The sequence below is a fragment of the Equus przewalskii genome, chromosome X, assembly GCF_037783145.1.
Source record: "Equus przewalskii isolate Varuska chromosome X, EquPr2, whole genome shotgun sequence".
Lineage (NCBI taxonomy): Eukaryota > Metazoa > Chordata > Mammalia > Perissodactyla > Equidae > Equus > Equus przewalskii.
In genome coordinates, this window is record NC_091863.1 from 121,034,861 (window position 1) to 121,175,000 (window position 140,140).

The 140,140-nt window shown below is 41.5% G+C and overlaps 1 protein-coding gene and 1 non-coding gene across 13 annotated transcripts; one reads left to right on the top strand and one right to left on the bottom strand.

The window, feature by feature from the left end:
• The first annotated feature begins 15,806 nt into the window (after positions 1–15,806).
• Positions 15,807–113,591, top strand: PASD1 (PAS domain containing repressor 1). 12 transcript variants are annotated; one of them, XM_070604015.1, is made up of 18 exons: positions 15,807–16,052; positions 27,738–27,804; positions 50,725–50,780; positions 51,732–51,883; positions 55,709–55,797; positions 57,924–58,013; positions 62,033–62,132; positions 62,558–62,671; positions 64,331–64,461; positions 67,141–67,223; positions 94,724–94,796; positions 102,966–103,071; positions 104,860–105,131; positions 108,106–108,288; positions 108,641–108,835; positions 109,224–109,498; positions 110,791–111,046; positions 112,869–113,591. In XM_070604015.1, exons 3-18 carry the CDS (start codon positions 50,749–50,751, stop codon positions 113,028–113,030), a joined length of 2,313 nt encoding a protein of 770 aa, XP_070460116.1. In that variant the 5' UTR covers positions 15,807–16,052; positions 27,738–27,804; positions 50,725–50,748; the 3' UTR covers positions 113,031–113,591. The 12 variants fall into 12 exon arrangements, with proteins under 12 accessions (XP_070460116.1, XP_070460119.1, XP_070460120.1 ...); XM_070604018.1 differs by having other exon boundaries at positions 15,830–16,052; positions 112,872–113,591; XM_070604019.1 differs by having other exon boundaries at positions 15,830–16,052; positions 109,227–109,498.
• LOC139081215 (U6 spliceosomal RNA) lies at positions 29,106–29,211 on the bottom strand. Its single transcript, XR_011536338.1, has one exon. It is a non-coding gene; the product is annotated as a U6 spliceosomal RNA (small nuclear RNA).
• Positions 113,592–140,140: the final 26,549 nt, after the last annotated feature.

Genomic DNA, 140,140 nt, shown 5'->3' on the forward strand with positions numbered 1-140,140 from the left:
ACCAGGTGAGTAAGGAAGGTCACTTTCTATCAGGCTCAGGAACCTTAAGAAATTTTGGAGACATTGGAAAGAGAGGAATTCACCCAAATCTGTAGGTATTGCGGGTGAAATCTGATGTCAAGTCCTTGACTTGGCTTTCTTGGCCTCTGGAGGCCTTTAAAAGTTCAATCTGAGATTTCTTATGAAAAGTTCCATCAAAGCAAATTTAAAAGAGCTTATAATGATCAATTGCTATTCTTGCTGTTTTTATGTAAATAATCAAGCCAAGTTTATTGAAACTAGACTTGCTTGCAAACAAATTAGTCTTAATTTGGCTGTCTTTGATAGAAATGAGGGTGATTTTAGAGAGAAAAATTATGTTTTGGTAATACACGTTTGTGGATATTAGATTCTTTTGCTATTCATTGTCCTTTAATGTTTTGTTCTCTACCCGTAATCTGGACTAGATTTTGAATTTTTCTAGTTTCCTCCAATAATTGCCTACATTCTACAAACTAACCTTTCCAATTTTTTTTCTCCCACCCTCTGATTTGGGATTATTAAGAACTAAAACTACCTTTTTCCCAAAACCAGAGAAGCTAAAGTAGGACAATTTGATATAAACTTCAGAGAAATCACCACAACAGCTCATATATGGATAGCCTTCATGCCTGTCACTATGTGGGCCACTCAGAAAGATCATCAGAGATGTTCGAACTGCAAACTAGGAAAATCTCTCAGGTTTCCACTATCTGACCTCACTCTATCTGAAGATGCTACAAGCTTGACATCTGACAGTCTTCTTGCTGGCAGCACTCAGGACCCAGAAACTGGGTTTACAATTTGCTCCAACTCTTAGCCTTTATTTTTTTCATTTCATAGAAATGCCTCTTATTAGATACCTGATTGCTGGCTTATGCAATATAGGCCTTACTTTGGGATCCCACCTGCAAGAATGCTTCCTGAAACTGGACACAACTGTTTAACTGGATTGACCTATTCTCTAAACTGAGAGATTAGCTCAAAGGAATTGAACTAACAATTATTGAACTAACTATTGTACAAATATTGAACTAACAATGAAATGAACAATGAAATTGAACAAAAACAACTTCTGGACTATGAAACTTCTTGGGAAAGTTTCAGAGGAGGGAACCGTAGGGGTTCAGAACAAATCTCCCCAGAATGTGCCACTTTGGCATGTAGATTATTTTAAACTGAAGATAATAAAGGCCCCACAGACTCAAGAAGAGCTTTTGTTTTGTGAGGAAGATTGGCCCTGAGCTAACATCTGTTGCCAATCTTCTTCTTTTTGCTTGAGGAAGATTGTCCCTGAGCTAACATCTTTGCCAGTCGTCCTCTATTTTGTGTGTGAGATGCTGCCACAGCATGGCTTGATGAGAAGTGTGTAGGTCCATGACTGGGACTAGAATCCGTGAAACCTGAGCCACTGAACCAGAGTGCACAAACTTAACCACTACACCACTGGACCAGCCCCAAGAAGAACTTCTTCTTTTTTTTTTTTTTTGGTGAGGAAGATTCACTCTGAGCTAACACCTGTTGCCAATCTTCCTCTTTTTTTGCTTGAGGAAGACTGTCACTGAGCTAACATCTATGCCAACCTTTCTCTACTTTGTATGTGTGTTGCTGACATAGCATGGCTTGGTGAGTTGTGTAGGTCCATGCCTGGGATCTGAACCTGTGAACCCAGGCTGTGGAAGTAGAGCATGCCAGACTTAACCACCGTGCCATGGGGCCGGCCCAAGAAGAACTTTTTATCTCCCCCTTAACTGTCTAAAGGAATTTATATAGGGAGCCTGTACCAGGAAGAGAGAGCTGTTACCAAAGATAACTTTGTTTTACATAAGAAAGACTTCTCTGCATGGCATGTGAACATTTATTTACCAAACATTTGCTCTTCCCATCTGCCTGTGAATTGTCTTCCTCCTCTTCAAAGTCCCAGACTCCTAACCCATTCTCCTTAGCTCAAAATAGCATATAAGTCTTAATTGCTTGACAGTCTTTGGGCCTCATATTCTTATGGAGCTCCAATACATACATAATTAAATTTAATTTTTTCCCTATTAATCTGTCTCATGTCAATTTAATTCTTAGACCAGCCAGAAGAACATAGACGGATAGAGGAAATTTTTTTTCTCCCCAACAGTATGCTTTATTCATTCTTGGAACCATTCACATACTATGTAAAACTATGAGTAGCTTTATGCCAAGATTTTTTTCCTTTGGAGATTATGATCAGGAAAGAGATGACCACGTCAAAGGCTGTGCTCACACATGCTGCCAGACTGTTTTCCAAAGATTGTCTAACTTGCAAGCTGAATGAGTCATCCAATGGTTAGCTACAACACAGAGAAGCAAGATGTTTTATTTTGCCCAATATTGCATATCTAGAGCTTCCAAATCCTTGCTTCAGTTACAGTTTTCTTTAGTTCCCTTTCCTAACCTGTTTTGTTTTTGTCCTTCCTCATTTGTGCCTCCAGGATATATAGAACAATTGGGCATGCATTCATTTACTTCACATTATTTTTTCTGTTTTTCACTTTCTGTTAATGTTTTCACATCTTCTCCCATTGGATTTTGTCAATCTTATAGAATCAGTTAACTGTGACAATAAACATAGGCCATGAACTCCATCTCATCTACTCTCGACGGTACATTAATTAGTGTTCTAATTAGATTTAATTCCACATAGTATTCCTCTGCATATTTTACAAAATCATATTATAACCTTTCACTTGCATGTACTTTTCTTTTAAATTTAGAACATTTTTTAATCAAAAAAGATGTAATCTATTTTTAATATAAAACAAGTCCAGAAGTGGCTATATGTAAGATTAGGTAATTGTGAGCACAATTAGCTACCAGCTGTTCGTTCTAAAGTACAAGAGTTTGCCTGCATCACTAATTGTTTGTACATAAAATTTTGCACTTTTGCATTTTGGCCTTAATTAAATCATGCAGTTAAATTACACATGATAATTGGTCATGAAAGAACAAAATGCAAATAGAGAAACCTTAGAAAAACTAGCTCTCATGAAGAATATATTTTGTAGCCACATAGAAAGATGGGTTTATTGAGTAGCCATCTGAAATACCTTTTTTTTTAAAGATTTTATTTTTCCTTTTTCTCCCCAAAGCCCCCTGGTACATGGTTGTGTATTTTTAGTTGTGGGTCCTTCTAGTTGTGGCATGTGGGATGCCTCCTCAGCATGGCTTGACGAGCAGTACCATGTCCGCGCCCAGGATTCAAACCAGCGAAACCCTGGGCCACCAAAGCAGAGCTGTGAACTTAACCACTCGGCCACGGGGCCGGCCCCTGAAATACCTTTTTATGCAAGTAGTTTTTCAGGTAAAGTGTGAGATTTGCTGAGAACTCTTTCCCTCTATGCTGCATCCCCTGACTTCCCCCAGGAATTCCTTGGGACCCAGGACAGGTTTTGGACTCTCCAAATGCCTATCTGTTTCTCTCTGGCTGCTGAAAACTCCCCCTTTCTGCTTCAAATTATAGAAGTCTCTGGGAAATGACCTGTCATCTCTTCCAATGCTCCCTTTCCAAATCTGGCTGTAGGTGCCAGGTACTGTTCTAGGCATTGGAGATACAGCAGTGAAAAAACAAAGTCCCTGCCCTCATAAAACTGACTTTCTAGAGGGAGAAGCCAGAACAAATACACAAGTAAATGCATACAATTTTAGGTGGAGGTAACTCCTATTATAAAAAATAAAGTAGGAGAAAGGAATAGAGATTGAGGAGTAAGGCCTATTTAAATTGTTGTTGGGAAAGGTCTCTTTGAGAAGATATTTGATCAGAGACCTGAAGAAAGTGAGGTAGTGAGTCATGCAGATGTCTTCGGGGAAGAGCTTTCTGAATGTAGAAAGCAAAGGGTGAAGCCTCCAGAGTAAAAACATATTTGGTTCAATGAAAAGACACCAGTGTGGTTGGAGCAGAAAGAGTGGAGGTCAGAGTAGGATGAGTCCAGAAGGGCAGCAGGAACCAAATCATGGAATGTCTTGTAGGACATTGTAAGAACTTATTTCGCATTTTACCCTGAGGGTACTGGGAAGTCAAGGGAGAGTTTTGAATTGTACAAACAAATCACCAAATTGAGAAGTTTTTATGGAGCCAGACACTTGGCCCCACCCAACTGCAAGGGAGGCTTGGTTCCAAAGTTCTGGTGACAAGGAAGAAGGATGTTTAACATGGCTTATCCTCTGGATTAGTTATCAACTGCCATACTGTAGCATAACAAATTACCCCAAAACTTAGTGGCTTAAGACACATTCATTATTTCACAGTTTCCATGGGTTAGGTGTCTGGGAATGGCTTAGCTACATTCTCTGCTATAGGGTCTCTAACAAGGCTATAATCAAGGTATTAGTTGGTGCTGTGGTCTCACCTGAAGGCTCAACCGAGGAGGGATCTGCTTCCAAGATTACTCACATGGTAGGGAGCAAAATTCAGTTCTTTAAATGTTGTTGGAGTAAGGCCTGAGTTCCTCATGACCTGTGGACCCTCCAGAGGCATCTCTTGGTACCTTGTCATGTGTACCTTTCTAAAAAGCATCTCACAACGTGTCAGCAAGCAAGCAAGAAGCAAAAGACAGTGCCAATGACAAGTACACAAAAAGAAGACAGAGAGAGGGAGCTAGAAAGATAGAATTCAGAGCCACAGTCTTTTGTAATCTAATCATGGAAGTGTCATCCCACCACTTTTGCCATATTCTATTGGCTAGATATCCTCTATCTACAAGGGACTCTGATTGGTCTACAGCATCTGCAGTATGATTTAGACCTGGGCCCAACCCAGGCCCAGCATGAGAATGGGAGCTGAGGACCTGGGACAAAATGAGCTGGAGCAAGTCAAAGGAGAAGATAAAATTTTCAAACAATCCACAATTTCCGGGAAGATCAGCAGTCAGCAAAAACGAAGCAAGCATCACTGGAGCAGAGGATTTTATTAATCACACTCTTCTGGGCACATTCTCATCATAAGTCGATGCAAAGTCCTGCTTATATTTTATTTATTTATCTATTTCATGTATTTATTCATTCATTCCTTTCATTAATTAAAAACATTTTTTTTGAGGAAGATTAGCCCTGAGCTAACATCTGCTGCCAATCCTCCTCTTTTTTGCTGAGAAAGACTGGCCCTGAGCTGACAATCCTGCCCATCGTCCTCCACTTTATATGTGGGACACATGCCACAGCATGGCTTGACAAGTGGTGCCATGTCTGCACCTGGGACCCGAATCAGCGAATCCCAGGCCACGGAAGCGGAACGTGCGAACTTAACCGCTGCGCCACAGGGCCGGCCCCCATTCATTCCTTTTTTTTTGTTTTTTTTTTTTAGCAGATTTATAACATAATTCACACACCAAAAATTCACTGTTTATAGTGTACAATTCAATGGTTTTAGTATATTCAGAGAGTTGTGTAACCATCACTACAATCTAAGCTTAGAACGTTTTCGTCATCCAACAAAGAAATTCCATACCCATTATCAGTTAAGTTTCATCTCCCTCAACCCCCAGCACCTGGCAACCATTAATTTACTTTCTGTCTCTGCGGATTTGCCTACTTCAGATGTCTCACAGAAATGGAATCATACAATATTTGTCCTTTGGTGTCTGACATTTCATTCAGCTTAATGTTTTCAAGGATCATCCATATTGTAGCATGAATCAGTACTTCATAGATTTTTATGGCTAAATAACATTACATTGTATGGATGTACCATTTTTTGTTTATCTATTCATCAGCTGATGGACATTTAGGTTGTTTCTACCTTTTTGGCTGTTATGAATAATGCTATGAACATACGATTACAAGTTAAGATTATATACTTATATGTATGCACACACAAATATACATACACATATACATACATACAAAAGGAAAATTTCTGGGCCATTGTGTATACTTAATTTAACTGAGTAGTGCTTGACTGCTCTCCGAGTGGTGGCCCTGTCTATGCTCCCACAGAAAACATGAGGATTCCTATGATACTTCAGCTCTATCAACACTTAGTAATCTCTAGCTTTCTAATATTTCTAGGCCAATAGGTGTAAGGTGGTATCACATAGATGTTTTAATTCATATTAATTAATGAGTTGGAACGTGTTCTTTTATGTTTGCTTTTTGGGTTCCTCTTTTATAAATGTTCTGTTCCTTTATCACTTGCCTACTTTTCTATTAGGCTTCCTATGTTTTTTGTGATACTTTAAAAAAACATTAGTCTTTGTTGGTTTTAGATACTGCAAATATTTTCTCCCATCTTACTATCTGTCTTTACTTTTGTCCATGGTCTTCTTCATCTAACAGAAATCCTTAATTTTAATCTAATCAAGTTAATTAATTTTTACCTCATATCTTTGGTTTTAGAGTCTTATTTAAGAAATCCTTCCCAACTCAATTTCTTTTTTGATGTTACCATTATGTCCTTTCATAATTACTTTTGAAACCATCTGGAATCCACCTTCATACAGGTTGGTAGATGGGAATCTAGTTTGATTTTTCTGCCCATAATGAGACAATTTTCCCAACACCATCTACCAAATAATCTATCCTTTCCCATAGTCTCCGGTGCCATTTTTATCCTGTCCTGTTATCCTCTATATACTTGAGTCTCCCTCCGAATTCTCTGTTCTGTTCCACGGTCTACTTAAATTTGATTAGTATCTCTAGCATGACTTAAGCTTGGCTCTATATGCATTCACCTTGGTCATTTTCTTCAGTGCTGGGAAATAATATCTTTCCTCAAAAAAGAAAAGAATAAAAGTGAAGCTTGCAAAATCAAAACTACACTAAGATATCACCTTACACCCGTTAGAATGACAAAAATATCTAAAACTAATAGTAACAAATGTTGGAGAGGTTGCGGAGAAAAAGGAACCCTCATACACTGCTGGTGGGAATGCAAACGGGTGCAGCCACTATGGAAAACAGTATGGAGATTCCTCAAAGAATTAAAAATAGAACTACCATACGATCCAGCCATCCCACTACGGGGTATTTATCCAAAGAGCTTGAAGTCAGCAATCCCAAAAGTCCTGTGCACCCCAATGTTCATTGCAGCATTATTTATAATAGCCAAGACGTGGAAGCAACCTAAGTGTCCAGCAACAGACGAACGGATAAAGAAGATGTGGTATATATATACAATAGAATACTACTCAGCTGCAAAACAGAACAAAATCATTCCACTTGCAGTAACATGGATGGACCTTGAGGGAATTATGTTAAGTGAAATAAGCCAGCTAGAGAAGGATAATCTGTGTATGACTCCACTCATATGAGGAATTTAAAAATATGGACTAAGAACAGTTTAGTGGATACCAGGGGAAAGGTAGGGTGCGGGGTGGGCACAAAGGGTGAAGTGGTGCACCTACAACACGAATGACAAACATTAATGTACAACTGAAATTTCACAAGGTTGTAACCTATAATTAACTCAATAAAAAAAAAGTGAAGCTTGCAAGATGAACTTGAGAAGAGGCTCACCTGCTAGATTCAGTGTAGGTAGTACCTTTTGGTGAAAACTAGCTACACCGTGAAGAGCATTAAATTCAGTCTGCCTGAGTACCAAGGGCTCCTTGCAGAGTCGAAGGCTCAGTTTAGTTTCCAAGAATCTCCTCACTTTCCTTTGTTCTAAAGGGCCTGTGGCAATTCCTTGCCCCATGGTGCAGCCAGAAACTTGTGCCATAAAATGCCATAAATCAAGAGCTTTGATGCACTTCTAACAAAATCTGATAGGAGCCAGACTTTCTCAAATAGCTTAGTTAAATGATGCTTATTGCTAATTATCCTAGTATCCCATTAGCTGTCCACAGAGGTTTCTATGATCCAACTTCAACTGTGCAAATGACGTGGGCCTTATTTGAAAGACATGGGGTTAAAGTATATAATAATCTTCAGGTTGTATTCAAATATAGTATTAGCATATATTCATATAATAATTATTTCTTTGTATCTTCTAGTTAGCCACTGACTAGCTAGCCATTATGACTAGTTATCAACTGAGTTTTAAAGTAATTTTGTGTCACATTAAAAATAATCATACGGATGCATATGTATTTTGCTCAAATATTTGATCTCTAACCATGAAACCCACCTTTGGTTTGAGCCAACTGTGACACATGATTGTCTGCAGCCACAATACAGTGAGGTGTTTGTGGCTGGGCAGGTCAGTGCATTGCTTTTACATGGGTTCTCATAATTATCAATTTCCTACCCCCTCTCCCTTTCATTTCTGCCATACACACCAGCTCCCTCTCCTAGGTGCTTATTTTCTCATATAAAATTTTTTTTTTTGAGGAAGATTAGCCCTGAGCTAACTGCTGCCAATCCTCCTCTCTTTCGCTGAGGAAGACTGGCCCTGAGCTAACATCCATGCCCATCTTCCTCTACTTTATATGTGGGACGCCTACCACAGCAAGGCTTGCCAAGAGGTGCCGTGTCTGCACCCAGGATCTGAACTGGCGAACCCCCGGCCGCTGAAGTGGAACGTGTGAACTTAACCGCTGCGCCACCAGGCTGGCCCCTCTCATATAAAATTTTTAATTGTTTGTAATTCACATATCCTAAAATTTACCCTTTAAAAGAGTACAATTCAGTGGCTTTTCAGTTTATCCACAAGGTTGTGCAAATATCACCATTATATAATTCTAGAACATTTTTGTCAACCCCAAAAGAGACCCCCTACCCATTAGCAGCCATTCCCCATTCTCCCTCCCCCTAGCTCCTTGCATCACTAATCTACTTTCTGTCTCTATAGATCTGCCAATTCTAGACCTGTCATTATAAACGGAATCTTTTAACATTATGGTGAAATATACATAAAGTCAAATTTATTATCTTAACCATTTGTAAGTGCACAGTTCAGCGGTGTTAAGCACATTCCCATTGTTGTGCAACCGGCCTCCAGAACTGTTTTTATCCTGCAAAACTGAAACTCTCTACCCATAAATGAGAATTTTCCATTTCCTCTTTCTTCTAACACTTGGGAACCAGCCCCCCATCCCACTCTCTGTCTATGTGAATTTGACTACTCTAGATACCTCATATAAATGGAATCATACCGTATGTGCCTTTTCATGACTAGCTCATTTCACTTAGCATTATGTTTTTAAGCTTCATCCTTTTTGTATCATCAATCATTAGTTTGCTAATTTTTATGGCTGAATAATATTCCATTATATGGATATATCATATTTTGTTTATCCATTTATCAGTTGACTGACATTTGGGTTGTTTCCAATTTTTGGCTATTATGAATAATGCCGTATGAACATTCCTGTGCAAGTTTTTGTGCAGACATATATTTTCAATTCTCTTGGGCATATACTTAGGAGCAGAATTGCTGCGTTCTATGGTAACTCTACGCTTAACCTTTTGAGGCACTGCCAGACTATTTTCCAATGTGGCTGTACTGCTTTACATTTCCATCAGCAGGGTATGAAGATTCCAATTTCTCCACATCCTTGATAATACTTCTCATTATCTGTCCATTTGATAGTCATTTTAGTGGATCGCTGCAGGGGTTCCCTACCCACTGCCCACCCTCATAATTTCTGATCTAATCCAGATGACAGGGGATTAAAGCTCTTCCCAAGGTATACTGACAAGAAGACCAGTAATCAGATCAACTGATTTTCAAACAGGAATTGTTCTATTTTTTAAAAAGTGGTCATTCTGAACCTTCAGTTTTTGACCAATTAAAATAACCAGATGACTGAACTGCTTGAGTAAGCAGTGTTGTGGTAGGCTGGGTGGAGCCCATCCACCTTGGGTTTGAATCCCAGTTCTGTCCCTTTGGACTAGTATTTAACTTTCCTAAGTCTATTTCTCTCTTTTGTCAAATGAGGTAAAATCACAATCAGATAAAATGTATGCACGAGAATCTCCACACATCTGGTGCAGAATAGGTACACAGTAAATCTCCATTTATTTGTTCTTTTATTGTTACCAACCTTTTTCATTGAATTTTTACTAAAGCGTCCTTTGATTTCAGCACTTGGGTATTCTTTGTTGAGGTCTGCTGGTTTTGCATGACAGGTAACACAGAGAAAGTAGAGACTACTCAGGTGACTTTTCTGGGGAGAAGAACATTTGATTGATTTTTTCAAAAGAAGGGATAATAAACCCTGCACATTTCAGTGGTTTTGAAGCTTCATGGTCTGAGACAAGCTGTGCACCTTCAACTCTTACAGTTGTCATGGTAAGCCGTGTTTTTTTCCCATAGCAACTGAAGCCACGAGTAATGACACGGATGCTGAAAAAAATGACAAGAGGGAAAAAACATGTCTTGCTTACTACAGTCTTTAGGTGAAGACGTTTTCTCCTATAAAAGCATCTTAAGGTTCTGTGACAAAAGCCTGTGCTTTTGGTTTCAGCTGCCCCAGGATTGCTTGGGCAGTAGTAACCACTTCAGAATGTAAAGAGTGGAGTCTCAGGACTCTTTACTTGGGGTAGTGAAGTCGGCTCTAGAGTCTTGTATCAATCAGCTTAAAAAGATGGAAGAGGTCAAGGATGGCTCAACTTGTCTGGCCTCTCCCATAAAAAGAGAATTGATAAACATGGGGGGAACTAGGGAAAGGCAAGTGGGGTGCCTAGGGCAGGAAATTTAAGGAGGCACTCACTCTCAGGATCATGCAAGGTTACATGGGCTGTTTGGAAATATAAAAGGTAGGATGCTGAGACAACTCAGAGGAGAAATTTATCCAACCTACCGTAGCATCAAATCACAAAATTAAATTCACTCCCACACCCTGCCCTGTCCTGTTCCCTCACCACACTTGGGCCTGATGCTGAGAAACCTTGTATGGTCCTTTTCCTCCGTGAGCTACCAGACAGTCACGGACAGAACTCTGCACTCAGCCAGGGGAGGCGTGGAAGAGCGTCACAGTCGAGGAGCCTCGGGAAGGTGAGAAATGTGGCATGGCTAGCGCAGAGGCAGTACCACTGCAGGAGGCAGGCAACATGAAGCTGGAAAGGAGGTCTTGGGTTAGATTGGGAAGGCAAAGAGGAACTAACACCTATCAAATGCATTATTTGCCAAGCAAAGGTAAGCGCCCCCCACCCCTGACCCCGCACCTTGACAGGGTTTTGATGGCTGGAAAAACCAGGATAGTTAAAAAACCAGAGGTCTACACTAGGAGTCTAGGTCAAGGGCAGAGACCTGCAACTAAGACTCACTGGAATTCACCGTTTATAACAGGAGGATTCTCGTGCCCAGTATATTTATTTCCTCATCTAAGAACTTACTGAAGAGCTGCTTATAGTATGGGAGGCAGCTTTGGCCAAAGAGTCCTTTATTTTCTTTACTTTAAAAAACAATAAATCTGGTTTGTTTTTATTTTTGGCACCTTTATTTAAAAAAATGGCCTTGGGAAATTAGGATGGTGACTCATTCTGTTATGTGAAGGCAGACCCACTTGTAACTCCCTAGAAACCCTGACTGCCTGGCCATGCCTGGGCACACGTGCACCACACAGTCATGGGAGAGACCTCTCAGATTCCAGTGAGAGGAAAAGCTGGCTGCAATGGCACACAGCCAGGAATTCTCTGGTCAACTTGAACTAGTGTTCCCTGTTGCAGATGCCCCAGGAGCATGCTGTCCTGTTCTTTCTCTTCTTTTCTTTTTTTAAAACTAGATCACTGGTTTATTATAAAAGGATATAACTCAGGAATGGCCAGATGGAAGAGATGCACAGGGCAAGATACGTGGGAAGGGAAACCTTTTTGGTTCTGTTTATTTCTAAGTATTTTATTCTTTTTGATGCTATTGTAAATGGAATTACGTCTTTTTGAATCAACTCTTTTATTGTTATGAAATGTTTCTTTTTATCTCTGGTAATATTACTTGCTCTGCAGTCTACATTGTCTAATATTCATATAGCCACTCTATCTTTCTTATGATTAGAATTTGCATGGTAGTTAGTTTTTTGTTCTTTCACTTTTTTTTTTTAAAGATTTTATTTTTTCCTTTTTCTCCCCAAAGCCCCCCAGTACATAGTTGTATATTCTTCGCTGTGGGTCCTTCTAGCCGTAGCATGTGGGATGCTGCCTCAGCGTGGTTTGATGAGCAGTGCCATGTCCGTGCCCAGGATTCGAACCAACGAAACACTGGGCCGCCTGCAGCGGAGCGCACAGACTTAACCACTCGGCCACGGGGCCAGCCCCTCGTTCTTTTACTTTTAACCTCTCTTCATCTTTATATTTAAATGCATTTCCTGTAGACAAGAGTAGAGTTGCTTTATTTCTCCAGTCTGACAATTTTTATCTTTTAATTGAGGTTTTTAAACTATTTTCATTTAATGTAATTATTGATATGCTTGAGTTTAAGTCTATCTTTCTATTTGTTGGGGATATAGGAAGAACCTTAGGACCCTGTTCACCCTCTGTTTCAAAGTGACCTTTTTGTGAGTGCAAAATACATGTGGACATGATAAAGTAGGAGCAGCCGGGACTTCTCATCTGGGCACAACTGAGCCCTAGCCCTCAGATTCTGGACACTTCTTCCCACAGGATTCAAACGGCTTTATTGTTCTCAATTAGTAAGTGAGGGGCTTGGGCCAGAACGTTTTTTCTTTTTAGTTAATGATCTCCCAGAAAGGATCATTATTTTTTTCTGGATTCCAGTGCCATAACATGTCTCTTCCATAGTTGGTCAATCAGAACATTCAGTAAAAGCCATAGCAAAGTTGTGCATCTGTCTATCTCTCGCCTAACTGTTGTGGAGTGAGGAGAGAAGCAGCCATTACAGTTGGGAGGGGGAGGGGTATTAGAGGAAGTCAGAGTGGGATTGAGCCTTTCTCGCTAGGTAGAAATAGTGCGTGTTGGGGGGGGCTGACAGTATTTCCGCCATGGGGATGCTGTGACATGAACCCTTTTAGGGGTCACTCTGGCTGCTGGGTGGAGAACAGTTTGGAAGGATCAAGAGTAGGGATAGCAAAGACTCCAGTCAGGAGTGCAGGCTAGAGTTGATGGTGATGTGGACTAAAACAGCGCCAGTGATGGGGGAGAGGACAGCCCCCACACCTTTTTGGCCTAAAGGGCATTTTTAGCACCAGAAAGCATGACTCCATTTCCCGGATTTTTGCCAGGCAGTAACAACCACGCGATATAGGAGAGGCTTGGCATCTAGTAGCACATCTTTTTTCAGGCACACACTCTTGCGTTAATGGAGACTGTTTGTAGAAGGTAACAAAATAGAGACCATCCACTTTATATTCGACGGATAGAGTTGAAAAGCACATAGACATAAAAGGAGGATCCTTCCAGAATTCACTGATTGATTTTTCAAAATTCAAATTGAATTAAAATAGCACTCCTTAAATTCCTTTCATGCATTTATCATTGAATTTTCTGACAAGTAAAATACACCACACTTCATTAAGGTATACCACTATATATTAATATCATACCAGGAAAAATGGGAGACTTTTCATAGAAACTCAAATCACACAATAATTAGCGTATTTCAGATGTAGTAGAAACATTACCACAGCTCACATGTGGGTGTCCTTACAAGCCAGGAGTGACCTGATGTCGATTTTGTACAAGTGTGTTCTCTTTTCCTCAACAGATGTGAAAATGAGATACTTATCTCTTTTGGGGATAAACTAACCAACTGGCAGTTCGATGACCTCACAGAGGTAAAACTTTACATCATTTGGTTTTTTGTCTTCCGGGGAATTCCTTTGGAGATTTTCATGGAATTTTGGGGCTTGTTGTAGAGGCTACTCATGACTGTCCTTTCTCTGCAGAGGACAGCCTAGTTTCTGATATTGGCTGGTCCCCTGTGAGAAAGACCAGAGGTAAGGTGATACCTCCAAGCAAGACCAGAAGAGTCTCAGGGCGTCCCTCACATCCTGCATGCTGTGTGCAGGGGAAATGGACACTTGGAAGCCGTCTCTGCCTTTGGTGAGTAGTCTACTGTGGTTCCTGATGCTAATTACATCTCCACTGACCAGTTTCCTGCTAGGTCTTGTGCCAGGCACTTTGCATGCATCGTCCCATTGAATCCTCCTAAGTCTAAGAGTCAGGCGCTACTTATTATTGGGCCCAGTGTCTGAGAGAAGGACACTGTGGCTTCAGATATGTTAATTACATTCTCCAAGACTGGCCGAGATTTACACTTAAGCCCAAACTCTTCCTGCTCTGCTCTGCTGCTGCTAATCTCTCAGCTTTTGGGGACGAGTCATGCCTCATTTCCGAGGAAGCTTGCCTGATCATTATTAGGATTAATGCATTTAATAATCATTCTTTTGAATGTTGTCTTTGACAACTCAGTACTAATTGCATAATTAAAGTTAATTAATGCTGATAATATGCTCTACAAATGACAAGCATTACATATATACACACTATCATTACCCCCTTGCATGTAATCTGGCATTGAAAGAATCACTTTGTTTAACAATAGGAGCATGAGAGTTGGCGAAGATGGGACCTGGCTTTTCTACCTCTCATGCAACATTGTGCCTTAGGATTTGGGAAGTGTTACAGAAATGCCTGCCTCACTAAACAACTTTTCATCCTATCATTTCCTGGTTGTTTCAGATGTCATGCCATGCTGAAGATTTTAAACTTAATAGAGTTTGTTTGTGGGGCTTGAAGGCTGTAATACAGCTGCAAATCAGAATGCTCTATTTAAAATTCACTTTGGGAAGACTCATGCTATTTTAAAATGAGTCCCTCCTGAAACTGAGTTTAAGAGCTTCTTTCTAAACTCCATAAAAGTTTAGGAATTTATCTTCAATTTTAGTATGGAGGAAAGAAGACATCCAAAGACTACCCCTCAGGGTGGTCCACTTACCCCAATCCCCCTGCTTTATTGAGATATGATTGATAAATTTGAAAAAACATATTTAAGGTGTACAACATGATGTTTTGGTATACTTAAACGTTGTGAAATGATTGAGTGGTCCAGGTCTGAAATCAGAAGGATCGTGTAGGAGATAGAAAGTTCTGGAGCCCTTTCTGTGACATATCCTCCTTGTCTGAGGCACAAGTGTTGTCCATATTATGAATAAAATTTAATATTAATGCTTTTGTTAAATTAATATTTATTTTGTCCATCCTGAACTGAGTGCTGGAGCAGAATTAAAGTTGGTTTTTGATGTGTCAACTCATTGAAGATTTCTAATTTGTCACAAAATTGGCCAGCTTGAAAAAATAGTATGTAGGGTTAAATCTATTCGTCAGTGAGGATTATTCAATTCTGGATTGAGTATCTGTGAGTGGCAGTGGAATTGTCAAGAGTCTTTAGAAACAGACTTGAAACGTCAAACCACGCAACGTAGGGCCACGTTGCAAAGCTCTGGTGTGTGTTTCTGCAGGAACAGGCAGGTAAGGAGGGCAGACGGGAAAGCGTGAAAGAAACTGCCTTGGGGTCAGGATCGCCATGTTTAATGAGATGGCAGGTCAAGGGGAACACCTTGCAGTTACCCTCCCTTTGACGTCTGGAATACCAGGCACCACCGAGCCTGCCTTGTTGAGCCGCAACCACCCTGCAGGATTTGATACATAGTACTCAACCACGGTCGAAATTTTGGTTCTTCTCTGGCTACAACTGCCATTTTGATTAGGAGGTATCTGAGCTTCTTTAGCTCCACAATGGAGCCCCCACTGGACTCAAAGGACCCCCATCTCCTGGCTCCACACCCGTCGTCAGGCTCTGCTCAGCGAACGTGTTGGGGTTCAGCCGCGGCAGAGGGCTTGGCCTGCAGCGTAACGTTGTCTCCGCAAGCACACGGCTGGCTGCGTGGCGTCGCCTGTGCTGTGGGACGCCGACACCTCAGGGTCTAGGCGGAAATGCTCGGCGCCGCCCGCTTTGCACCCTGGGAGCCTCCAGCCCTTGGTGGTGTCGTCGTCTAAGGAAGCAGAGAACTCTTCCCTCAGAAACCGTTAGAGGCTTCCAGCAGGCGGGGGTGGGGGGGGGGCCCGAGGAGGAGCTTCAGGGCGCCCCCTCCTATAAACCCCTGGTCTCCAGGCTCCCTGCCAGCCGTGGAGGCTTCTGAGAGGGCGAGTGCAGGCGGGCTGGGCCACGGCAGGTGAGGGCTCATCTGAGAGAAAAGGCCTCGGGTGGCTCCGTGCCATTTTGGCCCCTGCTGCGGGTGAGGTGCCTTCAGTAGCCCCTCTGAGAGACGTCTCCCTGGGGGGCTTTGTGTTCGTCAGAACCCCCGGAGGGGAGGGCGGTTGGGTGGGGAGGAGAGGACCGTGGGGGCCGCCAGTGGGAAGCCTGGTGTTCTGAGGCCTTCAGAGGGACGCCATTGCGAGTGGCACTGCAGGGGGTCACTCTTAGACTCTTCGGGAAATTTCGAGAACGTTCCCAGCATCCCCCAAACCTGAGAAACAGATTGTTGAGGAGAGTGAGCCAGTGGCAAAACCAGAGGCTCTTCTGGGCAGGGAGGCCAGACGGGCCTCTGTCAGCACGGGTGAGGAGGGATGGAAAGCGAGGGGCTAGACGGAGCTGTTGGTGGACTGTGAGATCATAGGACTTCCGATTTTGAAGGCTGCGTCGCAAGGGTGGATTTTCAAAGGCTCCACTTGAGGTTTTTGTGTGTTTTGTATTTTGTTTTTGTTTTTGTGTTTTCTTGGAATGATAAGTTATTTGCATTGGGATGTGTATGTGGGCACAACGAGACCGAGAGCGTAGAGCTCTTAGCTACTCCTGACAACGCATTCTTGTAAAATGGCGTGGTAACAACGTAAACACTGAAGCCACGCGTATGTATCCAAAAAGCTGGGGTGGACGTGATCGAAACTTAGGTAAACATAAACAAATGAGCTTATAGCCGTAAGCAAAGAGAACCCTCCAAAGTAAACAATACAGTTTGAGGAAAAGCTTTTATGGTTGGTAGAACAACTTAAGTTAAAGTGGTTTTGTGCTTAAATTGATGTTTGTGAAACCGTTGTTTCTTTGAGGAATATAGCCAAATTGACTGAGAGAAGGAAGGAACTCAGAAAGCTTTCAAATCTTTTTCTATCAACAAGAGAAAGAATGGCATGCTCTTGACCTGATTGGGGCACGGTTGTGGCTTTTAACTGTCCTATGAATTTGAGAAATGGAGTTTTTATTTAATAATTGGACCAGATAAACTTAATGTATAGCTGTAAAAATTTAATGAGGTATTTTACCGGTGGTCCTTAATTTTACCTTGTTACTGGCAAACATGTACTAGCTTCATTCTATAAATTCAGATTCTGCTTGTAAATAGTGACATAGTTTATAAGTCTGAAAGTAAAATTACCATGAAACCATGCGCTAGGGGTTTTAAGATGAAAATATTCAAAAGAAAAAAGAAATGGTCGTGAAACGTGATCAGTTCTTAAATATTTTAAAACACGAACGCCTAGATGCTGCTGCGGCGGATGTTGACGGCGAGGTTAGTGTCTAGCGAACTAGAGAAGCGCCGTTAAAGGTGCCCAGTGATTCAGAGGTTGTGAGCAAAGTAGGAGAAGCTAGTATTTTTAATATTTCAAGGAATTTTGCTCTTTTTCAGGTGGAAGCAAAACCTGAAAGAGGAGAGAATAGATAGTTGTGAAATCTGGCAAGGCCGGGAGAGAAAAAGAGAAGAGAGAAAAGGCAGAGGGCAAGGTGTAGTTTCCCTGCCGTTTTTCTGGAGCTGATTTAGGAGTAGATGACTAATTTCTCTGACCCCGAACATGAAGAAGGAATCTGAAAACAAGAATAATTTTCATTAGATTAATTAGGGAAATTTTGCCTTATTATTTTTCAACTTATTTCTTTAAACAAAACAAAGTAAGAGGATCAAATTTTTATATGGTCATCAACCCCTCAAAGGAGTGTGTTTTTTTCTTTTTTAACTTAAAATGGCAGATGAAGAGCCCCAGAGTGCTAACTGCCTGCTATTGGGAGAGCAGTGTGAGCAAGCGGGCCAGTGAATCATCCAGGGGTCTGGCTTGGCCAACTGGAGTTATTATATGTGTAATGGAATTAAAATGAAGACGGCTCTTTGCTTGTATAGCTCAGTGGCTTGAGGTGTGGTTCCCTGCGACTGGGGACCTTGGGTGGTGAGTGAGGCCAGAGGGGAGGTGTGATGACCCCAGGAGGGACACTTGGTTTTTCTCATCTTGGCTGCTTATTTCACTCCTGAATGGTTCTCTTTTCGGTCCTTTCCTTTTGAATGTAGTCATCAGGAAAAAAAAATATATATATATATATATATATATTTTTGAGGAAGATTAGCCCTGAGCTAACATCTGCCGCCAATCCTCCTTTTTGCTGAGGAAGACTGGCCCTGAGTTAACATCCATGCCCATCTTCCTCTACTTTATATGTGGGATGCCTGCCACAGCATGGCTTACCAAGCTGTGCCATGTCCGCACCCGGGATCCGAACTGGTGAACCCCGGGCCACCAAAGTGGAACATGCGCACTTAACTGCTGAGCCACCGGGCTGGCCCCAGGAAAATACATTTTTAAACAGTTCTGAGAAAGATTTTCACATATGATGTATCTTCATAGGTAAGTAAAATAACATGCTAATAAATTTCTCCTTGTTGTTCTTAACAGAATGAACTCCTGATTTGGGCCTCCTTATTTGCCCTTATTTTGAAGTTAGTCACTTAACTCTGAATATCATAGCAGAAAGAGATTCTCAGGCTGAAAGTCCATCCCAGACAATGGCAGGACCTCTTAACAGGGTCCTTCTTCTTTCGCCCAGAGCTGCAGCTATACAAAGGAGAAAATGTAATCGTAAAATTCCTCCTGTTTTATAAAATTAAACACTTCTGTAGTCAAGTAGGTAGCTAGTTTATTTTAATCACTCCAGAAGGCATTAACAATGATCACATTCAGAAATAAATATTGCCAACTGATGTGTCTGCTCTAGAAAAGAAAATAGTTCAGTTGTGTCTGAAGTACATAGCTTGTTTTGCTTATTTCTCTGCCTGTTCTAGAAGAAAAGGGAGTATTGAGGCGTGGCCACACCAAAGCATCGAAAGAGGATCCTTTCCATTAAGCTCCAGGGAATAGGTGGAAAGCACTTGACTCATGAGTTTGAAAGTACTTGGGCCAATGTGGCCTGGTTGGAGAGGCCTTGGACTTAGTGATGAGAAGGCCTGGGTACCCCCACGTCAGTCCGTCATTGCACAGAGATATCTTGCCTCTGAGCCTGGCGAGCATGGCAAGCCTGGCACTTGAGGGGAGGGGAGGAAACTGGACCCTTCTTCCATCTGCCAAGAGCAGCGGTAGCAGCTGTCCCTTCTCTCCTTCCCCCCAGCGAGTCAAGACCATTGTGTCCAAATCTGTTTGCACAGCAGTTCACAGGTACCCAGATTTTTGAGTGATGAGAATGAAATGGACTAAAAATCCTCCAACTCCTCTTAAATTAACTGAAAGCTGTTTAGGTTGATGTGGTAATCATGGTTGTGGGGAAAGCAGATGGCTAATGGTGGTAAAACAAAAAGTTGTGATAAAAATATCATTCTTCTAGTTTTAGCCTCCACTCAAATTTCATTCAACACACATTCACATTGTTACAGGCACTCTTGGCGCTGGGGCTTGGGGAAAAGCCAGTGGGAATAAGATATGGGTACTGCGTTCAGGGAGCTCACAGGCCAGTGGGGTGGAAAAACTTGGAAACAAATGAAAGACTTGGAGACAAATGATTATATCCCGAAGTGCTTGTGTTGTGCTTGAATATGTGACTAAGCGTCCTTGGTAGCGCAGAGGAAGGAGTAACTGATTTACCCTGGATGGTTGGGCCTCTACACATCTTCCTCAAAGAGGAGGATTTAGATTAGGCTTTGAAGGATGTTTCATATCACTAGAAGGAGAAGGAAAGAGGGAAGGGCATATATGAACAAAGTCAAGGAGGAGGGAAGAAGTATGGTGTTTTCCAAAGCAGGAGGTGACAGAGTGAGGGTGGCTACTCCTGAGGCCCTTGGAGGAGGAGGAGTGGGGAGCCAGCATCTGGTGGTTGGGTCAGTTTGAGGAGCTGCCTTTCATTTCTTGGATAGGAGGGGCCATGACAGGGTTTTAAGAAAGTGTGTGATTCCAGATACCACATCTGATTTGTAGGTAGACTCATTAGGACTTGCTGGAATGGGTTCAATTTGGGGGAGAATGAAGAAGAGGGAGCTGTTAATAATGACTCCACAGTTTTCTGGGTTATATGACTAGTTCCACTTACTGAGATGGGGGCACTGAAGCAGCAGCAGTTTGGGCAAGTTTAGTTTTGGACCTGAGTGTGAGGTACCAGTAGGACATGTAGGAAGCCACTGGAAATGCATTCAGGGCCAGAACTCAAGGGAGCAGTCTGGGCTGGAAATAAAGACCCAGAGTCGCTGAGGTTTCCCTTTGGCAGACTTCTGTGGACTCTTGGCACCTGTTTATGGCTCTGGTGTGGAGAAACTGAGTCATGCATACCTGCTCCAGCTACAAAAAGCTGCTCTGTCTCCTGTCCTGCCTGTGTGACTTATGCTATGTCTGAATGTCCATAGGTGCAAGCTATGTGTGACAAAGCTTCCTCCTGGGTTTTCAAGTTGATAATGTTAGAGTATCAGTCTCTAGAAAGACAAAACAAAATAATTGTTAGGGTTTGTTTTTTTCTTTGAGGAAGATTAGCCCTGAGCTAACTGCTGCCAATCCTCCTCTTTTTGCTGAGGAAGACTGGCCCTGAGCTAACATCCGTGCCCATCTTCCTCTACTTTATATGTGGGACATCTGCCACAGCATGGCTTGCCAAGTGGTGCCATGTCCACAACCGGGATCTGAACCTGAGAACTCCGGCCGCTGAAGCGGAACGTGCAAACTTAACCGCTGCGCCACCAGGCTGGCCCAATGTTAGTTTTTTTTATAGAGCACATAAACTGCCTTTGAAGCAGGCCTCCCAGTTTTCATTCTGCAAAGAAACTTTACGTTTTCCTTTTGCCCTTTATCGAGAGCTTAAGATTTCTGTGAGACTTTTCCCAAATACTACATAAATATTAAATTGACTTACAAATGTTGTTGGTGAGAAATGGAGGATTGTTTGTATTATTTAATCAGTATTTATGGAGTATGTGTGCTGACTTGAGTCTAGCTAATGTCCCAGTAGGGAAGGATGCTTTGGAGGTTGATGAGTTTTTCTTCTGATTCTGTTTCTAACAATTAAGGACATTGTTTAAGTAACTGACTGTCCTTTGATTATAGAGTGTTCATGCCCACTAATAAATGTACCCCATATTTAAATATCCAAGTTGTACCTCTGGGAGAGCAGGGAGCCAAGAGCAGTCAGCCTTTCATATGCTAATTCCTGAGATCAAGACACACTAATAAAGCTAATATTTAGCTTTGGAAATGAAAGCATAAATTCATGAATATGATTAGTATTCATCTCTCTGCATTGATATTTAAATAAAATATATGTATGCACATAACGTTCCAAGATTTTCCCTTTTTGTTTTTATTTTTTGACAATGTATATTTTACTTGCTGCAACATTTTTTGAATTCATGAATGCAGTTGCTTTTCAGGAGAAAGTCATCCAAGAGGTGCTGAATTCCCGGTATCTTCCTGCTTTTTGTCTCCTTGTTACGGTGAACCTTATCATTTGAGATACTCACCAAATACACAAGTGTGCAATGCACTTTAGACTTTCCATGGAACTTCCCGTCCTTTATGGTATGGCATCCTCCTGAGAGTGACCACATGGGGTCAGGAGGTCAGGGCTTAGCACCATTTTACAGGTGCTCAGAGAGGCCAGGTGATTTGCCTAAGGTCACACAGCTAGTGCAGAGTTGGGACAAGATCCCAAGCGTTCTGACTTCAAGAATATTGTTGATTTCCACTAGTTTTGCAACCTCCCCTATTTAAGCCATTGGATTAATAATTTTTAAATTGTGGATTAAAGCAAGTATATTTCTTCGGCTTGCTAGCCTCTAACTTCAGGTCTCTCATTTGGGAGAATGAACTTGTAAGTCGGTTGTTTCCTCATAGAAATCAATAAATATACCCCTTAGTATAGGCAATAAGTTGTGGAAGCTTCACTCTCCTCCTCAGGCTGTGTCAAGCCCACTTTGAAACACTCCTGGGTACTCTGCAGACAGGACTTAGTAAAGCCTGTTTATTCTTGATCTTCTCTAGTATCAGCTCTGTCTGCTGATCTTCTCAAGAAATCTAGGTGTGAACTGTGCTGTATGGCATGGACTACATAGTGCTTTGAAATGAGAAAGCTTTAAAGTAACAGGCAGGAGCTGGACTGGGAAATTGAAATATCTGTCAGCACAAAATGATTGTACTTTGAGGTGAAATTCACAAACAAAGTCAATCAACATGAAGAATCTGGAAACTCTCAGTGAGAGCTGTTTCATTTTTCTGTGCATTTCACAGGAAACAAGTTGGAACCTTTCATGTAACATTCCAACATATGTGATCGCAGAGTTTATTTGATGTGTATCGAGCAGGGAGGATATTGTAACTGTCAGCGAGGGCATTTGCAGAGCTTCACTTTAATGTGCCTATGTCTTAACCATCAGCATTGAGAAAAGGAACTGTGGGAGAGTGGGGGCTGAGGGTGGGGCACAGAGGAGCAGGTCTGGCGTGGGTACAGCCAAGAGTCAGCAACAATTAGGGAGATCGTTTTAAGTGAGGAGGTCCAAAGTGTTTCATTCGGGAAATGAATTGGCCCCTCTTCCTAATTTGAGAACTGTGTGGCTAATGAATTGAGAACATTTTTACTAAAGTGGTATATATATCTTTTTGATCTTTCTTGTGTATTGGCATATAATTCATATATTGATCTTAAATTATTTTTGTTGCATATGAGTTTTGATTAGTGGACATGGCTCCTTTTTAAAAAAATTGCTCAACAGATTCTGGGAGAGAATTTCTCTGCTTTTTTGGATAAGGCAGCCTAGGGTACATGGAAGAGTGGAATAGGAATCATGACACTTGGGGATTAGGCTGAGGGATTACCTTAAAGGAAGGTAGTCAAAATAAGGAGAAACCACCTAACTCCTAAAGGGCTCATTGCTTAGTTGAAAAATAGGGATCAGGTAGACTTGCTCTGAGGACAAACCGTACTTACAGAATTTTCACAGCTACATAAAAAAGACTGGAAAGAAATAATCTGAAGTGGCAATATTTGGCTCTGAACTGTAGAATTACGTTTGCGTTGTTTCTCTGTTCTATTTTATAAATTTAACACCCTCAAAAAGAGGAAAACTAAGATAAATTTCTTTTAAAAAATGAAATCGCAAAAGAAACGAGAAGCCTGGCTCTCTCCCAGCATTCTAATGGGAAATGATTATAGGGTTCTACAAAAGTGTCTGAGGGACTCCGTAGGGATGAAAGGTTTTTGATCTCTTTAGGGAGTATTGTAGAGAGTGGCTTTGCTAGAGCGCCCAGCTCTCACAGCCCCTTCCCTCTGTAGAGGTTGGGCTCCAGGACCTTTGTCTTGAGTGGTGAGCGCCCAGCATGCAGCCAGGAGCACTAGCAGTGGGCACTCTCTTACGGAGCACCTTTTAGGTCTGAGGCTGACAATTGTCCTGCCTCTTATTGGGTAAGCTGTCAGGCCTGTGGGCCAGCTGCCTTTGCTTTACTAAAAGGAGGCGGTTCATTCATTCTTTCGCTGTAGATTGTCAGCGGAATAAAGCAGCCCAGTACAGCCTCGGGGACAAAAGCTCTCCATTAGGATTACACTGCCAGGTTGGAGAATGGCCCTTTCAACACTGTGCAGCCTCCAATAGGAGCTGTACTCAGCTGACCACCTTTATGCAAATCCCTCTTCTTTGTCCAGAGCCTGCCCTGTGACAGAGGCCAGCTAAGCCTTTCTGGGCAATAGGCTTTGTGCAGAGCTTGGAGGGAGATCGGCCAGGTTAGGTGTTTCTAGGAAGAAAAGCAAATTCAAATGGTTTTGTAAATGCCATTGCTGATAAATTGAACACTGACAAAACCTTCTTGCACTTAAGATATTATTGACGAAGAACAAATTATTCCTCAAAAGGAACAGATTGACATGGCATAGAGTTCGAGAGTGTTGTGTTGTTTTTGGACATTGTGCAAAATATATTATGTCCTTATCTGTTTTTTCCGTTCTCTCCCAGTTTTCCTTCCTGATCCTGGGCTTCCTCGTTTTTGTCCCGAGTTGGGAAAGCTGCTTCGGCTCTGCTCACCTCCTCACTTGCTTTGGCTCTCTTCTCTCTCCTAGATGCTGCTTACTCCTTCCATCCTTCTAGTTGAATGTGTCTGAGGTTTTATCTTTTCCTCCTTGGGTCACTCCCTTAGGGCACTTCAGTGGTTAGTTGAATTCAAATTTTTCCCTCTGCACGTGTCTTGTGGAATCACAGACTCTCCAAGCAGGACCCGAACTCCAAGTCATCTGGCCAGCTCTCTCTCATGTCTGTAGTCAAATTGATACTTCTTGTCAAATAGAAGGGGTGTTTTCTTGTGTGTTTCATTGATGTCTAAACATGCTAGAGAACCCAAAGCTGGTGAATTTCCTCTCCAGACTCTTCCATAACCCAATTTCCCTTTAGTAAAGAACACCTCTGGCCTGGCGACCTTCAGCATTTCAGCCCCTGCTTCCCGCAGGCCCATAATGGTAGTATCACATCTGTCTCTTAACTTAGTCTTTGTCCCTTCTCATCTTAGTCTGCCTTCTTTATAGCATGTCTGAAATTCATCCTCTCTTGCAACTTTCTTCTCTTCCTTCTGCAACAATTACTTTCTGAACTCAAGCCTTTCCTCAGCCTGTCTGCTTGAGCTCCCTGCATTGTCTCTAAAAGTTGGTTTGATCTTGTTAGTCTCATCTCAAAAATTTGCAGTAGTGCCCAGCTATCTAACAAATTAAATAAAAATGTTAACATCTTTGGTTAGAGAACCCAGCCTGTCTGACCACATTGATTTTCCCATTTCATTCTTTTACTTTTCAACATTCCAACTGCTCAATTTTTAGAGAATTGTTTTGACAGTTATGTAGTTCTTCCTTGAAATAATAATAATTATCATTTCTCTGTAGACCTTTTAGCTTTAAGGGCTGATGATGATAACAACAACAGCAACAGCAACAACAATGGCAATACAAACAGCTGGCACAGTGCGCTGCCCATAGTAGATAACTATTTGGGACATGAATAACTGAAGAAATATATGGAAGCACTTGAAATCACTGTAGACACCTGGATTTGTCCAGAAACCAGAGTGTAGGACTCAATGTCCTAAAAACAGAATTCTTGATTCCTCAGTAACTTCCTATGGAGTTAAGTAGAGCGAACCTTAATAAATATGGATTAAGAGTGGCCTAGGGGCTGGCCCATGGCGGAGTGGTTAAGTTCACGCGCTCCGCTTTGGTGGCCCAGGGTTTCACCGGTTCGGATCCTGGGCGTAGACATGGCACAGCTCATCAGGCCATGCTGAGGCGGCATCCCACATGCCACAGCTAGAAGGACCCACAGCTAAAATATGCGACTATGTACTCGGGGGATTCGGGGAGAAAAAGCAGGAAAAAAAAAAAAGATTGGCAGCAGTTGTTAGCTCAGGTGCCAATCTTAAAAAAAAAAACAGGCGTGGCCTAAAATACTCCAATACAATCTGTAATATTTTTAGGTCCTTTACTCAAATTCAGTATTTCTGTCAGTTTATGTATGTGGATCTTCCTGTTTAGAAAGTTCTGCTATCAATATTTCCAATATTATTTTCTTTAGTTTGTTTCGCCAGTTGGCTCTCAATATTTTAAACTGAAAATGAACTGAAGACAGAGAAAACTTACCTATCAGATTCTTAAATGATTCACTAGATCTCTTTAAATGGTTCATTTAAAATATGCCTTCATGTAAAGAGAGATGTCTATGTACATATTAAGTCATGTCTCCTATAGTTTTTCCTACATTTTTTCTATATCTTAGGTCATTCTTTTCCTGAATCCTAGGGTCTCTGGAGAAAGAGAAAGCTCTTGACACAATGCTCAACCAGCTGAATGTGATTTGTTCCTCATAGTTTTACAGGCTGGGTTCAGACAATCATGCATTGTAGAGAAACTAACCCTGTTCCCTTCGCTGAGGGGAGAGACTGACAACACATGATTTTCATACAGTGCCGAGTAGGGCAGGTGCCATCCGCGGTACAGGAGAGAGGCTCAGAAAAGACTTCTTGGAGAAGGCGCTTTAGAGAATGTGACTTGAAAGACAGATATGACTTCAATCAGTAAAGTCGTGGGGCAGGGCATTCTAAGCAGGGAGACTCTCATGAGCAAAGGCTGGGTGGGGGGGAATGAACAGCGTGTGTCTGGTGAGTACTTCCTGGAATTCAGAAGATGTGAGCAGTGATGTGGCTGAAAAAGTGAGTTAGGTCATATCATAGAAAGCCTCAGGTGACAGGCTGAGATAATTTTACCATGAGTGATGCTTAAAAGCTGCAAAGAGGAGAACACATGTGGCCATGATACAAGAGCACATTCAATACGTATTTGTTGAATGATCACATCTTAAACCTCTTGTATTTTCACTTTACTAACTTGATCTTATCTGCAATGAGGAAAGATAGAATTAGCTTAGTAAATTTAATCAAACCAAACCTGTCTAACTAGGTGTGCTCCAAAGTCCGCATTACCACTCTTGCTTGCTTCATAATGATTTCAAGTGACAGATCTTGTCGGAGGATCTTCCTCGAGGTCAGAACCGTGCCATACAAGTAGGCCTGGATGCTAGTCACCAGTCAAGTAAGCATTGGGCCTGAGTGCCACGGCAGGCACCCAGCTGGGTTCTTGCAGATGCTCTTTGGCTAATGTGAACTGAAGTCATCTGTTGAGAAGTGGCCCCAATTCCCTTCAGTGGATGCTCCTTGAGCTCCTACTCTGTGCCAGGTGCTGGGGACAGGGAGGAATGAGACAAGATTCTGGCCTTGTGCTCATACTCCAGCTGGGGAGACTGACAAGGGCTCAAATGGTGATCAGGCATCCTAGAAAGTGGCAAGTGCCCTGAGAGAGTAGTAGGCAGTGAGCTTTAGAGGGCTCAGGGGGGAAGAATCTGAGGATGGTATGCACCAGAGAGCATTCTATGTGACTCTGGAAAAACTTGAGAAAAGTGGTATCTTTTTGGATCCAAACCCATGTATCCAGATTCCCAGATGTGTTCAGGCCTCATAAATACTTGGGGTATATTTGCCAAACATGAGAAACAGATTTCCATTTTGAGACCATGCTATTTGGCTTCAGCATTGGTACCATCCAGATAGTTCAAGGATTGTGTGTCTCTCAGAGAAGGCAGGAATACTCTTTGCCTAATGTGAAGCAAGTCCATAGCGCCTGTTAGAAAAAATTCCTGAACGTCGATACTCACTTCTGTATCTATACACCAAGTTAAGGATTACAAGTAAAAGTTTCTTTTTAATTGTACAGAAAGTAGAGTTTGTGTAGAGGTTGTCCTTAACATCATCTCTAAGGCTTGTCTCAAGGCCAATGGACAAGGTAGCATCAGAGAGCTCAGTCTCTTTGGTCAAGTAAGCTGCCATGGTGATTGAAGGGGGCTGGAATTAGGAGGAGACTAAGGAAATTTGACTTCATGCAGAAGCTAGAAGAACATTCTTGGGTGAGGAGTAATCCCAGTTTCTCCACCCCATAGCATTGCTATGAGAATCATAGCACTGTATGTAAAAGTCAGTTCTAACCTGGAAAGTTTGGTAGTTGAAAAAGATTCTCATTGTTATTTTAAATGTGCGGTTACGTGATTACTGACATCCCTTGAGTTGCTAGAAGGGCTGTTTTTCGTCTAAAAACATCTCTCTCTTCGAAGGTCACCTGGAGAGACTATCCAGTATCCACAGACAACACTCATCAATTTCTTCATCTCTTGTTCTTGGGTAAGAAGATGCTTTTTACTTTTTACACTTTTTTATACTTTTATATTTTACTGTGCACTTGTAATCTAACGGAAATAAGAGTCCTCTGTGTTTTGAAACTGATCGGCAAGTTGTAAGTGATGGGGGACAATCTAAGTAATGAGCTGCATTTTTAAATAATAATAACTCCTGAATTAGTCAATAATTCATACAATCAAGACATGCCCAGTCAGGTTTAAAGCACAGGTCAAAATGTAACATCATTCAAGTAGTCACAGTTGATTCTTAACACTAGTGAATTGAATGCATGTGAAATTGTGTAGCCCAAATAATAAAAAATATCTGTTTACAGATGTCCTTGATTTTCACCAGCTATGGATTTAAAATGCAAATCATATTTTATTTTAAGGGGTCCTACTTGGTCACTCTAAATGTAGTAGTCTACGCATTTCCTTGAGAGAATTATAAAATCAAGTGAAGGAAAGAAAAGATGTTCTGGTTTTGATCAATTGGAGATATTAGATCAATGAAACACATGCATATGTGTGTGTGTGTGTGTGTGTGTGTGTGCACGTGAACTCGTAGAACAAACGCAAACAGAACTGAACGTGAATGTTAATTTTATTGCATCTAATTTTCTACTTATATAGCTATGTCTATGATCATATTCTCTCATAAATGAAAAATCAATCTACATATTTCCTTTGAACTATGACGTGTGAAAAAATCTGTAACCTCTATTTATTGCAATAAATGTAATTTGGTGTTTAGGTTCTCTGGGAACTGATATTTCTGTAATGAAAAAGTGAACAAATATGGAAAATAGGTTTATAAATCTTATGATGTAACAGTTATACTCATTCTCACTCATTTCTTTCAAAGGGGCATTTCCCAGGTATGCAGCTGGTCAGTTCCACAAATATATTGTCAAAAATTGCGTGGAACTTACATATCTTGCATGCCAAGCTGCTCATTTTATGAAAATATCTCAATAGAAACACAAATTGCCCCAGTGCAGCCTTGAAATTCCATGGTGGGAATATTTCCTTAGTATCAAAATTCCACTGTGGTGGTACACCTGGTGAACAGATTTTACCTTGTTTCTGGCTTCAAAGTTACTTAGATGTTAGGGATCAAGGACATATTAATTTATGGTGCATATTGTTTGCACGAAGGAGAACATTATTTTACATAGATAATTCTGGGAGAGGTATATTTGTAATGCACAGTCTTTACAATTGTCCTTTTTTATGTTGGAAAAAAGTCTTTTCTGTTTTCTTTTTTGTTAATTTCAGCTTTATTGAAGTATAATTGACATATAAAAAATTATGGAACACTTCACTAATTTTATGTCATCCTTGTGCAGGGGCCATGCTAATCTTCTCTGTATCGTTCCAATTTTAGTATATATGCTGCCAAAGCGAGCACTCCTTGTGATTGTTCTTTAAAAGAAAGGTTAGGTGAGAATCCTTTATCTTTGGGGCGTGTCCCGGGTGTTCGGGCAGGCTAGGCTGGAGACCATTTTGGAAGCACCTTGGACTGAAACCAGTAAACCTATTAAAGACGACCTCTGTAATTACCACATTCATCTTTCCTGGACCCTTCATAATCTTTGGGGGGATCCCAGACTGGTATTTTTATCCCAGAGCTCATTGAATATTTGTTAGGTTTCAAAAGTTTCCTGTCTGTCATTCATAAGCAAAATGCATCTTGCCGTCGAAGATGCTTGAGGATGGGAGGTAAAGCAAAGCAAAGGCACACTGAAGGCATATTGGAGGTACCCAGTGCTCCTGAACATATGAAAAGCCCTGAGATGTCTTGTAGTCAAGAGATCTGCTTCACTCTATTTATCACAGCATTTTCCAAATTTACCCAACCAAGGAACACTTCATTTTTATTTTTGCTTCATACCTATTAACATCCCTTGGTGTTAGTGTTCTGTGGGAGCAATGACCTTTAGGGAAGTCTGGGTTACTCGTGTGAGGCCATTTCCTAGATGTCAGCAATGGCTTCTGGCCCCAGTGTTCTTGAACTGCCCAGGCATAAGATTTACCAGCCATTTCTGAGCAAAGAGAATACCAGTGGTTAATCGCAACTTCAAACTTCTTAGGATAACTGGCCATGAAGGTTTGCACTCATTTAGGCTCGAGCACGTTTGAATGTAGCAAAAATTCCTGGCCTATCTCCAGGAGGTTCAGAAACTGATCTTAGAGGCTTAGCACTTTCTCTGCTGCAGAGATGATGGAAAACAATCCCAGTCCCTAAAACCGAAAATGAGATTTGTTGACACAGTCCCCTCTGCTGTTACATGCTGCTGAACAAGGATGACATTCACCAGAGATCTTTCCGCTCTCCCTTTCCACTGAGTGACTTTGAGAGGATGGACTTTGGCAACTGAGTCCATGTCCTTGCAAAGGAAGTGTGGGGACCAGCATAGAATCTGTGGCAAATGAAGAGTCTCCTTCTCTTCCAAGGAAGCCAGGAGGGTGTGTTGCTTCAGAGAAGAGTTAAAAAAATGAGTTTCAGAATACGTTATTTCATTTTTCTTTTTTTGAAGAAACATCTGTTGAGCCATTTGGGTCATGGACCAAATCCAATTCCATATTTCTGAGAACCAATCTTTTTCACTGTAGAAAAGTGAATTTGTGTATGGTTTGACAAATTAACTTCTCTTTAAGGAAACAGTAAAAAGTAATTTTCCCATTCATTTAAAAATCTTTAGCATCAACTTTCAGTGAATTTTCTTTTCAATGAATATTAGAATTCTATTTAATACATAATTCTAATTTTTAAATTTGAATAAGTCAGCATCTGTTTATATTGCTTATAAGGTAGATATAATGTGGACAATCTCATACCAAATGTTTATCTTATGAGCCTGTAAAGACTCATAAGTAAAAATTTGAAAGTTTAACGTAAGCCTCTTACTTAGTTGTTGTATATCTTGGCCATTTTTGTGAAATATTTGAATTAAGTGAGTGACTAGAATAACCTTTAGTTTCTATAAATTATAATATAATGGGCAATAAAGTTTTACCCCTACATGAGTAATAATGGAAGAATTTTTAAAGTGTTATGCACATCTGTAGAATCCAAGTCAAACGGTAAGTTAATTCTCAACGTTTTTAGAGAGCAAAGGAATAACTCTGTAGGAAGCCTAAAAGCCATAGGCATTTTAGGGAAGGAGGCATCCGGAAATGGACATGAGGTAGCATGGGGATAATCTTGATTCAACTCTAATTTTTTACGTAGTTTGCAAATTCCAATGCTTTCATTGATATTAAAGCATGATTGCTTCATTTATTCACTCATTCGATACCAATTTTTGGACAAAAGTGAGGATGGAAGATGAGAGGTCCGGGGAGATGTATAGGCAAGGAATAGCTTTTCGATTAGCAATTCAACTTAGGGGCGGGATGGACCCTGGCAGGCTGGAGTGTCCCCCTGAAGTTCCCACCTGTGGCTCAGCCTATCCCTACATGCCCTGGACCTGGGGACCTATCCTAGGGAGCCTGGATGCTGAGTTGCTCCTGCGCATGGGCCCTCATGCAATCCAGGACCTCTAGGCCTGTGCGGACAATGCTCCCCAAGACCAGCAGGCCATCTTTCTGGGGCCAGCGGTTCCCCTCACAGGAAAAAATTCTTTTCTGGAATTTTGGAGGCTGTACTTTACTGCTTTACGTTAATTTTATTAATAGACAAGATTACACACATTGGTTTTCCTCAGTGGATTGAAATTGAAGTTCTATTGAAATATGATGGATCAAAATAGCTTTTCTTTGATAATGGTTTGCTCTCCTCTGCTCTGTGGCAGTTTCAGGTCTACTTTCTCTGTGGTTCTAAGAATGACAACCTGAGCTTTTCACTACCCAGCGAACCCTCAACTTCACTCTGGCAGATTTCAGGGGCTGGCATTTAAGGAAAACCATGATTAGTTTCACTTTGATGCTCCCCTGCTACCTATAACATCAGATGTGGCTTCTGCACCTTTGTTCCTGTGTTCTCTCTGTGCTCGTCATCTCTTTTCCCTCCTCTCAGCTTCTAGAGAACTTTATGTGAATTCAAATTTCGTCACTTTTGACCTTGTATTCTGGTTAGTTATCTATTTACAAATGTGATCTCTCAAAGGGCAGTCCATATCAACTTCATCTCTCTATGTCCCAGAGTCTGCCAGAGTCCACACTTAGAAAATGTCTATCAAATGTCAAATGAATAAATGGAATGTGACTTACACACAACTCTTCAGGAAAGATATGTTATCTGATGAGGGGAAACATTCCTTTACTTCTACAGTTGAGTGTCTGCTTTTTACTAAGAGCTATCTGGCAAGGAGAACCAGGATATTAGGATATGGGATTTTCTCCTATTGACCTTTTCCTTTTAACATCTTCCCTTTACTCCTTTTCTTACAGATGAACTATCAGTTATACTTTGTGAGTTTCTCGTTCTTCATTTTTGATAAATTCTTGGGTTTGTTTGTTTAGAGATGAACCAATATTGGAACATGGGAACTAGATGATAAAAAAGGGGGGAGGAAAAGAGCAGGATAGGGGAAGAAAGTGTCCACTGACTAAGCCTGGAAAGAGAGGCAATGCACAGCTAGCTCTTTTAGCTGAGTTTTGCACAGCATCAGTGAGTAGCTGGAATAGGACAGAATTATGATGTGTGAAGGATAGACAGGGAAGTTTTTCTGTGTAAATATCTGACTCTAGGAGACTTAAGGGGCAATATTCTCAGCAATGTGTTCTTGGGTCTTGAGTGAGTCTAAGAGTATTAGCCTTGGTTTGATGCCGTAGTCCGCTTGGATAATGACAGCAAAACACACCCAAAGGGGCTTGGGAGAGCTCTTGAGTAGGAGAGAGTTGTATTAGGGGCTTGGAACTCATCATCTCCAACCACTGGAGGGCGGAGAGGTGGCAAAGAGTTGATGGAATGCACTTCAAGATTCTTACTGCTTGCAAAGTCCTAGTGCTGCTGCACTTCAGCCTTGATGCTGTCTAGAGTCTTGAAGTACACTGGACTGTCACTCTTTGCTATAGACCAGAGATTCTCAAATATTCAAATCTTGTGTCTCACAAATCACTGTCAAGGGACTGGGCTCTCACCAGGATAGAAACCAAACTCCCCTATGTTTTCCAGTGAAGGACATTGATGTGTTTAGACAGTTTGTCAGCATATTTATGATTTTTGGTGAGTTTCAAGGACATGATCAATTGCAGAAAGATTATTGGACATAAATGTGATTGCTACAGAACTTCAAAGTAATTTGTGGATGGGCTGGGGTACCAGAGTTGGGAGAAATATGAGATGTTCCTGCTTATTCCCAGTTGGCTGGAAGGTCACAGGTGGAGAATGGAGGGGAGAGTGGAAGGAGGGTAGCTGGGAGATGACACATGACATTCACAGATGGGCAAGAGAGTTGAAAGAGGGCTAATGCTAGGTCACGGAGAGGCAGTATGCTAGTGAATGAATGCTCGGGTGCTGCCACTGATTCTCAGAGTGGCCTTGGGAAAGTTAGCTAGCCTTTCTGGACCTCATTTTCCTCATATGTTAAATAGGGAAGATAATAATAGAGCCTGGGATATAGTAAGTGCTTAATAAATGTCACCTAATGTTATTATTTTGTTTAACTTTTTTGAAAAATCTTCTATCTTCCTATTACTATAAAGCTAAATTCAGTAAATTTGTTGGAGTCTGAGCCCCATCTCAAGAGAGGTTTATTGTTTAAATATAAAAATAGCATTGTAATGAGAATGTTTTTCTCTCCAAGGAACTCATAGCAAGGGGCCTGAAGACAGATTCCTAGCAAGTACCATCCTAGTTTCTTTGGGATTTTAAAGAGGAAGGATAGCAACATACTCTTGGTTATTAAATTGAAAAGTTTGCAATATTTTTCAGTTCTACGTGTCTTTTGGAATTCATAGACTGTTTTAACTTTATGAAGTCCTTTTTAGTTGAGGGATTATAATTATTGACTTAAATGCCTCCCCGTATTTACTGTGAACTTCACAAGGGCAAGGACAATGCATCCTCATCTCTGAGTTCCCGTGCTTGGCATTGCCAATCCTGGCACAGAGGAGGCGCTGCACAGATGCGCTGGGAATCATGCAGTGCTTTAGCTTTGCAGATTATGGGGCTTTCATATGTCCTAGTGCTAAAAGAATTCAGACTAAGTCTAGGGAAAATCAAAAGAATATAAAAAAGAGATATGATAAAAATCTACTGATGCTTCCTATTACTTCTCAGCTAGATTTTTTAAAATGAACATTATAAATTTAATGGGTTAATAGAAAATCAAAGTTGGTGTACGGTGGCATAGCTAGAAATGTAGTGACCATGAGCAATAGTCTTAAGAGTATGAAGTTTAAGTTAAGTTATAAGATAAATAAGTTCTGGAAATCTAATGTACAGCAATGTGGCTATAATTAGTTGTATACTTGAAATTTGCTAAGAGAGTAGATCACACACAAAGAAGATAATTATATGAGGTGATGGTGGTGTCAATTTCCTTGATTGTAGTAATCGTTTCACTGTGTACATGTATGTCAAATAATCATGTTGTACACCTTAAATATATACAATTTTATTTGTCAATTATACCTCAATAAAGCTGGAAAAAATGGAATTCCTCTCCAAACCCCAGTAGATCACTCCCATTGTGAAGTGATGTCTGGCCCTAGTAATAGAGATTGAAGCTATCAGTCAGGGAAAGATAACACCAGACAGGACAGCCAGAAGAAAAACAGAAGTACTGGCCCCATGAACCTTCTGTCATTAAAGCTACTTTTCTCCATCTCAGGGGTTAGGGCTTCTATAAGGATTGGTTTCTGTGTTTAATATGAGGACATACTTTGGGGATGATGAAACACACTAAGTTCTACGGGCTGACTGAATTATACTTAAAATCTTAAAATTCTGTTTTGTCACCTGGCTGTCTGTAGGGTTCATTTGTGAGGTTTCGTTGTTGTCCAGCTATTGCAGCGAGCAAAGGTAATGTGCACATTGAAGCAGCAGAGCCTTCCGATCAATTCTGCATCTCCAGGAAGTGAAGTACCGCAGAGACACCCTGTTCTTTTAGTGGAAATCAAACTGATTCTGAACTTCTGTGACTGTCAGGAGTGGAAGTAGCCCTGGGCATTAAAGATAGTGCAGAAACAGCATTTTAACCTTTGAAATGGCTAAAGACGTGATGGGGTTGGTAAGCCCCACAGAAAAATTCACTTTGGACATTGAATAGGCTGGATTTCTCTGGAAGCATTTCTTCTCTAAAATCCTAGGACTCCTAGGGAATACATCCCTTTGATTTTTGGCATTCTAAATTCCCATTTCTTCTCTTATTCTTTGTATAATCTTTTGTACTTATGCACATTTAATTGGATTAAACAAATATCTAGTAATTTGTGTATATGCAGAACGGTTCTAGATACTTTAGGGTATAGAAAGCAGAGTAAGACTCCTCTGCCCTGAGGAAGCCTACATTTCTAATGTACAGTTTGTGTAGGGGTCTTCAAAGGAAAGACTTAAGGGAAATCCGGGAAGACTTCTTGGAAATAGTGACATAGGGATGGAAGGCAGTCTAGTGAAGTTGTTACCTCCAATACCAAACTCTCTGGATTCAAATCTCCAATGTAACACTTACCAGCTGGGTGAACTTGAGCTACCTTTCTGTACCTCATTTTCCTGAGAAACTGAGATGACGAGAATCAAATAAGTTACTTGCTGCAGAGATCAGAGCCTCTCTATAAATCTGGGTTAGCGGGGGGGGGACCCAGGGGCGGGCTTTAGGTGGAGGGACAGGATTAGGTTGGGGTATTGGATCGTGTTGGCTGCTAGGTGGGGTTGGACTGGAGCAGGGCAAGAGTTGAGACTAATGAGGAGGAGGTAGTTGCAGGAATTGAGGTGAAAGGCCTGAATTTGAGCTCTGGCATGGAGGATATGCAGGAGCAGGTAGGCATGAGCTACAGTGCAGAGGTGGGATCTGTAGTCAGGCCATGGATGCTAATCAGATGGGTCCACAGTGAGGGCAGAAAAGGAGGAGCTGTGAAAGGTAACTTGGCAACCTTTATTTGCAGAAATAGATTGATGATGCTCATGCTTGAGGAGTTTTGTCATATAACTGGGATTTTCTCTGTTAATATCTAGGTAAAGATGAAGAATTTGATGTTCTACTCCATTTAGAGGATTATTGTATAATATGGTGGAAATTTAATTCTGGAGAACTTCTGTTTTTGCAACCAAGGGAAGGAAATGTTGAGTTCTGTTGGTAAATGAGGAAGGGAAAGGAACACACATTAAATCCTCCCTGCTGCTGATCAGCCCGATTCCTGCACAGCCTCGGGATTCTGGAGGACAGGGTTGTGGAAGGGACACTCTGACTTTGGATGAGGAAGCAGATGACTTAGGCGCTTCATGTACAACCCAGGCAAGGGCTAGGAGACAGGATGTAAAAGGTTGTAGCTGAGTGGGTAGCTAGAAAGCTCGGAAGTTCCCCATTTATTTATATATTTTCTTCCACATCAGTTGGGCCTCCAAAATAGTTTAGAGAGCTTTCAGAGTAATCATCTCGGAGTTTAATAACAGAAAGAAAGTAGGTAGTATAGCAAGACAGGGAGTGTTCATATCCCCTGAGGTTTGAAGAGCAGTACGAAGGAGATGATGAAGTAGATACTTAGAGACTGATTTGATTCTAGTTCTGTCAGGAACTGATTGTGTAACCTCAGACAAGCTACTTCAGCTCTAATTTTTTTCCAGTTTTATTGAGATATAATTGACACAGAACATTGTATAAGTTTAAGGAGTACAGCATAATGATTTAGTATATGTATATATTGTGACAGGTTTACTACAATAAGTCTAGTTAACATCCATCACCTCACAAAGTTACAAATTGTTTTCTTTGTGATGAGAACTTTTAAGATCTACTGTCTTAGCAACTTTCAAAGATACAATAAAGTAATGTTAACTATAGTTACCATGATGTACATTATGTTCCTGGAACTTATTTATTTTATAACTGGACGTTTGTATCTTTTGACTCCTTTCACCCATTTCCCACACCACCCATCCCCCGCCTCTGGCAACTACTAATCTGTTCTCTGTTTCTGAGAGGTTTTTTTGTTTGTTTCTATGTGTAAGTGAGATCATCGAGTATTTGTCTTTCTCTGTATGACTTATTTCACCTAGCATAATGACCTCAAAGTCCATCCATATTGTCACAAATGGCAGGATTTCCTTCTTTTTATGGCTGAATAGTATTCCATGTGGGAAATGCGAGTAATAGCACCTGTCACACAAAGCTGTTGTGAGGATTCAATGATGGTTTTTGAAATACACAGAACCTAGCATGTATGTAGTAAGTTCCATAAGTGTTGGTGATTATGACTCCATCTCTGCTACCACTGTTCTACTGCAAGTCCTTAACCTCTCCCAGCTGAACTCCTGACCCAGTGGTTCACAAAGGTTAGTGTGCATAGGTGTTACCTAGAGATCTTGTACCATGAGGATTCTGACTCTTCAGGTCTAGGGCAGCCTGAGAATTTGCTTTCAGGTAAGACCAATTCTGCTGGGCTGGCGACCACGCTTTAAATAGCAGAAGTCTAACTGGCACTTCTTTCAGCTTCAACTTCTTTCTAACCATCTAATCCACCCCTAGGTGATCATTATAAAATAGCAATATCAACTATATCTTTGTAAAATATCAGTTCAAGTCCTAGCACTTTCAAGTGTCTCCACAGGGCACTAGGATAGATCAACTTCATACTTTTCCTCAGTCTGATGTTCGGAGCTCTTCTTCTGGCCCCAGCCTGCCTTCCTAAGTGTTCTTGATTTCAGTCACACTGTAGTGCTTGCTGGACAAGCCTCACACTTTATTCTTGTTTTTGTTTTGCCTTCTTTTATTGTGGTGGTAAAACATGTAACATAAAAGTTACATTTTAACTGTTTTTCAAGCATACAATTGAGTGGCATTAAGTGCATTCAGCTTGCTGTGCACCATCCCCACTCTCCATCTCCAGAAGTTTTTCATCATCCCACACTGAGACTCTGTCACCATTAAACAGAAACTCCCCATCTCCCCTCCCTCAGCCCCCAGGAGCCACTATTTTCCTTTCTGTCTCTTATCACGCTTTGTTTACAAATATTTTTTGAGACCTTACTTTGGTATCTGGCACTAGGCTGGGCACTTTGCCATCCATTATTTCAGTGAATCTTCACAACAGCCCCGTGAAATGGTGCTATTATTATTCCCATTCATTCCCAGGATGAGGAAACTGGGGCCCAGAGACGTCAAGTAACTGGCCCAAGTTCACATGCTAGGAAGCAGTAAGGACGGTTTGATGTCACCATACCATGATGTTCCACCTTGGTGTCCTGCCTCAGGCTCTGTTTGCTGCCTGTGTTGTCCTTTCTTCTCCGTTTGCCAGTTCACGTCTTTCGGATCCATTCCGCAGTTAGCTCAGATGCTGCCTTCTGTGACCCTTCTAGTCTAGTAGTGATCATTCCCTTGCCTTGAATCAGTGGTTATATGTAGATGTCAGTCTTTCCTGTAAGCTTGTGTGCAGCCAAGGTGTAGTGGGGACAGGGAGTGAATGAATTGCTGACATTTCAGCACTGGCTGGACCATGAAAAGGTTTTATGGACGATCCAGAGACTTAATTGGAATAAGACTGGGATTGGGAATTTGATGGATTTGGATTGCTGATCTTTTTCAGAGCCAGGTCCAATTTTTCCTCCACCATTAGACACTTGAAATGTTCTGCCAGAATATTGAAGGATGTAAGAAACTTTTTGCTTCTTAGTATTCCTTATTGCCTCAGACTAAGAGAGCGTGCCATACAGAATTCCCAAAAGTGTAAAACCAATGAGAGATACACTTTTAGATCCTATTTTGTTACTCTATGGATCTGGGTTTGCCTTTTTTCCTTTTTTTGCCTGTTTGTCTTTTAGGAACAGGATTAGCTGGGTGAGAAGTGTTCAGCAACCTTTGGCTGCTCATCAGCATTTTGTCAGGTAGGACTCCGAGTTTCTTCATTCACTTATTCATTCACCAAACATTTATTCAGCATATGTTTTCTGCCAGGAACAGTCTAGGGTGTTGGGAATATAATAATGGACACAGTTGACTTCACTCTGTCTTCAGAAGGGACCACAGAATGTGCACAGAATGAGCTTCAGCTTTGGTCTAGGACAATTTACCTGTGTAGATGTGTGTGCTCCTGTGCAAATGGACTCATTCCTTTCATTGCCTGGTTTCCCTACCACCTCACCCAAGCCAGGGCCCATACCTGTGCAGTGAGAGCTTGCCAAAAGGGCTCTGGTGCGGCAAAAGAAAAGCCACTCACTAGAAATACTCCAAAGGAATCAGGAAGCCTGATCCTGTTTCTGGATCTCTTTTGGAGCATGACTTTGCCACTTGCCCCTTCCTGGCTTATTCGGTGTGCTGTGTGGCATACATATTACATGATCCAGTCAAGGTTAATTTCCATTCTTGATTTTATCCATTGGAAAATTATATTCCTTTAAGATGGATGAGTAATTGATGAAATATAGTCTTATGAGTTGTAATTTTTGAAGAAAGTTTTGATTGAAAATAAATTTGAAAATTCCACTGACTTGGTTGATATATTTATGCCATACACATTTAACATCATTACTGTCTACATGAGAATTATAAATGTTTCTTTTTTTCACTGATTAAATATCTTTATTAAACCTTGTATGAGTAAGAGAAGATGACTCCATTCAAATTGATGAAGCATGCCACCATGCATTTTCCTCTAAAAACTTTTAAAAAAGCCCCGGAATCATATTGATATTTGAAAGACCACTTTTCTTTACTTGATCAATTGTTTATTAAAAAATGTGTCTCTCTCTCTGTATAAAGAAAGAGTTTATCCCTGATAATGCACAGCAAATTTTATAATTACAAATATATAATGTGATTATCTTCCACAATGGTATTTTAAATACTTTGAGGTTTTTACTTTAAAATAAACAAATATTGTAACCAGAGTAATAGCCAAAGATGTATTCACCTCTACATTCTGCTTTTCTTCAGACCCTCTCTGGTTTTCTTTAAAATTCCATATAAACATTTTAAATGATGTTTACATGAGCCAAACACTTTCTGGCCATTATTGCATTGTGGAGGCCACAGGGGTTTCCTTCTCTCTGTCAGTCTGGCTGGGCTGACAGACAGACTGGCGGGTGGAGCGGGGGATGAGCTGATAAGCAGAGCACAGTTCTGGCTACTGAAATAGGACTAAGTGTGCTGAATAGCTCTTGAGGCCTCCCAGTGACTGCCTGGGATTCAGGCAACCCCACAGAGAGGGCAGTTGTTCCCTGGTTACAGAGCACTAACTAGTTAACTTCAGCGTCTTCAGATGTGGAAGGGTGAAGATGTGCTCTCTTTTTCTCTCGCTCTCTCTTTATGAAATAGAGTATTTTTCATGATTGCATTTGGTGTCGCCAGAAACTACTGGTGACATTCTCAACCGAATTCTCCCCAGTTATGCTGGAACCACCTATTCGTCCATTGCTTTCTCTGTGGTACTTTTAATACCCCTGCTCTTTGCCCTTGTCAAATTGATTCCAGCCCCTTGACGGCTGTACTTTATTTTCTCAGTGAACCTCCCCCATCCCCGCCCACAACTTCTTTACTTAGTCAATCCTTACGTTATGGTCCAACACTTCAATTACTTTTGTGACCAGTATCCTTTGTATCTCTTGTCCTCCTTGGTGCCTAGAAAAACTCTGAGCAAGGATCAATATGATCATCTCCTTCCTTCACTCCTACACATGGCCTGCTGTGTGCTGCTGGAGAAAGTGTCACTTCTGTGCAGCTCAGTACCACGATGGAGTCATGCTCTTCTACCTCATGTTGTTCATGACAAGCACATGTGTTCCATTAGGTGTCATGATACCTTGACTCTGTACCCAGGCCTGAGACACCACTTATTCATGACATTTCAGATTTACTCAGCTGGCCCACTGCTTGGAGATTGATCTCTTCACGGTTCTCTGATTCTTGTGACAATAAGTGGCATCAAGAAACTTCTCTGTATTGCCAACTGTTTACCTTCACTTCCCTCTCTAAGAAGAGTGTATCTTCATCATAGTCCTTTAGATTGTATACAACTATTACTGTTAATATATCTAATTACAGCTGCAATTTATTGGGTGGCTACAATGTGCCAGACATGGTGCTAGCTATTTTATATACATTAACTTAATTTAAACAAAAACCTTGGCATGTAGGTATTATAACCCAGATTTTACAGTTGAGATAATTGAGACTCATAAAGGTTAAGAAACTCACCAAAGGTCATACAACTATAAAGAGGCAGAGTTGAGACTTGAACCCAGGTCCAATTGATTTTGAAGCCCAGACTGTTCTTTGTTCAACACGGGCTCCCATATTATTTTTGAGAGATGTTGCTTAATTCGGAATGTCACAGATATTAATTATAGCAAACATAAAAAATGCAAAAATATTTTTAGTCACCCGTAGTTCCATCACCCAAAGACACCTTTGAATATTTTCCCCCTAGTAATGTTTTCTACACAATATTTTATTTGTTCATTTGTGTATCATGTTTTATATGATTGGGCTAAGATAGCGTATACCATATTGTGACCTTCTTTCTTGGCTAATAGTTATAACAAGAATTTTTTCATCATACAGACTCTTCACAAACATGCTTTTCAGTGGCCTTTGCATTGATAAAAAACACTGGGGAGTGTCACAAATTCTGAGACTTTCCATGAAATAAGAAATATAATCTTGGGAGGAAGGATAAAGGAAGCTTGGACTCCTAGTCCTGGGCAAATGTTAGTCTATTTCAAATTGAAGAATGCAACAAGTGTGCACATTTCACATGGAACTTCATTAAAATTCAGCTTTATAAACCCTCGAGCAGAATAGACAAAAGTGCATGAGTCCATGTATTTATCTGAATTTGCAGAAAATTTGTTGGAAAGGTCATCAGCCCTAGATATGTAAGTAAATTCCTTGAATTACAGTGCTGTAGTCTTTATTCTAAGACTTTTCTCTTCCCCTAGGTTTGCATCCAGAGAAAGTCATGATTTTGCTACTCTGTTGCTCCTCAGCTTGTTTTCTCCCCTCCCACAGCTTCAGAGTGTAATAACTGAGACTCTTTAAAGTAGTTCAAGGATGATGGAAGATTGAACGAACGCCTTTGGCCTAGCTGAGTCCTGGAATAATTCTCAGGATGTGTTCACTTTGATTCTAATTCAGGATTAAACCTTTAGTGTCATTTAGTCCTGAACTATCTGTAGTGGGAGATGGCCGCACATGTTATGTGTGTCACACAGGCCCCAATTATGGCCCCTGCAAAATATTCCAAGAACATTAGCAACAGGAGCCCAGATTTGATCAGCAAGTCACTTGTCTCTATAGAAAATTGATTTTGCCCTGGAACCTGAACTGAGAGTCTGATAACTTATTTGGTTTTGGCAGTTTTGAGACTGAGAGATTGAGATGGAGGTTCCTTTGACTGTGGATCTTATCTCAATTGAATACTGATAGCCTATGTCATCGTAATTGTCACACTAGAAAATATCTGTGTAAGTGATTCTCAACCACAGAGAGCCAATGATTAATTAGAGAAATCAATTCATGTTCTATTTGCATAATCCATTTATTCAGTGTGTTTTCTTGTGAACTAAAAAAAAAAGTCTATGTATATGCATGTACACACACACACCCCCAAAACTGAAAGTGGATGGGAGCAACACCCCCTCTCCTTGCCTCCCAAAAAGAAGAAATCTTTGCAAGCATGACCCTCTTGATATTATGCTTCAGTAATAAAATTTGATGAGATTTTAAATTATTTCCCGTTGATTCTGGGAAAAGGCACTCAGTGAATAACTCTGCTATTCTGAACAAATTATTAGTTTGCACAAGAAGGCTGGCTACCCTTGGCCGGAGAACTTTTAATTAGCCTTACTCCTTTTTCAGTCTTTGCATGTTCTTTTACTGGTGTAAATTTCAAAGTCTTTGTTTTAGAATGGATTACTGAGTAGAAACGACTCTAAGTACATTAACAGGTAGATGTCTGTGCCTACCTTGTCCAATGGCTAAGGAGAGTGGTCAGATATTTAGTGGTGTGTTTTGAGTGTCTTCCCTGTGTAGAGAGCTTGGTGCTGTTGGAAATATCAAAGACATATAAAGCATAACTTCTGTATTTAAAGAGCTTGAAAACAAATTTGTTTTGCCCCAATAAATAGAAAGGGCCATATTAAAAACACACACACACACACACTGACTCCATGATAAAAACTTCAAAATTATGATGCCAATACACAGAAAGAACTATATTAAAACACACACACACACACACACACACACACACACTATGGTGGAAACTTCAAAATTCTAGTGCTTCTTTTGTCATAAATCAAATTTCACTTCTATGCATGGATCTGTTCTTTAATAGTTCTCTTCTGTCCCATTATTCTATACCTATGTTTTGCACCATTATCCATTTACCTAAATATTATAGCTTTATAATAAAGCTCGATGTCTACTAAGGCACATCCTTTTGCATTGTTGTTCTTCAAACTTATTGTGGATATTTCTGACTTGTTGCTTTCCACGGAAGTTTGTAATTAACTTGGCAAGTTATGTGGAAACCCAAACCAAAACAAAAAATGTAATGAGTTTTCAGGGCTGGCCTAGTGGCACAGTGGTTAAGTTTGTATGTTCAGCTTCGGCAGCCCAGGGTTCACTGGTTTGGATCCTGGGTGCAGACCTATACACCGCTTGTCAAGCCATGCTGTGGCAGGCGTCCCACATATAAAGTAGAGGAAGATGGGTACGGATATTAGCTCAGGGCCAGTCTTCCTCAGCAAAAGAGGAGGATTGGTGGCAGATGTTAGCTCAGGGCTAACCTTCCTCAAAAAAAAAGATATACTGAGTTTTGACCAGAATTACATTAATTTGTAGATTAGTTGGGGATATCTGATAAATTTATCAGATTCCTGTCCAGGGATATGGCATATCTTTCCATTTATTTAGATCTTCTTTTATATGCTTCAATAAAGATGTTATTTTCTGAGTAATGTTCTTGCTGTGTAATTTTTGTTAAATTAACTACTGAGGACTGTATAGTTTCTTTTCTATATGAAGAAACCTATAAATGTTTTTTAAGAACATGAAAAAATGATTTGAATAATTAGATATAACTTTTCCTGAAGGAAATATATAATACCATAAATGTGTATAATGAAATTTTAACAAATTACAATCAGATTATTGAAGTTGTTGGGATTAAAAATTAATTTTCATAATCATTCAGTTAGAAATATTGTCTAATTTCCTTTGTTTAAATCTTTTCCAAAGGTTTCTTCTTTCACCCACAAATTATTTAGAAGTATGTTATTTAATTTCCAAATATTTGAATTTTTTCAAGATATTTATTTATTTATTATTGATTTCTAATTTAATTCTGTTTTAATGTTTTATATTTAGTGAAACTGGTTTTTGGCCTAGCATATTTTGAATCTTTATGACTATTATATGTAGATGGAAAATGTGTGTTCTACAGTTGCTGGACACAGTGTTCTGTAAACAAATGGGGCCAAGTTGCTGTCAATGTAGTAAGTCTTAAATATCCTTACTGATTTTCTGTTTATTTGTTCCGTTGATTACTCATAGAGGAGTGTTGAACTCACCAGCTGTAATTGTGGGTTTGTTTATTTCTTCTTTCACTTCTTACTTCATTTTGAAGCTTCATAATTAGATGTACACCTATTTAGGATTGCTGTGTCTTCTTGATTGACTGCTTTATCATTATGACATGTCCTCCTTTTTCCCTAGTACTGTTCCTTATCCTGGAGTCTGCTTTGTCTGATATTAATTAGCCACTCAAGCTTTTTATAGTTAGGGTTACGTAGTATATATGTTTCTATCATTTTACCTGTAACCTATCTTTATCTCTATAATTAAAGTGAATATCCTGTAGACGCATATAGTTTGGTCTTACTTTTTACTCTGTTTTGACAATCCTAGACTTTACAATTGTGTCTTTAGTCCATTGACTGTTAATATAATTAGAAACATGGTTAGGTTTGAGTCTACCATCTTGCTATATGTTCTCTGTCCCATTTGATCTTTGTTCTCTTTGTCTTCGTTTTGTGCTTTCTTTTGGATTAAATGATTATTTAATTTTACCTCTTTTGATTTATAATCTGTATCCCGTGGGTGTTTTATTTGTTGCTTTAGGCAGTTTATAGTATACATCTTTAATTTATTTCTGTCTGCCGTGAATTAAGATTGTGCCACTTTATGTATAACGTAAGAAACTTAACAACAGTAGATTTTTATTTTCCACCCTCCTGTCTTATGTGTTATATATATATTATATATAGATTTGACTTCTACATATACTATAAACCCTATGGTAGTTTGCTTTTATTTTAATTATCTTTTAAAGAAATTACAGATGAAAAAACTCTTTCCCATTTATCCACATGTATGTTATTGCCAGTGCTTTTCATTTCTTTATGTAGATGTGAGTTTCCATCTGGCGTTTTTTCCTTCTGCCTGAAATACTTCCTTTAACATTTCTGGTAGTGCTGGTATGCTGGCCTTGGCTTTTTTCAGATCTTGTTCATCTGAAAATGCCTTTATTTTACCTTCAGCTTCTTTGAAGGGTATATTTTTGCTGGATATAGAATTCTAGGCTGATCCTCCCACCCCAGCACTTTAAAGATGTTTCTTTTTTTTTTTTCTTTTTCACTTGGATTGTTCTGATGAAAAGTCAAAGGACATTATTTTTTTCCCCTGTGTCAAATGCGTCTTTTATTTCTGTTTGTTTTTAAGAATTTCTCTTTATAATTGCTTTTCAGCAATTTGTTTATGATGTGCCCTGGTGAGTTTTTAGTTGTGTTTATTTTCTTGGGTTTACTGAGCTTCTTGAGAATATGAGTTTATTTTTCATCCAATATGGGAAAAAATGGCCATTATTCATATATATTTTTTGCCTTCCCCTTCTGGGAATCCAGTTACATGTATTTTCGATTGCCTGATGTTGTACCACACTGAGGCTCTGTTCATTTTTTTCAGTCTTTTTTCTCCACTCTGCTGGGTGAAACTTCATTGTCTTCCAGCCCTGTGTAAACTGTGATTGTTAGTGCGTTTTGGATTTATAGTATTTGTCCTTTCCCTGGTTGTTGTTCTTGGATTGGTCTTGTTTGTAGAGTGTCACCCTGCACAGGCACAACTTAGGATTCAGCCAGAGATTCAAGAGAACCTGGATTCACATTTCTGGAGCTTTTTTTTTTTTTTTTTTGCCATAGCTCCTTTCTTTCTGACATTCTCCACAAATTCCATCCAACGTGGCATTGCTGAACTTATTTCTGTGTACTAATTTTAGTGAGATTGCTGTACTCTGCTTGGGACTGTGCCCCCTGGACTGTGGTCTGGGAGTAACTTTAGGTAGAAAGTGGGGATTGCTGTAGGGCTCATTTCATTTTTCCTCTTACCTCAGGGATCACAGGCATATCCTGCCTTCTCTCCAATATATCGAAACATGAACTTCCTAAAATTTTTCTAGTGTCCTAGTTGTTCATGGCAGGAGGACTATTCTTGTATCAGTTATTCCATGGCCATAAGCAGTAGTCTCTATAAATTTTTGTTGCTATTGTATCTTTAAAAAATATTTTCTAATTTTGGTTGCTGTTCTATAGGAACAAAATTAATTTTTAAATATTAATCTTATATACAGCAACCTTGCTGAACTATTTTATTATTTCTAGTAAATTGTAGAATCTCTTGGATTTCCTATGTGGATAAGCATAGTGTTCATGAATGAGGACTGCTTTGTTTTTCCTTTCCAAGTGTTGTTTGTTTTATATACTTTTCTTATCCTAATGCATTAGTTAGTACCTTTAGCACTGTATATTGAATATTTTAGCAGCCATTCTTGTTTTTCTCCCTGAATCTAAAGAATTCCTTTAATATTCCACTTTTTTTTTTTGAGGAAGATTAGCCCTGAGGTAACATCTGCTGCCAGTCCTCCTCATTTGCTGAGGAAGACTGGCCCTGACCTAACATCCTTGCCCATCTTCCTCTACTTTATATGTGGGATGCCTGCCACAGCATGGCTTGACAAGCGGTGCCAGGTCTGCACCTGGGATCCGAACCGGCGAACCCCGGGCCACTGAACGGAATGTGCACACTTAACCGCTGCGCCACCGGGCCAGCCCCTAATGTTCCACTTTTCACTTTGATGTTTGTATGCTTTTGATTGATTCCCCTTATCAGGTTGAGGAGGTTCCTGTCTATACTTAGTCTGTTAAGAACATTTTTAAAAATCATGTATGTATACTGAATTATATCGAATGTGTTTTCTGCATCTATGGGATGATCACATTCTTTTTCTGTTTTTGTCTGATATGTTGAATTATATTTTTTTCTGATGTGAAATTATCCCGATATTTCTGGAATTAGCTCAAATTTTTAAATACTGTGCTGGTTTGGGTTTGGTAATTTTACTTAGGATTTTGAATCTGGATCATAAATAAAATTGGCTTATAAAGTTTTCTAATGCTACCCTATTCTGGTTTGGTATAAAGAATGTACTAGCATTATACAATGAATTGGATGGATATCTTCTCTCTTTATCTGTTTTCTGGCATAATTTGGATGAAATATGAGATACTTGTTATTAAAATCTTTGGAAGTACCCATCTGTGAAACCATTGGAGCTGTGTTTTTTAGGTTTGGTTAAGTCATTTTTCTGTGGATAAATCTTTAATCACTGAATTAATTTCTTTGCATTTATAGGATTTATTTCAATTTTCTTTTTATTGTTTGAGTAAAATACTTTTTTCTAGGAAATCCTCTATTTTGTCTCTGTTTTCAAATTTAAGGGCATAGAGTTGATCATACTGCTTTTACCATCTCTTTTATTCATAGGTATGCACTTTTTGTTCCAAAATGTGTCTTCTTTATTTTTGATTGATCTGGTACAACAATGTTTTTTATTTTATTTTATTTTTTAAGAAACTGATTTTTTGATCTGTTCTATTTTATCTTTATTTTTTATTGTGTTATTTTTTGGTCCTATCTTTATTATTTCCTTGCTTCTCTTCTATTTAGCTTTACTCTTTATGATTTGTTTTGATACATAGTTCATTTATTTTCATTTTTTTCTTATAAGCATTTAAGAATGTAAATTCCTCAGTATTACTTTAGCTGCATTTTACATATTTTAATATGTAGCGTGTTTACAATACTTCAATTCTGACTATTTTCTGTTTTCCAGAGCTGTTTAGGAAATTTTGTTGTTGTTGTTGCTATTGTTTTAAATGTCCAAGTCTATAGAGGTTTATATTATCATTTTGTTCTTGATTTCTAATACAGTGACATTAGGGCCAGAGCATATGGTCTGTATGTATTATTCTTTGGTATTTGTTGATCTGTTTTATGGCCTAGAATGGCCTAGCTGTCTTTTGTGTTCTGAAATTTCACTATGATGTTTCTAGAAGTGTTTTTTTAAATTAATTAATTTTTATTGAGGTAACATTAATTTATAACATTACATAAATGTCAAGTGTACATCATTATATTTCAATTTCTGTGTAGACTACATCATGTTCACCACCCAAAGACTTCATTACTATCCATCACTGAACACATATGTCCTATCACCCTTTTCGCCCTCCTCTCTCCCCCCTTCCCCTCTGATAACCACCAGTCTGATCTCTGTGTCTATGTGTTTGTTTGACATTGTTTTTATCTTCTACTTATGAGTGAAATCATATGGTATTTGACTTTCTCCGTCTGACCTATTTCACTTAGCGTAATACCCTCAAGGTCCATCCATGTTGTCCCAAATGGCAAGATTTCATCTTTTTTTATAGCTGAGTAGTATTCTGTGGTGTGTATGTATCACATCTTCTTTATCCATTCATCCATTGATGGGCACTTAGGTTGCTTCCACATATTGGCTATTGTGAATAATGCTGTAATGAACATAGGTGTGCATGTATCTTTTTGACTTAGTGTTTTCATTATCTTGGGATAAATACCCAGCAGTGGAATAGCTGGATCATATGATAGTTCTATTCTAAATTTTTGAGGAATCTACATGTTGTTTTCCATAATGGCTGCGCAGTTGACATTCCCACCAGCAGTGTGTGAGTCTTCCCTTTTCTCCACATCCTCCCCAACGCTTGTTTTGTTAATTATAGCCATTCTGATGGGTATGAGGAGATATCTCATTGTAGTTTTGATTTGCATTTCCCTAATAATTAGTGATGTTGAGCATCTTTTCATATGATGTGGTTTTGCTTTAATTTATCCAGATTGGAGCACATTCTCCATTCTAGAAAAATTTCAGCCATTATCTCTTCACTGCCTGTCTCCTGTCTTGCTGTTCTCTTCATCTGGAACTCCTATTAGATATATATTAGGCTTTCTCATTCTGTCCTTTATGTTTCATAATCTCTTGTTTTATATTTTGCACTTCATTGTTTCTCTGTAAAGGCAATATGGTAAATTTATTCATATCTGTATTCCATTTACTAATTTTCTCATCAGATTTGTGATAATACATTGTTTAATCCATTCTTTTGAAATTAATTTAATTGAATATGTCTTTATAAAATTTCTCTTTTGTTTTCTTTTGCATCTACCTGGTCTTTTCTCATATTTTCAGTTCCATTTATTCAGTTTTTAATATTTTTAAACACAAGTATTTTATAATGGCTTTCAAGTATTTTAATTTGAGGTTCTTGGAGGTCTCATACTGCTGGGGTGTGTATGTGTGTGTGTCCTAATTCTGGCATTTGGTGGATTGACTGTTTCTTCATGTATTTTCCAATTTTGGATGGTGAGCTGATTTTCACCAGTGCCTTATCTGTGGAAAGTCCATGGAACCTGGCTTTAGAGAGTATCTCTTCAGAATGGGAGTGTCTTTGCTTCTCCTGAAACCCTAAGGTTGATCCAGTCCAGTAGCACCCTTTTCTTTCCCACCCAGAGAATGTGCTCAAGCAGACAAATTTCCTTGTTTTCTTTCTTTTTTGGTGGGAGGACTTTTAAATGACATTGTAGCCTCTGGGAATCCTGGCTATACATAGGTAGGAGGTGGTGGGTTTTAGATTCAATTCCCTGCTTGGATTCTCCTTCACCCAAGAGGGCCTTAGTACCCACGCTCCTTTGTTGCATAGCTATACATCCCCATCCCTGCAGTAGCACAGGTTAGTATACTAACTGGTTTTGGTTTTCAGTGCCTTCCCAGTGTTTGACCCCTGCACTTTCCCTTACCTTCTTGAAAGCATTTAAAGGATGTTTGCTATATTTTAACTGTTTCTTCTTGTTTAACACACATATATTTGAATGTCATTTATTTCTACCTTGAGGCTTTGACCTTGAGGTGATGTTTGAGTCTAATTATACAATTCAAAGCAGAGGACTTTGGTGATTTCAGGGCTGTTTTCTATATCCCCAGGATTTCTGTGATATAAGCATTAATGCAGATTGGTCTGTGGAGGCATGATATTGTGGCTAGATATGAAGCTTTCAACTCGCATCTGTCTTTGTTTCATTAAGTGTTCTTGAAGTTAAAAGAATTAAAGTTAAAGGAAGTTAGGATATGGAATTAAATCTACAAATGCTTAACTTTTGGATTAAGTTGTATAACTTCACAGGATGTTTTCGTAACTCTTTCAAAAATATATTCATTTGTCATATTATTGTGACAAACATTCATTGGGGACCATATGATAAAGCAAGTGTTCAACATTTACATAACATTTGAGAGGATTGTTGATACTAATGAAATTCTATCTTTAAAAGAAGTAGGCATTCCTGGAGGGAAAGGTGCTACGCAATTGAGAATTTTGATTAGTCTTATTGCTTTACTGTGATTCATCATAGACTGATTTCTTAGTAAAGTTGCTCCATTTTGATTTCAGAATTCTTTGTTATATCACTGAATAATGGATGAGGAGGACAGAGAAAAAGAGCAGAGGTATGAACTCATAACTGACTAATACTTATGTCAAAGCCCTCTCCCCTGTCCTTTGTTCTCATTTCACATCTAGCAAAATCCTACTTCCTCGGGAAAACCTGCCTCGTTCAGGGAAATTTGTTCTTTCTAGTGGATTTTCCCTAGTCCCTAGCCCCAGCTCTATTATAATCCTTAGTGTATTGCCAGTGTTGTCTTACAGCCCCCCTCATCAAACTGTGTCATCCATACCTTGCATGGTGGCTGCCTAGAGTGACACTAAATAAATGGTTTACACTCCCTGATAGGTTTAGAAGCCTGTTTTGGGTCCTTGGCTTGCCTAGAGCTTAAATTCATTTACGTTTGAGAAGACAAATTACCTTATTTTTTCAGTTCAAGTATCTAAGTAAATTTTGGCGTGCTGATCAAAAAGTTTTTGTCAAAATTTTTCAGTATGGTCTACATTTTTTAAAGGTGTAAAAAACATCTCAATTAGCATTAGATTGCTCAACTTTCTCTCTGAGAAGGGGCATTGGCTTTGAGAGAGCCTCTTGAGTAATTACAGATCATTTAGAAACAATTTTCCTTAATCAGAAGTACTCTTATAACAGGTAAGAATATATGGTGGAACAAAGACCCACCATCAAATTCAAATTAATTTGGGCTTATTTTATATAATTCTTAGGCCGCTGTGCCAGACATTGTGCTGGGCTTTGCCATGGAAGACATAGAGACAGATCTGGTCCCTCAACGGCCTCACAGTCTTAGGGAGATGAGAATGGCTTTCATTTCCTTGTTTTAATATTGACAGTTATTGCTGTCCTATGACTGATCAAAGGGACTGGATTTTTGCTCAGATGTTGACGTTAACATCTCCCTTTCTCTCTTCTTATTGCTTTCCATCCATTGTTCCACCATCTGAATTCCCAGCCCTCCCGTTACCATTAATAACTCTGATTGTTTTTTGTCAATTAGGGATGCATCTGATACATCAGAAAATAAAGAGAAGGAACATGTCAGAGCTCTCTTCGCAAAACTACGCACCCTGCTGCAGACTCATGGCTATCCCGTAAAAGGAGACAGAGTGAAAACAGCGCAGAGCACTACTGCTGTGTCTCAGAAGGAAGGTTTGATTTGAGCCCACTAACCCATTCTTAGAGCTTTTTGATTAGTCACATTGGAAATTAGCTGTGGGGGAGACAGCCGGCTCTCCTCCTTTACTTCAAACACTCTTGGGAGGGATTCATGACCAGAAGGTCTCCTGAAGCACCTTTTAATACACAGATATCTAGTTTCTCTCCATTCATTAATTTGCTTATGGTCAATGCTGAAAATATTATTGAGGTTCATACAAAAGTGGAACAAGGAAATGAGAATTAATAAAAGTGTACTGGCCAATAATAATGCAGATTTCTGTATCTTAGGCGTTTGAAGGCATATGGTAAATGTTACTAAGCGAAACATGGCCTTGAGGATTTAAAATAGTACCTATGATACTTAAGTAGGTTTAACTCAAAACATGTGAGCAGATTATGCCCATAAACATGTAATGATTCTGTAAAAACCTCTTATTTAAAAAAAACTTTCTTGACCCCATGATACCTCCAGCTATTGCCCTGTTTATGTGCCCCTTCACAGCAAAACTTCTTGAAAGGATTGTATAGACTCTGTCTCCGCTTCCTCATGCCTCCTTCTTTCCTCATCCCCCTTCACTGTGGCTGGAGCTCCTGCCCCTGCAGTACAACTATGTGTGTCAGGAATAAGAGTGACCTCCACATTGGTGAATTCTTTGGTCCCTTAACTGTCCGCGTCTTTCCTGACCTTTCAAAAGCATTGGACAGGTGACCACTCCCTCCTTTTTTCCCCCCATTTTCCTATTTGCTTTTTCTTTTTAAGTAATTTTATTTTGATTGTAATGATTTATAACACTGTGTAATTTCAAGTGTACATTATTGTGTATCACTTCGTGAATACACTTCATCGTGCTCACCCCCAGTAGTCTAATTTTTATCCATCACCATACATATGTGCCCCTTTGTCCCTTTTGCCCACCCCCCCAACCTCCTTCCCCTCTGGTAACCACTAATCTGTTCTCTTTATCCATGTGTTTGTTATCTTCCACATATGAGTGAAATCATGCCATAAAAAAGGCAAAATCATCCCATTAGCAACAACATGGATGGACCTTGACGGTATGATGTTAAACGAAATAAGCCAGAGAAAGACAAATATTGCCTGATTTAACTCCCTCCTTCTTGAATCACTTTTCTCTTGGCTTCCAGGATAATACACTCACCTGATTTCTCTCCTAGCTCGTTGGCCACTCCTCCGTCTTTCCTTGCATCCGCCTACTTCCCCTTTCAACTTCCAAACATTGATGTGCCCCAGGGTTCAGTCCTTGGACCTTTTCTCTTCTATATCTACACTCATTTCGCAAGTAATCTCATCCAGTCCCTTAATTTGAAGTGCTACCTGGATGTCAGTGACCCCTACTTTTTAAATCTCTCTGACCCTGTCCTCCTACCTGAGCGCCACACTTGAGAATCGTACTCATTGTTAAATCAGCAAGAGAGTTTCCTATGTGATTTCTTCACTTGGATATTTAACAGGAAAGTTAACATGGCCCTAAAGGAGCTCTTGATCCCTCTCCATTCCATTGCCTCTCGCACCCCTACCCCTGGTTCTCCCCATTTCAAAAACTGGTACCATCAGTCATTCTTCTAGCTGCTCAAGCTAAAAATCTAAAAGTCATTCTTGTGTCCTCTATCTCTCTCACCTCCTCACCCTATCCATCAGCAAATCCTTTGGCTTTACCTCTAAAATATATGTCATATCCATTCTCTTCTCCCCATTTCCATAGCCTTGGTGTACCAGCTTAATCCAGGCCACCATCATCTGTTACTTTTGAGGAAGCTTCCTCATTAGACTCTCTCCTTCCACCCTTGCTCCCCAATTTGATCTGTTTTCCACAAACAACCACACTGATCTTTTAAAAATATATGTCACTCTCCTGCTTAAAAGCACTTCATGTTGTACTCAGAATAATATCAACTCCTTACCATATACCCTACGTGATCTGGCCCTGCCTAACTCTCAGACTTTATTTCCTACTACTCTGTCTCTTGGTCACCCTACTATAGCTCCTTTGGCTTCCTGTCTGTTGTTCATATAGGCCAAATTATTTCCTGCCTTGCTTTGTACTTACTGCTTCCTCTGTCTGAGGTACTTTACTCCCGGGTCTTCCGGTCTTTCAGATCTTGGCTCAGATGTTACCTTCTCAGCAAGGCTTTCCTTGATCACCCACTCTAAATTATTGCACTTAAAGATACATGAAACTATCAGGTCCATTGTCTATGTGTTGATTATCTGTCTCCCCCTCACTCAAGTCTGTAAGACACAAAAAGACAGTCACTTTATTTGTCTTGTTCATACTGTATGCTGAGCCTCTAAAACAGAGTAGGATACATAGTAGGAACTCAGTAAGTATCAGTTAAGTAAATGAATGAATGAGGTTCAGTTTAACAAGAATTACCAAATCTTTATTATGAGTTAAGTACTGTGCAAGGCACTGGGGTTATAGCAAAGAACTGGATATGGCGCCTGCCCTGGAAGCCAAACAAGCACAAGTTCCCGGGTAGTAGTAAGTAGAAAAGCCTTTGATGATTGAGTGATAAAATACAGTAGTTTTCTTTTCTTGGAAATATATGGACTTTCTTCTGTCATTTTTATTTCTTTGGAAATAAAAAATGGAGTATGGGAGATGAAAGTCACTAGGTGGAGCCGAAAGTCAATGGGGAAGCGACTTCAGAAACTGGCTTTGGGAGAGTGTCATAGGTTGTATCCTGAGTTTGAAGAACTGTGACCAGAATTGAGTTTCCAGGCAGGGGCAGTTGTCAGGCACACTGACTTTGAGGCAGTTGTGTAATTGGTGTGGTTTCTTTTTCATATTATTTCTACTTCCCATGAAGTTACATGCCCTCTTCTCATTCCCTCCTTAGTGAGGGTTCTGGAGCATTCCTGCTCATGCCTGGCCTCCTTCTTATCTGAATCTACTCATAGGAAAGGATCTGAGACTCATACCCACTAAGAAAGCAAGTGCTGCTCTCAGAATTATCCTTGTTAGGGGTTTAATGTTTTTAATAGAGATCAGGGTCTCTAACCCTGATCTGTATGCCATGGGTCTCTAACTTTTCCGTGAGGAGAAGAAACTAACATTTATTGATATGCATTAAAATAACTGGAGGTTAGAGGGCTGTGTTAGTGGGGTCCCTGAGTTAGAGAAGTCAGCGGAGTAGGTGGGATTGGGGGAGATGGAGAGGGCCAGATGTTGATAGCAAAGGCTCTGAGTGAGCACAGGAGCAGAAATACTGCTCATGGAGAAAACGAGAAAACCTCGAAGAATGGAGAAGGATGGATGGGAGATAGAACAGCATCAAGAACTTTGAAGAGATACAAGATAGGGCTTAAAGATTTTCTAGTTAAGGGCCCTTGCTAAAAGCTTAATTGGGTCAAACTAAATCATGGAATTCCCTATTGCAGCCAGGCGTTGGGGAGATTTTAGGTGTCTGGATATGCCCAGAGCCCTTGACACAGCCTGTACCTTATCTGACGTATTATGAATACTGGGTTTTGGTAGAATTCAGAAGACTTTAACAAGTCAAAGAAAAGGAAATAACTGGAGGTGGAAAATCATAAGTTGTTGGTGAGGTCATAATGTGCTTAGTAGAAACTGAGTTGGATGATCTTCAAGATATTTTTCAATTCCAAACACTTCTATGTTTATGATAATTTATAAGCAATTAGTTAGTCTACATCAGATCCTTCATTAGCACTCAGTATTTTCTCATGAGAGTCTTTTCTATAAAATTAATTATAACTTTGAAAAGTCTAATACCCATAGCTAATAATTTTAATGTCACAGTTTTCTGTCTTTTCTTCCTTTTTGCAAAAAGACAAAGACAGTCCAGAAAGCTCTAGAGAGCAATCTAATTGGGTTCCATCATTCCACACCTATGAAGACTTCAACCATATGACGCTACAAGTAAGAGGGGTTTTGTTCTTTGATTGCTTAGTATGCAGAATATGTGCAATAGAAGATAAAGAATAATGTTTAAATGTGGCTAGGAGGCCATGCATAGCAGAATTACCTAAGGAGTTTGGTAAAAATGCAGATTCCTGGGACCCACCTTAAACTGTCTGAATCAGAATCTCAATCCTAGTAGGGGCTAGGTGCCTACATTTTTAACAGGCTCTCCAGATGCTGCTTATGCCAACTGAGTTTTGAAAACCACTGATCTCAAATGACAAGAAATACGAACAAGTCTTTGCATAGATTAGTGGCAAGGTAAGTAGTTGTATGGTACTCATTCAGCATAGATTGTTAAGCCTTCAAGTCTTATTTTTTTCCTCAAGGACATGAGGTGTTTATGGCTTCTTTCTCCAAGGGAACTGGTTAATTTCGCTAAGTTCAAAACCCACAAACTAAAGCCTGAATGACCATGGTCTTTTGAGTCAAACAGATAGGGACATGAATTGTGCCTTTGTCGCTTACTTGCTCTGTGTCCTTTAGAAAGTTACTGTCTCTGAACCTTGATTTCTTCCTCTGTAAAATGGGTAAAAATATCTCTACTTCACTGAGTTGTGAGAAATAAAGTGAACATGTTGTAAAAGGTGAAAGTACTCCTTCTCACTCTCTTCTCCATGTCACTTAATTTCTCATTTTTCATTCCTCTGTCTCTTTGTGTTGCAGTTTGAGTCATTTCTTGAGCTCTATCTTCCAATTCAAAAATTGTTTTTCCAGCTATGTTCTAACATGCTATTTAACTTATACGTTGAATTTTTATTTTTGGTGATATCATTTTTAGACATTTTGTTTGATTATTTTTCATATCTGCTTGGTCAGTTTTGAGTCTCTTGTTCCTTCATCATATCTTCAATACCATTTGTTATTTATTTAAGCATACTAAGCATATTTATTTTATATTCTATTTCTGATAATTCCAGTATCTACTGTTTGTCAATCTGAATCTGCATGTTATTGTTCATATGGCCTCTTGTTCACTATGTTTCATTTCTTCCTGTGTTTATTAATATTTTATTATAAGTCCATGCTATTTGGAACTTTATCTGCATGAATTCTTTGAGCCCTGGTTTTAAAATAATTCTCAAGAGATCATTTCGATTGTTTTCACTAGTTATCTGGGGTCAGGACAACTTTAAACTAAACAATAGGCTTGCGGTGTTGAGGGCTACACAGGTAGTATGTGAATTTCAGCTCCAAATTTGTGTGTGTGTTGGCTTCTGTTTAGCAATTCCCAGATGAGACTGGTTTTTCTTTTCTTCTCTAGCCAGAGCTGAGGCTGAGGCAGGCATGCACATTCCCTGTCTCTCTTTGCGGGATAAGATCTTTCTATTTTGCCTGCTGAGAGTGTTTCCTTTGGGAGGCCTGGCTTTATGCAGGAGTCTTTGATTTTACCTCCCACCTTGTGCAGGCAGCTTTGCTTTCTGTCCCCTAAGCTCTATGCCATCAGTGTTGTACAGATATTCCCGTGGCAAGTACAGGCTCCGATATCCCCTTACCTCTTCATTCCCATGTTCTAGCCATTTCTGATATCAGATTGTTTCCCTTACTTTACCATAAGCTCAGTCCTGTTTTGAAATAATAAATTTTTATATATTTTCTTCGTCATGTTAGGTGTTCGCTACCAGGAAGCATTTGTCTGGCTATCTAATCCACTATATAGCAGGAAGGTGATGGCAATATCCATGTTTATCGGTGGATGACTCAACTAACTACAAATGAAAATGCCCTCCAAAATATTCTTAGCGTTTTTGAAATTAACTTTGAATTAAATGTGAAACAACCTACATACGGAAATGAATCTTCCTAGTTTGTGTTGGAGAGTTTTTTGTTAATTGGGTGTACATTAAAATTTGTTTGTCTAAGTGGCACATCATTTGATAAACATCTCATGCTTAAGGTTAAGTAGATTCTGTGTAGGAGGCAGAATAATGGAATTTTAATTAAGTCTGTGCCTGCCTTATTGATATTTAAGGACCACAATACATTTTCAGTGTGTTACTGTAATTATTTATGCATTTAGAAATAAAGTTATCATTTTATTATTGTTCCACTATTTAATTACATTATCATTCTCTCTTCATTAGTCATTAGATGGATTTATGATAATACTGAGCACAGATGGAGTGATAATTTTCGTGGATGGAAATATCTCTTCTCTCCTTGGCTATTTTTCAGTAAGTTCTTCCAGCTTTTGGGAAAGGATCATTGGGTTTGCTACTTAAGGGTTCATTATTTGTTTTCAGGAGCATATAACTCACCAGAGAAGACGTTCTCAATGTTGTGAAAATGTGCACCTGTTTGATTGTCCTCTCCATTGGTTTCAGTTTTAAATCTATAAAAAGAAACTGATATGAGGTAATGAAACACTTTGTGTGTGTCTGTGTGTACGTGTACGTGTGTGTGTGTGTGTGTGTGTGTGTGTGTGTGTGTGTGTATGTGGTTTGTAAACTGCCCCTGAAGGCAATCTCCAAAGAAGAATGTGCTTTTCGAGTATAAGAGACGTTTCTAGTGGTAAGCAATTCAGTTTTTAATCTGATCTGGATCAAGTTCATGAGTTATGCAGCCCTTCATTGCTAACAGCATTGCACTCCTGCTGTTGGTACTCTCAAACTCTTTGCTATCCCTATGACCACAGGTTTCGGTTACAGACATTAATTAGACTTTAAAAAAAAAAATTCATGGTGACATTTACAAGATGGGATCATATGGTAACACAGTGGACTGAGCTGAAAGGGATGACTCTTGCCTTCTACAAAAACAAGGGAATGATCGTTAAAACACAACAAAAGAAGTTTGTGTCATTTAAAGGAAATCAAAACTCAAATCTGTGTCGTGTAGATAAGGGGTCCAAATTTACAGTTTTTAAGGTTTCAAGGAACTGCAAGCTTAGAAATTAACATTAACACTGACAGTAAAAAGAATATAAATGAACTACTTCATGTAGAATGCCCAAAATGCGGAAACTGGCCCAGTAGCAAATTGGCTGCTCCTGGTACAAATTGGAATTGAGGCAGCTATGGTGTAGTGGAAGGAACAGTGCACATGGACTTGGATGGAGCTAGGTGTGAATCTCGTCTCTGAACTTGTGACCTCTTAACAACTGGACAAGCTTTAATTTCTTCTTGAATGAAATAAGGGTAATACTTCCTCTTGCAAGGTATTAAGAGCTAGTTCACGTGAATATATATAGGACAATGTCTGGTGCAGAGCAGTTGTCAATCATGTGTTAGATGAGTGAATGAATGCGTGGTCTCTACTGAGCAGAGATAAGTTGGTTTGGTACCTAAAGTTTATTTTATAACTAAACCAATGAAGCATTTTTATTGAAAAAGTTAAGTTTAATGAAAAATATCTATATTTCTTTTGGGAAGTCAGTTTCTTACTGTGCAACTTTCATTGTCAAAATTCATTGCCTGTTAATTTCATAACATTTTGTTTGGTGAATTAAGGTAATATTTCTGTCCTGAATTGAGCCAAGCTTTTTCTTGATTGAGACAGGATCTATCTGCTAATCTGAGCACTGGCCAACTCATAGACTGGCTTCTACAAATGAGTCATAATAATGTATTTCTGAATTTTGACTAAGATTATTAATATTAATCAGTTAAAAATAATTTGACTTTGTGGTTCGTTACCCGAAGCCATTATTCAGCTAAGACTACTTTGTTTATTGCTTTTTTCCTATCACTTTAAAAACTCTACTTAATGTCTAATATTCAATTTATCCATGTGTCACCATATTTCAGCTAAATGGTATAGCATTATCCCTTCAGTCAACTAATATTCAGTAAGTGCTCATTTGTACTAAGCTGTGTTCTAGGTGTTGAGGACGTAGCAGTGAATAAAACAGCCAAGGTCTCTGGTCTAATGCAATTTACATTTTACTGAGGGAGCCAGATAATAAACAGATAAACATATACATGTGATTATAGTGTCAGGTATGATAAGTGGTATGAAAAAAAAGCAGGAAGAGAATGTCAGAGAATTGGTGCTATTTAAAATACTTCTCAGTAGAGACTTAAATGAAATAAGGGAGAAAGTCATTACAAATATCTAGGAAAGAGTGTTTCACATTGAAAAGCAAGTTTAGGGGCCCCAAGATGACTATTTGTTAGATGTATTTGCATTTGAGCAAGAAGTTCAGTGTACCTGCAGTGCAGTGAGCACAAGGGAGAATGGGAGGGAGCTAAAGTCAATAGGCAGTAAGGAACCAGAACATAGAGCTGTAAATGCCATTGTTAATTTCCTTGGCTTTTACTCTGAATGACTTGGGTGGCCAGTGGAAAATGTTGAGCAGAGGAATGACTTGATCTGACTTATGTTTCACATGGATCACGGTAGCTGCTCTGTGGAGAATGGAGTGAGAACAGGGATGTGGCAAAAATAGATTCAGGGAGACCAGTTAAGACTATTGCAATAATCTAAGCTAGAGATGATGGTTTACACCAAGTGGTGAGAAGTAGACCAATTATGTATGTATTTTGAAGGTAGAACCGCAGAGTTAGCTGATAGACTGGATTTGGGGTTTGAGAGTCGAGGCAAGGCAAGTCGAGGGCAAGCATGTGGGTAAATGGTGGGGCTGTTTGTTGAAATGAGAAAGACCGAAGGAAGAGCATGTTTTGTGAAGGAAAGATAGGTGCACTGTTTTGGATATCTTAAAATTGAAATCCTATTAGATATCCAAGTTGAGTTATCTAGAAAAGTTCAGGGAGAAGTCTGGACTAGAGATGAGAAGTTGAGAGTCATTAACAGATAGATGATATTTAATGGGATATAACTAGAAGAGATTACCCAGGGAGACAGTAAAGTAAGAGAAGAGGTTCAATGACTAGGCCCTGGGAACGCCAAGCCAAGTAGTCAGGAAGAGGAGAAAAATCCAGCAAATAAAACTGTGAAGGAGTAGCTTTTGAAGCAGAAGGATATCCATATGTATATGGTGACATGGAAGCTAAGTAAACAAAGTATTTCAAGGAAGAAGGAGGGGTCAGTTGTATCAAATGCTGAGATGTTAGGTAAGATAAACGTTGAGAATTGACTATTGGATTTGGCAATGTGGAGGTCACTGGCGACTTTGACAAAAGTGGAGCGGTTAGGATAAAAATCTGATTAGCGTGGTTTCAAGGGAGAGTGATAGGTGAAGAAGTGGGAGACAGCAAGTAAAGTTCCTTTCAAGGATTTTTGTTCTAAAGTGGACCAGAGAAGTAGTTCAAGCTGGAGGAGAGGATGTAGTGTCAAAGAAGGTTTTGGATTTTTGGAATGTTGTACTTTTTTGTTTTTAAGATGACAGATATTATAACATCTCTGATATAACATTTGCATGCTATGAGAAAGACCTAGAAGAGAAGGACAGCTTGCCGATGTGGGGATTAGGGGAGAATTTCTGGAATGATGTCCTGGAATAGATGACAGAGAATGAGAAGCAGTGCACTAGACATAGGTAGAAGCTTATTCATTGGAATAGGAAGGAAAGCAGGTCTCTGGCTACGGCTAGGTTGGGAGATTTGGTGGCAGGGAGATATTGATGTTTACTTCCCCTTTTGTTTTTAATTGAAATAAGAAATGAGTTCCCCAGCTGAATATGAGGAGGGTTAGGGGGTGTTGGAGGTTTGAAGAAGGAGGAAAAGACAAGAAATAGTCACGTTGAAGAGTAGGAGAGTGAGTTGTGTAGGGAAATGTAGAACGATTTCTAGGCAGAGCTGAGTGCCCATTTTAAATAATACACAGCTTGGTTGTGGGTTTTGCTCTGTATACATTCAGTTGCATAGGTGAAAGTACAGGATAGATGAAGAGGTGAAATTAACCAGAGTTGGGTTTTTACTAGGCAAATATGTCAGAAAGGAAGAGCACACGGGAGTGATTATAATGATCAACTGTGAAATCTGAGCTGGATAAGGAGGGATGTGACAATTTGAAGGAGATAATGGACAGTGAAAATGTGACAGGAATGGCCTGCAGGTTTCAGTGGGTAGGATAGTTTTTGGAGAGGTGGGGTACTTGCATGAGTGCACTAGAAAGATAGGAGGTGATGGCCATAAAACGGGGTAATGTGAATTCAGACTTTTAAAGGTACAAGAGGTATGACCGTAAGATAGCTGAGGTGTGGCAGATGATAAACTTACTGGAGGCAAGGAGATAGAGGAAGTGAACAGTAGTAGCACATATAACAAAATTTGTTCTCTCTTCCCTTCTCAAGGATGAGATCACGGGTAAGACATTATTAAGTCTTCTGCCTGATCAAGAGAAAGATGAAGTTTATGAAAAGATTGCTCTGGAATTTCCTTTGTCATGCTCAGGTACAGATTTTTTTTTCAAATAGTAAATTCTTAGATTTTGAGAGACAGGTAACAATCGCTCAGAGGAGTAATAAAAATTAACTCGTTAGAGACAATTTATCTGCCGATCATATATTAATTTAATTTAATATAATTTCACAAATTATAATTCTAGTGTTAAGAAATCTGTCCTCGTTATCTTGTTCTTTATCATGAACCCTGATTATTTTAGCTTTTATATAATTGCTTTAGTGTTATATAAATAATGTTCTAGCTGATACCCCACTCTGCAGATACAACATAGATAGCTATGTAAGTGCTAATGTTCATGGAAAGAAAATAATATTTTTGTAAAATCTATCCTAAGTAAGACAATAGTCATATGAAACAATCTTGCAGAATATGGCAAACTACAAATGTAAACTTTTGTATGTGTCTTCTTTTAGTAGGAAAACATATTGAGTTTTGCTGTCATTTAAAAAGAGGAAATGTTAAACATGGTAGCAACCCTACTTATGAATACGTGAAATTCATTCTGAGTATAAGAGACGTTTCTAGTGGTAAGCAATTCAGTTTTTAATCTGATCTGGATCAAGTTCATGAGTTATGCAGCCCTTCATTGCTAACAGCATTGCACTCCTGCTGTTGGTACTCTCAAACCCTTTGCTATCCCTATGACCACAGGTTTCGGTTACAGACATTAATTAGACTTTAAAAAAAAAAAAATTCATGGTGACATTTACAAGATGGGATCATATGGTAACACAGTGGACTGAGCTGAAAGGGATGACTCTTGCCTTCTACAAAAACAAGGGAATGATCGTTAAAACACAACAAAAGAAGTTTGTGTCATTTAAAGGAAATCAAAACTCAAATCTGTGTCGTGTAGATAAGGGGTCCAAATTTACAGTTTTTAAGGTTTCAAGGGACTGCAAGCTTAGAAATTAACATTAACACTGATTTGGGGCCATTAAAACATCCAAGTCTTGACTCAGAGGTAAATAGCCCAACAAATATGTGAAAAGATGCTCAAACTCACTAGTAAGCAAAGAATGAAAAATTTAAAAACCAATGGGATAGCACTGTACATCCATCAGAATGGCAACAATTAGACGTGTGAATAATAACCAAATATTGTTGAGGATGTGAGAAATGAAAACACTAATACAGTATTGAGAGGATCCTGAAAAATAGAGTGAACTTAAGTTCTGTTGATTATCCTGTGACTCAGTAATCCTGTCACTGGGTGGAAACATCCCAGAGGTGAACTTGCAGTGACATCTGTGTCTAAAGGCACATGTACTATGCATGTCATAGTGTTGTCTGTGGTAGGAAGGAGTTGGAGACAGCTTAGATCTGCATAATTAGGGAAATGGACAAGTAAAATTTGGGAAATAGACAATATGGAAAACTTTGTTATAGTTTAAAGCATGAACTCCAGATACACATACTACAACATGGTTAGATCTTAAAACCATATTGTTGATTGAAAAACGTAAGAAGTAGAACGAGATCTACAGCACAATGTCACTTTTGTAAACTATATACACATATACATAACAGCAGACTACACATTTTAAAGGATATATATTAAATGTGGTAGATGACAGTGGCTGGCTGTGACTGGGGAAGGAGCAGAGAGAAAAGATAAAAGCAAGAGCGCGGACTTTATCTGTGCTCAACACACCACAAACTGGGTATAATTACCTCAGTCTCTTGCCACTGAGGTCTAAAAATATAACCAATAAATGAATTAATGAGTAAATAAATAATGAAAATTAACTCACACAATGGTTGTCTGAGATGTTTGTCATATGTCTTAGAACTAAAGGTCAGATACCTTTAAAAAAATCTTACTTGAATACATATGCACACAAATTACACACACACATTTAATACCCATATGGTCTATATAAAAGAGGGGAGCTAGATTTCTTTTGAATACTAAGATGTCCGTTCACAGGGTAAGAACAAGAGACTGAAAATCACCCTGAACTCAGAACAATTATTTCTCGGTAATGACCTTTTCGTGTTTTGGTGGAGACCAGGGTGAGGAGGGGGCTGGAACAGACGGAAGACAGGCAAAATAGATGGCTCAGAATTCTGAAAATTGTCGTTGGGCTGACAAACAGCACACCGATGCGGCAGATGTCAGTCTTCTTGTGTAACTAGCGTGCCTTCCTATTAGGTTGTCACATGTGTAACTCTGTCTCCCTTAGAGCTTTTGGTGCTCTTCAGTAGCTTCTTCTCCAGACGCTCCTACGATGAGTCATACGCTGTGAATCTTCCTTTGAAGGATCGGTTTTATCTGGTGGGGACTGTTTGTGTCCTCAGGCCTCAGACCCTACAGGCGAGTATGTTGTGTGTGTGCCTCCCCCATTGTGGAGATGTGGGCCTTCTTTGAAGGATCACGTCCCCTTTGGTCCCTCAGCCACTGGACCGCATTGCTAAAGCACCTGATGTGTGCAGAAGGTTGTGCTAGGATATGTGAATGAGGAAAGATCAGCCCCTGTGTTTCAGAAGGTGAGCATCTGAGTGGAGATCTGGACACACCTGAGTGAGATGCACAGTCACTTATGAATGGTTTTTATATAATATAAAAGAGGTTTACAGAAGCTGGGACGTATTAAGAGAAGTGACCATTTTGGCAGGTGGATAAAGGAAGGCCTCTGTCATGAGGTGAGTTTTGAGGCAGCTCCCCGGCAGCATTGCTCACTTAGTGTTCTCCTAATATAGTGCTCACAGATTCCATCTCTAAAAATAGTGGTCTTTAGAATTCATCTGATAGATTCAGCCTCAATGAATTTATTCACTAAGTAACATATTTAGTAAGCACCTACTATGTACTAGGTGCTGAGGAAACATTAGGGGAGATGGACAGTAGACAAGTAGTATTGAAAAGTGTCATGGAGATGATAAAACTGAATCATGTGCTAATGACTAGTAGGGTAGAGAGTTCAGACAGAGTGGTCAGGGAAGATCTCTGATGACCTGTTTTTCGAACAGAGACCCCCAGTAATGATAAGGCGCGAACTCAGCAAAGAAAGGAATGCAGTCCAGGTAGAGGGTTCTACAGCAGTAAACATTCTGAGGCAGTAACTAGCCTGGAGAGTTCCAGGGAACAAAGTGAGTAGAATAAGGGGAAAGAAGTAAGGAGTAGTAGAAAATGAGGTTCGAGAGGTAGGCAGGGGCCAGATTATGTAGAACTTTGAGAACCATGGTAATGAGTTTGAGTTTTCTTCCAAGTGCAGTGGAAAGCAGGAGGATGACATGATCTGATGTAATTTTTATTTTACTTTTGATTTTTTAGATTTTTTTTTGGTGAGGAAGATTGGCCCTGAGCTAACATCTGTTGCCAATCTTCCTCTTTTTGCTTAGGAAGATTATCCCTGAGCCAACCTCGGTGGCCATCCTCCTCCACCTTGTATATGGGACGCCTGACACAGCATGGCCCAATGAGCAGTGCAGAGGTCTGTGCCTGGGATCCGAACCCGCAAACCCCAGGCTGCCAAAGTGGAGCCCGTGAACCCAACCACTATATCACCAGGCTGGCCACGATGTTATTTTTACAAGATCAGGCTGGCTGCTGGGTGGGAAATGGAGTATAGGGGAACAAAAATGGAAGCCAGAGGAGCGATGTGAGATGACAGGGCTTGAACTAGGATTGTAGTGATGGAGAGAGAAGTACACGGATTCAGGTTATATTTTGGAGATAGAGCCTGAAGTCCTTACTGATGCGTTGGAGGTGGGTGGGAGGAGAGAGAAAAATGATTTAAAGATGACTCTTAGCTTTTGGGCCTGAGCAGTTCAGTGAATGGAAGTGCCACTAACTGACTTGTGCAAGACTGGGACAGTGTGGCTTGGGCAGTGCAGGGCTGGGGCTGAGGGGAGCAAAATCAAAAGCTCTATTTGGGCCATGTTAATATTGTGATGACATTGTGCCATACAACATATCCAATCACTTTACAAGAGAGGCCTCTGGATCCAGACCACCTGAATTCAGATCCTTTCCTTACCAGCCCGATTCAGATCTTTCCCCTACTAGCTGCAGGACCTTATCCAAGTCACTTACATCTTTTAGCCTCTGTTTTTCTTCTATAAATAATGATAATACTACCTCCTTTTAAGGTTGTTGTGAAGAGTAACATAGACAGCACCTCCTACATGGCGAGCACTTAGTAAATGTGGGCTATCGCAGTCATCATGATGATCATCGTTATTGTCGTTATCATCATTATTGTTATTAGAGGATCCAGAGAGGGCGAAAGAGCTGCTTTACTTTTTCTCTAGTTTGAAATATAGGCTGTAACTGACCACGTTTCAGAAGCTTTGAAGGATCCCTTTTACGTTCAGTTTTAGAGTGGTGATATATTTTTCCAAATTTAAGATGGTGAGAAATGTGGTAGAGAGAAAAGCAATTGAAGGAAGTTGCTTGGTCTGATTGCCCATTCATTACCCCTCTCTGCAGCTCTCTGGGATTTGAGCTCTCACATCTGCCATGAGAAGGCAGACATCCCATCTCAGGGGTCACCTCCCATATCTACTTCCTCCTCTGAGAAAGAGAAGAATCTCATTTGGCACACCACTCCTACCCTAGTCCCCTCATGGCACAAAGATATCTATTTGTGATCTGTCCCAGTTTATCGTGGGTTTCTAGGATATTTGTTCCATATTAGTGGTCATCTCGGAGAATAAATCTTGTGAGGACAGAGGGCTTTTGGAAGAGGCTGTTTTTTACAGTGTGGCTGTGTAGCACTGTGGGAAGAGCAGTGCGCTCAGAGTACAACTTTGAAATGGATCTACGTTGATCCTGGATCTACTAGCTGTGTGTCTTGGGCCAAATCATTATTTCTACAATCCTCAGTTTTCACATCTGTAAAATCAAGTGCCTTTCTCACATTGATATACAGATTGGTTGCAACGTTGGATATGAGATTGCTTCCAAATTTACTACATTCTATACAAATGTGTCCGGTATTTTTACTATATAAGTACATTTTAAGTATCTAAAATGCCAGTTGTTCTGCAGGAACTTTGCACTGCAAAGGAAGCTGCTGAGGACATTCCAGCAATAGAAGATTCGGATGAGGAACACCTGTCTATGGAGCACAGGTGAGAGGCGAATGCCGGCATAAGTAATGGAGACCTATAACACACTTTTATTAAATAAAACTGAAGCGAGAATTAACATTTGCAAATATTTTTTTCCATCAAAATGAAAAAAAACCCAGCAACAGACAGTTGAATCCAGAAGAGCAATCTACTAGTCTGAATTCCCTTTCCCGACTAATATAATTAATATTTTTCCAACTGAATATAAATACAAGTGATTGGCTTTTTGTTAAAAAAGCAATAAGTAGAGCACACTTATCTGGCATATTTAATGACTTTCAAATTAAGACAATACATTTAAAAATAGTACTTGATTACCTCTTGTTCTTGAGATGCTTTTAGATGGTAGAAGAACAAGCACACGTCGTGGGAGCTGCTATTTACAGGCGTCTCTCTTCTTGGGAATCTAATCTGTTCTTTAGCATTTGTTTGTTAGCATATTTTCAGTGAACAGAAGCCAGCGTTCCGTTATTTTGAGTGGGAAAAATAAAAATGCATTCCTAACCCACAAGAAAATGCCAATCTGCCAAATATCTCTAAAACCCCCTTTTACATCTATTTAACAATCCACCAAGGATTTCTGCAAAATAGAAATTATTTGTAATACTATCTAGTTATTTACTACTTGATAAACTCATTAGTGATGCGGGGTCAGTGAGCCGAGGAGTCGAAAGAAAGATTTCTTAGACTCTCAAGATCTGGCAGTAGTGCTCTTTTATTTAGAGAATAGTGTGGAATAGCATGGGGACAGGACCCATGGGCAGTCAGAGCTTCTGCTGCCGCCGCTTCTGCTGCCCCCGCTGGCATGGGGACAGGGCCCATGGGCAGGCAGAGCAGCTGCTGCTGCCCCCGCTGGCATGGGGACAGGACCCATGGGCAGGCAGAGCTGGTGCGTGGGGACAGGACCCACGGGCAGTCAGAGCTCCTGCTGCTGCCCCGAGTTGAGGGTTAGGGCTAATTTTATAAGGCATGGGTACGTGACTTATTTTTACTGGAAAAAAGAAAAGATGATGTAAAAAGTCATTAAATGATTTCAGTGCAGATGGGGTCTGGTTATTGTGCGGTCATATAACTTTAGATGCGAATCTGGCCATATAGATCGGCATGTAGGTGAGGATGCCCTGGGCTTCTCTCCCTGGGGCAGTCCTAATTCATATCATAAAAAAAGTCCACTGGGTCATATAGTTTGGCATGTAGGCCAGGTCACCTTGGGCTTCTCTAGCTGGGGCAGCCTTAATCCACATCATTAGTAGGTATGTTTGTATGTAGTAAGCCATAATATTAGACACTGCTCAGTGTAGAGTATTGAGAATGGGTTACATTTTCCTTCTACATCATAGTGTACATGTACATGTAAATAAATAACAAAATAACACATTAAGGATGTGCATTACATGCCAATAATACTTAACAAAGTAAAATAAACAAGATAATTTTTCGAGAGGTTTCTTATGATTGAAAGCATGTTTGTGTCAGCTCTGGTGGTGAGAGGGGGTTAGCTGGAGGCTGTGGTCACTGTTACTATTTGGTGGCAGGAGGAGGGAAGGAAGAAAGAGCTGGTGAAGAAATGAGTTAAACAGGAAATGTCTGAGGTTCATCTGTGTCTGGATCTAAGGAATGGGGGAGAATCTTCCCTTCCTGGCAGGAGAGTTCAGAGGTTTTTGGCTGTGAACCGTTGTCTGAAGCTACACACAGAGCAATGGGATGAAAACCAGAGCTCACGGTGGCAGGCTGTTTGCATTCCCTTTGCTTGGTGTTCTACATCTCTTGCAATTGTATTGTCTGTTGAATGGGACAAGTCTGCTCCTGCCATGACCACACTCACTTGCACCAGCAAGATTTGTTTTTGAAAGAACCTCAAATTTCATGTAAATATTCAGCATTGTATTTGTGATTCATAGGGGTTGGGGATATGTGCATGGCCAAGCTTAAGACTAATAGCCATTCAAATGTATTAATATGCTTTATCACTCCCTAATTTTCTTGTAGTGCATGTGCTTTTTTAGGCTTCTTGCCCATTTCCATCATTAGATTCTCTACTTTATTGGAAGACCTTTTACTGAATAACATGGGGAAGAGGATATCTATAAAACATAACATGTTTAAACAATGTGAACTCAAGACACTATCAGACTGAGAGATAATAACAGCAAACCACATTCTTTTGCTTAGGAGTGCACGATTTAAACGTAGTCTTGCATGCAACCTAAAAGAGATTTATTTAGTAGGTTTGGGTAATGCATTTTGTGTAAATTAGCAGATCATTATAGAAAATATTCAGATAGAGTTCAGAGAGTGAGGAAACCTGCGCTTTATTTTTTAAGTAGAGTTTATTGAATGAAAAATATTCTGATGCAGAAATGAGCCAACTACTACATCTGTGCCACTGAGTTTCATGGAATATAAGGGAGGTGTTTTCTTAAGGCTTAAAATCATATCCTATTTAATATTATAAGAAACTATCACACCATTATGGATGAATCCACTATAGTTTTATACCTATATTTTCATAAAATATTACTAAAGTTCCTTCAAAAATTAGGCAATGGATTGTTTATCATGTAGACAGTAAGATGGAAAAATGACGTTTAGGAAAGAAATGATGGATTTGATAAAGAAAATTCTGTTTAATTCCAGACCCCACCCCTCCCATATCCCTCCTCCTCACTTCCAACATGGGGCCACTGTGCTGGCTACAGCTGCCTCAGCTCTCACATGATGGATTGTTGGTTGACCTGGCTTGTCCACTGTCTTGAGGTCTCAAAGGGAGGACCTGTCAGCCGCATCCCTGTCTAGCACAGAGGCTAACATGAGTAGGCAGAAAGGAGTATCTGCTCAGAGACTGACTGATTGATTGATCCTATCAAAAGAGTAATCCATGAGACCTCTCAGACATGGTGCAGTATTGTTATAAACCAGTGCAAACCAGTATTGCCTTATTTTTGTCATAGACTTGTTACTTGCCCTCAATATAGTTTCAAATAAAAAGGAGAAGAGCTAGAGGCATTTCAAGATTATGGTTTGCAGGCATCCTGAGCAGTCATTGATAATCCGGCTCCCATTTTACAGTCCAAGGGATGGTTAGAAAAGTAATTAGGCACAAAGGTCATAGAGACCTAGTGCTCTCAAAATGCTTCTGGAACTTCCCTTGTTAATTCTACATGTTCTTTGAAAGGTAGGAAGCATCCTGCTAAGAGGCATGAAAGCTTTGTCCATGCTTATGAAAGAAATTCAAAGAAAGGGTCTGTTTCCGTGGAGGATGTTCTGTCCTTGCATGTTTCAGATTTGAGGCTAAAGAACTTTTCATTTCAGGAGAGGGACTCAAAGGCTGGGTTATTTTCCATTAAAGCTACAGATGCACTGGAGTGGGAGGTCTTGCTTGCTTGGACTGTCGAAGATAGAAAGAAGTAAGGAATACTTGAGAGTCAGTGAGGGGTAGGCAAAAACTTGAATCCTGTGTAGCCCTCTCCTGTCTTAGTGCTGCTGTAGTCAGAAGGAAGCACTCATCTGCTCTTTTAGTTTGGCCAGTTGTGTGTAAAGATAAGTCCCAAAATTCTGTCATAGTGTCATCTTAATACAAATGCACTCTGTACTTTATCTTTCATGATGTGATTTCATGTTTATTAACCTAATTTTTCACAAATCTCTAAGGTAGTTTCAAGAGCCATTGTAAAGATGAGAAAGTGCAGCCACAGAGGATGTCTGATTTTCCTAAATTCACACAGTTCATTCAGTAGTAAAACTGAAATTGGGACCCAGCTTCTCCTGGGCTCATTCTTGCCCAGACACCAGTTTCAGGAGCTGTGGCTGGTATGGGATTCCAAGGAGAAAATTCAAGGAATCTTTGGGAAGTACTTGACTGGGGACATTACTGAGAGAAAACAGGTTTTTTCCCCTTTAGTTTTGCCTTAAATTTCAGGGGAGAGCAGAATTAGCAGGGGAGGAGACCACACCGATTACTCCTAGAACTTTGTCCGAAGATAGCATCCTTTCCTACTAAGATAGAGTAGAGAAACGGGAAAGACAAATGACATGTATTTCCAAGGGTTCTAGTAGTTCTTACCTTTACTTGCAGTCTTCTGACGCTGCTACAGGGCTAGAATGGGTCCCTGGGGAGACTCCACCCTGTCAGCAGTTGCACCAAAAAGAATATTCCTGCCTAATTCCCTTTTCAATTTGTTTCAGTGAAGAATTATCTTGTACAAAGTTGTGAGGAGAATTTTTCAAAGATATACGATAGTCCTAATTAGTGAGATTTTGTTTGATGGAGCTCCAACTACCTCAGCTCTCACGTGATGGATTATTAGACTGTACTGACTTCATTCCTCATGTCCACCCCATTTTGAGCAGGAGAAGGGCCTGCACATCATTGATTCACACGCCGTTTGGTTGGATTTCTCTACCACTAAGTAGCTAGCTTGTCAATCTCATCATTCCAGTCCCAGTGAAACTTATTCATACAGCAAATATTTAACACCTACTATGTGGGAGGTTCTGTTCTAGGCTCTGAGAATACAGAGTGAACAAAAATCCTTATCTTCCTGGAACTTACATTCTAGTGGAGGAGAAAGATGATAAATAAATATTCTAGAGTAGGTTATAAGGTGAGGAGGGCAAAGGGAAAACATTAAGCAGTGAAGAGAGATAGGGAGGTTGTGGGGGGAGATTAAATTTTATTAGATTTTGCCATACACAATTGATATTTTTATAGGTTAAAAGATGGTGCGATATTGGCAATTCCTAATGGCTTAATGTAATAGATAGGGTGGCCAGCTAAGGCTTCAACAAGAAGGTGACCTTGGAGTTAACACCTGAAAGGAGTGAAAGAGCAAGCCATGTGGATTTTGGAGGAAATATTCCAGACAAAAAGAATTGCAGATGCAAAGTCCCTGAGGCAGGAACACATTGGATGTGTTTGAGAAGCCAGTGTTGCTGGAGCCAAGTCACCAGGGGCAACTAGCAGGAAAGGAGGGCAGAGAGGAACAGAGGATCAGATCTCACAGAACTTGGGGAGGACTACAGGCAGGAAGGTGTGAGCAGCCGTGGGTGAGGCACCAGGACCATGTCAGCTCGCCCCTGCCCTCCCTATGGGATAGCCAGGACAGAGCCACGCTAGAGTCACTCACCATTATTTCTTCCTGCTTTTCACTCCACGGGAAGCCTCAACAAGGCCCCCTGCTCTCTCTCTGCAGATTACTTGGCTCATTCTACTCCACACTACTTCCCATCACCTTTGCCAAATACTGGGGCGGCCTTGTGGTCTAGGGATATTTTAAAAAAACATAGGATTTGGATTTTTAAACTAAAATATTTAGGTTTTATTTCTCAGCTTGACCATTTACAAGTTTTGTGATCTTGGAGAAGCCTCCTTAAGTCTCACGTTCTTTGTCTGTAACTGGCGAGAATAATTACTGAAGACTGTGTATGACAATCAAATAAGAGAAGGAAATGAGATCTGTACAAAGTTAAGTTATGATTGATTAGGAAGTACTTCCAAATATAGAATAATTATCATTTAAAACTATACCAAATCCTTAACTGAGCTATAAAGACATTATTAAGTGCAGAGGGTTAACGTGACTTTGGTTTATGGTCATGATCTGAAATCTGTGTTTGGTGATTTCTTCAATACTTTTATTTTCCTATTAATTTAAGATAGTTTTCTTTTTCAGTTTCAAGCCAGCACATTTTAAACCTTTATCCTTATGAGATGGTTCTCTATCCATTAAATTGTTCCGTGAAAAGTGTCCATGTCTCCTTGATGGGTGGACGGGGTCTGGCCAAATCTGAATGTGATGGCATTCCCAGCTTGAAGGCCACATCCAGTCAGCTGATTCATGCTCTCACACACGCCTGGGAGACACTCACATATTAACACCTGGTGCCAACTGATAAAGAAAGGACTTGGGGCTTTTTGACAGCCTGGCCTCAGGGGAAATAACCCACAAACCCATTCCCATGCAGCTATAGTTGTCAGATTTGGAGCCAGCCTCTTGGCTTGTCCTGTTTAACTTGTCCTGTTGGCATGTACAGAGCCTGGTCCGTGGAAAGGGCAGACACAAAAAAAAGAAGATAGAAGAAGGGATAACAGTCTCAAGATTCTGGGTTTTATATTTCATTGTGTTTATAGGACCTCTAGCCAAGCCATGTTCCATCTCCAGCTGCATGACAAATTTTTTTGATCACCCAAAAGCATAAAATCATTAGATTGTCTTATTAGATTGACGATTGATAAGAGCAATTTTGTTGTTAATATTTTTTGAAAAGTTCTAAGTAATAGTTTGTACTCAAAACTCACTGAAGCACACTAAAATTACTGAGGGTTTAGACACTAATGAAAATAAGTCTCATAAATATCAAAGTTTCAAAAAATCTGGGAAGAATTATCTGAGTATTTGCCTATTTTATGAAAAGTAGTTTTGGATAAATATGCTGGCAGCTGCCTGCGCTACTCAGATAATTAACAATGTAGTATTTTTTTCCTCACACTGTTCATTTGTCATCCTGTAATGAAGATGCCAGGCTGTGTATTAGGCATCTGAAGAAGTGGGACAGGATCCGGCTCTCTTTTGAATTAATGCTTTTTGCTTTACCCTTTTATTCCCAGGATAATTTTTTGCTTTAGCTCCATTAAACTTTGGTTTTTCAACTTTTCAACTTTTTATTTGAATATTGGCAGGAACTACCATATGTATCCACCTTTGCCTGTGCTCACAGCTGTTTACATTGTGCTCCATTTGCTTTATCATTATTCTCTCCCTTTCTTCCCCCTTCCTCCCACTTGTTCCCTCTCTCCTTTCCCTCCCCTCTCCTCTCCCCTCTCCACCTCTTTTTCTCTTTCTCCTCCCCTCTGCCTCATTCATTCATTATTTATTTATCCATTTGTTTATTTTGCTATTATTATTTATTTTAATGCTCAGATTGTCCTAGAATCGACCAGTGGCAGCCTCTTCAACCTGGCTCTAGTGTCTTTTTGATGCTTCCCACCATTCTTGGGGCATTCCTTACTTTCTGGCGCTATATATACGATGTTCCAGATTTAATTTGTACTTTCTCAGCCTCAGCCATGAAATAAGCTGGTTCTCTAAGCCTTGGTCAAGGGAGCCGTGGCTTCTTTAAGTGGAGATATTTAGAAACCAAAATCTGGGCACTAGTTGTGCTCATTGTTACTGGTTATTATTTCTAGGTGCTTTCAGAACTAGGAAACAGGTACACATACACATACATAGGCATGGAGATCTATATCTGTGTTATTTCCTTGCCTACCCATCTATATGTATGTGTACCTTTGTGTATGTGTGTATGTAAAATAATACAAACCATGAATTCATACTGATACCTCCAATTCTACACCAACACTGCGGGGTTCGTCCCAGTCTTCCCGTTTCCACTGTTGCAACACTCTTCTACAATAGTCAGAGAGTCCTTGCCTCATTATCCACAATATATTTACTCATTTGCTCAAGTCTAAAAAGCACAGAAAGTAGTTTTAGGATTGCCGACTCACATTATTTTGAAACGTAAACCTCCTTAATTGAGTTTATGTTGTTTACATTTTTAAGGTAAAATTTACATGTAATGAAATGCACAGATCTTAAGTATATCATTCCATGCATGTTGACAAATGCATAAACCCATGGGACTCACATTCCTATCAAGACATACAATATTTCCAACACACTAAAAGCTTTTTTGTGTCCCTTCTCGGTTAGTTTTCCCCCCACCTAGAGCAACTGCTGTTCTGATGTTTTTCACTATACATTTTTCCTTTAGTAGAACTTCATAAAAATGAAAGCATATGATATATACTGTCTTGAGTCTGCCCTTTTAGACTCAGCATGATGTCTCTAAGATTCATCATGTCATTTGTATCAGTAGTTCATTCCTTTTTGTTACTGAGGCGTATTTTGTTCTTTGGATATGCCACAATTTTTTAACTATTTTCCTTTTGATGGACATTTATTTCTAGTTTTGGGTTACTACAAATAAAGCTGGAATGAACATTCTTTTACAAGTCTTTTTGTGGACACATTTTCATTTTTCAAATAATTAAACAATTTGCTTGTTAAATTATACAGTAAAATTCATTTGTTTTCTCTTGATGTATAGTTCTGTGGTTTTAACACTTGCATAGATTCATGTAACCATGACCATAGTCTAGATAAAGAACAGTTCCATCACCCCCAAAGAAACTTCCTTGTGCTATGCCTTTGTAGTCATCCCTTCCTTACCTCACTCCTAACCCCTGTCAACCACTGATTTATTCTGCATCCCTAGTTTTGTCTTTTTGAGAATGTCGTATAAATAGAGTCACACAGCATATAATCTTTAAAGATTGGCTTCTTTCCCTCAGTATAATTCCTTTGAGGTTCACCCAAGTTGTTGCACGCATCATAAACTTTTTATTGCTGAGTTACGTTTCATTGTATGGATGTACCACAGTTTACTCATTCACATGTTGAAGGACATCTGAGCCGTTGCCATTTTTTGGCAATTATTAATAAAGCTGCCGTAAACATTCATGTACAAGCTTTTGGTGGACATAGTTTTTGTTTCATTTCTCTAGGGTATTGAATTATGGTATTAATTTGCATTCCCCTAGTGACTAAAGATGTTGAACATCTTTTCATCATTTGAATATTCAAATGTTTTGCCTATTTTTAAAATTACGTTGTTTGTTTTCTTATTGTTGAGTTTTGAGAATTATTTGTATATTCTGGATACAAGTCCTTTGTCAGATATTTGATGTGCATGTACTTTCTCTAGTCCGTAGCTTCTTTTCTAATTCTCTTAACAGTGTCTTTTGCAAAATAAAAGTTTTTAATTTTGAAGAAGGATAATTTTACCATTCTTTTCTTTGTTGGATTGTGCTTTTGGTGCCATGTCCAAGAATTCATCGCCAAACTACGTATCACATAGATTTTCTCCTATTTTTTTTTTCCCTAAAAGTTCTTTAGTTCTGGGTTTTACATTTGTATCTATGATCCATTTTGAGTTAATATTTCTATAAAGGGTGAGGTTGAGGTTGAAGTTCATATTTTTTTGGCGTATGGATGTCCAATTGTTCCAAAAGTATTTGTTGAAATATGACCTTGTCCTTCTCCTGCTCAAAAGCTTTCAGTGGTTTCCACTGGATCTTGGAATAAAATCCAGACTCCTTTTGTATGATCTATAAGGCGTGTTGCTGCCATGCCTGCCTATTCCTCAAACCTCATTTTGTGCCACACTCCCTCTTATCTGTCATACTCTGGATGCACTGGCCTCCTCTCTCTGACTTCTCAAAGCTCTCTTCTAACACAGAGCCTTTGCATAGGCTTATGTCCTCAACCTGAAGTCCTCTTCCACTATGTTGACACATGGTTGGCTCCTCCTGGTCCCCTAGATCCACTTTTGCTTCTTCCCCATGACACCCTGCCCTCTTCCTTCATCATGCTTTTTGCAATTTGCAAATTTATAGTTATCTTTGGACTGTTTGTTTGTTCTAGATTCCCCAAAAAAGTGTAAACTCCATGAGGCTGTGTTCTCAGTGTCCAGCATTGTGCCTGCCCTCATAAAACTTACTGTCTGGTGTGGAGATGAACAAGTAAACGAGAAGCTATAATAAAGTCACCATTCCATGTAAATGCCATCTAAGCTCTTTCACTGTACCTTTGTTCCCGTTTTCTGCACTGACTAAAATGTCCTTCACCAACTCCTCAAATCCTCCTCCCCACTCAGGCACCAATTCATTCCTCCTCCTCTCAGAAGTCCCTGCTGCCTGGCTGGAAGAGTTCTCCCACCCTGTTCTCTACTTTCCTACTGACACTCTCCACTTTGCCTTGAGATCACAGGGACTGACTTCACTCTTCCTCTAGACAATCCAAAGTTCCAAGAGGGAGGTACCCAAATTACGTTCAGCTTGTGGCTAATTCAGTACAGAGAGTAGCTCATCTTATCCAATTAACCCGCTTTCTGATTTCTAGGAAATAAGCATGTATGTAGCCATGTATCCACCTTACCACTAGAAATTAATAGGGCTGATTTGCAGAATGAAAAAGAAAAATAAGGCCAAATTTAAAGTCATATCTCATATCTACACAGCCAATGCTTAGGCCATCAGTGCTTTAATACGCAGCAAAGACATACTCTAAAGTTTTTCTTTCAACATATGCTGGAACTTGACTGATTTCTGTTGCTGTTTTTCCCCAAATGGCTCAGTAATAGTCCTATAAAAAGTGACAGAAGAAGCACATAGAATATCACCTTCAAGAAATGATTGAAAGAGTGGATTATAAAGTAGGAAGATTGAGATGCCAAATAAAACATGGGCAATTTGCTAAAACCTTACCATGAACATATGTAACCAGGCTAGGCCCCCTGAAGTCACTAGCTGTATTAAAAAGAAGTTGGGCCTGCTCTGTTTTGCAATGTAAAAATGTTGCATGCGTTTCCTTCTTTTGAAGTACCATGTCAGGGGAATCATTTGGACGGAAAAATGATGAACTTTAATTCATCAAAAAATCTTCAGACCGTTTTACACGGGTAGAAACATGTGATAATAGATCTAAATATGGAAATAATGAAGTATGCAAGTAAACATGGTACCAAATGAATTATAAAAACTCATGTTAGGGGCCGGCCCTGTGGCTGAGTGGTTAGGTTCGCACGCTCTGCTTCGGCGGCCCAGGGTTTTGCTGCTTCGGATCCTGGGCGCGGACATGGCACTGCTCATTGGGCCATGCTGAGGCAGCGTCCCACATGCCACAACTAGAAGGACCCACAACTAAAAATACACAACTATGCACCAGGGCTTTGGGAGAAAAAAGGAAAAATAGCATCTTTAAAAACTCTTGTTAGTTGGCAGTTCTAGTCCTTCAAAGACTGTTCTCTTGGAGGAGGAGATGCCTCCCTTTAGAACACTCTGTCCTCTGCTGGAGGGCTTGGCCTAAAAGACTTGTTAAGTTAGTGGGAACAGAGCAAACTGTCTTTATATCTTACCACACAGTGCTGGTCTTAGTATAGTCTCTTGTCTGATTTATGAATTTCTCCTGGAATGAATTTTCCACAAATATATGATGGGGAACTGTGTAGTCTTGACATTCATTCTGCTTATGAATGTCTTTAGTGTTAGCATCTGGCATCCAGGCTGGGATCCAGATATGTTCCAGTGACTCACCAACCAACACTATATGTCACCTTCTCTACGTTTGAGAAAGCAGCAGACCACAGAACACTAATCAGATTCTAAAGGTGCCTTCTTGTTTGCTTAATATTTCTACACTGTTCAGAAGGGTCAATAACAGCAATATTCTTTTCAAGATGATAAAACTTTCAAAAAAATTTTTTTTGGTTATTGATGGCCTACCATATGTTCATAGCAGTACGTTTTGCTTGGTGTTTGTTGTCTGCTTTCTTTTCATTCTTTGACATCAGAGCACTGCTTATCATAGGTTACTTGCCCTTTGAGGTACAGGGGATATCAGTCTAGGATTTTTACCATGTTCATGATTTGTATGTACTTTCTAAGTGTTATGAATATGGTGCATTTCTTGTTTTTCCATTCTGATGAAGAAATACCACTGAGTGCCGTTAGATATTTTTCCTCTTTTGATGTGTTTGTGGAAAACTAGTGTAACCTAAAAAGCACATTAGAGAAGTTCTGACTGACCCTTTAGAGAGTGATGTTTTCTATGAAATGGATGGAGTAAGCCTTTGGTGGAGATTTTCCCATTTGGACTCCAGCCTTTGTAAAACACTGAAATATATGAGGGTTGGAGGATTTGAGTTTTAGTCCTTTTTAGTTGTGTATTAGCAGTGGTTGGAAGCAAGTCTGTTAACATGTAACTAAGACAAGGATTGAGTTTCTTAGCTATGTGATAAGAGTAATTAGCTACCAGATAATTTTAAAAGAGACCCCATATTTTAAATAGTTGAAACTCAAAATTTTGTTTTCAATCTTCATATTCTAATATGTAAAATCATCTGAAGTCTTATGTATGATGTAGGTTCAGTTATAAATCAGCTTAGATATATTAGCTTCAAATATATCAGCTATAGATCAGCCTACACAAAGAATATGATTTTAAAAATGACAAGAATCTGTATCTGTGGCTTGAGCCAGAGGAAGGAAAGATATCATTGGTACATTTGGCTTATAGACCCTAAGTCATCTTCTCGTTGGCACAAATCCTCTTTGCACTTTGAGCACGGAGCAGTGATGGGTGTGGTGCTCAGAATAGGGAATCCGAGAGGAGAAGAGTCAAGTATTTCCCAAACCATCTCCCAACCTTTGCACATACTCACACACACAAACGCATACCCCAATCATTTCCCTGCTCTATTCTTTTTGTCCCTGGCGTAATGGGTCAGAAAATGCATACTCCTTTTCTTTCAGAATTTGCACCTGAAAACTGCCAGAGTCTTCAGTATAGGATCATCCATGGTACAAATTAATCTACTGGAGAAGACTGGTGGATTCAAATAGCACGTTCCTTCCGTTCAGAGTAACTGAATGAAATATCATAGTTTGCCCCTCCCATCAAAAAAAAGAAAGAAAAATTTTTTGAGACTAAAAATGATAATTTAAGCCAAAAATTATTTTTGCAAACTGTCTCTCAGTAAGTGTTTCCATATTCAAATGCTAAAATGTTGAAAAAAAGCGGGGGAGGGATTTGTTGTCCCCTTGTTAGCAAGAAGTTAAGATCTTGAACAACTTCAGGTCCAATAAGACCTTTCCCAAGCGAGAATAGACTGGGCCTCTCTGGTTGGACCCTGAGTTTTCCACTGGCTTCCACAGTCTTTGGGGGGAAAGAAATCTTTCACCTGCTTGAGGTTTTTCAAAATTTTGATGTCTGTCTATCCATAGTCTTTCATTTGAGAGAAGTCATGACAAGCTCCAGGTGAATTCACCAAAAACGAATTGTTGGAAAGCTGTCTGCCAGATCATCAATTTGTCCAGTGGCCAAGTTGCCAAAAACCAATTCATTGAATAACCAATTTACAAAATTTACCCAAATTTATTGATTCATCAGAAAGCATGTCTTAAGAAACACTCTTCTTGAATATACTCCAAAGGTTGATAAACGCTTTTCTGAAAGGGACCAGACAATAAATATTTTGGGCTTTAGAGACTACATAAGGTCTCTATAGCATATTATTTGTTTGTTTTACAACCTTTTAAAAAAGTAAAAATAATTCTTATCTCATACGAAAACAGGCTGCTGCCAATTTGGCTTACAGGCTGTAGTTTAGACCCCTTATATAGTCAAATAATGTGTATCTTTTCATATGGATATATTATTCTCAATTATATATAGTGACTACATTCTGGAATATAGTCAATGGATATATCCTTATTATCAGCATTTTAAGGAATATTCACTTTGTTAAAAGTTAAAAGTCATAGAATGAATTACCATTCTTATGAATAGCAACAATATTCTAGGATTTCATATGATTTTTTTAGGTTATTCTAATGCAGTATTAATTGTTCTAATAATTCATTTTCTGTTTTGTCAATGATCTAGCATTTTTTCAGATTCTGTCACCACAGATTCAATTGCCAAGTTTACCAGTTTTCCCAAAACTTGTATCCTTTAACCAGTAAAGTTCAGTGATTTATAGTAGATTGAAAGGTTTTAGCAGTTTTTGAAGATCCCTAGACTATCTAGCTTGGTCAGTTTTCCTGTTAGCATAAGGAAAGTTCTATGTATCTGTCCCCCAGTTCCCTACTGCTGTAGCTGGATGGAGCAGGGGACAAGAGAGGAGAATCTGTACTGGGGAAAAGAAACAAAGGAGAGCTAGTGTCCAGCACAGCCTGTGTTGAGTTGAGAAGGAACTGGGGTCCATGAGAGAAGGGCATCAGGAGCCAAACTGGTGCCTGAAGGCCCCAGAACTCTGAAATCCTTACTTCCTTTACAGTCTTAAGCTCTGCCAATCCAGTGTACTGTAAATTCTATGAATAGTTTTAAAAAAACAAGGTTTTGGTAAATCAGTATATTTGAGCAATTTGACAGATAGATCTTCTGAGTTCTTGGCCATTTGACCAAATGGTCTATTGGCAAGTTGTCTTTTGGCAAATTTAATGTTAATAAATTGACTTGGTGAATTGGTCTTCCATCCTGAAAAGCAAAGGCTTTTGTAGGGGAGGAAGACAACTCCTCTACCCTCTAGGTCCTTCTGGCTGGTCTAAGAATTAAATTGACATGAGACAGAATAACAGGAGAAAATCAAAGTTTAATAACATGTATACATGGGAAAAACCCAGGAAAACTGAGCATCTCACTAGAAAGGCCAAAATCACCACCTTAAATATCATCTTCAGCTGAAGACAAAGAAGGACATTGGGGTAGTGGTTTGGGGGTTCAAAAGGGAGAAAGACAATTTACATGGAGTTGGATATGTGAATGTTTGGTAGACAGAACTTTGATAAGAATGGGCTTAGCAAGGACCCTCACAGTCTACCGATACACGGAGTTATTTATGGTGATAGCCTGTCCTTGGGACAGGCCTTTTATCTTAAATTCTTTTAGGCAGTTAAGGGGAAGACAGCAAAGTCTTTTGTTCTTAAAAATAATCAAGGCAAAGAGACCATTTTGGGGTGGCCAATTCTGATCTCCCACACTTTCCAAAAGTGAAGCTAAGAAGGAGCCAGGAGTGGGGCAAGTTTACATCCTTTCTGGAAAAATGGAGAGCATAGCAATGTGTACAAACTATTTGGCAGAGTTGGTAATAGCTCATACTTATTTGCAGTTCATTCTGTGGAGGATATTCTTAAGTTGGCTTGTGGTGTGACCAAAAAGGAATGGAATTGATTTTAGCAAGTGGTCTATTAATTTACAGGACATATATGCCTTGATAGTAAAAACAAAGAAAGTCATATTGAACATGCGGCATGGCAAAATCAAGACATTTCTGGCTGGAGTTGAGCACATCTGGAGGGTATCTAATCTCTACTATTCCCTTGTAGGAGAAGAAAAATAATTTTCCCTCTACCCTTCTAGATTCTTGGCTGAGCCTCCCCTGTGATAAAAGACAGATTAACAGGAGAAAAACAAACAGGAAGTTAATTTTATATACAAATATATATACCTTTTGTATACATGGGAGATACCCAGGAAAACTGAGTAACTCCTATAAATGGCCCAAGCCACCACTTTAAATATCATTCCCAGCCAAAGACAAAAGATGCTGGGAGTTGGGGAGAAAAGGCCAGTTATGGCAGGTTAACCAGGAGAAGCACAGTAAATAAAGGTATGGTTGTTATGCAGATTTAAGTCATTGTCTTCTCCATTGATAAGAGTTTCTGGAGAGAGGGAGACATCCTTACAAATGGAGATTTCCCTTATAAATGTAAATTTCTCTTAAAAAGGGTAACTTCTACTCAATTTTCAGAGCTTGGCTTATGCCTACAGTTTCTTATAAACAACCATCTTAAGATAATCCTTTTGCCAAATAGGCGTATTTTGGGGTGGCAAATTCTCCTTTCACCCTAATATGGTGAAAGTCCTCACTGGCACAACCTGTTGGCAGACTGTGCTCATATTCTGGCTTTGTCATTTATTAGTTAGGACCTTACACGTTATTCACTTTGTGGAGCTTTATTTCCCTCATCTGTAAAGTGGGGATGATAATAGGACACATATCATTGAGTTATTTTAGGATACAAAAAGATGGGGCCAGCCTGGTGGTGCAGCGGTTAAGTGCGCACCTTCTGCTTCGGTGGCCCGCGGTTCGCTGGTTTGGATTCCGGGAGCAGACATGGCACCACTTGGCAAGCCATGCTGGGGTAGGCTTCCCACATATAAAGTAGAGGAAGATGGGCATGGATGTTAGCTCAGGGCCAGTTTTCCTCAGCAAAAAGAGGAAGATTGGCAGTAGTTAGCTCAGGGCTAATCTTCCTAAAAAACAAACAAACAAACAAACAAACAAACAAAAAGATAATATGTGTAAGACACCTACCACATGGCACAAAATTAGTAAGTGATAGTATCTTCCCTGCCAGTCAGAGGTGAGATTGGTAGTGGATAGGGAGTAGGATTAGTTGCAGTTGCCTTATGATAACTGAGAGTGATGATGGAGCACTCTCTTCAAGTTAGTGATTTTCTGAACTGTTGACTTTAAACAAATAGACTGCCAGTTATTTCTGCAGCAAAAGTGGCTTGATTCAGGATCAACAAAGAATTGCAACTTGAGGTCTGCACCCATGACAAGCCATGTTCAAGTCCCAAGCAGCAAAGAGAGAAGAAACTCTTTTATAGAGGGGAAGAGGAAGTTGGGAGGGCTATTGTAAACAAAGTTCATTGGAGGAGACTGGGACTTGGAAGTGTGGTGGCCTTTCATTGCCTGAGTTGTGACAGTCTCTCATTGGCTGAGCTTCTTGCCGATCAAGAAGAAGAAGTCTTTCTTCTTCTTGGGCTCTGCTACTGAGGTAGGGTGTGAGAGCTTCTCCTTCTGGCCTCCCAACTCCATTTTAATGAGGTTTCTGTATACTAATTTCCGCATTTTCCCTTTTGATCGAGATCTTTCTCTGAAAGCATCACTGATCAAGTGTTGGGTTTGTCTAGTTTCAGCAGCCTTTTTTCCCTTGATGCCAGGAAACACCTTTCCTTGGTGTCGTGTCCCACAGTGGAGGGAACTGCACAGATTGGAGACCTATTGTGGCCACATTTGAGTGACAAGGAGGGAGAGGAGGGACAACTGTCAGGCATTTTTCCTTTCTAAAGTCCATATTTATCAAGATCATAGCACTGGAGATCATCTGAAGCAGTATGTCATCATCAAAGGCTTGACAGATAAAATTCCAACAGGTCTGGTCTGAACACATTGGGAAAGCTGTCTCGTTGAATATCATCTCCTTCAATTTCAGGAGATTTTTACTTTCAGATTACTAGGTGATATGCAGGTCCAATCAAGGTTTGGTCCTTCCTTTAAATTTGTCACGTGAATCCAAGAGTCTATGCCCTGGAATTTGGTGGCACAGGATTAGTTAGCAGTACCTGATAGGGGCGTTTCCAGCAAGGTTGAAGAAGAGTTCCTCTGGAGGCGTCTGTTCTGGTAGATGAAATCTCCGGGCTGCAAAGTATGATGCTTAAGATCTATGTCTCCTGAGAATGCACGGTGAAGTGATTGCTCTACCAAAATATGGTTATTTTTAATGGAAGCCATGAGGCCTCTGCAATATTAGACCACATCTGTTTTTATCAGCTGTGGGTTGAAAGAGGCAGGAGCTGAGTGAATTAGGTATCCTGTGACTATCTCAATGGGTGAGAGTTTATGAGTTCCAAAGAGGGTGGATCTGAGATATAGAAGGACCAGTGGCAATGCTTTTGGCTAAGGTATTTGGAGGGTTTCTACAAATTTTGCCTATTGAGTCTTAATAACACAGTTAGTACGTTCGGTTAAACCATAGGATTGAGGGTGGTAAGCCCAATGAAAGTGTTGTAAAACTGGCCAAACGGCACAGACTTCTCGAAGTACCTGACTAGTAAAATGGGTTCCTTGATCACTATGAAATTCAAAAGGAGTTTCCCAGGTAGGGATAATCCTTCCCCAAAGGACTTTAGCCACAGAAGAGGCAGTAGCCTGTCTGCAAGGGAAGGCTTCAGTCCAGTGAGAAAACATGCAAACCAGGACTAAAACATATTTATGTCTGTGAGATGGGGGAAGTTGTATGAAATCCATTGGCCAAACTTTGAATGGTCCATTATGCAGTTTAAAATGTCTGGGTACAGGCTTCCCCGGTTTGTATTTTGGATATGTGAGACACGTGAAGTAGGCATTTTTTGCAGCTTTATTAATATTTCCCCAACAATATTGATTCATGAATGCTGTCATTTTGTCAGTAGACCAGTGGTTAAATGCATGTACAGTGGTTAAGAGTGGGAACTTTAGAGTCTATGGTAGGACTGGGTTGTTATTTGGCCCGAACTAGAGCTTTCTCTTTTTCTCAAACCAATAATTGTTGAATTTCCAATCTTGTTTTTTCTTTTCTGAGTCCAATTGTTGGGCTTCTCTAGCCATTTTTTCTAAGTTATCATTTGGGGAAATATCCCTTTGGATCATGACAGAGCTTTGGCTGTTGTTGGTTCCTTTAAGGGTAGCATTCCTTGCAGAAATATCAATAAGGTGATTTTCTTTAGCTTCCAGACAGTCAAGTTTAGAAAGCCCTGAGATCTTAGTGATAGCTAAAGCAGTAAGTAAAAGTAAAGCATCCAGTAATTCCTGAACATGGGGACCATTTTTAATTTTATTTCAGCTGGATGTAAGGAAGCCATGTTGCTTTCACAGCATTACAAAATCATAAGCTACTCTGAAAGCATATCTGCTATCTCTGTAAGTGTTGGCAGTGTTGCCCTTGGCTGAAGTACAAGCCCTCGTAAGAGTGTATTATTCAGCCTGTTGGGCCAAACTAGCCATAGGTAATAGTGCTGCCTCAGCGATATCAGAAGGAGTTGTAATAGCACGCCCACCACAATATTTGCCATCGTAACCTTTTAAATAAGAAACATCAGTAAACCATGAGAAGTCAGTGTTACCCAAAAGAGTTTCCTGCAGGACATCACGAGGATTCAGGAGGTGATTCATCAGTGTTAAGTAGTCGTGAGGGACTTTGCAGTAATGGGGGGGGAGAAGAGTACCAGGGTTAAGGTTATTACAATGTAAGAGTTACGTGAGGAACAGTTAACAAAAGGATTTCGTAGGAGGTGAGGAGGCTGACTGAAATATGTTGAGTGTGATGAGAATTCAGGAAGGCTTCCACTGTGTGAGGTACAAAGATAACTAATGGGATCTCACAATGATTTCCACGGTGGCTTTAACCAAAAGGGCAGTAGCAGTAATGGCTCTAAGGCAAGGGGAGTATCCCCTCACCATAGGGTCCAGTTGCTGGCTTTAATATCCTGTGGGTCGATGGTGGTCCCTCTGTTTTGGGGTGAGTATCCCAAGGGCCTTCCCTTCCTTTTCATATGCAAAGAGGAAAAAAATTAATCTGATAATTGGGATGTCCAATGGCAGGTGGATTCATCAAACTCTCCTTTAAGGCTTTAAAGGCAATGTGATCCTGTCCTTCCCATAAAATTGGGTTGAGGTTGTTGTTCTTTAATGAAGTATACAGAGGTTTGGCCATAAGAGAAATATGGAATCTGATTTCGGCAATAACCAACTAGCCTGAGAAAACCTTGCAGTTGATACTCAGTTTTTGATTTGGGAAAATTTAGGACACCACGAAGCCTATCTGGATCTAGGTCTACCCCTTGTTCTGAAATCAGATGCCCTAAATATTGAACCTGAGTTTGGGCAAATTGCTATTTCTCTTTGGTGACCTTATTTCCCTTTAAGGCTAAAAGCTTTGGTGAGTGCATGCTGTCTTCCTGTGAGGAGGTGTGGGAGGGAGAGCAAAGAAGCAAATCACTCACATATTGCAACAAAGTAGAACCCTTAGGGAACCTAATATCATCCAGATCAGCCTTAAGGATTTTTGAGAAATAGGAAGGACCCTCATGAAAACCCTAAGGCATTATTGTCCAGGTGAATTACTTTCCTTCCCAAGTGAAGGCAAAAAGGTATTAACCAGCTTCATCAACTGGAATACTAAGAATGCACTGCGTAAGTCAATTACCATAAAGAATTCGCTTCCAGTGGGAATGGATGTTAGTAGTGTATGAGGGTTAAGAACAATAGAGTGTCGGGGGATAACAATGTTGTTTATTGCTTGGACGTCCTGGACAAACCTGGACTCTTGGCTTTTGGGTTTTCTCACAGGTAAGATAGGAGTATACAGGGACTAGTACAAGTGATAATGTAATCCTCTATTATGGGCTTTATACCTTGCAGGGCTTCTTTACTTATAGCCTATTGATTAATTCTGGGGAGAGGTTTTGAAGAATCTATTTGAATCTTGATGGGAGGTACATGGTGAATTTTACCAATATCAGTTGGAGATTTTGTCCATAAGGAGGGTGTAGTTGATTCCATAGGGACAAATGATCCGTGTTTCCAGAATCAGTTCTAGTACCATCAGAGACGGAGCAAATAAAAGATGTCAAAAGGTCATTTAATTCACCTGGTTGGCTGTTTTGATGGCTACTGTCAAATTCTAGGATTATTTCCCCCTTTCGGGAGAAATTAATTCTGACATGATGCTTTTCCAAGAAGTCTTGGCCTATTAAATGAATAGGGGTGGAGGAACTAAGGAGAAAAGGTTGTGTATCTCTCAAAGGGCCTAAACAAAAGGTTGAGAGACAGGAACCTTCTGAGGTTTGTTAGAAATCCCCACCATTTGAACTGTTTTAGTACTCTGAGACAGCACTACTTTATAGCAGTGGTGTTGAGCACCGAGAGTTCGACTCTGGTCTCAGGACAGAGAGATTCATCCCCAAGCTGGAGATATGTTCCTCCAAGCTGATTAAGAGGGAGGATTGGGAAGAGCCCTTGTAATTCCTTGGAGCCCCTTCATTGAGAATGTGGAGGACATTGGAAAGGCTGGTTAGAGGGCTGAAGACTCCTGAAGCACTTACATTTGTAACAAACCCTTCCAATGCCTGGCTCTTTGCAATAATAGCAGAAACGAGGGGAGTTTGGGTTTTGGTTAGGGGCCTTCATTTGCTGGAGTTGAAGATTAAGAATTTTAACAGTCTTTCTTTTAGGTGACTCATGCGAGAGAGTTGGTTTGCCAGATTAACTAAATCTGGAGTGGACATAGTTTCTCCTTCCATCCTGGTCCTTTTTACTAGCAGGGAACCATCATGGTTCAGCCTATTAATAAACATACAATTAAAAGCTACCCAGGTAGAAGGAATATCTGAAGAAAGTCCTGAATTTTCTTTTAAAAACAATCTCAAGTCAATTTTAATAGTCATGAACAGGTTCATCAGGTTTTTTCTTTTCTTTTCTTTTTTTTTTTTTTGTGCACAAGCCTGAATTTTGTTGCAGTCAACGGGCTTTGGGAAAGCCATAGGAATTGCCTGATGCAGTAGTCTAGTAACTGCCTAAGCCTAATCATACAACAGGTTAGTGGGTAGGTCTCCCAGTTGTAATCCTAGATACCTTTCAGGATTTTTTCAACTAGCAGTTTTCACTCAATGCTGGGCCTGGCCTCCACTGATAAGCATATGAACTAGCTGATATAAGTCAGAGAAACCAGGTTAAGTTTCAATGACTCTGTTAAATTCCTCAGCAAATCTGTGAAGATCTTTGGTTACTTTGGGAAAATGTTTGATTATGGTTCACACTTCAGCTTTACTCCAGGAAATATAAGAAATTAAGGGTATCGCCTTTGGCTTAATTTTAAAGGGGCAGGTTTTGATAGGTTCAGAGGAAGAGGGAGTGGGGAGAGGTTCAGGGAAAAGGGGAAGTTTGGTGAGAGAGTTAGTCTGGGGGAATTGAGGGTATAGATGAAGTGTAGGTGGTATAGAAGGGAAGGAGAAAGATGGTGCCGGAGGTGGAGCCTGAGCACCAAGAGCCGGAGGAGAGAAACAAGATGGTGTCAGAGGAGAGGAACATAAGGCTTCAGAAGCCATTTTATCTTTCTTTAATTGTTTGTTCATCTCGGTTAATCTTAAAATCTTATTTTGCAAAGAGGCGATTTTAGACTCCTGATAAGATTTGGAAGCCTCAAAATACCAATACAAATATGTGTTCCTTTCAGTTTTGGAAATTACAGAGCTATGGTTGTCCAAATCCGTTTTAAGAAAAGTAAGTTTGGGAAGTTTGAAAGTTCGCCATAATGGCCATTACTATTCTAAATTACTTTGGGTTAAATGGGTCCATTTAGTTAGAAATGCACATGAGGAAGTACTATGGATTTTAAACATAAAATCGGCTGGGGTCCCTGTAGGAGGAGCACCCTCAAAATGTTTAGATAATTGAGATCCCATTGCTTAGAGATTTTTCTCTAGAACAAAAGAATAATTCTCAGTCTGCAGGCCAAATATCAGCCAGTTCCAATAGGAGCAGTCCAATTTCAGTAAGGTGGACTCAAGCTTGAATCAACACAGTGCCAATGAAACAGCTGTTTCCAAAAGAGTCAGGCTGAAGTGCCAGCTCAGTTTCAAGTAGGAACAGTCCGATTCCAAAGGAATCAGGCTGAAGGTTTAGCATAGATCTGGTAGAAACAGTCTGATTTCAAGAGTCAGGCCCAAGTGCCAACCAAGTACTCACAGGCAAACAAGGCCTTAACCAGAAAAGGATGGAGCCTTAAAATAGATCTTGAATAAAGCCTGGAAAGCCTCAAATGTAAAGACAGTGGAAATTCAGATCCAGGAGAACAGACTTACCCTCAAACTCCAGAGTTGGCGAGAAAAGCAGCGAGCTCAGTGGGCTCTGTTGTGGGTACCACCCCTGTTTACTCGCCAGCCTTGGAGTCATCAGGGGTCTTCTCTGGATCCCTGCACAGGCCACCAAAATGTTGACCTTAAACAAAAAGACAGCTGGTTATTTTTCCAGCAAAGATGAGTTTATTTGGGATCAGCAAAGAACTCCAGTATGGGGTCTGCAACCATGGCAAGCCATCTGCAAGTCTCAAGCAGCAAAGGGAGGAGAAACTCTTTTATAGACGGAAAGAGGAAGTTGGGAGGGCTATTGTAAACAAAGAGTCCATTGGAGGAGACTGAGAGTTCGGTAGTGTGGTAGCTTTTCATTGGCTGAGTTGTGACAATCTCTCATTGGCTGAGCTTCTTGACAGTCAAGAAGAGGAAGTCTTTCTTCTTCCTGATGGGATCTGCTATTGACTAGGGTGCGAGAGCACCCCCTTTTGGCCTCCCAACTCCATTTTAATGAGATTTCTGTTTATTAATTTCCAGAACTGATCAAAATCATCCCCTTTTCCTATCTGCCTTTGGATATGGTTCCTAAAATAAACTAATCTGATCTTTGAATAATCTATTAAGATGATATTCTCCAATGGTTTATTTACTAAAAGGAGCTATATTGAAAGAGAAGAAATATTTAAAAGGCAGGTAGTTATTTTGTATTAGGAGGTATGGAGGAGGAAAAATAAATTCCCCTATACCCTTCCAGTTTCTTGGCTGAGATGTTCCTGTAATAAAAAGACAGATTGACAGAAGAAAAACAAACAGAAGTTTAGTAGCATGTGTACCTCCTGTATACATGGCAGAGACCCAGGAAAACTGAGTAACTCCCAGAACCCAAGCCACCACCTTAAATGCCATCTCCAGCTATAGACAAAAGAAGATGATGGGGGTGGGGAGCCAGTTATGGGAGATGACCAGGAAAAACACAGTAAACGAGGGTAAGGTTGTTATGCAGATTTCAGTTGGGGGCCTGCTCCGTGGATAAGAGTTTCTAGAGCTTTAGAGTCACCTTCCCCTTCCTGGGACAGAGAGGGAAACATCCTTACAAATGGAGATTTCCTTTATAAATGTAAATGTCTCTTACAAAAGGGTAACTTCTACTCAATTTTCAGAGCTTTCCCTATGTCTGCTGTTTGTTAAAAATAATCAGCCAAAATAATCCCTATGCCAAAGAGGCGTATTTTTGGGTGACAAATTCTGTTCCCCTTCAGAGGGATCAGTTTGTGCATTCATTCAGGGGATATTTACAAGTGTACATTGGATGCAGAGCTCTGTAGCCATACAACACCCCTCTTCCTCACTCCTACAACTGCTGCCTGAAGGAGACTATTGATCTAGGTGGTCCATAGCAATATCAACTCTTGATCCCCAGTCTGCTTATCTTGACATTGGAGAGTCTGCTTCTTGGCTCTGAAGGAATAGAGAAATGATAGTGTATGCAGAACTCATCTTTGAGGAGCACATTTTCTAGGAAAGAGAATTAAAATTACAGAAGAACCATTTTAAAGCAAATTACAGTATTATAAATCCCAAATCATATATTTAAGTGGAGAAGAAACTTAGAGGAATGGAGCAGTCACAGGGAGAGTGGTTAGTGCTGGTATTTGAGATGATCACGTTGGCCTATACAGATTACAAAGCACTTTTTCTAAACATGAATTTCTCTTTACAAGAACCCTACAAGGTATGTATTATAAGTCACACTGTAAATGCCAGGAAACATGGACTCAGGGAAGCTAAGAGACTTGATCTAGGTCTTACACCTAGAAGTGTCTAAGCTGAGGTTCGAGCCCAAGTCTGGGAGACCCTAAATTCTGTCCACATTCCATGGCAGCTCTGGGATGTGGGACACAATGGTGGAGGCTGGGGAAAATAGGAGGCTATTTCAGATATGATCCTTAGGGAACCACTTAAGAGCATAGCAACTCTTGGGGAGAGGTAGGTTCTGGAGATGCTGGTACTCATCTACTTGTCAGGGATGACTGAGCTGCAGTTGGGCCTGGAGGAAAAGAGGATGCCTGCGCCTTGACCCAAACTTTCACCTTTCCGACAGAGGCTGGTAGTGGGTTTCCTCTGTGAGCCTGTGGAATACCTTTGGTTGGAGTAATCTTATAAATGAGCTCCTTAACCTTTGGTCACGACCTACAACCAAGAAAGGAGTTCTGGTTTTCCTTCCTCCACTGCTTCAGATCAGATCATCTCTGCTGTACGTTAGACAAGGAGAGAGATTTAGGATTATATTTTTACTGTCATCTGGTTCCTGACTCTCTGCCACAACTGTTCAAAACACACCTTACTTTGTACTGCATTGACGTATGAAAGAACAGTATTCACTGGATGTGTTTTTCATATTTACAGTTTCATTTATATAGCAAGTAGAAGTGGATGTTTTTTTGAGCCAAGAACAACCTTCCATGAAAGTGATTCAGCAGTGTTGAGTACTTTACCAATGAATATCAAACCCCAGAAAAGATTTAAAATGGGGAGAGAGTGAGAAATTTTAAGGGCCCAATTTAAGAGTGACCTTTTGAGATTTTACATAATGAGACAGAGGTACTTTTCTTTGTAATTAGAAGGTGTTTTTTCCGTGTAAATACAGCTAGCAAAGTGTTCTTTGATCATTTTCTTTCCTTTTGAAAATTGATGCAATTTGGAAAAGGAAAGTTCTGTTTTTATCTATTATTAACCAAAGGCTAGCAATGTGTATGGCTGCAAACCCTCTGTTATACGTCAGTCATATCTTGAGCCTGAATTCACTGTTTACACGCACAGATTAGTTAGGTATGAAAAACTCCGTAAAGTTTTTCTTTAACAATGTGTGTGCTTATTTGTTACTTTTACATTCTGATTATAAGTCAAATATTTGCCATCTATGTTGATATTTAGAGAAGCATGAGATGTAAATTCACTGAAGAATTTGGAAAACTTTGCTTCCTTTTATTTTACATTTTTAAAATCCAAGCTAGTGGATTTAAAGCAAAACTAATTGCCTCACAATGTTTTGTTGTCAAAGTTGGTGTCTGGTCCAGTAAAACTCAGCGCATCCTTGTATACAGTGCTGTCTAATAGAACCTTCTATGATGACAGAAATGCTCTTTCATCTGCTCTAATACCATAGCCACTAGCCACATGTAGCTACTGGGTACTTGAAGTGTGGCTTCTGTGACTAAAGTACTAAATTTTAAATTTCACTTAATTTTGGTTTTAATTTAGCCACATGTGGCTAGTGGCTACCATACTGGACAGTGCAGCAGTACATTCATTCACATACTGTTTATCTCAGGTATAAAGGCATTTACTGTTTAGAAGCCAATATGGAGGCATTTAATTGCTTTTAAAGAGCAGGTAGAAGCCTCGTCTTTTCTTTGAAAGTAATTGTGTCAATCTGAGTAGACCTGCGTTGAGGGATGTGCAAATATTTTAATTGAGTTGCCTGGTCAGTCTGTTTATTCCTTTATTCACTCAGCAAATATTCATGAAGCACCTACTAAGTGCTCTGCATTGTGCTAGTGCTGGGATACAAGAGGTTCAAAGCAGGTGCACTGCTTTCACAAGATTCATCAGGTGGAAAAGGTGGACAGAAAGTAATAAACTTTCATACAGAACAGAAGAGAGTTGACAAAGAGGGAAGAGTCAAAGATGACTTGGAGGTTTCAGTCTTGAGTGACTGTGTGGAGGGTGTCACTGTTCGCCAAGATAGGAGACACTGGAGGAGGAGGATGAGTCTAATTGAACCATGTTGAGTTGAGATGTCTGTTAGACATCCAGAGTGCATGTCCTAAAGGCAGTTGGGTATATGGGCCTACAGCGCAGGGAGAGGTCTTGAGATAGAGATGTCGGAGTCACCCCAAGTTGAAGCCGAGGGACAAAATATGGTCTGCAGGGGAGATAATATAAAGAAAGAACAGAAAGTGAAGAACAACCTTGAAGAAGTACCAACACTTAGTAAGGAAGAAAACATTCTGTCAGACTAATTGGCTTATAAATTTAGTCAAAGACTGAAAAAAATTAGAAATAAAGATAATAATCTTTTAGGAATTTTATTTTTAAATGATGTAGATGCAAATTTATAAGTAACTCTGTTTATGTTACTTGGTGCTGAAAGTCAAACCAGTAAGAAATGCATATCAGATATTTTATAGTCCCATCATACATAAAAATGACTGAATTAACTCATTAAGTAGTTTTTTTGTGCTATTTAAATCAATACTTCCTAAATATGTTGATATCCAAAATATATTTTTTCAAACTCTTCTTAATTTTCTTCAATTGTAATAGATGATATAAGTAAAATGGATTTTGTGGCTGGGTCTTATGAAATATAGAATGGAAAATTTCTCTCCATTGGATCAGTATTGACTTATTGAAACCTTGAAGAATAGTCCAGTTATTCTGTTAATTTTGTGTCTTTTGAATGAATTGGGAGGGTTTCACAGATATCATTTTGTCACTGTGTTGCTATTGTGAGGTCTCGCTTTTTATCATATCTGTTATCAGACTCCAGTTTCTTATTTTGTGGAGCAATAGGAGCTTTTCACTCTTTGGCATGCAAAAGAAAAACCCTTGAAAACAAAAAGCATTTCCATAACAGATTATCAGTTATGAAACGTCTAAGGCTCAAAAAGTAATTTCAAAATTAAAAAGATTCTCATTCATTCATGTTCTCTCCTCTGTCTCTCTTCTTCTCTCTCATCTTCTACTTATTTGGTGAAAGGTAAGCTAGTGCTTAGATTCAAGTGTGCCATGAAGCTGTATTCTCACCTTGGGCATCAAAATTCTAATTTTGATAGAAATGAATTGTTAATGAGCCAAAGAGTGGAGAGTTTCTCTAATTACAGGAAGCACAATGAAATTTGGCGTGAAGGCAGTTTTTGTAATTGCCGTTGGTTTAAAAATAAAGAACATTCACTCATACACCTTGGCTTTCTCTTTTTTAGATTGCTTTGCTCACTATTGTCAAAAAGACATTGAAACCTGCAGCAAACTTCATTCTAATGAGGGTCCAGATGATTTATTTTATAGATATGGTGCAGAACAATGTTTTCTGCAGAAAAAGTGACACCTCAAAGGTTGATGATGTTATGAATTAAGAAACATAAAACAAATATTTTTTCTTATTTGAACATTAATTTTACTGTATTATAGAAAAATTAGATTTAAATAGCAAATTAGACTCCTGTGCTTACCATCTCTCTTTTCACCTATTTATAGAAGTGTTCAAGGCCAAAGAATAAGTTCTAGAATGCAATTCCTGCATGATGAACCTGATGCTGCTGCCTCAGACGTATGTACATTGAAAGCCATAGACTAAAAGCTTGGACCCTATCCCCGGGATGTTTATTCTTCAGTTAACGTGTGTTGCCAACATACAAAGGTTTCAATTTCAAGAAGTATCTCATATGGGTATACATGTGAGCGATGTTCCACAGTTGCCATTTTGTAGCTATTTCTTATTGGGAGCCAGTAACTACCATGCTTTGAATGTAGTAGCTTTAAAAAAATTAAGCTAAGCTCTATACCTCTGTGCAAGGTCTTTTTGACTTGTGAGTGCATTTCAAAATGAAAGTTTACTGACCTGCCTGCTGCAAGTAGCTATGTGAGTAGACTCATGAGACTGCATCATACATCATCCCATCATGGGCAGAACCCAGTCCCTAATTAACCTAGATTGTCCCCATCCTTTTCCTAAGCCATTGAATGTATCACCCACTTATCCATTCGCTAGATGTTACTAGAGAGAATGTTATAGGGACATACAATAGAAATATGAAACCTGGGTCTGCCTTCAATGATCTGAAACTCTAGTCTGGGGGATAAGACCAAATTGCAAGAAAAAAGATATAGAAGACCAGAAAAAGCATCCCAGAAGGCCTTGCCAAGGATGTTCTTTCACATTACCTGCCACTACATGGGTGCATGTAACACAGCTACTAGGCTGGATCACTGCAGTGGTGAGAGTGTTACAGAGAGAAAAGATGGCCTAGACGTCAGAAGATAAAGGTTTGATTCCTGATTCTGCCGCTTACCAATTATGTGACCTGGGCAAAGTTCTTTTACCATGAAGAGCTTCCGTTTCCTTATCTGTAAAATAAGTGTGATAATAATCTGCCAGGCTATCTCGTATGGATGTAGTAATGCTCAAAGAAACCTCATTTGTTAGTATACTGTTTGTATTCCTGCAGTAGAATGAAGCTTCTGTGAGAGCAGGTGCTGTCTTGTTCATCAGCACATCCCCAGACATCTTGAACAAGGCTTGCCACCCACAGTAGATGCTCATAAATATTAGATGCACGAATGAATAGTGTATGTTACAGTACTCTAGGATTTTTGTAGCCCTCTTCACACGTGTGGTAAAGGGATTCAAGAACAGTATAGACAAGCTTCCACATGATTTTGCCTGCAAGGATTTGCCTGTTCCTGGGGCCTTGCAGACTACAGGTCTTTTCAGTAATTAAGTTCTTCTGTAATGTGGAGATGCTGTGAGCACATATTTTAAATATGAAGTGCTGATTTTGTGTTGCATTTTCCAACTATTGCTCATTTAACAAGCTACTTCTATGTAGATAAAACTTTCTCCCTTCTGAAGACATACCTCTGCTTAACCTAACATTCTGTTCAAGAAAAAGTATGAAACAGGAAGGAATTAGGTAGAAGAAGGCTAATTTAAACAGAGCAATGTTTTATTTACACACAAATTAATTGTGGTTATTCTGGGAAAAGAGGCCAAGACATCCATAATAGCTCTGGCCATCAGACTAACATCTACACAGCTGACAACCTGACTTCATCAGTCAGTCAACAAATATTTACCCAGGATCTGTAGCGTGCTATGTGTGAAGAATCCAGAGTCCTTCAACACACTTCAAACAAGTGTGTTTTGAGGAAAACTGGATTAAAAAAAATTCTCACTTTATAAAACTTATACAACCTAAGTAATTATAACACTTAAAAGTAAGGTTTTTTTTTTTTTTTTTTTTAAGAAACCCATAATCCCACCACCATGGCACAGTGCTATTTACTTTTGCTTATTCCTATTTGGTCTTGGTCTACCATCATATGTATTTTTCACTTAGTTAGAATGATAGCTTACATGCTTCTCTATAACCTTGGCTTTCACTTATCACTAAGTCCCACTTTTCTACAGTTCCAATTTTAATCATTTCAGTAACTATATAATATTCTTTGGAGTTGGGGAACTTCTGCTTCCAATTAAGATTGACTGACAGGGAACAGAGTAACTTTCTTGCCCAAAACAGCCAAAAATAAAACAGACAAAATGAAATAACGATTTTCAAGATAATGGACATCAAGCAACAAAGGACAGGGACTCTTAAGAGATGGAAAATGAATTAAATGAGCCCTACGATTGCCACAGCTTACTACCTAGTGAGCTTCCAGGCCATGTGGCTGAGGGGGAGAACACACAGGGATCCCAGTGGACTGCCCGAGTTGAAGAGATTGAGGTGGGAGTATAGGGAGTCTAAGGGTACTAGCAGAGTACCTGGAGAGGAGGGGGCTGTGTGGAGAGATAATGTCAGGGAACTGGGAGGGGAAAGAACCATTCAAGAGGATTAAAGGGAACAGTGCCAGCACTCACACAGGACTGAGAATAGTTCCTGTTTCTACCAGCAACACTGGAAATCCTCATAATACACAGGACACGAGGGAAGAGTACACAGAAAGGTCTAGCCCTCGGCTAACAATTGCTCTGCTTCTGCTTATCAAATCATTAAGGCAATACCAAAAGGATCAAACTGTTTCCAGGTAATTTCACTATGTTCCAAAACAAAGATGAAGAATGTTTATAGGAATGCAAAAATATCTATACCCTACAAGATGAAGTGAACAATATTTGGCATTGAGTCAAAGAGTATCAGGCATTTAAAGAAGCAGTGATTTATGACCCTTCTTGAAGAGAAAAATCAATCAGTAGGAACTTATCCAGAACAAACACAGATTTTTGAATTAGTGGACAAGGATAGTAAAACAATTATAACTGTATTACATGTGTTCAAAATTTTAAGAAGAGACATGGAAGATGGGGAAAACATATCAAGTGAAAATTTGAGTGGTGAAAACAAAACAACACTGGGTGGGATTGATGGTAGATTAAACATTGTAGATTTAGTAGATTAGTAGATTTAAAGACAAAGCAATAGAAATTCTCCAAATTAAACAAAAGGAGAAAAAAGTTTTAAAAGAACAAGAAAAAAGAAAAGAGCATTAGTTAGCTGTCAGAAACTTCAGTTGGCCAAATATATGTGTAAGTGGAGTCTCCATAGTGTACAGGGGTGTACAGAAAAAATAGGTGAAGTAATAATGGCCAGAAATTTTCCACATTTGGTGAAAGCTATAAACCCAAAGATCCAAGGATCTCAACTAAACCTAAGCAAAAGAAACATGGAGAAAAAAACCACACAAAGCACATACCGGCCCCCTGCCAGGGACCGTCATATTTTGATCTGTCAGTTACTGTAGACAACTGCATCCAGAGAAGCATGTTCTGTTGAAAACAGCTGTTAACCAGCAAGGAATTGAGAATAAGATGATGTGTTGAGTACAAAGTTCCTTCCATGAAAACCACCACCTCACCATTTGAATAGCAGTGGCTAATGTAGCAGCATCAATGTCAATCCAAAGCAAATTCTCCCTAATTGACTCTGTCCCAGATACTTTATTGTAATGATGACTTTAGGTGACTCATGTTACCTGCAACTGACATTCTGCCATCCATCCCTGGAGATCTGTTGTTCTTGAATCGCATTGCACTAAACAAGCAAGTTTGGCAGAATTGGAGCTTGTACATTATCACATTGTTTTTTTACTCAAATTCATTGTTCCTGGAGGTAGCAGGCAAATCTTCAGAAGCAGCTGGCTTTGAGCATGAACCGCAGGGCCTGGGTGGGGTGGGAGAGCCGTGGTACACATCAGACTCAGAGGCACTCTGCCCAAGCTAATTATGTATTAATGAGGAGGACAGGGCAAACCTGGCTTAGGGAGTAATCGTGAAAGCGTCTTCCAGTGATTTTATACCTACTATGAGGTAGGCACCTAATCATTTATTCACTCAACAGACACCTATTGAAGCACCTAAAAAGTGATTTAAGAAGGTCATCCCTAACTCCATATAGGGGTGGGAGATGACATGGTACTTATGATAGAATAATAAGACGACTAATGACTAAAGTGTATTGAGGACTTGTTATGCATCAAGCATTGGGCTGGGTGCTTAACTCCCACAGCAACCCTATGAGGCGTTATCGTTCCAGTTTTAAAGATGGTGAATCTTGGATTCTTGCTATTGAATAACTTGCCCAAAGTTGCACAGTAAGTGGCAGAGCCAGGATTCAAATCCAGGCCTGTCTGATCCCAATATCTACTTCTTCCTATATAATGAAGCACCTACTTTCAAAGCTCTCTGTTTTTTCATGTTGTCCTATTCTTTGTTTTATGGCTTCCCTTTCTTTGTATTTTTGAACATTTTAAGTGTGTTTATTTTAAAGGCCATTTCAGATTCATTCATTTATTGATTCATTGAACATATATTTATTCAACACCTACTGTGTACTATACACTGTTTTAGGTGAGGGGGGTGGATACATCAGTTAAGAAAATTGAAAAATTTCTGCTCTAGAGGAGCTTACGTTCTAGCAGGAGGAGATAGATGATAAACAAGATAAGTATATTAAATAAATAAATGATAAATTAGAAGGTGAGAAGAGCTATTGAAAAGAAGTAGAGCAGGATGAGAGGGATTGGGAATGCAACAGATAGGGGAGTGCAGTATTAAATATGAGCAAACATTGAAGGAAGTGAGAAAGTTAGCCATGAAGATATATATCTGGGGGGAAGACTCAAGAGAGGGGAAACCAAAGCAAGGCCTTGAGGTGGAAGCATGCCTGGGGTTTAGAGGAATAGCAGGGAGGCCAGAGGGCCTAGAGCAGAGTGAACAAAGGTAAGAGTAGGTATGGTTGGAATCAGAGATGTAATGGGGGTCAGGTCGAATAGGGCCTTGGAAGCCATTGTATGGCTTTGGGGTTTACTCTGAATGAAATGGGGAACCATGGGAGAGTTGTGAGCAGAAGAGTGACATAATCTGATTAGTTTATTAAAAGAGTCACTATGTTGAGACTAGACTGTGGGGAGGAGGAGTAGGTGTGGAAGCTGGGAGTTGAGTTAGGAGGCTATCTCAGCAATCCAAGTGAGAGATGATGGTGGCTTGGAGCAGGGTAGTAACAGTGAAAATCGTAAGTAGTAGTCATATCCTAGATCTATTTTGAAGGAAGAACACTTGGAGTTGCTGACATTGGATGAGATGTATGAGAAAAAGAGAGGAGTTAGGGATGACTTTAAGGTACTTGACCTGAGCAACTGGAAAGATGGTATTGCATTAACTGGAGAAAACTGTGGGAAGAATTTGCAAGCTTACAGGTGTTTGCTGGGGAAGGTAATAAAGGGGTCTCAGTTTTGAAAATATTTATGTTTGGGATGCTTATTAGATAGTCAGTTGGAAATATAGAGCTAGACTGGTGATAAGAATTGAGGAATCAGCAACATGGATGGTCTTAAAGCTATAGACTTGGATGAGGTCACCAGGGGAGTTAAGTATAGACAGAAATAAGAACCAAGGACTAAGCCTGGAGTACCTCCAAAGTGAAGAGATTAGAGAGAAGAGAAGGAATCAGCAGTGGAGATTGAGAGGACGTGACCAGTGAAGTAAGAGTTAAGCCAAGTGAAGAAAGTATTTCCAGGAGGAGGAAATGAAAAACAGTGTCAAACACTGCTGATAGATTAGGTAGGTTGACTACTCAGAAGTGCCATTAGATTTAGGTCCTGGAAGCCATTGCTGAACTTGAGAAAAATTTTGGTGGACTGTAGACGAGGGCAGGGAGATATCGTCTGCTTGAGCAGATATAAGAGAGGATGGTGGAATTGGAGACATTAAGTACTTCCCTTTTGAGAAGTTTTGCTCTCAAGGGAATCAGACAAACAGAATGGTACGTAAAAGACAGGTGGGATCCAGAGAGGATTTTTTGTTTCTTCCTTTTCCCCTACAAAGCCCCAGTACATAGTTGTGTATAGTTGTAAGTTTTTCTTCTGGTTCTTCTATGTGAGCTGGTGCCACAACGTGGCTACTGACAGACGAGTGGTTTGGTTCTGGGCCCAGGAACTGGGCCCAGGCTGCCTAAGTAGAGTGCACTAAACTTTAACCACTAGGCCATCAGAGCTGGCTCCAGAGAGGATTTTTAAACAGAGTGTATTTTTAAAAATTCTACTCTATTTTATCTAGTGTTTTTCCCATGTCTATTCCATCTGTTATCTTGACTGGATGCCCTAAAGTGCTGTTCTTTTTACAAAACTAAAATGAAAGGACCTCTTAAAAGTGACTCAGAGCACTTCTGATGCTAAGCTAATCATGGGGAAAATGTGAAGATTGGGGGATGTACGTCTTGATTGCCTCCCCCGCAGTGTACACTCATTTCTAGTTCACATAACTTTCAGGTATTGGAGCCTGCACTTGAAGCCTCCTCTATGTCCAGCCTTAAAGGCTATGCTTCTCTTTTCAAATCATTTAGCATACTGTTCATGGAGACAATTATAGAGTAAAAGTGAATCCAAAACTCCTCTTAAACTTGTAAAAGCATATTGATTGCCCTCCGATCCCCATGCATGCATTTTCATTTCATCTTTCTTTTTAGCTTCTAGCTTCCTCTCTTGAAAGATTGTCTTCAGATCTTAGTCCTGATTGCATTTTATATTGGTATCTTTTTGCTTCCAAAATAGTTGCTTTGCTTTGTTTTTTTGTTTGTTTGTTTGTGAGGAAGATTGGCCATGAGCTAACATCTGTTTCCAATCTTCCTCTTTTTACTTGAGGAAGATTGTCCCTGAGCTAACATCTATGCCAATCTTCCTCTATTTTGTATGTGGGATGCCACCACAGCATGGCTTGATGAATGGTGTGTAGGTCTGCGCCTGGGATCCAAACCCGCAGACCCCAGGCCACTGAAGCGGAGCGTGCAAATTTAACCACTATGCCACCCGGCCAGCCCCTTGCTTTGTTTTTTTCTAAACCAGTTACCATTACTGCACATGATTCTGTAATTTAAGTTCATTTAGGCTCACTGCATTTTTATTGATAAGCTAAAGCATATGAACACACAAAAAAGGACATCTTGATGAACATCTGAGTATACACATTTCTATTGAAAATCATCCAAGAAGCAAGGAGCTAGTGATTAAATTGATATATGGCCACGATAAAGAACAGAAGGAGGAGGACAAAGAAAGAGAGGTCATATCCCATCTCAATGAATATGACCCCACAAAAATAGCTTTCTAAATGATGAAAGGATTGCCACATCCCCAGCAACACATTCCTTGTTTTAAGGAGTACAAAACATAGTGCACTTGAACAGAGATTGTGCAATTTCCTGAAGTTCAAATGCTGGGATTTAATCTGGGGGAGTGTTCTCCAACAAACAGGTTCCTTGTAGAAAAGTCAGCATGAGTCAATGTCTTAATCCAGTGCAAAAAAAAAAAAAAAAAAAAAAGCTAATTTTTTTGGCAGAGATGTAAAAGATTTCACTGCTAAACCAGATACTTAAATTTCATATGAGCAGTGAGCCCCAGACTATTCAAAAAGGATCCAGTTGTTAAGGAAATGGCAGTGGATCAATAAATAGGAATATAACATACGTGATTTAAAGCAGCAAATGGCTTAGGTTGAGATAGCCGGGGTTAGGGAAAAGAGTACTGGGTTCGAAGACACTGAATTTTCTCTCTCTTGCTCTGCTCCTAACTTGCTGTATGACCTTCTCCCCTTTGAAGCTATCAAATAGGGAGGTTGCACTAGAAGCTCTCCAGGGCCATCTATATCTCTCTGCTACCATAGTAAAGGTACTTTTGCTCATAATACTCTCAGCTTTAATCTTTGTTACAGACATGGTCATTAACCAGCCCCCAGTTGGCCTCTCCTTCCTCTAAGCCAATGCTGCATGTGCAGGACCTATGGAAAGATGGTCCCATTGGTGGTGGTGCCCTTCTCCTACAGCCTTCCCACCTCTGAACTAGCAGGTCTGGGTCCTCCCAACATCTCTGAAAGGCCTTTTTTTTTTTTTGCCACAGCCTTTGATTGGCACACATTTTTCTTCCACTTGTGCTTTTAGCACACCTATACTTTGTTTCTATTCTCTAGTTTGACAATGTATAGCATGTGGTGCCCATGGTCTCTGCTTGTTGTTATCTTCCAGCAGTATTTTTCAAGGATATGTTTCATGATGGTTTTGTGTTAGGTATTCAATTGATTGTAGCAATGTTAGAAATTGTGATGTGAAATGTATCAAAAGTTTGTGTTCTGCCTGTTTCCTGTTGTTTATATACCTCTTTATCTGCAAATTGAAATATCTTCTCCTGCTTGTTTGGAAATTCCAAGGATAAAGTTAATATTTTACAGGTCAAGCAGTATGGATCACAAGAATCTGTTCCTGTAATTCAGATAGAGTCTGATACATCTTTTGACTCCAGCATATCTTCCCCAGAAACTATACCTGACTCTCCAGGTAGGTTCATGTGGGCATTTCTGTAGGGACTAGCGAAAGAAAAATAGTGGCCTACAGGGTAGTTACAATTTTTCAAATGAAAATAATGTTCTGTTTATAATGGTGTGAAATCACAAAAGTGAATTCTAACTTTCTTCATCTTATGAAGAATTTTTTGAGCTGATGATTTGAGAGCAGTGAAAATGAATATCTCATCGATGGTTCGAGTGCTTGGGAATATTATTCTCTCCCATTTAATTTTAATGTTCTAAAGATTGGTGCTAGCTCTCAGGCCTTGGAGGAATAGCATCTTATCTTTCAATACTTGTGCAGTCTTTCCTGCCATGGCATAGTAGTTGAATTCCAAAGAAACCTCTTGTTTTTAAAAACTGTACTGTAAGAATTGTTAGTAGAGGGCAAAAGGGATAGTCTCTTATTACGTAAGTTTCAATATTAAAGACATTTCATAAATATAATTGTATAAAAAATACAAAACTTAAAGCAGTGGTGGATGCATAATGCAGATCACGGCCTCTAGGTAGCTAATCTTATCAGAGATAATTTGTATCGTGGAATCGCCATATGTAGAAGTAATATCTCTGTATTTTAAATACCCTCGTTAACAACCTTTCCAGTATTGCTGTCAATCTCAAAGCTTTGCTAAAAAAACTCTTTCAAAACAATTTATTTGGGGGGAGAGACAAAGTCCATGAACCTGTAACTGTGATTTCTAAAATGTATAAGAACAATTTAGTTTTAATTTGCACACAGTAAAATTCACTCTTTGGGGAGTCATGTATCTACCACCACAAGACCAAACATTAACAGTTCTATCACCCCAAAGGTCCTTTGTGCCGCCTCTTTGAACTCAAACTCTCTCCCTCACCCACTGGCGATCATTGATGGGTATTCTATCTCTGGTTTCCTTTTTCAAGAATGTCATATAAATGGAATCATACAATATCTAGCCCTTTTGGTCTGGTTTTGTGAACAAAATGCATTTAAGATTCATCCATGTTGCATGAATCAGTGGTTCATTCCTTTATTCTTGCTGAATCGTACTGCATCTTATGAATGTACCACAGGTTTTTTTTTTAATCCATTCATCTGTAGAAGGACATCTGTGTTGTTTCCAAGTGTTTGGTGATTATAAGTAAAGGCACTGTAAATACTTGCACAGGTTTTTTGTATGGATATAAAATTTTAATTCACTTGGGTAAATTCCTGGGAGAGGGACTGCTGGGTCATATGGGAAGTATGTGGGAAAGAAGCTGCCAAATCATTTTCCAAAGTGACTCTACCATTTCGCATTATTCAAATAATGTTCTCCACTTTGCTTCTGGGGGCTGTTGAAGGAGAGTCATGTCACAACACCTCCAAGAGAACTTCAAGCCCTCCTGAGATCTCACAGTCTGGGGAACTTAGTTTTTCAAAAGTGATTTATGACAACGTTTACTTTGGTTTTATCTGTTTGAAAGTACCGAATTTCCAGAAGCAGAGCCAAAAGAAATTTATAATGAAAAGATACTTAACAAGAATGGGTTTGGACTCCTGCTTATACTTGGGTGGATGGAGGTAAAGTCAAACACTCGCTCCTTTTTCTTCATTTTCATATCTGAACAGATTTTTAAGCAGTGTTTTGAATTAATCCTGGTACCTGGCACATTTAATTCTTAAAATGGAATAAAACTGGACTCGCCTGTTTTTATGACTTATAAAAGGAAATAAGGAGAAATCTGTGTAATCTCTTTGATAATGTTGATACTTTTGCTTTTTTGGTCATGGATTCCACTGTGCTTTTCTCCTCAGCTACATCATCTTTGCAAAGCTTTGAATCTGAACATAAAGTGGAAAACGTGGATGAGGTGGAAGAGGTAGAAGAGGTGGACCAGATGGATGAGATGGAAGAGGTGGAGCAAGTGGAGGAGGTGGAGCAAATAGAGCAGTTGGAGCAGGAGGCCCAGGTGGAGGAGGTGGAGCAGGAGGCCCAGGTGGAGGAGGTGGAGCAGGAGGCCCAGGTGGAGCAGGTGGACCAGAAGAACCTCTTGTCCTCCAGTTTGGCTGCTGACATCAGTGATCAGGTACCTCTGGAAGTCTTATCCCACATATTTATTCTGACCCTGCAAAGCTCTGAATTTCCACTCTTGTTCCCAGTTTCACTTTGCAGAAAGCATGCTCTTTCTGTTTTACTGGATTTTCAGATGCAGCTGAGAATCCAGTGGGCCCTAGCAAACAGGGAGGCTGGAGGTTCTCCCTAAATACAAATCCCTGTACTCCTCTTAATGTGAAATATGCTAAAACACTTTATGCTTGAGAGAATGTTTGAGTCAAATAGGAAGCTTAACTACTAAGAAAAGGCAGTATTTTTATGAGCCATGCTCCTCGTCACCTGTGACGGGACGCTAACTATCTCAAGGAAAGATGACTTTCCTGCCTTCTTATACCAACACCTCCCCACCAGGAGCTAGGCTTCCCCAATAGAATTTTTATTAGGTTAGAATCATGCTTTTTAGAATGTTAGATATATCCAGCCTTCAAATGTCAGCACCAGTATATGGTCGAAAGCCAAATCAAAACGGTTGGATTAACTACTCTGTTGCTCTTCTATCCCCAAATGTGTGTACATAATTGCAGATTGGGATGATCATCTTTTATGTTAGAGAAGATTATTAAAATCAGGATTGGCAGCCAAGATAATGACTTTATGGTCTGTTATGTGGGACTGTGTGCATTAATTACGAAGCCCTAAGATGAGTCACTCCATTCCTGATGCCAAAGGCATCCTCTTCTAATGAGAAGAACTGAGGGCTAGAAGACAGTTGTTTGAGTTTGGCCCCAACAACGTGACCATGGCACATCCCCGAGTCTCGGTTTCTCCATTTTGAAATGGTCTGCTTGCCTTGAAGAGATTTTCAGACTTGTAGGAAAATTCTTTCAACTATTTAAAAGAAAATTTCTGTAGAAATCCATTTTGTCCTTATTTATGTTCTTATGTTAAAAGTTGTGGGTCCTCTTTCACTGTTGATAGATTTCTCTTCTCCTTTGAATTAATTTATAATTAAACTTTAAATATAACTTTTGTTTAAAATAGTCAAAATAACCAGCAATGAGCATGTGTAGTGTGGCTCTGCATGTGATAGCATATGTATTGGGCTTATTTCTGGGTGCCATGGGTTGGCAGACTGGAATGTGTCCATAAGGTGGAGACCAGGATGGAGGCGGGCTGGAAAATGTCACATGGTCAGTAGTGGAAGGAGAAGGGAGACTGGGGAGGGCCAGGACAGCTTGATCCAAATAGCTGCAGGACCGTCATACTCCTGAAGTGGAAGACGTTTCCGGTGGATCAAACTAGGGCAGAGAGCTAGCGGCGCAAGGCAGGAAGGGATGCCCTTCCAAGGAAGCCCTTCTCAGCCTCCCCAGGTAGTGAGCCCCCTCCCCTTCAATGGGAAGGCTTTGAGCCAAGGCTTGGTAGCTCATCTGCCAGGGACAGCAGAGAAAAGATTCCTGCCTGGAGAAGTGTGCGGTGGGGGGAGGTGGATGTGATGACCTGTAAGATTTGTCTCTTCCAGTCTTGAGTTTAGAGATTTTTTGGTTTAATGAATGCCTGCTTTCTTATATGAAGATATATATATATATATATATATATATATATATATATATATAATATAGTGAAAGGACAATTGGATCATTTCCAATAGATTAAAAATGCATATATAATGTTTTATTCCGAGTGTATTCTATGCAAGTTTTTTTTTCTCTCTCCCTCTTTTTAAGAATTCAACTGTGTGTTTCCATTAACCGTAAAGGAGTTGAAGACCCACAGTTTTGCTTCCTAGCAGTTGCATGTGTGTGTACCTTTTTCTTACTCTTGGTATTGGGATTATGGATTGGAAGCGAGGCTCTCTTATCTTGTTTGTACACACAGTGTCTAGCACAGATCAAGGCAAACAACACTTGTTTCCAGGTCCTACTTACAGCTTTGACAGTTCTTTTTCAAGAATCCCACCTCTTTTCTGACCCCTTCAGCCAATCAGTTGAGAAGTCCTATCCACTTTCTTAATTTCTCTCGAATGTGTCCCTTCTTTTCAGTGTCCTACCTCTGGACTGTTTCAGGCTCCTATTACCTCTATCTTGAGTTACCTCCACAGCCTTCTAACTGGCTTCTCTCTGACTCCAAGCTTACTCTCTCCCGTCAGTCAGTTCATCTTCCACACTGTTGCCAGAAGGCATGTTTTACCACATAGATCTGAGCATGTCACTTTCCCAATCAGGTCTGTGTTTTAGACTGCTCCTTCTGGCAGCAGCACAAGATGGCTGATAAATAAAATCTAAGTCCCTCGGCTGCCTAAACTTGTATGGTCTGCACAAGGCTCTTCCTCTGGTTTCCCTTCCATAGGAGATTTGCCTCATCCCCTCTATTCCAGCCAACCCGAAGCATTGCTTTGTCCCCCAACACACTCTATACTTTTATAAACCTGTACATTTGTTTAATTCCATATCTGAGGCTGTTACTCACGTTAAAATTAGATTTCTAAGGCCAGGAGGAGGATGGTCCTTCAAGTACTATAACTGTGCTTGGACAGTAGCTACTTTAGAGGCCATTGCGAAGGTCAGATCTGTGCGTTTCTGTACAGTGCTTAGAAAAGTATCTGGAACAAAGGAAGCGCCAGTTGAGCCTTCTTCTTTTAACTGCAGTGCTAACAGGGCATCCCATGGATGTTTCCCGTATGTCTCATTTGTGATATGACCCGCTGCATTCTGACTTCTCCACCGAGGCCTTTGGGCAGGTTTCTTCACATCTCTGGGTGAATTCCACAGCTTTATGTTTAAGGGAAAAATCAGACTAAATGATCCCCATGATCCATTTCTGATCGAGAATTCCTGGATTCTCTAAACATTTCTTCAAACTTTCTAGAATGAATGAAATCAGGATTGGAGTGCTGCTATTTGCATTCTCAGTCTTTCAAAACTTGGAAAGAAAACAACATGGTATGATTTGGAGAACCTGGTGTCCCTATAGTATATGAACCATAAGTGATTGATTTCTTCCCACAGCCATTACCATCACTATCATCAATTGCATCATACATCGACAAACGTGAGCTGGAATTGATGAAGAAGTTCAAAGAGCAGCTGGAAGAGAAGACTCAGATGCTGCATGCTGACATCAGAAACCAGCAGAAGGCACTGGAAATGATTAGGGAGCAGCTTCAGGCAATGCAGGAGTCCAAATTTCAGGTCAGAGACCAGTTCCATGTAAGTGGCAGAAGGGAGAGGAGAAAGGAACCATGACAATCTTCAAGGAGTTAATCAATAGGGCCTGCTAGTAGCGACAGCTGCTGCCCTAGGGCAGCATGGGACATCTGGAGCAATCTTCAGCAGGGACTTCATGGCAATGCCCTTTTTCTCTTGGCTACAGAAGCTGAGATGGGCCCAGCCAGGCTCTTGCAGTGGCAGATGTGGCTCATATACAGTCAAGGCTTCCTGTGGGCTTACCTTTGGGCAGTCTCGTTCCATGCCCAGCATGTCTTGTGCCCTAAGGAAAGGTGTGGACCCTGAACAAGATCTTTGTAATACTGTGTCCTTACAGATGCAACCAAACACCTCACTCTACATTGAAAATCCTGAGCCCCAGTCTTTGGAGCCAGTGCCCAAGAAACGACGCACTGAGCAAATGAAGTCCCTCCCAGATCTCAAGGAGGCCAAAGATTTCTGTGGTTCATATTCGTCTCACTCTTTCAAATTCCCTGAGGAGCTTGAGGAGCCTTATGATGCCTCCACCCAGGTATGGAAAGCCTGTTTTAACTATGTAGCTGAAAGAGGATTTCATTTTCATGAAAATTTGGGCTCACCTGGTTCTCCTGAGGGGTTAGTGGCTGCTGCTTAGTTGGCTGCAGCTCTTTTGCCTGAGATTGAAAATCCTGGTTAACTAGACCTGGACACACATGCACACGTCCATGTACATGTGTGCTGGGTTGCAGCTTCTCATGGCACGGAGCGTGACTGCAAGTAGTGCCCAGCCAAACAAGTAGACAGTCACCCAGGGCGCAATGCCCAGAGAGGCAGGGCTACTGTTGTCTTCTGCTTTGGGAACCTGGAGTGGGAGTGTCCAATCAATTTCTGGGAGGCTCCTGCAGACACTGAGGTACTTTTATCTCTTCCTTTTGATGCAGCAGCACCTGCAGGAGCAGGAACAATACCTGCAGCAACAGATGCAGCAGGAGGAGCTGCTGCAGGAACAGCCACAGCAGCATAATGTCGTTTTGGGAGATGAAACACTGCAAATAGGCCTGCCAAACCAAAGCAGCGTTTCTCTGCCCCTCTATAATGACCCCGTGATGTTCACGCAGAGCCAGCCTGTCGTTCCTGTCCAATTAGGAGATGAGCAACAGCCCTCTGAGTACTATCAGGACGAAAACCTTGGGGGCCAGGAAGATGAGAGTCGTAGGTAAGAAGTGCATGGAATGGTGATAATGGCTAAGGTCACTGGTTTCTTCTTGTGGCTGGACACCATGCCTGAGACCATTGGTGACTTTCCCAGAGGACACCAAAAGCCCCCTCATCAAAAGCAATGTGCTCCCACTCATCTTGCTCTGTGGCTACTGGGGCCCCTGCCTCTACATGCACAGTGCATGGCCAAGCATGCATTGATGAGGCAGAGGAGTCTCCATGAAAATAGGGGGACTAGATAAGGAAGCCTCCAAGCTAGGGATTTGGCATGCAAATCTTGAAATTGCTTGGCTTCACCCCCCAAGTGCAATCTCACGGGCACATGGTGTCTTTAGGGAAGTCTTGAGTGCCCACAACTGGATACTCCTGGGCTCCCAGCTTTCATTTCCCCCTTCAGTGGAATCTGGTGATCACAGTAGACCAGGTGAAGGGGTCCTCATGGCATTCACGATCTATATGAGGGAAGTCGTTGTGAAAGAGTTGCTGGTTTGCCATTGGATACCTAAAGAACCAAGAACACAGAATTCAGTCCTGGAAGGCAGGATGAGGACATGAACACGTATTCTACTCAGTGATACAGTCTTTGGTCCCATGCCAGAAAGAGAAGGTTCTGTTCAGCAGTGAAGGGGTTGCTTAGCACATACTTGGTGCCCAATAAATATTTTTGAATGAGTTCCAGCTCTCTGAGCAAGCCTCCCAGAGCTCTCCGGATTTCCTTCTGGGCCTTCTTTTACGATCAGTGGCCCTGACACGTGAGGTGGGTCAATGCCATGTTTCCCACTGGCCTGATCGTGAGAGTCAAGGTGAGGAGGTTGTTGAAAGTGCAGATTCAGAGTTGGGAGCAGGGCTTAGAAATCTGTTTATCTCATGACCCCCCCCGCCCCAGGCTTAGGGTTGTAGAGAGAGCACTGGACTTGGAGTGAGGAAATCGGCCTGGCAGCCCCTCGCAGTCACTAGCCCCTTTAGTGATGAAGGGCAAGTCTCTGACTTTGGGGTAGATGAAGTGCCTTGCACAAGACCACAGAAGTCACCATCATGGTAGAACAAGTACAGTCCAAGTAATACAAATAAAACCACTTGAGACAAATAACTGTAATTTATCTCAAGGTTTACCTTCACTTTACTTTGGCAAATTGAGTCTTATTCAGGCCAAAGTGAGAGTACAAACAAGTGAATCTTGATTTAGCCACCAAAACCAAGTGTACCTTAAGCACCTACTGATGAGCAAGACAGTCTTCTGGGTCATCGTTTCTAGATCTGTGCCACTGTAACATGTTTCTTCTCTTACAGCTTTCTTCCTGAGGACCTGCGGGGGTCCTCCATGAATCTGCTGTCCATGGCACGTAGCCCAAGCTCGATTTCCTCTACCAGTTTTCCTGAGTGTCTCATTGGTTCTGATTCAAACTTAGTCCCCCTGGACACCTCGCAGGAGTACATCCATCTTTGGCAACAGCCACCAGATCCACAGCATGACCTTTACCTCCAAGAGGATACTTGGTCTTCCAATGAGCAGGCCATCCTGCAAGACCAAGCTGCCTGGCCCCAGGTATGCCACCCCTTCTCCTCTGCCCTGCAGCCCAAGTCAGAGGCTTCTGCACAGAGGCGGGCCCCTTCTCCATAAGGCTCACACACAGGAGTACACTTCATGTGTGAAATATAGTCTTCAAAACTCAATAAATCTGAGGTGGTTACTCACATGGTAGTAGCACTCACTGCTGAGTACAAAGATTCTCTTCAGCCTTCCATGAAAAAGTGAGCTGTCCTCATGGATATTAAATGCAATCTGACTTGGAAACTTCTCAAAAATATATTACTTGGGCAAAGTTAGTCATGCTATATGCTGTTTGTTGCCCCAGCCCAGACCCCTTTCTGAACTTGTGAATTTTAAGTTCTGCTACAAAATCCAGGCCTAGTGTAGCTGTGTTTCTTCATACCGAAAACAAACGCAGAGTCCTACTGTTGAATGTGCTTGGTATCTATGCATGTCATGCCCCATGTTTGGCAGGGCAGACCCCAGCTTGGGGATCATTTGCAACATCCATGTTTCCAGGGCAGTGGTGGGACTGGTCCAGATGGCAGTCACATAGCAGGTTTTGCTCCCAGGTACACTCCCAGCAGACCCCTTGGGCACCACAAACTCCCATTCTTACTAACAGCACTTAACAAAGGGTATTTTGATTCTGGCTTTAGAAATCTTAATAGAGCCTCAACTCTTTTTTTAAAAACTAAAAACAACAAGAAAAAAACAGTAAGCTAAGGCAGAATGAAGGAGTTTGGATATTTTAAGTGGCTAAAGGTGTGAATAATTTCACATACACACCTTAAACCACTGGGCTGCCAGCCCTCCAGGAAGTTGATCTGTTAGAGGGACTGCCCACACAAAGAGATCAGATGGCCAGTGAACCCTGTGGTTCAGTTACCAAGCCAGATTCTGGTGAGACCCTTCCTCATGCCTGCTCTCAAGGTGTTTACCCTCTGGATGTGCCCTGAGAGGCAGAGCTGAGACAAAGCTGAGCAGATATCCCAGGAAAGTGGAGAAGGGAGGACCCCGGAAGGTTGTGCAGATAGGAGATCACAGTGGAACAGCCAAGGGCAGGACCGTGTGGGAACTTCCCTGTCCATAATACTTCAGGGGCCCCCCACACCCTGCTCTGGCTCATCTCCACCACCCCTTGGGCCCTCCCTCTCTCTGGGTCCCCAGACACCTCTAGCTTTCTGCCCATAGCCCATTCTTGCTCCTTCTGATTCTTTTATCTTCTCCACCCTCTTGAATTCCACTTGTTGAAATCTTACATCACCTTCAAAACCCACCCCAAGGGGGGTCCCTCCTTCTCCAATAGAAAAGATTCCCTTAGCCCACTCTTTGTAACACCATTTTTGTGTCTGTCCCTCTTCCCCTCTCCATTGCACAGAGTGGATTGTTACCTCTCCCATCACGTTGTTCAGGTGGGCCAGGTAGCTGCTAATCAGGCTCAGCATGGAAGTCACTTAGTCCAAGTAGAATAATGGCAAGGTCCAAGGGTAGGGGCAGGAAGAGAGCTTCCAAGGCCTTGGCTAGCCAGGGCTGCCAGAGAAGCTGGTTTGGGCAGGGCCAGCCACGGGATCCAGTAGCCTTAGACATGAAGACAAGTTTAGGAGAGCCCAGGCATGCTTCTGCTGGTCTTTAAGCTAACGTGACATTAGGAGAGAGAAGCAGGGAGGAACCCAGTTTTCCCCCGCTCTACCTTCTACCGGCACCTTGCAGGCTTGTGTTCCACAGAGGTACTTCTCAGCACCTTGTTGACCTGAACTAAAGGGATCCTCCCTCCACCGCGAAATGGGCCCAGAAACTTTAGCAAAAGACTCCACCTTGTCCCCCTTTTTCCTAGCAGGCACAAGCCCCTGAGGCAGGAGCCCAGCTACCTCCAAGTCCAGAGGCTTTCCAGGCCCCTGCTGAATATCCACCAGACCAAATCAGCTATTTCGTGCCTGCAGAGCAGTCCAGCTTGGATGAACACCAGCACCAGCAGTACTTTCATACCGAGTCTTGAGAGAAGAGAGGAGACAGGCCGATGAGGCCTGCGTGGCTAGGGGACTCCAAGGCTTATAGAGTCCCCTAGAGTAGGGGTTAGGGGGTGGGTGTGGATACTTACTATTCTTTCCTGATAAGTTCTTTCTGTAATTGTTAGTTGAGCACAACCTGTTTTGTGGAAGCAGAGGCAGCCTATGATCCCCAGTGGGCTAGTATGTGACAGCAGCCAGGCCACAGCAGGAGACCGCTGTGCCCACCTGCCCTTCCCAGTCTCGCACACACCTATTCTCCCATGGGGTGGCAGGCTGCAGAGTCTCATCAACTTAGAACACCCTTTTTCTGCCAAGAAATATTTTCCAGCATGTTTTACTATCTAGGAAGAAGCTGTTTTGTCTTAAGCTGCAAGAATTCCAAGGCCTTGGCCTTGATGATGAAGCCCTGCATCTCTTCCACAGTCTTTTGGGGAAACCCACAGGGAACAGCATTACAACTGTGGGAAGCTGAAATAAGGTCAACAGAGGCGCTTCATGCTGAAATAGTCACAACTTAACTGCTTAATAAAAATTGTCTTTCACTGCAACTCTCTGTGAACTTTGACTGACTTTTGGAACCTAGAAATGGTACCGACTGGTGCCTACTCGTGCCAAGGTCCTGAGTGAAGGGTTCATTTCCTGGAGTTCCTCTTTATGTGGCCTGTTCTCCTCAACCTCTCGTTCACACCTCAGCTCCCTGCCACATTTGCAGAGGCTGGTGGATCCTGCCTTCCCAAGTGGCCATGTACCCAGGCTCTCTGTGTAGCTGAGGCCTACTGGCTCCTTCACTGAAACCAAGGGCAGCCCAAGGCCTGCCGGGCCTGAAATAGTTAGCCTAGGGGCTACCCACCCTGTGTAGACTGTGCTCGTGCCTCATATGTCGCCTCAGAGGTGAACCTGGATGCTAAAGGGCAAAGTGCCCATTTGCTTTGCATGCAGGTTTCTTCTCTCCTGCCCATAGCCTTTTCTTGGGCAGGTGCACTCCCTGGAGGAAAAGTGATTGCTCTCTAGTCAGGTCCAAGGAGAGCACCTTTCCAGCTGTCTGCAAGGAGAGGGAAAGAGGGGAGGAGAGAAAGGGGGGGCGCTTTGATAACGTTATCTGAAGTTATTGTATACCTTTAATATCAGTCTTAAGGTAATGAACCGTTGCTGGAAGAAGGCAAAGGAAGCCCCCAGTCTCTAGTGGCAAGTTAAAATAAAGGGGGCACATGAGGCCTCATACCCACAGGAGGAGCTTGGTATTCTCAGGTGGCCTGATCTCTACCAGGGTGCTATGGACTGAACGTGTCCCCCAAACTTCATGCATTGAAGCCCTACCCTGCAATGTGATGGTATTTGGAGGCGAGGCCTTTGGGAGTTGCTTAGGTTCGATGAGGTCATGAGGGTAGGACCCCCATGATGGGATTAATGGGCTTATAAGAACAGACACAGAGAGCTTGCTCCCTCTCTCACCTTGTATGCACAAAGAGGAGGTCATGTCAGCATACAGGAAGATGGTGGCTACCTACAAACCAAGAGAAGAGGTCTCAGAATAAAACCCACCTTGTTGGCACCTTAATCTTGGACTTCCAGCCTCCAGAACCATTAAAAATAAAGATCTGTTGTTGAATCCCCCCATCTATGGTATTTCGTTATGACAGCCTGAGCTGACCAAGGCACAGGAGCTGTTTGCGTTCAGGCATGTCCCTTCGTAGCTGTTGGGAAGGAGAAGCTGAAGGCCCAGTCACTTCTCTGAGTCACTCCTTGGCACTTAGAGGAACATCTCCCATTGTGTTCAGCAGATGCAGAACATTTCCAGGAACCAGTTCTCTTGGGCCACCCAGCAGAGATGGGAGCAGTGGTCCCAGGCAATCTTGATATCATTTTTGACTTTGGACAGACAGAGTTGGAAGTGACAGGCATTCCGAGGTGTTAGCAGGGACTCTGTTGCTTCCTGCACTGGCAGCTGCCTCCCTTGAGAGGTAGAACTGGGAGGCAGAGGCTGCTACATCTGCCACTTCCTTCTCTTGGGAGATCATGGGACCACTGTACCCTCTCCTGCCAGACAATAGAGGAAGGACTGCACATGTACAAAACCATGTCACACTTGTTAAAGAGAGTGATGAACGATTGCAGGGGAGCAAGAGGCACCACTCCACTAGCATGCAGAGTGGCCCAGGCTCAGGGGTCAAGAGCTGCCTCGTAGACCATGGCGGGGTGGGTGGCATTCAGGCATGCAGGCTCCTTCTGGCTCCTCAGTCAACTGGTAGCATTCTGATCATGGGAGCAGCTCAGAGGCTTACTGTGCAGCATCGGGAGCTCCCATAGCCAGATCTGGTGTTTCTCACAGGAAAAGAATTTAGTCCTGCCTTGTTTCTCCCTCTACATGGCAAGGGAGAGGCCGGCAGGCAGGCCCAAGAGTGGCACACTCCCAGGAGATGCAGCTGAGACCCGTTCTGCCTTGGACAAGTCACTTAAGCTCCTGGGCCTCAGTTTCTCCATCTGAAAAAAAGGAGGGAGGAGGAGACAATGCTTTTCCTACCTAGAACGGTAGGACTGAAAGATGCTTCGGGAAAGGCACCGTGAAAGCTGGCTAGACGGGAGGCGTTCAGTTGGGGTTCTTGTTTGATCAATGTTTGGAGTGTGCCAGGGCTGGGATTTGTTTGATCTGGCCCAATTTCTGCTGGCTTCCCCACCCCCTGCATTTCAGAGAAGGATCCTGAATTGGGGAAGTCTGTGGGCTCCTCAGGCTCTGCCTCAACTGCTCAGCTCCTGGCTTGGCCCCAGAGCCATGTTGCCAGAGGGTTGGAGGGCTGGCTGCCTAGGCCTACTTTTTCCCAAGGATCTCCACAGGAGTAGCTGCAAGGACACCCCATCTTAGGATGAGGGGAAGTTGGGGGTACAGAGGGCAGAAGCCCAGAATCAGTGCTCACATGCAGGATCATCCAGTTGTGACTTAGTTTTGTGTATTACTGAGGTCAAACTATGGCGAGCGAATTCTCTGTGGCCTCTTAGGCAGTTCTGGGTCCAATTCCCACTCTGAGGCAGTCGTGGTCCTCCCTGCCGAGACCTTAGACTTGGTTGCCTGGGTGGACCACCGGCTTTAACTGGGGTCAGGTGGAGCTTACCTTTTCATTTTCCCAGGCACGAGCCCTAAGTCCCCCCGCTCCAGAGGGTCTCCTGATGATTGCCACCAGGGAGAAAGCTGTCTGCTCGCAGGCTGTGGGAGGGGCAGGGCTGACCAGACCAAAGGATGGCAGTGTCGGCATGAGGATAAGGCGTGACTCGTGTCCCTTTAGCCACAAAGTGATAAGAAATGAGTGGGCCTTATGTGCACTTTTCAGTCGTGAGCTGAAGGGTGAGGCCTGTACCAGCCTTGCCCGGGGCAGGAGAGAAGTTTAGGCACTACTTGCTTCAAAAAGAATGGTTACAAACAAGCTTCCAGGGCCACGCCTCAAACTGGAAAGAGCTATGCCTGTCCCGTGATCTGCACTAAGCTGCTCCAGGAGGCTCTGGGGACTTTGCAGCCTGTCCCACAAAGTTTCTCCTGGGAAATCTTGAAACAGATGCAGCATCTAGGACTACTCAGGACAAATTTTCTGTCCATCACCCTCCCTCCAAGCCCCACATGCTGCACACACAGTGCACAACCCTCGCCAGCCACCTCCTCTTTACTCTTAGACTCTTCTTGGGCGTGGGAGAGCAGAGGGAGAGGAGAGCAGAGGGAGTTCCTCCAGCAGCTCAAGGGTAGGCAGATCCTGGGGAAGGGGTTGGGAGGGAGAATCCAAAGGCAAAGCAGCCGTTGCTCCCAGGCCGCCCACCCCCAGCACCCCAGCCTCAGCCACCTGGCTCTCCTTCCTGGGCGGCCCCAGAGAGGCAGCAGCGTTCTGCCTTAGGCTCTGAGCACAGTAGCCAACACACTACTCGATGGCTGGGCACCTGGCTTGTAATGCGAGGGTTGCCTTTTTCCGGAGTTTCCTGGCCCTCCTGTGCGCCACTGCTGGGACAGCTGTGACCTTTTTCTCACCCCAGCTGCCTGGCCCACACCAGCTTCCCCCTTGAGGGGTAGGTAGAGGTACAGAGGGGCCAGAGCATGGCAATCTTGTGGGCACAGGGTTCCTGCAGCAGAAGCAGGCTCAGACACAGAAGATCCAGGAGCCCTGGGCTCTGTCCTTCCTTCCCTCAACACAGCCACCAGCAGCCCCAAGACTCAAAGCAGGCATCCCCCAGCAATGATGTCAGCAAGGTGGCCCCTGGCCGAGACCATCATAACCTTACCTTTACCCGACAAGACTTGATGGTGGCTTGTGAGGATTTGTTAACTCCTCCGGCATGAAGCCAAATTGGCATCCCCTGTCTAGGAAAGCACAGGATGTGCATTTTTCTGTGGGTTGATGGGGCAGAGGAAGTTGGAAGAACATGACAGAGGTACCTCGGCTGCCACACGTGGCAGACCTGCCATACACAGCCGCCGTGACCCAACCATCAGCTCGTTCCCAGGTGGGCAGCACAGCCTCCTCACTGAGCAAGACTCAGTTTGCATGTAATAGAATATTCTATGCACAGATTTAGCTGAATATTCGTATGTTTTCTATGGCATCAAAAATGGATAAATGCTCCTGTTCCCAAACGCCTTTGACAATGAAGAAAGAAGAGTGTTATTCAAACTGCCAGCCCCAGTGCATGTGCTTCTTCAACTCCATTTGCGGTGCACAGCCCAGCACTGGCTAACGCCCTCTGCAGTATCTCAAATGTTCCAAGTACTTTGAAGACAATGAAAGCGAAGGTAGCCTTGAAACATTCTGGGATGCGCGTGGTGTTCATGCCAAAATCACTGGGAAGGAAAGGTTGAGGGAGAAAGGTTGGGCAGAGGAGAAGGGGATAAGGTGGGCATGGGAGCTTAGAACTGCAGCTTCTCTCACCAGAGTGAGAGGAGGAAGTCGGTCCTCCAGCCTCAACGTGTCTCCAGCCTCAGGAGAGACCACAGCAAATTCCATCCCCGTCTCTCAAAATCAGTTACAACAATCTTAATGAAAACTCTCTGATCTATAGCTAGGACCCAATTGAATGTTCCATAGGGGATATTAAATAATTGGGGTGTTTTCTGTTTTCATTGGTAAGCAAGATGATGTTGAATGGTTTTCCATTGCTTATCAAATAAAATCCACTTCTCTGCCTAGGGTGGTCTGGCCTCACCCTTCCTCTGCAGCTACATGTCCCTCTGCCCTTCACACACTCTGGCCTCAGCCTCGCTGCACCATTGGGTTCGACACAAGCCTTTCCGCCCTCATGGATTTGTCACTATTCCATACACCTGGAATGTCCTTCCCTCCCACCTCTGCATTTCCAACCCTTGCCCGTGATGTAGAGCCCGGCCGGGAAGGCTCCCTCTACTCCATGTCCCTCCACCCCTGCCTGTGCTTCACTCAGAGCACTTACGTCTCTGCTTAGCTCCCGCTGCACGTGTGGCATTCTCTCTTCTAGACTGAGCTGCAGTGAGCAGAGACTGGGGCAGGTGTTGGAGGCCCATGTAACACAATGCCTTACAAACAGCCTTCCCTCTACAAATGTTCCAATGAACATCTTTGTAACCTAGGTCCTTAGCAGTCACCGGGAAAATGTTTCACAAAGAAAACCAGCTATTGAGACAGGATCATCAAGCAGGAGGTCAAGCTGGTGAGGCCCTTGAGCCTTCTTGTGCAACTTCCCAGAAGCTGGGAGGGACCAGGAAGTCCCTGGGGCCAAAAGGTAGCCTTTTCCTCCAGTCCCAGGCCCCAGGAAAAACCTCCTGCTCTGCTCACTCTCTGTTTAGCTCAGATATAAGTGTTCTTAAGCTTCTGAACATCAGCCAGTAACCTCGCAGCCCTTCCACAGGCTTCTTCCTCACAGAGGGACTTGGAGATGAGGGTGTGCAGAACCTGCTGGAGTGACCTGCAGTAGGGGTACAGTCCTGGCCCCTGAATTGCCATGTTCCTATGGGACTGAGGGATGGAGGCGCTTGGTGGATGAGACAGCAGAGTGTAAGTCACAAAGCGCAAAGCACTGCATTTCGATTGGCAAGTGTCCCTGGTGGTGGCTCTGATGAACTCTCCATATCGCTTTGTGGCACACCTGAGACAGGAACACTGCAGGGAGATGGGGGGAATTGGCAGTGACAACTAAATGCTGAGAGGCCTGAAACTCCTGGAACCATGGATGTTTCCTGCCCAGATGGAGGCCCTGACCCTGAAGGTCAGGGGGTAATTAACCACATGGTCACCTTGTTGATGAAACGAAACCCACAACCCTGCAGAATCAAAACATGTCAAATGCACAGAGGCAAAGGTCAATAGACAGGACAGACAAATCGCAGTATTCAGAATCGCACATTCAAGTGTTTTTGTAATCTATTTAGAGCTCTAGCCACCAGCCTGTGGGGAGGTAGGTGGGAGAGGGGCTGCAAGTTCAGCTGAAGTGGGGCGTGACTCCTGCTGAGAACTGGTATTCCAGGCTCTGGGCAAGAACTCAGCTCACAGGGAGATTTACACCCAGAACCTTGGAGCACATGGTCTGCTGGGAAAGCCGGACTGTGCGCATAGAGGGATGTCTGTGGACAGCAGGAGACCTGCGAAGGAGCTGGGCCTACCCAGTTTAGTGCTACTCCTTTATTTTCTTCCCCTCACCTGCCTGTAGGCAATGCCCACCAGTTTCCATCTGGGATGTGACGCCAAGGAAGACAAGACATTGAACTTTTATTTTAGGCTTCTACCTGCTACCCACTTGCTCTGAAACCCTGGGCAAATTGTCTTACCTCTCTGTGCCTCTACTGACTCTCAGGAACATAGGGGCAAAGATAAGAGGCCTGCTCCAGACTGGGGCTAGAGCTAAGAACCCTCCTGGAGCAAGGAACCAGTGAATGGATGAGCGAACTAATGACAGTCTGTCCCCTGCCAGTCTGGCCCCTGTGCCTCCTCCTCAGCTTTAATGAAGACACACAGGGGGTGCCTTGTCCCTGAGAGGACGACCATACTACAGGAACTTCCCCCCTCCTTGTTGCATTCACCTCCCCCCACCCCCGGTCCTTTCTGCCCAAGTTACAAGCAGGCTTAGGACCGCAGTCCCCTGGAAGGTGCCCTCCAGACCCACCTCCTCCTTTGACTACTGCACTTTCCCCCACCCCAGCCCGCAGCCTCCACCTGGGAAGTGATCCATGACTCCCAAACCTCAATCCCCCACCTCAGCTCTCCCAACTGGCCTCCAAACCTGGAGATCCCGTTGCATACTGGACATCTCCCCGTGGGTGTCTCTCAGGCACCTCAACGTCAACACAGCCACAAACAGGCTCTTCAGCATCTCCTGAAACCGGCTCCCCTGTCAGGAACAGGCATCTTCATCTTCTTAGTCACCCAAGCTAATAGTAAGATATCAGCCTTAACTCCTCCTTTCCCCAGTCATAACTCTTGGACATAATTGTCTGTTTCCTTCACTGACACATGGTATGGGGCAAGGAGAGTGTGAATGAATGAGGGGGTTAAGGACTGAACCGATGACTGGATTGTGTTCATTGTCTTGTGTTCCCAGCATGGGCTGGGCATATAGGAGGCATCAGGGAAGATCTGTTGAGCAATGGGCTCTCTCCTCCTCACCAGAGCCTTCCCAGGCCTCTGCTTCAGGACCAATACCTTTCCAGGTTCTGGGCACTTAGCTCTAGGGGCCCTCTACATTGGGGCCAGCCTGTGAGGCTATATGCCATGGTACCAGCCTCAGCAAGGAGGTCTGATGGCTCCTCAGGGCCAGCACATAGGTTGGGCTTCTTGGTACCAATTTCCCAAACCTTAGGGTGCCCAAGAACACTCAGAGTCTGTTTCCTGTGATTTCTCAGGGCTGGGGCATTGCCCAGAGCCCAGACATGGGCCAGGAGAACAGGATGGGTATAAATGAAGGAGGTTCCCTTTTCTGTGTCTTAGGGCTCATGGTTTCTTCTGTTCTTGCCCCACACACACCACCACCAGCCATCTGGTGGTACCTACAGTGGGCTCCAGCTTGGGTAGGCAGCATCATTCACCCCATGTCCTAGGAAAGCTTAGAGCAGGCAGGAGGGCCGCTGGAGCTCCAGCCACACAGCCCCCAAACTTCAGGCGGGGCTTGGTCTGACTCATTTCTTGGCATCTCTTGCCCCCTGGTGTATAACTGCAGTATTGCGGCTCTCCAGTGCCCCCCCCCACCCCCAACCCCCACCCCTTGTGACCAATTAACTTAACATTTCCTGAGCGCCTACTCTGGGCCAGAGAGAATCCTATTCTCAAGATTCAGTCTAGCCCTCGGTCAGTTCCCTGGTATATCTCCCTTCTCTACTCTCGACATGCCTCAGAGTCATGATCTGTCACATAATCACTCCCTGTGGCCTCTTTCCCTCTGTCATGATTGACTGGCAAATCCCCAGCCTTCAAGGAACGCAGCTATTTGTGCTCTGTTTGTCTGCACTTAAGCGTCTCTGTGTTGCTAGAGAGAATCACCCAAGCTGGCAGATTGCGCTCCCCTATAGACTGATGATCTCCAACTTTGTCCAGGCACCCCTCACTGCTTGGAAGGACTTTTGTGTTTTGTGTTTTTCCAGTCCATTCTCAGAATGATGATTTGCTCTATCCTTAAAGTCCTCACGTCCCTCCTGCTTACCTTGTCCATATTTGACCTAGAAATTAGAAGCTATGGAAAGGGAACTCCCTCATCATCCCATCACCAAGCCTATTAATCTGCCTTCCTCTGTTTTCAACCTTTTCTCCTTTCCTCAAGCTCACATGTTGGAAGTATCCCTTCTCCTTTCTAAGGCTGATGCCTTCTCTGTGTTCTGGATCCTATTCTCTCCGACTTGCCCCTGTCTCTAGCATCACCAGATTCTCCCTATCATGCAAATATGGTGTAATACTTCCCATCTGAGAAAAAGTCATCTCTTCACTCCCAGATCCCTCCCCAGCAAGTGCTACATTTCTCTGCTCCCTTTAAAAGCACTTCTCTCCAGGTACTGCCTCTCCTTGCTCTCTCTTCCCAGTGTAGTCATCAACACGCTTGAATCCACCCTTACCTCCTACCACTTCACTGAAATAGCCCTGACCATGGTGGTCTGTGAACTCCATGTTGTCAAGTTCGCTCTTCACTTCTCTGCTCTGGTGTTACTCCGGCTCTCAGCAGTGTTGTTTCACTGGCCAACCCCTTTTCTCTGTTAAACTCTCTTTTCTAAGATTCTTTGACACCTCACTTCTGCTTCCCCCATCTCCTACCTCACTGGCTGCTCCTTCTCATTCTCCTTTGCTACTTCTTCCTCTTGACTGCTAGACATTGGAGGGCCCAGAACTTGCATCTTGGATTTTTCTCTACCTCTTTTCACACCTTATGTGATCACATCCAGTCCCATAACTTTAAATCTCTCTCTCTCTCTCTCTCTCTCTCTCACACACACACACACACACACATTCCACATTGCCTTACTGAACCAGACTTATATGCAATTGCTTACTTTATACCCCCAAATTTAGATATCTAATTGGCATTTCAAACCTAATATGCCCCAAACAGAACTTTTGATACCCCATGGGCTTGTTTGCCTCATAGTCTTCCCTCTTTCAGTAGATTGAACACTCATTCACCCAATTCTCTAAGAAATCTGCTGTTATGGGCTAAGTTGTATCATATGGCGAAGCCCTAACTCCAAGTACCTCAGGGTGTAAACTTATTCGGAAATAGGGCTATTGTAGACGGGGTTAGTTAAGATGAGGTTGTGCTGGAGTAGGGAGGGCCCTAATCCAGTGGCTGGTGTTGTTATAAGAAGAGGGAAATTTGCACACAGACACACAGGGAGGAGAAGGGCATGTGAAGATGGGAGGGATGCTTCTCCACATCAGGGATTTCCAGCAAACCACCAGAAGCTGAGGGACAGGCCTGGAGCAGATTCTTCCTCAAAGCCCTTGGAAGAAACCAATCCTGAACTTGACCTACTAGCCTGCAGAATTGTGAGACGATACGTTTCTTGTTTAAGCCTCTGTTGTGGACTGAATTATGTCCTCCCCAAGTTCATATGTTGAAGCCCTAACCCCCAACGTGACTGTTTTTGGAAAGAGGGCCGTTAGGGAAGTATTTAAGATTAAATGAGGTCAGAAGGGTAGGGACCTAATCCAATAGGATGTTCTTATAAGAAGAGGAAGGGACACCAGAGATTCTTCTCTTACCATGCTGACACAGAGGAAAGGCCATGTGAAGACATGGCAAAAAGGTTGTCATCTGTGAGCGAGGAAGAGGGCCTTCATCGAGAACAGAATTTGCCAGCACCTTGATCTTGGATTTCTAACCTCCAGAACTGAGAAAATAGATGTCTGTTGTTTAAGCCCCCAGTATGTGGTATTTTGTTATGGCCAGCCCAGCAGACGCATACAGCCACCCTTTTCCTAAACTTTCCTTCCCCACTCAACATCCACATCTTGTTGGATATATCGCCAAAATCTATCTGGAGTCCATCTACTACTCTTTACCTCCAAAGCTCCCACGACCATCTTTCACAACTGTTACTGCTATAACTTTTTAACTGGGCTCTTCCCATTCTTGCTCCTTACAGTCTACTCCCTACACAGCATCTAGAGTGATCTTTATAGAATATAAACCCAATCATGTCACTTGCTTGCTTAAAACTCTCCAGTGCATTCTATTGCACTTAGAAAGATTGTGAACTCCTTGCAAAGTCCTCTAGGGTGCTGCACAGATTGGCCCCAGCCCTCTCTATGAACTCATCTCCTCTCATTGCCCCTGACCCTTGCTCACCATGCCCCAGCCACGCTGACCTCCTTTATGGCCCTTGAGCATCAAGCACTTTAATGCTTTGGGGCTTTGCACTTTCTATTCCTTCTGCCAGAAATGCTTATCCCTAGCCCCTCACACCCACTTCACATGGTTGACTCCATCTCTTTTTTTAGGTCTTAGTTTACATATCACTTCCTCAGAAGGGAAGTTGTGAATGTGCTTAGGATATTTTTTCATTATATTTTCTAGCTGGTTACTGCTGATTTATAAAAAAGGTGTTGACTTTTGTAAAATTGTCTTGTATCCATCTGGTTTGCTAAAAAGATTTCTTAATCATCTTTACCTTTCTAAGCAAGCAATCATAGACTTTGCAAATAATGATACATTTTTGCAATATGTATGCCTCTTGTTTCTTATTCTAATCTTAATGCATTGTTTTGAATAACTCCCCTTTCATGTCATAAACTCTAGTAGCAATACAAATCATCTCATTTGTACTTATATATTATTTTATTGAATAAATGGACTTGAATATATTGAATACATATTTATTTAGCTTCTGCCTCCACCTCTGAACTATAAGTACCATAAAGTGGGGCCAAGCAAGACTGATTCCCTACTCTCTCCAGAGTCCAGGGAACAGAGTGGACAATCATTAGATCTATATTGAAAAAACAATGAAAGAAGTGGAGATGCTCTAATGGAAGCATGTAGTAGTTCGTTGAGTGGAGGTAAGAATGATGGAGAGACCATTTCTAGCTAGAAAAGTGTCAGCGCAGGCTTCTGTTGGATCTGAGCTCCGAGTGGATGTCACCAGTTAGAGAAGGTGGGGGTGGGAGGGTGGACTTTACAGAGACAGGACGCAGCCATGGCAAAGGCCAAGGAGCCATGAAAGTGATGTAAATCCCACCTCACTCTGTGAGCTTCCACCACTTCTGGGCCTCTGTATTTATTTTTTGCTCCGACTGTAAAGCCATAAAAAGCTACGATAAAAATGTATGAAATATCTTTCTGATCCCTGGATGGATGGGGCTTTCTATGTTTAAAAGAAATGGAAAGAATCACAAAAGAAAAGCAAAACAATAGATTTATCTACATTAAAGTAATGAAGTTCTGTGTGCCGAGAAGATAAGCAACAAAAAAGCCTAACATACATGCCACCTATCAGTGTACCTGCTGTGCACATGTGAGCATATGTGAATCAATAAGAAAAACATTAAGATTGCAGCAGAAAAAGGAGAACACACAGTAATTCACAGAAAAGGAAAATAGTGAATGAATATGTGAAAAATAAAGCATGATAAAAATATAAACTAAAACAATGAAATATTTTAATAAATTTTGCAAAGAAAATTGAATCACTACATTTCTTGCTGGCAAGGGTGAGGTGGAATGAACACTTTTATGCGCTGGGGTTTGTGTCACCCTTGTTGTATAGCTGCTCAGCTCTTCAGGGACAGACCCTTTAAAGGTTCACATTCTTTCACCAGGAATTTTACTACTTGGGACCCATAATTCTACTTTTAAGAAGTTGATGCATATTCTGACTCGCTGAAGACCCGGGGAAGGCCGAGGCTGGGGAGACTCTGTCTCTAATCCACATCAGCCCTGACTTACAAGAAGCACTCAGTGGCGATTTAGAGCTGAATTAACCTGAGAAATGAATAGAAGTCTAAAAAAAGAATAATGACACTACTCTGTGTTATCCACCTCCTATTCACTGTAAAGAAGTTCACTAAAACTTTGTTAGCTGCCGGAGGGGTCCCCCAACTAATTCAAGCATGGATGAACCAAAAAGACCAACATGCTTGAAACACCAACGCCAATACCAGACACATGGGAGATGCTTGACAGTCTCGATCACTCACCTGTCTTCCTGCTCATGTAAATAAAAAAAAGTAGACGCATATTTATTTTTGGAAAAGATATTCATTTACAGCACAATTTACAGTAATAAAAAATAGAAACAACCAAAGCCTCCAACTACCTGAGGAATTGTTAGGGTTATTTCAAAACCTCCATATAATGGAATTGTTTGCATCTATTTAAAAAATACTGTAAGTAAACAAAAGTTATTTAATAAAATTTGACTTCCATTCCTGATTAAACTAACAAATAGTAGTGAACTAGGAATAAAAGGATTCTTCCTCGACATAATATATTAAATGTATGGGAAGCGATGGTGGAGGAAATGTCAGTACGCACCGTGAGTCACCAGAGGCATCACCACGAGAGCCAAGGACAAGAAACAAAGGGGAGGCATGTTGGAAAGGAAGAGACTCATTTGTCATTATTTGGAAATGCTACAATTGCTTGCTTAGGAAACTACAGATAATTAACTAAGAAACGTTTTTAGCAAGGCAGATGGATACAGGATAATTTTATAAAAATCAACACCTTTCTCATAAACCAACAATAACCAGCCAGAAAAAAGATCCCATTCATAATTGCAAGAAATGCCTATCTATTATATGTTATATAATATATGAGATATATATATATATATATATATATACAAAATATACATAAAACATTAAAAAATATGCAGTACCTATAAGAAGAAAACCAGGAAATCTTACTGAGGGACATCACGCAACATTTAGGAAAATAAAGAGGAATACCAGCAGCTTGATTGAAAAGATTCTTACAGTAAAGATATCAGCTTTCTCCAAATTTAATCCATGAATTTAATGCAATTACAACCAAGATAGCAATGGTATAATTTTTCTTTCATAAGTTTATGAATTTATTCTAGGGTTTAGATAGAAGACTAAGTGAGCAATAAGGAAATTTGAGGGGAAGAAATAGAAGTGAGCAGAGGCAAGGAATGAGAGGGTACTTGACCTACCACGTGTTAACAGGTGTGTTACAACTACGTTGGTCTTGACAGCATGTGACAGCACAGGAAGAGATGGACTTGACCAGAAACAAAGCCAACGATATATAACAAAAACATGGCAGGACTGGCGTTTCCATCAGTGTAGGTCGGCTGTGGCTCCAGAGCTGCTTTCTAGAGGAATGAATCTTCAGGGTGACCCTCTGGTCAGTGAGAAGGGGAGGGGATTCTTGAAGGCTGAGGAAATATTAATTGTCCATATCCAAGAAACGCTGGAGGATAATTATTGGATAATTAATCCAATATTCATGGATATTATAGGGGCTCAATTCCCCTAAGCCACCCCTTCCTTCCAACACTGCGAGAGAAATTATGGTGTTCCACAAACAGATTAAACAATTAGCAAAGTATAGCTAATCCCTAGCTTAAGTCTTAAACCAAATTCAATTCCAGACAGATTAAAAATTTACATGGACTATTGAAAACATAAAAATGTACAGTGAAAATAGTATTTTTTTTTAAATGTTGGGGGTGGGGAAGGGCTTTGAAAGTATGAAAGCAGAGGGAGGAAAGGTCAAATGCCAAAGATATGTGTGCAAGCGAGGCCACACCAGCATCGTTCTCAATGGAAAAGAAAGCAACAGGGCTTGGAAGCAGGAGGGGGTAGGAAGTCAGGAAACGGTGGCTCCACCATCCTCCGCAGGCGCCAACGAGGAGAACCGCCCCTGAGACCATGGGATCTCATTAAGGGTAAAAAAGCAGCTCATAGTTCCTTTGCGTGTGACAAGAAAACATCCAGACGGATAGATTCCAATACTAAAGTGATTGTCACCGGGGGATGGGATTATGGGTGATTTTTCACTTTCTATTTTATATGTGTATGTTTTACTCTAATATATTTATAATGCGTGTGCAATGACTTTTATACTCAGATAAAAAACGAAGGAAAATTTTAAAAAATCTTTACATTGTATGAACTAAATGATGTGAAATTGGATTTGTAGAGTGAAAAAACAGGAAGACAATATATACAATTTTAATAATGGCTTTCTTTGGCTGGTGGGATTGTGAGTGGTTATTTCTAAAACTGCCACAACAAGAGCGTATTATTTTTATAATCAGAACTGAAAAAAGTAGGTACAATTCCTGGGCTGTGTGGTGGGAAAGGAGATTAGAAAGGAGCTGAGTCTACAGAGAGGAGCGGACGATCTGGTGGGGGAGGCAGCCAGACCGCAAGGAAACATGAATGAATCAGAAAGATGGCGAAGAGTGGCAGATGCTCTGAGGGAAAGAAATCAGGGGCTGAGAAGCAGCTCAGAGTGGAGGAGAAGTGGCCTCATTTGAGCTCATCTGCCACCACTCTTCCGCACTGAGCTCCTGTCACTTCCTCGTGTCCCTGGTTCCACAGGATTGGGCAATGGCCACTACGAGAGGTGGGATCCTCTGTTGCTGAGGAGCCACTTCTACGCCACAGCAAAGCAGCTGTATTGTTTGCAGCTGCACCCTAAGGTAGGGAGAGGCCTTTGTTCCATCCCTCACTGGAACCAGGGAAGTGGATGAGAAAATGCCTCGTGGCAAACAGAAAGGCAAATGAGAAAAGGTCTTGTGACAGCTCCTCACAAGACTGCCTATCTTCTGATGCTCCTGGGAATATCATGGGACACTCCACTAAGACTGGAGTCAGGCTGTGGCTGAGCTTTGCCTACATTGTCTTTGTGGAGATGTGCAAAGGTCACCAGAATGCCAAAGCAGAGCCCTCCACCACTCCTTGTTCCTCAAATATGCCAAACACACGCCTGCCTCAGGACCTTTGCACTTGCTGTTCCTATTTTCTAGAATACTCTTCTCTCATATGTCTGCTATCTTCATTACCTACTTTGCATGCTATGCAAATGTTCCCCCAGGCCCTTCTCATCCCTCCTTTCTGCTTTATTTTTCCTTATAGGCCTTATTACCATGTGACATGCTAACAAGTACATTTTTTTCATATTTTCTTCAACTTTTAGTCTCTGAAATCAGGATGACTCTCACCTTACGATGCTGACAGCCAAGCACCAATCACGACACGTATGTGAACATCAAAACTTGCAGGGTGTCAGTGCTGGAGGAGAAACCCCCAAGATGATAGGGAATCGCTCCTTTAACCTCTAGGAACCAATGGCAGTGGGGATGGAGTGGTGTCAAGCTGGTGAGTCAAACTTGATCAGTTACATTAGCTACCTTCTCCAAGCAGGAGTCCAAAGTGGGCTATCCGCTAGTCATTGCAAAGCCTGCCTTAGGGCCTGAAGGCTTTGAAACAGTACATCCTTTAAAGAAAGGCCATCTCCTCCAGCACTCCTCACAGCAGAGAGGACAATGGGGTGTGAGAAGACAGGGCCATCCACAAGTTTCAGACAAAAAGTGATTCAATAGAGTCGGCCTCTGAATGTGAGCAAGTTTACTTTAACCAATTTATTTTGTATGTATTTTCCTTTTTTTCCTAGTGAGTCTGGCTAAGAGTTTGTCAATTTTGTTTATCTTCTCAAAGAACCAGCTCTTATTTTCATTGATCCTTTCTACTGTTTTTTAAGTCTCTATTTCATTTATTTCTGCTCTGATTTTTATTATTTACCTCCTTCTATTGACTTTGGGCTTGGTTTGTTGTTCTTCTTTTTGTTCTGTTAAGTGTAGTTTAAGATTATTTGTTTGAGATTTTTCTTGTTTGGTGAGGTAGGCCTGTATTGCTGTAAATTTCACCCTTAGTACCGCTTTTGCTACATCCCGTAAGAGTTAGTATGTTGTATTTTCATTTTCATTTACCCCCAGGTATTTTTATTTCTCCTTTGATTTCTTCATTGATTCAATGGTTGTTCATCAGCGTGCTGTTTAGTCTCCACATATTTGTCACTTTCTCAGCTTTTTCCTTGTAGTTGATTTCTAGTTTCATAGCATTGTGGTTGGAAAAGATGCTTGGCATGATTTCAGTCTTCTTAAATTTATTGAGAGTTGCCTTGTTTCCCAAGATATGGTCTGTCTTTGAGAATGATCCATGTGCACTTGAGAAGAGTGTGTATTCTGCTGTTTTAAGATGGAATGTTCTATACATATCTAAGTTCTTCTGGTCTAGTGTTTTATTTAAGGCCACTGTTTCCTTGTTGCCTTTCTGTCTGGATAATCTATCCATTGACATAAGTGGGGTGTTGAGCTCCCCTACTATTATTGTGTTGCTGTCAATTTCTTCTTTTAGGTCTATTAATAGTTGCTTTATGTACTTTGGTCGTCCTTTGTTGGGTGCATATATATTCATAAGTGTTATGTCTTCTTGGTGGAATGTCCCTTTTATCATTATATACTGCCCATCTTTGTCTCTCATCATCTTTTTTATCTTGAAGTCTGCTTTGTTTAATATAAGTATGGCTACACCTGCTTTCTTTTTCTTGCCATTTGCTTGGAGTATTATCGTCCATCCTTTCACTTGGGGCTTATGTTTGTCTTTAGAGCTGAGATGTGTTTTCTGGAGGCAACATATTGTTGGGTCTTGTCTTTTAATCCATCCAGCCACTCTATGTCTTTAGATCGATGAATTCAACTTATTTACATTTAGAGTGATTATTGGCATATGAGGGCTTAATACTGCCATTTAATCTCTTGGTTTCTGGTTCTTCTATATTTACATTGTTCCTTTTCCCTTGCATTTCTAACTGCTATTTCAGTTTAGTGGCTCTCTGTGATGGTTTCCTAAGTTTTCCCTTTATTTAAGATTTGTACCTCTGCTCTGATTTTTTGTATTGTGTTTACCATGAGGTTTGTATAAAAGATCTCATAGATGAGATAGTCCATTTTTTGGTAGTCTCTTATCTCCATTAGCCTAAGCAGGTTCCATCGCTTTCCTCTTCCCCCTCTATGTTTTTGTTGTCACAAGTTATTCTCTTTTGTATTGTGAGTTTGTGACTAAATTGAAGTGTTTATAGTTATTTTTGATGTTTTCTTCCCCATTATCTTTTATGTTATAATTGTTTGGTAACCTATTCAGACAGAGAGCTGCAGTTTTCTGATTTTCTCTGTCTATTTATCTCCTTGCTCAAGGCTTTGTAAAACTTTGCCTTTTGGTTTCAGGTAGGAAGGCTCCCTTGATCATTTCTTGTAAGGCGGATCTAGTGGCAATGAACACCCTCAGCTTTTGTTTATTTAGGAAAGCTTTTATTTCTCTGTCTTATCTGAAGGATAGTTTTGCTGGATAGAGTATTCTTGGCTGAAAGTTTTTGTCTTTCAGTACTTTGAATATATCATTCTATTCTCTCCTAACCTGTGAGGTTTCTGCTGAGAAAACAACTGAAAGTCTGATGTGGATTCCTTTGTAGGTTATTTTCTTCTCTCTTGCTGCCCTTAATGTTTTTTCTTTGCCGTTGATGTTTGCCAGTTTTAGTATTAAATGCCTTGGAGAAGGTCTTTTTGTATTGATGTAATTAGGAGTTCTATCAGCTTCATGTACTTGTAAGTCCAGATTCTTCCCTAAGTTTGGAAGTTCTCAGGTATTATTTCTTTAAAGAATCTCTCTGCTCCTTTCTCTCTCCCTTCTCCCTCTGGGATATCTATAATCCTTATATTACTTTTCCTAATTGAGTCAGATATTTCTCAAAGAATTTCTTCATTTTTTAAATATCTTGGTTCTCTCTGCTCCTCCACCTGAAGCATTTCTGGATTTCTATCTTAGATCTCATTAATTCTCTCCTCCATAAGGTCTACTCTATTTTTTATGCTTTCTACATTACGTTTTATCTTATTAATTGTGTTCTTCACATCCAGAATTTCTGTTTTGTTTCTTTTGAGTTTCAGTCTCTTTGGTGAAGTATTCCTTCAGTTCATTAATTTTATTCCTGAGCTCATTGAAGTGTCTTTCTGAGTTTTCTTGTAACTCACTGAGTTTCCTTATGACAGCTATTTTGAATTCTCAGATTGTAATCTTCTGTGACTTTTGGTTTGGTTTCTGGAGAATTGTCATTTTCCTTCTCTTATGCTGTGTTACTGTAGTTCTTTGTGGTGTTTGATGAATTGATCCTCTCCTAGTGCATTTGTGGTGGTAATCACCTTTTCTTATTTGGGTACAGCTTTGGTTACTTTGGTTCTGATCACCTAGTCTTGTGTTCCTTCACTGGCTCTCTGCGGACTCAGACACTGCTGTCCCATGCACCACCTGTGCTGCCGTTCCCAGGTCATCTTGGGGTGCTTGTTGCACCACAACGGTTGCTGTTACTGGCAAGTGCCTGGGGACCTGGGGACTTGTATGCAGCCCCTGCAGCTGGTGGTGCTGGTGTTGGTGTTGCTGCCACTGGGGACTGGGTCACCAGTTCTGCTGTGGTTCCTGTTGCTTCTGGTCACAGATTCCACCTGCCACTGCTGGGGGTCGGGGGACCGGAGCTGTTTTTTCTGTTCCCACCCTGTCTGCTCATAATTTTGCCAGTCAGGCTGCTCTGAGTTTGAATAGGCCAAACTTCAGGGGCTCAGCTGGGCAATTTCCCATGGGCAGGGCCGCCATGCTTGGTTGGCTGGTCATGCTCACATGGGCAGAGCCTGTTGCTTGGGTGGGGCACCTTCACCCAGGCTGAGCCACTTCAGCTTGGTGGAGAGCGTTCAGTCTAGTGGGCCCACCATAGTGCAGTGGGCACTCCTGTGGGCTGGGCTATTGCCACTCCACAAGCGTTTACACATGGGCTCTCCCCGCCTCCACTCACAGTTTCACTTGCCACTGTGTGAGGATGTATGACCTGGATCACTCCTGCTGGGGAGGGAAAGGGGTTCACTCCCCTAGTTCCACTGCTTCCTGGGGGTCCAGATGGCCCACCTTCAGATATACGGCTGTGTGGATCTCTCAGGTGTCCTGTTGTGCTGTGTAGGGAATCCTCTGTTGGTCAATGGATGTCTGTTTAGTTGTAACTTAGAGGGGAGAGACAAAGGGAACAACTCACTCTGCCTTGATGCTGATGTCACGCCTATATTTTCCTCTTTATATAAGCACCAGAAAGAACTATGGTAAAAATCAATGTCTGATAAAGTCTAAAAAAGCTCTTTTAATAAGTACAAAATAAAAATTATATGTACCAAGAAAGCATTGCATCATGGCTTAATTGCCGGGTCAGGCACTTGATGTCATCCTGGATTTGATGGAATATCATCTATATTGCACTTATTTATTAATGTGTTATCTGTCTTCCCTTGCTGTGATGTCCAGAAAGACAAGGCCTTTAGTCAACTTGGTTCACTGCTGTGTCCTCAGCCTCTAGAACATACCTGTGCATAGTGATTATTCAACAAATGTTTATTATAGACTTTGAACAAAGAAAATTCCAGGTAGAGTGAACAAGTGCAAGCATCCTGAGGCAGGAACATGCTTATGGTGCTCCTGGAAGAGCAAGGAGGCAACTGTGGCTTGAGCAGGATGATAGAAGAAGCTCTGTCCACTCTGACTACCACAGTTGTCATTTGATCTCTTGCATCCATCATCAGCATCCTCTCTCATAAAGACCAGACCAGACCAGAGGTTGGTGGCCAATGGTACTTCCGATGCTTGGTGGACATTCCAGTCAAGGCAGTGGCTCAATGAAGCTCAATTCTTTCTGAAAATTGGTATGATTCCAGCAGCCCACCTCAAATAATAAGAGTCAGGGACAGGGAATATATTTGGACTTGAGTTTGGAGCCCACAAGCATGGTTGACATAACTTTTATGATAATGGTATCCAGAGAGGCCTGGCATAAGAAAGGAATGCACTTGCCAGTGGTCGTGGTGGTAGTTACAGTGCCCGCAGTGTCCAGGAGATGGCAGTAGGGAAAATGAAGTGCACCAGGGCCGAGGTCAGTGGGAGCTTGTCTGCTTAAGCATCTTTTCCAGGTGTGTGTGTATGTTGGTACGGAAGGTGTGTGTGGGTGTGTCATGCTATATAATGGCCATTAGCCCTGTCTTTGGTTCTCCAGCCCTGGACTGAGCCTGGCCAGCCCAGGCAACTGTACTCAGACCTCCTAGGAGCCCTGTCCCCGGCCTTGAGATGCTCTTGCTGGCTCCCAGGGTTTCTAAGGACCTCGTGTACTTGCTCACTTGACCTCCCAAACCTGAGGTCAGATTATTTACTCTTACAATCCATCCTCTGGGAGCTCTCTGCTACCGCCACTGTGTGTGTGTGTGTGTGTTGTGTGTGTGTGTGTGTGTGTGAGAGAGAGAGAGAGAGAGAGAGAGAGAGAGAGAGAGATTAGGAGGCACTTCCTGTGAAGAAAGTCAAGATTAGAGCAATGTTTCTGAAAGTTTGGCCTACCCAGAGCCCCACATTCACATCACCAAGTCACTGGCATGCTGAATGTTGGGTAAGCATGCAGAACTCTTGCTCCCCCCTCAGGCCTACTGTTTCTGTAGGGGATGTAGACCAAGACATGAGAATTGCCATGATTGAAAAGCAACCCAGATGATTCCTGTGCATCATAGTCTTTGAGAAATATTGGTCTAGAGGTTCCTCTGCCACAAGTAGGGCATGTGGCCAAAGAGACAATGATTACCCAGTGAAAGGGAGGGAATTCCACCCCAAGGCAGAGGTGCCAGGAAACTTTTAGCCACTGAGGGAACTTTGTTTTCCTCTTCAGAAAGGAGCAGCCTCGAATCTTGTGCAGTTTCTCAGTTGTCTTCAAGCTCCTAGGAGTGTGGACCCTCAGACTCTGGCTCCCGAAGGAACACCCTGAGCCACATGGAGGAGGATTCTCAGCATTGAGGCCAATTACTGAGATGCAGGTCAACACCAGCTGGGGAGACAAAAGCTGCTCTGACACTCCTAGTCCTACAACCTCAAGACCAACAGCCTCACTTCTTGTCCCACTTCTCCTGCCAGAGTTTGTTAAAAGAACATCAGAATTTTCTGGGAGCATCCCAAAGCTAGGAGTGGTGAGGGTAGAACCTCTCTTGTGATGGTGTGTAGATTCTCAGGCTGAGTCTCGTCCTTGAGATGAAAGAAATCAACACAGAAGCACCCACTGTTCCAGACCATTTGCCCAAGACTAGCGTCTTTTTGTATCTAGTACTAATCGAGACCTCATTGAACTGGGTGCTGTGCTAAACTCTTCACTTGCCTTATCTCATTCAGTCCTCACAATGACCTTTGGAAGTCAGATCTCTTGGCATTCATATTTTTCATACAAGAAAACTGAGGCCTAGAGAGGTAAAGTCACTTGCCCAAGGCACGTGGTTAGCAGGTGGAAAGGCTGAATTTGAATCTTGGCAGTCTGATTCCAGAGCTTGTGCTCCCAGCCAAGGACGATGTAAGAAATGGGGATGGAGGAAGCTTAGGGCTGTGGTGTGTGGTCAGGGATGGAGTTGTGAGGAGTCGCCGAATAAAGCGAGGGGCAGGCAGGAGTGCTGAGGGTGGTTTAAGCGGTGGAGAAGAAGAGCTAGAGCAGGACAGGGAGTGGAGTGAGGGAGGCCTGAGTTGTGTATGGTCTGAGTTGGGGTATTGGGGTGGGGTCAGGAATAGACCCAGGAGCAGATGGGCTCCAGATCAAGGAGAGGGTGGGTCTCAGGGAAGGGGTGCTCTGTTTAGAAGCCAGGGTCAGGGGTGGGAAAATTTCTTGGAGACAGTAAGCCTCTGCACAATGTGAAACTTAGGGGGAAGATGTGTGATGTTGAAGCTCAGTTGAGGGTGGATGAAGAATAGATGAGAATCAGGGATCTCAATGGTAGCCGGTCTGGGGTCAAGCTCAGCAAAGACGTCAAGGTCAGTGCCAGGGTTGAGGTGAGGAGACTCCGGGGGAGTGATTGAAGCTACATATTGCCACCATGAGCTGGCCTGGGGTGGGGATCTCGAAGACTGGGAGGCTCCAGGCTAGGTTAGAATCAGGACAAAGTAAGAGCCAGTGTCCGGGCACTCCCTGCCCTCTTCCCAACTTTGGTTTCCTCCATCATATGTGTACCAACTGCCTTCCTAAGTTTTCACCGTGTTTGCTAGTTTATTGTCTCTCTCCTCCAACCAGAATGGAAGCGGGGCAGACACTTGATCTGTTTGACTCACCTTTATGTCGTCAGCACCAGGCATAGTGCCTCTCACAGGGTAAGCCCACAGGGGCAAGGCTCAGGTAAAGGATGACAGATTGGGCCATGGGGCGTGGCTCCTGCTAGGACCTAGGCTCAGTAATAGGGTGACCTCTTGGACAAGTGAGGTTGAGGGAGAGGTGAGGCTCTGGGAAGAGGTGAAGCTCAGGATTGGGGTGCCCCTCAGATTCACAATGAGTCCAAGGAATGGAGTGAGGAGTTGGAAAGGCGATAAGGCTTCAAGGGGTCTGGTATAAGAATTGGTTAAATATGTACATTCTTGCTGATTTCAATATCCACGTAGATGATTCGAGCCCCTGGTCTCTCCACCCAGGCTGTTTCCCTCCTCCCTACCACAGCCACTTACTCCTGTGGTCATGTCCTAAGACCTTGCCACCACCCCTCCATGACCTCCTGCTCTCCGAAACCCAGCTCATTCCTTTCAGCACTACAAGAACTCCAATAATCTTTTGACCACCACCGGGACGCTTGAACTAACAATCCTGTTTTTTTCACTGTCCTTCACCAAACCCTGACTCTATCCTTACTTCCCTCACACCCAACCTAAAATCAATGATCGATTATCATAATTTCTCCCTTGAATCTACATGCAGTTCTTGTGTCCCTCTGTCATTTTCTTATACTCATAACAAAAGTCAACCGTGATAAAATCCAACTTTCTATCTACTCTGGGTCTGCACGCGGGAGATTGAATGTGGCCAGAGAAAACCATGCAGACATGCTGATTAATTTCACTTTAAATTAATGGCCATTAAATCTCAAGAGGGCCCTTAATTCAGCTAAGCAATCATGCTACATTTCCATAGAACATCCAGCCTCCCCATCTCCCAGAAGACTATTTCAAGCCTTCTCTTCTCAAACCGTCGCCACCTCTCTCCCACCCTCACTCCCATCTGGTGGCCTGGCTTCCTGTTTTGCTGAGAAAATAGAAGCCATCAGAAGAGAACTGCTCCAAGCTCCACCATCACCTCTCCCACCTACCTGCATCTGTGCATCTTTCTCCTGCATCATTAGTCTTTCCCTCGTCACTGGCTCACTGGCACACAAACATGTTACCATGCTGTAATTTCTCTCATATTAAAAAAAATACTTTGATCTTGTCCCCTTGTATCCCTACAACACCACTCTCTCATTTCTCTGCTCTCCTTTATAGCAAAACTCCTCAAATGAGTTGTCAGTCAGTACTCACTGTTTCAAATTTCTCTTTTCCCACTCTTGATTGAAAACACTCTGATCTACCTTGGAACCCCACGTCTCCCTGGAAATTGCTCTTGAAGGTCACCATTGACCTCCACATTGCTAAACACAGTGGTCAATTCTTCATCCTCCTCTTACTTGTTCAGTTGGTAGGATTTGAGGAATTGATCACTCCCTCCTTCTTGAAATACTTTCTTCAGTTGGCTCTACATTCTGCTGGTTTCCTGCCTATCTCACTGATCCTTCTTTCCCTGTCTCATTTGCTGGTTCCTTCTCATCTATGCCACCTCTAAATATTGGACAGGGCTTGGTCATTGGGCTGCTTTTCTTTGTCTACACTCACTTCCTTGTCGATCTCATCCGGTCTCATGACTTTTAACACTGATTAGATGCTACTTATTCTCCAATTATATCTCCAGCCCTGATGTTGCCCCTGAACTCAACTCCAACCTACTCCACAGCTGTCCTCCTCAATTCAGTTAATGTTCCTCCACCCTTCGCATTCCTCTGACTAAAATCCCAGGAGCCATCCTTGATTCCTGTCTTTCTGTCATAGCCCAATACAAATCTGTCATCAAACCCTAATGACTCTGCCACCAAAATCTACCCAGAATTTGCCTACTTCTCACCAAGTCCACTGCACCACCTTGTGTAAGCTACCATTGTCTCTCACTTGGATTATTTCAATAGTCCCTAAATAATCTCCCTGCTTCTACCCTTGTTTCTTTTCAATCTGTTCTCATTAAGTAGCCAGATTGATCATTTTTATGAAAATAGAAATCAGATCATGGTACCCCTTAACTCAGATCCCTCAGTGTCTCTCCACATCACTCTAACAGCCAAAGTCCTTACAATGGCCTGTGAGGCCCGGCAGGATCTCTCACCACCCCCATTGTGGCCTCTCTGGCCTCATCCCCTACTGTCTTCCTCTCTCACTCACTCCATTTCAGCACACCAGCCTCCTGGCTGACGCTAGCACATGCTAGCCCCTGGTTGCAGGGCTTTTGCATGTGTGGATCCTCCGACCTGGAATAGTACGACCCTTCATCTCCTTTGAATCTTGGCTCAAATGCCATCTTCTCAGTGGAGTCTTCCTTGACCACTGTACTTAAACACTCTGCACCCTGAGACCCTTCTCTGCTTCATTTTTTCTCCATAGCACCAATCATCACCCAACATCTTGTATCTTTGACTTTGTTTTTTGTCTAATCTCCACAAGGTAGGAGTTTCTGTTTGTTTCGTTGACTTCTGTGGTCCCAGGTCCTAGAGCAGTGCCTGGCACATAGTAGCACTGAATAAATACTTGATGTGTTAGATTACTCCGGCTGCCATACAAAATGCCACAGACTGACTGGCTTAAGCCAGTTTAAACAACAGAAATTCATTGTTTCACAGTTCTGGAGCCTGGAAGTCTGAAAGCAAGGTGTTGGCAGGGTTGGTTTCTTCTGAGACCGCTCTCCTTGGCTTGTAGATGGCCATCTTCTCCCTGTGTCCTCACACACTCTTTCCTCTGCATTTGTCTGCATCCTAATCTCCTCTTCTCATAAGGACACCAGTCACATTGAATTAGGTCCACTCTAATGACCTCAATTAACCTTAATTGTCTCTATAAAGACCTTATCTCCAAATACAATCATATTCTGGAGGTTAGGTCTTCGACATGAATTTTGAGAGGACACAATTCAGCCTGTAACACCTAATCAACTGGTTAATCAACGTGCAGAGATGAATTGAGGCTCATATGGGGTAAGGAGCAGTGTTTAGGCTAGGGATGGGGTGAGGCTCAGTGAGGACATAAGGGGATGGGGGCAGTACAGCTCATAGAAGTGTTCAATTCTGGGATGGATGAGGGTAGAGAATGAGGTGCCAAGAGAGAATGAGGCTGGAAAAGGGAACTTGTCTCAGCCAAAAGTTGAGACACAGGGATGAGGTTAGGGAGAGGCCATGTGGAGGAAGATGATGGAATCGGTGCAGTGGAAGGGTGAGAAAGGAGGGACTGGCCAAGGCCTACAGAGGGGAGGAGGGGAGGAGTCAGAAGAGTGGTAGGGTGGTTGAGACCCTGGGATAGGATTGAGGTTGTTTGGAATGTTACCAAGGGGCAGGATTGCCTATAAGCTTTGTGGGGCCCAGTGGTAAATGAAATGCAGGTTTCTTGCTCAAAAAGTACTAAGAACTTAAAGATGGCGACAGCAGAGTCTTAAACCAAGCATAGGTAATCCTTCTAAGTGCCAGGCCCTGTCTGACTCTATAGGTCCAACTCCTATGAAGGTGGTCCTGCCAGGTGGGATCTGGATGAGAAATGAAGACAGGTTAGAAGTTTGGACAAGTTTGGGTAGAAGGTCTGTCCTCTTGCACTGTATTGGGAATTTTTATTGAAATATGATCTGTCTTTTGCCATCTTTTTTGTTTTTATTATGAGCAACTATACCATACACTCTTTTGGAGCTGAGACCTCCCACAATTGTTAGTGCCCTACACATGTGATTTTGATGTGTGCCAAGGTGTGTTTGTTGAGATCACCAATGCAGCAGGTCAGAGAACGGTGCACGCTGGATGTAACAGAGATGGGGGAGAAGGAATATCTCTCCAGGATTCAGTTAATGAGGATCTGAACTGTGCCAGTAGTCTGGGGGAAGCTAAAATAATTGTGATTTGGTTGGAAAAATAAAGTCCATTGAGTGCACCAAACTGCCTGGTGCCTGGCCAAGGCAGAGTAGCCAGTGGCCAAGGCCTTTCCATCCTGGTGCAGAGGAGGAGTGTTCAGAGCAAGATTTGAAATCAGGTGGTGGGGAGGGAAGGAAGATTGTAGCTCTCCCCAGCCAGACCCTGAGATTGCCTTGAGTCTTCCTGAGGAGAGCTAGAAAGCCCTCTGAAGAGGATCCGGAGGAAGCCAAGACTCAGGGCCCCCATGGGAGGAAGCAGGGGCCGGAGCTGCTGGTGGTGTTGGCAACAACATCTCGGTGGTAAGTGGAAGGCTGACTCCCGCTGCAGCTCCTCACTGCAGCCCAGCCTCTCCTGCCTCAGCTCTGCAAGCATCTGGTAAGCCTGCTGTGGATGAGGCTCTGTGTTGGATGCTAGGGACACATGAGGAGACGAGGTCCCTGGCCCCAAAATAGAGGAGGCAAGTGTGCAACCCAAGTGAGCAACCAAATGGACACGATGCAGCTGGAGATAGGCAAAAGCTGACATGTATTAGGCTCATACTTAAACACCAGGTACACTTGACATGATTATCCCATTTGCCCTTCACCACTG

Excerpts from the sequence above, each read along its gene's own strand:
- PASD1 (XM_070604015.1), top strand. The coding sequence starts at position 50,749 with ATGGATGAGGAGGACAGAGAAAAAGAGCAGAG. Across the intron at positions 62,133-62,557 it reads ATTTCCTTTGTCATGCTCAG|TAGGAAAACATATTGAGTTT; the intron begins GTACAGATTTTT and ends GTCTTCTTTTAG. Across the intron at positions 109,499-110,790 it reads CAGGAAGATGAGAGTCGTAG|CTTTCTTCCTGAGGACCTGC; the intron begins GTAAGAAGTGCA and ends CTTCTCTTACAG.